Consider the following 143400-nt stretch of genomic DNA (forward strand, 5'->3'; position numbering starts at 1 on the left):
AGTGACTCCCACTTGAACCCTAATCATCTTTGTACATCGTGTGTACAATGTATCATTTCATACTCTCAACTGGTCAGAAAACTGTGATGTTTAGTCTTGCAAAGCTGTATGTAGTTAGATGATGTGATAACCTCTAATATTTATCTAATAAATATGTATTCAGAGGAAACCTGTGTATTAAGTGTTCATGTGATTATTTTGTATTTAAAGATCAAATTATTTGAATATTGCTCTAACATTTTTCTAAATACATGGAAAAATGAAATATATATATATATATATATGAGAAGGACTGGGGCCAGCACTGTGGTATAGCAGGTAAAGCTGCTGCCTGTAGTGCCAGCATCCCAGATGGGCGCAGGTTCTTGTCCTGGCTGCTCCACTTCCAATCCAGCTCCCTACTATGGCCCAAGTCCTTGGGCCCCTGCACCCAGACCCAGAAGAAGTTCCTGGCTCCTGGCTTCAGATTGGCACAGCTCTGGCTGTTGCGGCTAATTGGGGAGTAAACAACAAATGGAAGGCTCCTCTCTCTCCCTCTCTGCCTCTCCTTCTCTCTGTAACTCTGCCTTTCTAATAAATAAATAAATCTTTTAAAATATATATTTTTACAAAAAAGATAAGGACTATATCACACATTAACATAAATAGCATCTTTGTCACAAGTAACTTTTCAAAAAAATAGTGAAAAGGATACTTAAGGTCTAGTTTAATAGAAGGCACCTGGGCATTCTAGCTGCTTCTGTATGGTAAAATGCTTTTCATGTGGTGCTGAAAAATTCCACTCTGCTTCTTGAGTGTTGAGAATAGAAAAGGCAAATGACCTGTTAGTATTATAAAGAAAATAGTTTTGACCTCATGGACACCTGGAAAGGATCTCGAGGAAACCCCTCCCCGGCCTCACCATGGATCCTCCACACCAGTTTAAGATCTGCTAGCATACAGGAACACCTACTGTTTGTAATAACAAGTTTCATCTAAGTCAGTTGTTAAAATAGCTCATATTATTTGCACACACTGTTGTGAATGGTTTTAAGTGCTAACACATAAACCACATTATCTAATTTTCCTAAAACCCTACGGAGCTAGGTAATATTTTAACTTTGTTTTACAGTTGAGGAAATTGAGGCACAGCGCGGTTAGTAATTCACCCAGAGCAGAATGTGGTGAAGTCAGGATGAAGGTGAATTAGATGACCTCTGAGATCACTCTTGATTCCAAAATCATGCAGTAAACTGCACGGCTGTATTAGCAGAGTCTCCACTGGCACCAAGTGGAGTCTTGGCCTGGAGTTAAAGTCTTGAGAAGGGGATGAACCTTTGGCCTACTGGTTGACCCCGCTCTGGCTCCCAATTCCTACGTAAGGCAGCAGTGATGGCTCAAGTAGTTGCGTCCCTGCCATCAGGTGGGAGACTAAACTGAGTTGATAGCTTCCGGCTGTTGCCTGGCCCAGCCAGCCCTGGCCCTGAGGATGTTTGGAGAGTAAAGGAGTAGACGGTAGTTAGCGCGTTTCTATCTCGCTCTGTTTCTCTGCCTCTCGATTTTTTTTTTAAATCTTCAGAAAGACCTATGAACCACTCAAGTTTTAATCAGTTTCCATTAGGGCCTCAGTGCATTTTTGTTTAAATTTGAGAAAAAGGGGGAAAACAATATAGAAAGGGAAAGTTTACTTGTCATGGGGTCAGTATTTAAAGAAATTGTTGATGCAGTGATTTTCCCAACTTTTCACCCCAACTGAAATGATCAAGATTCTGGGGCCAGCAGTTGGCCTAGTGGTGAGGGCCTGGTTGGAATGTTCACATCCAGCATCAGCGTGCCTGGGTGTGAGTCCCAGCTCCACTCCCAATTCTAGTTTCCTACTAAGGTGCACCCGGACAGGGAGCAGGTTATGACTCAAGTAGCTGAGCTCCTGCCATCCATGTGGGAGGCTGCGATTGAGCTTCTGCCTTCAGCCCAGCCTGGCCAGGCCCCGCTATTGCAGGTATTTAAGGAGTGAACCAGGAGATGAGAACTCTGTCCCTCTCTCTGCCTCTCAAACTTTTCAAAATATGTAGACTCAATGTGTTTTACAAGGCTCTCCACAACTGCTCTCCTTCCAAGCTCCCAGCTCCATTTCCTACACCTCTGCCATCTCTCTGCTCTCTAGCCTCACAGGTTTTGCCTTGAACTCTTCTCCAGTTTGACCAGCGAAGCTTTTCCCACCTTCCTTGAAACATTAGCCTCACGTCCTTGAGGAATCTTTCTCCCTCCAACCTACCTCCTTCTGTTAAGGTTAAATCACTCACACCCTGAACATCTGTACTTCATAGACTGATCACGGATTACAACCCTGCATTCACCTGTGTGATTATTTATCCGTGTTTGACTCCTGTTCCCCCCACCACCACCTCCAGGTTTTAAGCTCCATTAGGAAAGTGTCCCTGTCTGATTTTGTTCAGTGGGTTGCTAGCACATAATATTGTGCTGGGCACTTAGCAGGTGCTCAGGAAATAATTATTGAATAACTGAATCACTAAGAGTGCTGGTCTAAGGAGACATGTCAGAATTTAGGGATGGAAACATTATTTAGGAATGCCCACCAAGAATTTCTAGTAATTCCCATAATGAGCTCTGTCCTCCCCTGCCTCTTTAGAATTACTGCCCTGGATAATTAAGCTAGCATTTGCATGCTATTTCCTTGCACGGTAATCCCCCTTTATCCTGGGCAGATTCACTCCAAGATCCCCTGGGATGCCTGAAACCAGAGAGTACTAAACATTGCCATCAGTCAGATCATGTTTTCTTCCATATCTTCCACTGACAAATTGAATGTCTTGCCACCTTAACTAAGCACTTAATGTACTGCAGCCATAACTTTTACAGTTGGAGTCCTGTAGCCAGATTAGCACAAAATTATTTTTCCTTCATGATTTAGGAAGAACCATTCTTACTGTAGATATTGGCAACCTCAGCATGCGATTTTTTTTTTTCTCTCCTTAGAAAGAACTTTCACCTTTTCACTTAAGGAAGCACTCTATAGCTCTCATTGGCATAGCTGAATTGCACCTACTCTTGTACTTCAAGGTCAATCTTAAGTAAAATAAGGGTTACCTGAATACAAGTTCTGTGCTACTTCATCCATCAATCTGATAACTGAGACAGCTGGTAAGTCGCTAGCAGGCAGGCAGCACATACAGTGCCAATACACTGGATAACAGGATAATCACATCTTGAGCTGGATAGAGTGGAATGGTGTAAGATTCCATCGTGCTACCCAGAATTGCATGCAATTTAAAACTTAGGAATTGTATATTTCTGGAATTTTCCATTTAATATTTCCAGACCATCATTGACTATGAGCAACTAAAACCTCTAAAAGTTAAACAGCAGATAAACTACTGTAGTAATGATATTGTACCCTATCATATATGGAGGCTGAACAAGGCTTTGGTACAACACTTAAGTTGCTTCTGGGATGGCTTCATACCATATTGGAAGGCCTGGGTTTGAGTTCCAGGCTCCTGTCTTTGGCCTGGCCCAGCTATGGCTGTTGTGGGCTTTTAGGGAATGAATAAGCAGATGGAAGATCTCTGTCTCTTTATATGTGTCTGTCTCTGTCTCTCTACCTTTCAAGTAAATAAAAATAGATGAATCTTTTTAAAAAGATAGGAGAATTATATTGTTTTAGCAACATTGACACCTTTCTGCTTCATCAAAGAGCTATAGTACATTGACAATTAAGCAGAAGTATTGTTTATTCTATAGGTGGTACAACTTCATACTGCTCTACCCAAAGTGACCTGAGAGATAGATGTGAAAACTGGTCTTGTGCTGCTGCAGGCCACTAGCATTATCTCAACTTCTTGGGGCTTCCAGAGCTGGTGGCCAAGGTGGCCATGGCTGTGGTTGTAGTTCACGTGGCCCTAAAGTTGCCTGACTTATCTCAGTCTGGATAGCACGTCCATGGTGGGGGTAAAATAGCTTGAACAGGTGTTCTGCATAATCAATTGTGAAATTAAACTTGATGAAAAATAATCATAGTAGCCTCAATATTCTCCCGGAATCAGACTTAACCCAAAAAGGATTTGCTTGATTATTTTAGCCTCCTTCTCCACATGAACAGAAACAGACAGCTCCCCTTTCCAGGGAGTTAACTAGTCCTATGCAGTCATCTGTGGAACCTGGTTGTCCTTGGAACTGTTTATGAGCCATCTCCTGTTCAAACCACAACAGGGTTTACCTAGCAAGGGTGACAGACAAGGTGGATCCGTACAGAAATGTCACGGGAGAGAGAACACTGGGGCTTAATAGCATTTGGATATTTATGGGGCCTCAGCCACTTCCAATTTTACAAGTGCGTACATCCTACGTTTATGTAGAAGAAAAGCACCTGCTCCTTGGGGGCTCTTTGATGGCTGGCATCGTGGTGTACTGGGTGAAGCCAACATCTGTGATGCTGCCATCTCATAAGAGCACCAGTTTGTGTCCCAGCTGCTCCACTTCCAATCCAACCCTCTGCTAATGGCCTGGGGAAAGCAGCAGAAGATGGTCCAAGTGTTTGGGCCCCTGCACCCACGTGGGAGATGTAAAAGAAGTTCCTGGCTTCTGCCTGGCCTATCCCCAGCTGTTGCAGCCATTTGGGGAGTAGATGGGAGATTCATTCTCATTCTCTCTCTCTCTCTCTCTCTCCCCCTCCCCCTCCCTGTGTGTCGTGGGAGATGTAAAAGAAGTTCCTGGCTTCTGCCTGGCCTATCCCCAGCTGTTGCAGCCATTTGGGGAGTAGATGGGAGATTCATTCTCATTCTCTCTCTCTCTCTCTCTCTCCCCCTCCCCCTCCCTGTGTGTCTGTGTGTGTTTCTCCCTCTAACTCTTTCAAATAAAAAATCTGTTTTAAGAAGTGTTTGTGAATGTCAGCAGTGATGTGATAATACGTGATATTGAACTCTAGTTATTGACTTCTGTGTATCAGTATAATTTGTAAATTAAATGACATGGTAACTTATATTTATATATTAAAAGGCCTTAATTCTTAGACTCCCCTCTGTTTTGAATGCTTCTTAAAAACTATAAATAGCTCATCATCATTTCATTACCTCCTGGGAATAAGAAAATCCAATTCTCTAGACCACTGAACTAAAAGAAATCTATTGGAGATGATTTAAGACAGCAGTTGGCCGTTCATGATTGCTACTCCTGGTGGCTCATAAACTGTTCCAAGGACAACCAGGTTCCTCAGATTACTGCACAGGACAAGTTAAGTGCCGACTCCCTGGCAAGTGCAGCTGTGTCTTGTTCATGTGGAGAAGGAGGCTAAATGAATGAAGCAAATACTCTAGAGGTGTCATTATTGGTATCCAGTTTATTTTCTGATTTTTCCAAGTTAAAAAATATTCACTTTTCTTCTAATGTCTTCCAGAAAGGACTACCACCCAGTGGCCTAACCAGTACACAGAGGAACTTCGGGCAGCTCACAGCCTCAGTCAGTCAGCCTCTGGTGCACCAACATTTACACTGATCAGCACCCAGTCCTTGGGAGAACAGGTGCTCTTCCTCCACACAAACACAGCATCCACCCACTCATGAAAAGGGAAAGTGGCTGAGCCCCATAAATTTCTGAATGCCGGTAGGTAAGCCTGGTGCTCTCTCTCCCACGACACCTACCAGTGTGGATTCACCTTGTCTGTCACCCTTGCCAGATAAACCTTGTTGTGGTCTGAACAGGAGTTGGCTTCTCTTCTCATGCAGATGTTTGAGTTTCAAGATCTCATTAATGGTCTAACAGATTAAGGGTGGAGGCTTGTTCAGGATGTGGACTTAATGGGAGGTACTTGGGTCTTTGGGGGTATGCCCTTAAAAGATCATTCTTGCGAGAAGGCTGGTTGTATAAGCAGAGCTTTGGTCTCTCTCTCTCTCTCTCTCTCTCTCTCTCTCTCTCTCTCTCTCTCTCTCTCTCTCCTTCCTGGCTATGATCCTCCACATGCATTCTGCCATCCATTGCCTTCATCAGATGCCAGACTAATGGGACCATCTGATATTGGATTTTGGACCTAAAAATTGCAAGCTGAAATAAATTTTCCTTCCAAAATAGCTTCTCCTGGGTATTTGGTTCAAGCAACAAAAAACTTCTGATTGATAGAAATGCTAACCAAGACCTGATTCTCCGTACCATACACATTTACAACAACCAAAATACATAATTGAAATAAAGATGGAAGGTGTGGTAGAGGGAGTGCTGGCCTCCCACAGACACCATGGTCACTCAAAAGCTTGATTGCCATGGAAAAAACAGTTCCGATGAACAGTCATGAGAGCTTTCTCCAGTCCCAAGAAAATTCCAGAATGTGCCAGAACTTACAGCTGAGCGAACCCAGGGAATTCCTAGGCCAAACCCTACTGAGGAAGGAGGTGGCAGGGAAGGGAATGCCATTCAGCAGCCACCCCATTCATCAGCTCACAAATACCTGGAGGCAGATTCCTTGGGACCTCACACACACACCTTTGTTCCAGATACAGATAGGTTTCATTTCATCTCCATGATCTTAAATTTTTAGTTTTCTATGCTTACCCATATTTACTGTATCCAGTTTGACAGCACGTAGGACTCTGTCCTGATTTGCTTATAACTCATATAAGTTTGAATAACATTTGGATATCTTTTAAAGAAAAAACAATACCCATAAACTTCTGTTGAGCTGCACTATTTCTATTATGTAACTTCAGAATGAACAAATACAAAACTTTGTTTAAATCCCAAAGCTATAAAGTAAAACAAACCTGCAAAACCATATCATTTGAATTGAAAACATCAATGTCATGGAGGATGTTTTGCTGGAACCAAATTGCTGATGTTGACTTTATTTTGGGTTTTTTTGTTTGTTTTTGTTTTTTGTTTCATTTTGATGTTGACTTTAATAAACCTGTTACCTGAATGTTTTTTGTTTTACTTTCAGTTTACTTCTTTTGATCTTGAACACTATTGAGACCATCACTTCAGTCTTTTTCCATGTCACCGTAAAATTTATCCTTTTGGGGCAAAAAAAGGTTTGCGTCCCAGCTACTCTACTTCCAATCCAACTCCTTACTAATGTGTCTGGGAAAGCAACAGACGATGGCCCATATGCTTGAGCCCTTGCACCCACATGGGAGACCTAGAGAGAGTTTCCAGGCTCCTGGCTTCAGTCTGGCCCTGTTGCTCCCCCACTCGCGGAGGAACGACACCGGACCCTGCGCTGTTCTCTTTCCCCGGCCCTTGCCGGGTTTGCTGCTGCCCCACCCCCCGCCTCCGCGGAGGGACGGCACACTGCTGGCCGGCCGGCTCTCTCAGGAGTTCCTCAGATGTTCCTCCTGCATGTTGTCTCTCTCCTCCTTTATAGTCCTCTTCCACCAATCCCAACTCTCCTGGCGTTCTCTCCCCATGCACTGAGCACGCTGCTCTCCTTCAATCAGAAGCAGGATCAGCTCCTGCAGCTTGTTAGTCAAATTGGTGAGGCAGCTGTGTAGAAGTTGTTTATTCCCTCTCAGCGCCATATGGTGGGAGATCAGATGCATAGAATTAGTCTTAGCAGTTTCAGTAATTTAGTCTAGTCTCTGTTGCTCCCCACATGGCCCAGCCATTGTGGCCAAGGCAGCCATTTGGGGAGTGAACCAGTGGATAGAAGATCCCTCTCTGGGGTCCACACTGTGGCGTACTGGATAAAGCCACCACCTGCAGTGCCGGCATCCCATATGGGCGCCGGTTTTTGTCCCAGCTGCTCCACTTGGGATCCAGCTCTCTGCTATGGCCTGGGAAAGCAGTAGAAGATGGCCCAAGTCTTTGGGCCCCTGCACCTGCGTGGGAGACCTGGAAGAAGCTCCTGGCTCCTGGTTCCTGGCTTCAGATTGGCACAGTTCTGGCTGTTGAGGCCAACTGGGGAGTGAACCATCGGATGGAAGACCTCTCTCTCTCTCCTTCTGCCTCTGCCTCTCTGTAACTCTGTCTTTCATATAAATAAATCTTTAAAAAAAATTTAAATAAGATCTCTCTCTGTCTCTATCAGTCTGCCTTTCAAATAAATCTTTTTAAAAAATGTATCCCTTAATGGAACAAACCAAGGCCTTCAGCAAACAGGCAGTCAACCAAATGCTGCTGCTGCTGCTACAGGGATATACTCGGCTCCCCACCCAGGAGACAGCGGCTTGAGACATCACCCCATGCCAGCAGGAAGTAGCTATAAAGACAGATCATTGTCCTTCTACCTCTCCTGGACTTCTGGGGCTAATGCAATCCCATACAACTGCTTTATAAAAAACAAAAGGTGGGGGGGGGGGTGGCGCTGTAGCTCACTTGGTTAATCCTCCGCCTTCAGTGACAGCATCCCATATGGGTGCCGGGTTCTAGTCCCAGTTGCTCCTCTTCCAGCCCAGCTCTCTGCTGTGGCCCGGGAGTGCAGTGGAGGATGGCCCAGGTCCATGGGCCCTGCACCCACATGGGAGACCAGGAGCACCTGGTTCCTAGCTTCAGATAGGCATAGTTCTGGCCGTAGCAGCCATCTGGGGGGTGAACCAATGGAAGGAAGACCTTTCTCTCTGCCTCTCTCTCTCTCTCTCTCTCTAACTCTATCTGTCAAATAAAAGGGGGGGGGGGATGTTAGTAAAATGGCACCATCTTATCTATGGCGCGATCTACACCCCGACACCAACCTAGACTCTAACCCCCGCAGCCATTTCTGGAAGCCAGGTGGCCACATAGCCAAACCACCAGTGCCAAGCTCCACCCTCACCCTAATGGGATTCGCTGCTCCTACTTCCCTTCCCGCCCCCTAGCAAAGTTTTAAAAGGACCTGTTCCTGAACACGTGGCTCTCTTTCTCTCTGTCGCCTGACCTCTCTGTCTCTGGATCTCTCTTATGTTCTTCTTCTCCCTCTTTTCCTTCTTCGCCCCTTCCTTCCGGTCTGTTGGGTTTCCCCCAATAAACTCTTTCCCTTAAAAAATAAAAAATGAAATAAAAAATGTATCCTTTTTGGTAATAAACTGGTTTTATCTGCTGATCCATCAATCTAAATTTAATAGTACATCTCAATAAATACATAATAAAAATAATACTAAAGATTAACATTAAAAATACTATGGAAGGGACAGGTATTTGGCACAACAGTTAAGCCTCTGCTTAGGATGCCCATGTCCCATGTCAGAGTGCTTGGGTCCAATTCCCCTTTCAGTTTCCTGCTAATGTACACCCCAAGAGACAGGAGATGACCGGTCAAGTAGTTGGGACCCTGCCACCCACGTGAGAAACCTGGAATGAGTTCCTAGCTTTTGACTTTAGCCTGCACCAGCCTGAGCTGTTCCAGGGATTCTGGGGAGTGATCTAGTGAATTCAAGATTGCTCTCGCTCGCTCGCGCGCACGCTCTCTCTCTACCTTTCAAATAAGTAGAAATAAATAAATGTTTAAATACTGTGGAAGAAAAACTACCTTCTTTCTTTCCTGCTACTGAACAACAGTTCAAGCTGGTGCTTCCCACAGCCAGCTCCACAGGGCAGACTGTTGCTAGGACAGCAGGTGTTCAGAACTGAGGATGCCAGCACTACTTTGAGGCCAGGACATTTATTGATTTCCTCACCATGTTTCTCTATTTGAATGTACTGCAAAATCTTATTCTCAGAGCATGCCGTGATGTTGTATGTTCTCAAGCTGGTAACAAATCCAGTATTAAGCATTAAATAATATGCTGGGACATTCTAACTTCACGTTTGAAAGGATGTACTTTTCTCTGAAGGGAAGCGAGAACATACATTTTGTTTATGGCCTTGTCTAAATACTGATGGAGTTTGTGGATTCAAAAGGCTTCAGTGGCCTAGTGGGCAAAGCCTCTGCCTACAGTGCTGGAATCCCATATGGGTGCCCATTCATGTTCCAGCTGCACCTCCTCCAATTCGGCTCTCTGCTATGGCCTGGGAAAGCAGTGGAAGATAGCCCAAGTAGCTTGGGCCACTGCACCAGTGTGGGAGACTCGGAAGAAGCTCCTGCCTCCTGACATTGGATCAGCTCAGCTCCAGCCATTCAGGCCATCTGGAGAGTGAACCAGTGGATGGAAGACTTTTCTCTCTCTCTCTCTGCCTCTCTCTGTAACACTACCTCTCAAATAAATAAATAAAGCTTCCATAGCCTAGGCAGCTCATGTGAAGAGCCTTGGGTGAATCACTAATGCCTTACACATAAGTGTTAATTGTTAAATTAACAACAGGAATCACTGTGCACTAACTTCCCATGCAGAACATCTGTCCTCAAGGAGTTGTATTATGAGAGTTAACTATAAAACCTGTTCTCAAAGACTTGTTTTGTTTTAGTGTATTAAGTGAAGGATATTCTTATGTCTCATAAGTTTTAGTTATGCCTAAGTGTCCAACTCCATTGCTTGTTTTTTTAGGTGCTTCTTTAATTAATGATAAAACTTGTTCTCAAAGACTTATTTTCTTTTAATGTATTAAGTGGAGGATATTCTTATGTCTCATAAGTTATAGTTATGTCTAAGTGCTCGCAAAAGATGTCATCATTCTTAGTGCTTCTTTAAAGTAAAAAAAATTATCTTCAAAGAAAATACAAAATTTGAAAATTCTCATGGAACATTCACTCCATCAAGAACCTATCTATAGGGGGCCGGTGCCGTGGCTCACTTGGTTAATCCTCCACCTGCGGCGCCGGCATCCCATGTGGGTACTGGGTTTTAGTCCCGGTTGCTCCTCTTCCAGTCCAGCTCTCTGCTGTGGCCCTGGAAGGCAGTAGAGGATAGTCCAAGTGCTTGGGCCCCTGCACCCGTATGGGAGACCAGGAGGGGGCACCTGGCTCCTGGCCTTGGATTGGCACAGCGCGCTGGCCATAGTGGCCATTTGGGGGGTGAACCAACGGAAGGAAGACCTTTCTCTCTGTGTCTCTCTCTCTCTCTCACTGTCTAACTTTGCCTAATAAATAAAAATAAAAAATAAAAAATAAAGGAGCCTATCTACAGACGTATTTTGAGAAACACCACTTAAATGGTACAACTGAGTCAGGAATGAAACATTTAAAAACAAGTCACTTCAAAAAGTTCATGGAGAGGCTGGTTTGTGGCACACTGGGTAAAGTCACCACCTGCAATGCTGGCATCCCATATGGGTGCCAGCTCATGTCCCATTTGCTCCATTTCCGATCCAGTTCCCTGCTAATGGCCTGGGAAAAGCAGTGAAAGATAGTCCAAATGTTTGGGCCTGCCACCGATGTGGGAGAACCAGATAAAGCTCCTGGCTCCTGGCTTCAGCCTGGTCCAATCCTGGCTGTTGTGGCCATATGGAGAATGAACAAGTGGATGGAAGACCTCTCTCTCTCTCTCTCTCTCTCTCTCTCTCTCTGTAACTCTGCTTTTCAAATAAATAAATAAACCTTTTTTTAAAAAAAAAAAGTTCATGGAAGATGGAATTAAAATATAAGTTCATTTTGGTGTAAAAAAAAATTGAAATCCCTGAAAGATAAGACGTTTTCAAAAAATTTGTGTAAAATGTGGATTATGAAAAAATGAGGCATGGGTTTCATTTTAGTTTTGCATCAAAATCAGCTTCTCATGTAATTCCATTTTCCGCATCCTTTTTGGAGCCCCTGTGCAGTATTTTACTAAGGCCCTGGCAGAAACAACAGCAGGGAAGGATCATCACAGCCAGGCGCACACAGTCCCTCTCACACCTCTTGAAGCTTGAAGCCCACATTCAGGTTCTCCAGCCCCACCAAGTTAAACCTCACGGGCATTTCAAGGGCTGCTGCTGGCTTGGGGACCATTTCCTATCCCCTTTTCCACAAGGGGATGGGACTTCCCCCAAAGCGGATGCTGGTGCAGATTCTGCCCTTCAGAGAAAACCCCTGCGCAGGGTGGGGGCCGGCAGAGTTGCCCAGCAGCCTCATCTGCGTCCGTCCACATATGCTGCGCAGGAGCACAGCCCCGCACTACCCACGTCCCTGCACAGGCTTCTGTCTTTGGTCTCCCTCTGTCTCATTGCCTCGGGTAAGAACTCCCTTGCCAGCCTTAATTATAAACAAATTCACAGTCTTGCTGTACCATTAGCGCAAGGATTACAAACACGATTACCTCCAGTAATTGCTGCCTGTGACTGCTCCAAATCCAACCTGACTTGCCTCCCCCTGTGCTCTCCTCCCCGGCTTCCTCCCCATCTCAGGCCACCCCACGCAGAAGCCATGCAGCAGGATGCTGCAGGAAGTTCCAGCAGTCAGCCGTGTCATTGTTACAGGGACACGTTCTTTTCCACACCTGAGTGCCTGCTGAGCTACGAAGTCAAGGGGTTTTGGTGAAAGGAAACCCAATCTGGGGAAGAATGTGTGACTTAGTTTGTGTTGCCAAAAAGGCAAGTTTCCTCTTTGTATATTTAACCCGGGACCCTCTTGAAAATCCTCCATTTGCTGCTGTATTTCTCTGTCCCCTTACATGAGGAGACTTCAGAAAGTTCATGGAAAATGGAATTGAAAGGTAAATTTATTTTGGCATGAAAGAATTGTGACATCCATGTGTGTTTTTGTCATAGCACACATTTTGCTTTCCAGATTCATCCACTGTATCTGAAAGGCAGAGTTACAGAGAGACAGGGAGAGACAGAGCAGAGATCGTCCATCTGCTGGCCCACTCCCCAGATGGCTGCAAGCCAGGCCCAGGAGCTTCCGCAGGCTCTCCCACATGTGTGCAGGGGCCCAACCACTCAGGCCGTCCTCTGCTGCTTTCCCAGCAGGGACCTGAATCAGTGCCCACATGGGATGCCAGCACTGCAGGCAGCGGCCCTACCCGCCAACAACACAGCACCGGCCCCTCCACGAGCCCTTTCAAAACTCCATATATGCATGGATTTCCATTTATTTTGCAGTAAAAATAAATTAATATTTTCATTCCATTTTCCTATGAACTTTTTGAAGTCACCTCATATCATTATGGCCAAGTCAAATAAGACATTTACGTGGAAGTAAATTTAGCAAAAGGAGCTTAGTGAAATTAAAACTACACAGTTGGCCGGCGCCACGGCTCAATAGGCTAATCCTCCGCCTTACGGTGCTGGCACACCGAGTTCTAGTCCTGGTCGGGGCGCCGGATTCTGTCCCGGTTGCCCCTCTTCCAGGCCAGCTCTCTGCTGTGGCCCAGGAGTGCAGTGGAGGATGGCCCAAGTGCTTGGGCCCTGCACCCCATGGGAGACCAGGAGAAGCACCTGGCTCCTGGCTTCAGATCAGCGTGGTGCGCTGGCCGCGGCAGCCATTGGAGGGTGAACCAACGGCAAAATGAAGACCTTTCTCTCTGTCTCTCTCTCTCTCACTGTCCACTCCGCCTGTCAAAAAAAAAAAAAAAAAAAAAAAAACTACACAGTTATCATGACAGTAAGAAGAGAGAGAGCAGAAAAGAGATTGGGAATCAGAATCAACACTAATAAATAATAATACAGAACATGAAAACTCAGGGGCCGGCACTGTGGCACAATAGGTTAATCCTCCTCCTGCGGCGCCGGCATCCCATATGGGCACCAGTTCTAGTCCCGGCTGCTCCTCTTCCAATCCAGCTCTCTGCTGTGGCCTGGGAAAGCAGTAGAAGATGGCCCAAGTGCTTGGGCCCCTGCACACACATGGGAGGCCGGGAAGAAGCACCTGGCTCCTGGCTTCAGATCGGTGCAGCTCCGGCCATTGCAGCCAACTAGGGAGTGAACCAACAGAAGGAAGACCTTTCTCTCTCTCTCTCTCTCTCTCTCACTGTCTATAACTCTACATGTCAAATAAATAAAAAATAAATTAAATAAATAAATACACTAGAAAGACAAAAAGAAGCATGCCCTAAAAAGAAGGAAAACTAAATGTATTTTAAAACACAGAGTGTAAAGGCTAACATTCTGTCGCGAGGCAAGTGGGTGAGCTGTGAGTGCCACAGGTTTCTCCCTGGACTGACGCTCAGACTCGAGTGCTACTGCAGGCAGTCCCTGAGGGTCTGGTCTCTGGGTGAAGAGGACCCCCCAAGTCAGCAAACTCCAGCACAGAGAAGATCAAGGTAACAAAGGCCTCACAACTGATCTCAAGTCCCCAGCATTTTAGGGTAGTTCTCGTCCATAATGAAGATTTGCCATTAGACACTAAACTGCCCCAGTTGATTTTCTAACCTTGCCCCTCTAGGTACACAAAACCTATTGCCAAACTGGAGGTTTCCCCATCATCAGACAGCATGCCTGCCACTGCCTACTAATTGGGAGGCCAGGCTCACAGAATCTTCATGGAATCCTGTTTACTGCCTGTCTTGCACAGTGCTCTGGGCTGGTCCTCACTAGACAGGCTGCTCAGCTAATTCACAAAACGATAGGTTCCACGTCTCTGGGTAAAATATTTTCTGTCCCTCTAGCAACACAAACAAATATTTGGTTCTATCCAGCACTTACTAAACACTACCATCCTGCCAAGGCACTGCCACCTGCCCTGGGGTGGTGAGAATGGCAGGACCGCATCTGCAGAAGCAGCCGTCTCTGGGCTCACGCTGTAGAAGCTCTCACCTCTTCCCTCTGTTTTACATTTTTAAGGTCAGATGTCTGCAGGGCTGTCCATGCAGAAATTGTAGGGTGACTTGTCTTATCATTCTTTCTAGTAAGGAAGACTCCGATCATGCAGCCACTTTGAATACACACACATGGTGTGTGCAGATCATGGAGGAAGAACCATGTGTCAAAGGAACACACCAGGCCATACTCCATGTCAGTATCTCAAAGGAATGGGAAGGGAGAGGATTAGGAGAAGCAGGGATTATTAAGTTTTTCTCTACAGATTTTAGCATTATCTCTCTGGTTACAATGAACATATATTGCTCCTACAATTTTTTTTTTTTTTTGACAGTCAGAGTGGATAGTGAGAGAGAGAGACAGAGAGAAAGGTCTTCCTTTTTGCCATTGGTTCACCCTCCAATGGCTGCCACTCCCAGCATGCTGTAGCCGGCGCACCGTGCTGATCCGATGGAAGGAGCCAGGTGCTTCTCCTGGTCTCCCATGGGGTGCATGGCCCAAGCACTTGGGCCATCCTCCACTGCACTCCTGGGCCACAGCAGAGAGCTGGCCTGGAAGAGGGGCAACCGGGACAGAATCCGGCGCCCCGACCAGGACTAGAACTCGGTGTGCCAGCACTGCAGGCGGAGGATTAGCCTATTGAGCCGCGGCACCAGCTGCTCCTACAATTTAAAAAACAGTAAAATTTGGGCCCAGCATTGTGGGTAAAGCCACTGCCTACGATGCTAGCATCCCACACAGGCGCCAGTTCAAGTCCTGGCTACTGCACTTCCGATCCAGTTGCCTGCTAATGGCCTGGGAAAAACAGCAAAAGATGGCCTGGTGTTTGGGGCCCTGCCACCCATGTAGGAGAACCAGATGGGGGCCAGTGCTGTGGCATATTGGGTAAAGCTGTTGCCTGCAGTGCCTGCATCCCATATGGGTGCCAGTTCGAGTCCTGGCTGCTCCACTTCTGATCCAGCTCTCTGCTGTGGCCTGGGAAAGCAGTGGAAGATGGCCCAAGTCCTTGGGCCCCTGCACCCGCATGGGAGACCTGGAAGAGGCTCCTGGCTCCTGGCTTTGGATTGGCACAGCTTCAGCCATTGCGGCCAATTGGAGAGTGAACCAGCGGATAGAAGACCTCCCTCTCTCTCTCTCTCTCTCTCTGCCTCTCCTTTTCTTTCTGTGTAACTCTTTCAAATAAATAAATAAATCTTTAAAAAAAAAAAAAAAAAGAACCAGATGAAGCTCCTGGCTCCCGGCTTCAGTCTTGCCCAGCCCTAGCCATTGTGGCCACCTGGGGAGTGAACCAACAGATGGAAGATCTCTCTCTCTCTCCCCCCCCCCCCATCTCTATCTTTCCCTCTCTACCTCCCTCTGTAACTCTACCTTTCAAATAAATAAAGTAAATCGTAAAAAAAACTTAAACTTGGAATTAAATTTGAAAGAGAAAGTTCACTTTTTCCATCATAACATTGCAAAGAAAGAAATGGTTCTCAAAGAATGGCCAAGGGTATGAATTTATTTTTTTTTATTTTTTTATTTATTTGACAGGTAGAGTTATAGACAGTGAGAGAGAGAGACAGAGAGAAAGGTCTTCCTTCCATTGATTCACCCTCCAAATGGCCGCTACAACCAGAGCTGCTCTGATCCGAAGCCAGGAGCCAGGTGCTTCTCCTGGTCTCCCATGCGGATGCAGGGGCCCAAGCACTTGGGCCATCCTCTACTGCCCTCCCAGGGCCACAGCAGAGAGCTGGCCTGGAAGAGGAGCAACCGGGACTAGAACCCGGCGCCCATATGGGATGCCAGCGCTGCAGGCAGAGGATTAACCAAGTGAGCCACGGCGCCATCCCTGAGGGTATGAATTTAAACATACCACCTAGATCAAAGACAACAGAGATAAGCCATATCTCCTCTTCCTCCAGAACAGACCAGGTTCTTCGGGATGTTAATATTTCAAGACAAGAGTGAGGTGACCACTACCTCACCAGGCAGGACTCTGCAAACTCCCTTGATTTGGGGTCCTGAGAACAGAGTATCTTGGCGGCATATTATCTCTGCTCCCCTTGAAGACACTGCCTTACCCTTCTCCAAAGCCAGAGCCCACAGGACGAGTGCATTCGTTACTCTGAGCTCTCCACACGGACGTGTGTATATGTGTGCAAGTGTATGGGTGTGCAAGGGTATATGTGTACAAGTGTATAGGTGTGCAGAAGAAATGCGGTGATTATTTCAGTGAATACATTGCAACTGAAATTCCTTTAGCAGTATTTCCATAAGCTCTAATTCTACCTTCATAAGATATCTCAATGACAGAAATCATAGTTTCCTTTTTCCTTTAAAGATGTTCCCATGGAAGTGGTAGAATGGCGAATTCAAGATGATTATGTCCTAATAAAAATTGGCCCCACTTTTCTCACAATCACCATTTCAAAATAGCCTGGAAACAGAGTGCCAAAATTCAGTTCACAGACCCAGCCCAAACCCAAACTTCTGATAAGAGGGGAAATCCTGAAGGTCCTGGTGTCTATCTAGGGGAGAATGAGAGCAGCTACAATTGAAGCTATGAGTACCCACAGACGTGGGCAGTCAGTAAACTGGAGAGACAGACACAGTTCCCGACACACAGAAACCAGGCTTTGCCTGGAGGGCCTGATACTAAAGACTAGGCAATATTTCCTTTCAAGGACACCTGGCTTCCTGGATGTTAACCCTGGGCTTATCTCAGACACTGGCCCTCAGCGGACCTCAACAGCCAAATTCTCCTTTAGTCTAGCTCCTGGAACAACTTCTTCACAACTGCTTCCAACATTTCCGCCGTGGCTCCCGCCCTGGTCATCCAGTGCTGGTCACCCCATGTGCCCGACCTTCACCTAACCAGCTGCCACTTCACCTGTGCCTTTGGCCTGAACTCTTGCCCTAACTTACACCCCTCCCAGCTCACATCCTCTGCGCACCTGGCCCTTTGTCCTGCTTTCCTAAGACTTTCAGACTTCTCAAACTAAAATAATTAGGAACAAACACATAAATCAAATACTGGTTGACAGGAATGAAGTAAGTTTCTCCTTTTTCTTCATGGCAATTCCTCCACAATCTTCTCCTAGCCAAGTGACTTGCAATTATGTTTCTATTTCTGGAAGCTCTAGGAGAGTTCCAAGGCCCTGGGATGTTCCTTGCTTGCCTGTGATAGCGCTCGGGTCTCCCTCCTAACAGGAAGTTCCTGGAGGCAGAGACGCTGTGCTGCTGCTCTCGGGCTCCCAAAGCAGCTAACAGATGATTGCTAAGCAGTGGCTTTGTACATGCTGGTTGGTCGGTCAGCTGTATGATTGATTTAGCTTTCAGTTATTCTTCAGTCTTAGACGTGACTCCAAATAACTTAAACTCAGTATTTAAATATCAGCAAGAAGATGTGCAGACCAAACAGTGCCATCAGTGGTTTATTTGCTGAATTGATGAGGTTGTTTGTCCACAGGTGGGGGTGGAAAGGAAGGGGTAGTTTACATAAGAGGGGAGAGCAAACAAAAAAATTATTATATGCGTTTATGTTTTACATGAAGCCCTAGGATATTAGAGTTCAATAGACTTTCAAGATGTTCCTAGGGGGCCGATGCTGTGGTGCAGTGGGTTAACACCCTGGCATGAAGCACCGGCATCCCATATGGGCACCAGTTCGAGTCCCGGCTGCTCCACTTCCCATCCAGCTCTCTGCTATGGCCTGGGAAAGCAAAGATAGTCCAAGTCCTTGGGCCCCTGCACCCTCATGGGAGACCCGGAAGAAGCTCCTGGCTCCTGGCTCCTGGCTTTGGATTGGCGCAGCTCTGGCCATTTTGGCCAGTTGGGCAGTGAACCAACGGATGGAAGACCTCTCTCTTTCTCTCTTCTCTGTGTGCAACTCTGACTTTCAAATAAATAAATAAATCTTAAAAAAAAAAAAATGTTCCTAATACAATTCCATCTCACTGATTTGATGTCAGAAAGCAGAAACCTAAGGAGGTTAAAGAAATATCCAGTTTTCCAAGAAAAAATTATCTCCTATATTCTCAATTTTTGCTTTTTGATAAATTATTATTCAATACTTTTAAAAGATTTATTTTATTTACTTAAAAGAGCAACAAAGAGAGAAGGAGGGAGAGGAGAGGGGGAGGGAGAGAGGGAGGGAGATCTTTGATCTGCTGGTTCACTTCCCAAATGGCCACAACAGCCCAGGCTGAGACAGTTAGTCCCCAATCAGGATAGCACATGCTTGGACATCATGGTAGGAGTAGGAACATTATCACGAAGGCTATGGGGCATGGCCAAGGGAGTTTAAGCATGGGAAACACATGATTAGAACTGTTATTTTAGGTCTATCTCTCCAGCATATGGGCAAGGTGTAGAGCTGAAACCAAGGAATCCAACAAGGGGGCGGGTACAGTCAGCCTGGTGTGAGGAAATGAGCACCTCCATGTAGGCAGATGAAGATGTGCAAAATTGGTGCTGGCATTGTGGCACAGCAGGTTCAGCCACTACCTGTGGCACTGGCATCTTGTATTCAAGGGACAGCTGGAGTCCGGCTGCTGCACCTACGATCCAGCTCACGACTTGTGCTCCTGGGAAAGCAGCAGCCGATGGCCCAAGTGCTGGGGCCCCTGCCACTCATGTGGCAGACCAGGATGGAATTCTGGGCTCCTGGCTCTGGCCTGGCCCAGCCCCAGCTATTGTGGCCATTTGGGGAATGAACCAGAAGATTGAAGATCTCTTTTCCTTTCTCTCTCTGTAATCCTGTCTTTCAAATAAATAAATAACTCTCTTAAAAATGCATACATTGTTGGGGTGTCCAGGGCTGTGCTTGGCTGTGGGAAGGGAGAGCACAGAGCATCTCCAGGGCTCTGTGGGGTGTCTGGTTGGAGACCACGTAGCTGTTGTCTCACCTCACTAGACGGAAACTGACTGGAATGAGCGTGAGGTACCCCTGAGGCATCCAAGTGCCTGGGAGATCGACTCAAACTTCTGGAATTTAGGAGACACAAGCTCTGGAATCACCCTATATGGACAGAGGCTGAAGCCTTGAGTGCAGATGAGCTCAAAGGAAAGAGAGGAGAGAGACCTGAGCAAAGTCCTTTCTTTGGCTCCCCTGGACTCAGACAACTGACCTGCTGGGCAGACCCCACCCTAGGGCGGCAGACTACTGCTTAATTTGGAAAGTTGCTTCATGTGACCTTCGTTAAGTTTGGTGACACAGAATGAGTTCTTTTGTAAAATCTTTAGTAAATGATATCAACTCTTTCCAGCAATTGACCTGATCATCATTTTTGGCAAAACTTTATCACCAGCTACACAGACATAACTACTGTAAACATTTCAGATAAAAGGGATACTAGGGGCCCGCACTGTGGCATAGTAGTTTAAGCCTCTGCCTGCGGCACCAGCATCCCATGTGGGCACCAGTTCTCATCCCAGTTCTCCACTTCCAATCCAGCTTCCTGTTAATGGCCTGGGAAAGCAGTGGAGGATGGCCCAAGTCCTTGGGCCCCTGCACCCACATGGGAGACCCAAAGGAAGCTCCTGGCTTCAAATCGGTCTAGTTCTGACCATTGCAGATCTGGAGAGTGAACCAGTGGATGGAAGACCTCTCTCTCTGTCTCTCCCTCTATCTATAACTCTGTCTCTCAAGTAATTTCTTTTAAAAAAAAAAAGGGGGACTGTGTATTAATTACAGAATTAACCCAGTCATATTAAGTAGAACAGACAGAAAGAAATACTAAGAGGGATAATGTATTAAGTTGTTCATTAACAGTCAGGGCTATGCTGATCCCTGTTAAACATAAGAGTGGGAATAAGAGAGGGAAGAGATGTACAATCTGGGACATGCTCAAGCTGACTTGCCCCAAATGGTAGAGTTAGAAACATACCAGGGGGCTCCAATTCAATCCCATCAAGGTGGCATGTACCAATTCCATCTCACTAGTCCAAGTGATCAATTTCAGTTCACAATTGATCATAATGAAAGGACTAAGAGTCAAAGGGATCACATAAACAAGTCTAGTGCCTGCTAATACTAACCAATAGAATAAATAAAGGGGAGAGTGATCCAACATGGGAAGCAAGATACACAGCAGACTCATAGAACGGCAGATGTCCTAAACAGCACTCTGGCCTCAGAATCAGCCCTAAAGGCATTCGGATCTGGCTGAAAAGCCCATGAGAGTATTTCAGGCATGGAAAGCCAAGACACTCTGGAAAAAAAAAAAAAAACCCTAAATGAAAGATCTCTGTGAGTGAGATCCCAGTGAAAAGAACAGGTCTTCAAAGAAGGAGGTATCTTTCTCTGAAGGGAGGAGAGAACCTCCACTTTGACTATGACCTTGTCTAAACAAGATAAGAGTCGGAGAACTCAAAAGGCTTCCATAGCCTTGGAAACTCATGACTGGAGCATAGGGAGATTACTGATGCCATAAATAGGAGTGTCAGTTTGTAAAGTCAACAATAGGAGTCACTGTGCACTTACTCCTCATGTAGGATCTCTGTCCTTAATGTGCTGTGTATTGAGATTTAGTGCTATAACGAGTACTCAAACAGTATATTTCACTTTGTGTTTCTATGGGGGTGCAAACTTGAAATCTTTACTTAATGTATACTAAACTGATCTTCTGTAAAAAAAAAAAAAAAAAGAAAGAAAGAAAAAGAAAGAAATTATCAAATCCCAACTTGACTCTCATTGGGATTAAACATGACAATAGGTCTGATCTGGTTTCATCATCATTTTAAAAAAATCATCTATTATTTTTCACTTTATGTTTCTGTGTGGGAGCAAACTGTTGAAATCTTTACTTAATGTATGCTAAACTGATCTTCTGTATATAAAGAGAATCGAAAATGAATCTTGAGGTGAATGGAAGGGGAGAGGGGGTGGGAGAGGGGAGGGTTGCAGGTGGGAGGGACGTTATGGGGGGGAAGCCATTGTAATCCATAAGCTGTACTTTGGAAATTTATATTCATTAAATAAAAGTTAAAAAATCAAAAAAAAGGGACACTAATTGATAAAATAAAAAAGATTTAGGGGTAGGCATCTGGCCTAACAGCTAAGATACCCGTGACCCACACCTGAATGACTAGATGTGTGTCCTGGGTCTGTTCTCAATTCTATCTTCCTAATAGTGCACACACCGGAGGCAGTAGGTGATTGTTCCAGTACTTGGACTCTGCCCTCCATGTGGGGCCCCTGGACAGAGTTCCTGGCTCCTGGCTTCCGAGTGGCCTGGACCTGGCAGTTGCAGCAATTGGGGCATAAACCACTGATGGAGGGTCTCTGTCTGTGTCTCTTTGCCTTTTCAAATAAAATGAAAATAAATGAGTGTTTAAACTTCATGGAAAATGAAATGAAAAATAACATGATTTAAAAAAAAAGATTCAGCTGGGAGGTGAAAAAGTAGACGGGAAGGTTTGAGCTGCAGGGTAAGATGGAAGATGCTAGGGCAAGTCTGCTGGAGGGCCTGAGTCAGAGGTAAAGAGGGCTGCGATGAAAAGTGCTACTGGGGGCAGCCACTGAGCTGGCCTCTAGTCCAGGTTCCTAATGCATTCTCTGGGGCCCTTAGCAAAGTCCCTTCCCCTCTCTGTGCCCTGGCGCCTCGTCTGTAAAATGAAAACAGTTCACATTTCTCCTCCTGCCCTGAAGCCTTGAGTCTGAACCTCCCACAGCATACCTGCACACTGGGCTAGACTTGCCACCTGCATCTGTGGTGTCTGCCGCCACACCAGCAGCTCCCACTGCACTGGCACCACGTGCTCTCCAGGCAAAGCTGGTGATACAAATTAGGGGCCAGCAAACTATGGCCTGTGGGTCAAATCTGGCCCACCACCTTTTTTGTAAATAAAGTTTTATTGCAACCCAATCATCTCCCTTCATGTATGTGTTTTCTATGGCTATTCCTGCACTACAAAAGCAGGGATTATTAGCTGGGATAGGGAACTATCCGGCCTTACCTAAAATGTTTGCAGACCCTGACAGTAGCTGCTGCTACAGGAAATGTAAATTCAGATGACTGAATCTCCCTATCTTATAAGACAGTCCAGAAATTTGGATGTTTTTTTTTTTGTGTGTGTGTGTGACCCTGGAAGAAAACTCACATTACTATAAAGCAAGGACAACATCATTTCAGTCTGTATCGCTCAGCCTCCACCTGGTACTTCACAGATGACTGAAAAGCAATGTTTATAGCATATAAGTGGCTGAGATTAGGCTCTCCCTCTCTCAGTGCTAACTCTCTATGGTTTCCACGTCACCAGGGGGCTGGCAAAATAATGGTGTAGTAACCAGCACCCACATCTGCCCACTGGAGAAAAAACACAGAGGGCCCTGGGTACCTAAGAGAAAAATGTGAAATTCCTGGAATGCAGACTCTCACAACCCCTCAAAACGCTGGCTACAACTCTTCTTTCCAATGATCCATTCTGGGTAGTTCCATGGATCTTCCCAGTCCACTCCAGTACTCCCACTCCAGTACCTCCCAAGAACTCTGCAGCATCAAGTCCGCTCATTTAGGGAGGGAACAGTGCCTGTTTGTTCCAGATGGCAAGGGCAAGGAGGAGGAAAAGGACCCTGGGCTGCCAGTTTTACAGCCCAGCCAAGACGGCAGTGGCCCCCAGGGAACAGCTGGAGAGCTGGCCAAGACAGTGGGTTCCACTCTGTAACTTTTTCTCAGTGCTGTATAGGGTGAACCAGAGGCTACAGGAGGGTACAGCGTAGAGAACCAGATTCTGGACAATTTCCAAAGAAAGGTGTTCAGAGCTGAAGAGTATGAACCAAAGAAAATCATCAAGCAGTCTGGCTGGTGCCATGGCTCACTAGGCTAATCCTCCACCCGCAGCGCCGGCACACCTGGTTCTAGTCCCGGTCGGGGCACCGGATTCTGTCCCGGTTGCTCCTCTTCCAGTCCAGCTCTCTGCTATGGCCCGGGAGTGCAGTGGAGGATGGCCCAAGTGCTTGGGCCCTGCACCCCATGGGAGACCAGGAGAAGCACCTGGCTCCTGGCTTCGGATCAGCGCGGTGCGCCGGCCACAGCGGCCATTGGAGGGTGAACCAATGGTAAAGGAAGACCTTTCGCTCTGTCTCTCTCACTGTCCACTCTGCCTGTCCAAAAAAAAAAAAAAAAAAATCATCAAGCAGTCAACTAGCTTTTGATGGATGAAAAACGAACAGATGACCACGTGAGCCTGTGTATCGTACGGGGCCTTACTAGGTTTCACCGCCATGGAAAGGGAAGCACCGTATCTCGTGATCACCCTCATTACCACTGGCACTGTCCTCATGTAATCTGGTTAATCATGGAAGAATTAATCAATGAGACAACTTCTTAAAAATCAATAAATAGCAATTAAGTTGAAGGTAATCCACAAATGGAAATAATTTGAACACAGTCCAAGAGTGTTCAAAATAAAGAGTAAATAATTCGAACACGGTCCAAAGAAGGGACATAGACCTCTGATAAGTGCTCTTGCGTACCTCTTGTGCATAAAGGAAGAGAGAACTGTAAGAAGTCACCCACCTATTTGGCTATTGAAGCATGGCCAAAGGTGAGGCCTCTTTTGAATATATGTAAATTAAATGAATATGGTTATTCTCTGAGAACTAAACTCTACAACTACAAGAAACAGATCAGAACAGAGATGGATGAAGTCACCTTAAAGACATAGGAGACAGGGCCTGGCTCTGTAGCACAGCCGATAGGAGCATCAGCTTGTGTCCCAGCTGCTCCACTTCCAATCCAGCTTCTTGCTAATGATCTGGGAAAGCAGCAGACGATGGCCCAAGTGCTGGGGCCCCTGCTGCCCACAGGAGAATCTCAGATTAATCTCCTGGCTCCTGACTTCAGCCTGACACAGGCCCCAGTCCTTTGCGGCCAGTTTGGAAGTGAACCAGCAGATGAAAAATACCTCCCCCCACCCACTTCCTATCTGTCTACAACTCTTTCAAATAAATAAATAAAATGTAAAAGAGAGATAAGAGACAGAGTAGATCTGAAAGTTTAGCTTACAGAGCCATCACAGCAGCATCGGTCAGCTGTGAAAATCGTAGAAAAAGAAGCCTGAGGGCAGTGGGCAGCAGCCAAGCCCACTGAGGGATACCCTCCAGAGACAGCGCCTCACCCAGTGGCTTTGAAAATCCCGCTGCCTTTGGAGGAGCTGTTCCTGCAGTGAACACAGCAGTCAGGCTCTCCCAGCCCAAGGCCATTAAACATCTGAACCATCTAGCCAGGGCCCCTCATTTGAATCCCATGCTCGCTAAGCACTTTCTGGTAACCTGCCTTGGAGGTCTATCTTCAGTGAAACAATGCACAAGCCTGCAGAGACATGTTCCAGACACAAGGGCATTCTGGTCCTCCTATGAATCAATACACTGACATCCTGGTTCCATGCCTCAGCTCTCCAAGCCTAATAAGAGAAGTTGAGAGGGGATCTGTACCCAGTGTACTGACAGATCCAGTTTCTAAACCTGTAAGGCAGCAACAAGACCCTGTGCAGAGCTGGTGTCACCCTGGGAGGTCTCTCAGGAGACAGCCAAATACCCATCCACTGAAATCCCCACCTCGCCTTTGGCAATGAAATTCCTCTAAGTGTGATGTGTGTCTGCTGACTCTGAGAGCACTTAGAGAGAAAGGAACAGATGTGGATGGGCAAACCTCAGACCCTGGTTAGAGAGAGGACATCAGAGCGAGATCAGAGCAAACCTGACCTCTTCACGGACCAGCTGAATGTAGTCTGTGCCTGAAGATGCTATTTCATCCTGGTCCGCTTCCAGTTGGCATTGCTTACGGAATTGCCATTTGCGTCCTAGGTTGTAATTATTGAGTAACTTCTCACAACTCTCTATTTTCTGTTTAAAATGAGGACAAGGCCGGCGCCGCGGCTCACTAGGCTAATCCTCCGCCTAGCGGCGCCGGCACACCGGGTTCTAGTCCCGGTCGGGGCGCTGGATTCTGTCCCGGTTGCCCCTCTTCCAGGCCGGCTCTCTGCTGTGGCCAGGGAGTGCAGTGGAGGATGGCCCAGGTGCTTGGGCCCTGCACCCCATGGGAGACCAGGAAAAGCACTGGCTCCTGGCTCCTGGCTCCTGCCATTGGAGCGGTGCGCCGGCCGCAGCGCGCCGGCCGCGGCGGCCATTGGAGGGTGAACCAACGGCAAAAGGAAGACCTTTCTCTCTCTGTCTCTCTCTCTCACTGTCCACTCTGCCTGTCCAAAAAAAAAAAAAAATGAGGACAGTAATACCCATCATGTTACTTATCTACTAGTCATTCATTCATTCAACAAATGCTCATTGAATGCCTGCCCTGTGAAAGACATCATGCCAGGTGATGGTGGTATTGGGGAAATAGAGATACATGATTTTTTGTCTTCTAACAGGGAACACATAATTTAAGTCAATTCTATTAGACCACTTGGGTTACCACAAGAAAATGCCACAGACTGAATGGGCCAAATAACAGAAATTTATTTCTCACTGTTCTGGAAGCTAGGAAGTCCAATATCAAAGTGCCAGTGGGTTGGGTTTCTGGTGAGGGCTCTCTTCCTGGCTTACAGACAACTGCCTGTGCACTGTGTGTGCATCTGACCCCTCCTTTGTGTGTGCACACAGATGGGGAGAGACAGAGAGCACTCTGGTGTCTCTTCTTGTAAGGACACAAATCCTACAAGATCATGGGTCTGTCCTTACTACCTCATTTAATCTGAATTAATTTCATACATATCTTTGCTCAAAATATAGTTACACTGTGATTATGAATATGGGGGACAGGGCACACAAACATAAAAAGAATGGCAAGTAATTAATTAATTGCAATGTGGTCAGGGTTGCAAAGAAGAGAAGAAAAACCATTTGGGGAGGATTAAATGAGACCATTTATGTGGTTATTTATGCATTCCATTTCTTTGAATGGTTCATTGGCAAAGACCAAGGGGTAAGCAGCACAGACTCCCATAAACTTAGCTTATGTTTTCCACTGAATTCTCTCTTTCCTATAGAACTTAATTCTCTGCTAAACCTGTCAACAGAGCTCTCTATCGGGATAAAAATTGGATCACACTTGCCAGGATTGAAAAAACCATGCAGCAGCAGCAGCAGTACAAAACACTGGTGAATTTCTCATTCTAGAACCTACTCTGCCTCTGCAGCAACCCCTGCTCTGAAAAGGATAACAGGGCAACCTTGGCTACTAGAGCTAAAGCACCTGCTGCTCTTGCTGCCGGACGCTGGCAAAGCATATCTGCCCCGGCGGTAACTCTCTGTGTGCTCGATCTTCCTCCTTGACTTGGGGACCTAAGATTAAAATCATTCAGGACTTGGACTGGAAGAACCTCAACTTTGTTTTTCCTCAGAGGGAGTTCCTTGTCTAGTTAGAAGACTCCTCCCACTTCTGGCTGTTGGAAGAAGCAGAGCTCAGAAATACTACTCCTAGTTGTTATGGGTAGAACTGTGTTTCCCAATATTTCATGCTGAAGTCTTAATTCCCAGCACCTCAGAATGTGACCCTACTTGACCACAGAGTCCTGAGAGAGGCAATAAAATTTGAAGTGAAATCATTAAAATGAGCCTCCATCCAATATGCCTTGTGTCCTTGCAGAAAGGGGAGATTTAGGGGCTGGGGTTGTGACACAGTGGGTTAAGCTGCCTCCTGCAACACTGGCATACCTATGAGCGCTGGTTTGAGTCCTGGCTGCTCTACTTCCAATCCATCTCCCTGCTAATGCTCCTGGGAAAGCTGTGAAAGATGCCCAAGTTCTTGGACCCCTGCTACACAGGTGGGAGATCCAGATGGAATTCCTGGCTCCTGTCTTCAGCTCGGTCTGGCCATGGCCATTGCAGCCATTTGGGGAGTAAACCAATGAAGGTAAGATATTCTTTCTTTCTTTCTTTCTCTCTCTCTCTCTGTAATTCTGCCCTTCAAATAAATAAACAAACCTATAAAAATAAATAATCACAGAAAGGGGAAATCTGGAGACTGTCTCACAAATGGAAAGAATGCCACATGAGTAAAAGGGTAACCAAGGAAACAAGCCTGAAACTCGTCCTGCCTAGGGAGCCCTCAGAAGGAAACAACCCTTCCAACACCTGAGTTCCAGCATTCGGCCCCCAGAACTGTGAGACAGCACCTTTCTGCAGTTTAAGACACCCTGGGTGGGGTAGTTTTTCATGGCAGCCCTAGCAAAGTAATACGCACATGAACAGGACACCTTGCCTCAAAATGCCAGGAAGGAAGGATTGACCCATACGAGGACATCAAGGGTCCTGGCATTTTGAGGTAAGGTATCCTGCTCATGAGAGTAAACTTGGTAGAGAGGATATGAACCCTGGAGTAGCTCGTAGCACACTAGTGTATTACTTTGCTAGGGCTGTAGGAAAGAGGTTCTCGAATTCTCTGTTCATTGCTCTATCACTGCACGTGAATCTTCTTCACGGAGTTCGGTCACCAATCATTCTGCTCAGACTCAGGAAACACCTGCTCATGCTACTTCGGCTGAGGTTTTCTCACCATGAGAAATGGCTGCTAGTGCTCACAATGTCTTGGTTCCTTGGAATCTGCTCTATTGAGACAAAGTATTTTTGAGTTTGGGTTTTGTCTGGGGCTTGGGCTTTGCTCTTAGCTTTCTGCCTCTGTGGTCCCCTAGTATCATTTGTCTAATGCTGGTTGCATCGTGGCATCTGTCAATTCTGGCTTCTAGTCACTCCCTCAAAGATTGCTTCTGGGCTTCATACTGATGACCCAAAATGCAAGCCTCACCCAGGATACGCAAAGAAGAGTGAACAACACGTTATTTTCCATTTGGAATCTTACAGTGTTAACACTGAATAACGTATCTTCCAACTGTGTATTCTCTCAAATTCTTTAGGCCATAATCACTACACCCTAGAATGTGATCCGTTGTAATGCTACTGGGAAGACAGCCAACAAGACATAGGCAGAGTGAGAAAAAACAGTCCCATTCATATAAGGAATCTTACAGCCTTGCTTAAGACTGAACTGGCGCTGGCACCGTGGCTCACTAGGCTAATCCTCTGCCTTGCGGCGCAGGCACACCGGGTTCTAGTCCCGGTTGGGGCACCGGATTCTGTCCCGGTTGCCCTTCATCCAGGCCAGCTCTCTGCTGTGGCCAGGGAGTGCAGTGGAGGATGGCCCAAGTGCTTGGGCCCTGCACCCCATGGGAGACCAGGATAAGTACCTGGCTCCTGCCTTCGGATCAGCGTGGTGTGCCGGCCGCTGAGCGCCAACCGCGACAGCCATTGGAGGGTGAACCAATGGTAAAGGAAGACATTTCTCTCTGTCTCTCTCTCTCTCACTGTCCACTCTGCCTGTCAAAAAAAAAAAAAAAAAAAAAAAAAAAAAGACTGAACTGGGAAAGCACGGCACCACCACATCATTTGGAGACAAGAGAAGATACAGTTTGGAAGAGCTGTTGGCATTGTACAGCCAGGGTCTTTGAAGCCCTCAGATGAGACAGGCACAGCCAGCCACCAGGAAGCCCTCAGATGAGACAGGCATAGCCAGCCACCAGGGAGTGAGTTTCAAGCTCATCTATACGACTCCTGATTCCTCACTACCAGCTCATCTCACAAACACCTCAAATCTGCCATTGCTATGGGCTCCAGATTTCACCCCTTTCACACAAATCAGTGAGCCTCTTCCCCAGTCTTCTGATCAGAGGAAATGGCTCCACTCTCACAGATACTCAAGCCTTAAACCAGAGTCCTGCTTGTTATCCCCCTCCCTTCCCTCTACTTTCTTACCCATTCTGTGAGTTCTCCTATATATGACCACCATTTATCAAGGCTGTCTATTTCCAATGCCAACATTCTTGTCCAAGCCATCACCATCTCTCCTCTAGGCCACACCCATAACCTCCTGACTGGTTTTCCATGTTCCTATCTCACCTCAATCCATTCTATGCATAGATAGAGTGGCCCTTTCAAGATGTGAACATTCTATCATAGCTGGAGTGACCCTTTCACAATGTGAACATAAAGGCTAAGCTTTCCAATGGCCCCTACTGCTCCTAGAGTCAAACACAAACTCCTATGACTGCCGGGTTAACAGCTTCTACCCACCTTTAACCTCCGCTCAGCCTCCCCCTTGCTTGCTGTGCTCCAGCCTTGCTGGTCTTTTGTTCCCTTGAACACACCAAGATTTTTCCATCCTTTTCATCCTGGTCCCTCTTCCTGGAATGGTCTTCCACTAATTTCTTCTGAACTTACGGTGATTTCAAAACACAAATTCTTTGACTTTATCAAAAGGTGGACTCTAATTCCTCTTGAGTATGGACTAGTCTTAGTGTCTTTCTTCCAGTGAACAAAATACTGCAGAACTTCTAAGATTAAGTCAACAAAAGGCGATACAGCTTCCACCTGGCTCTTTCTCAGAAGACTCACCCCTGGAACCCAAATGCCATGCTGGGACAAAGCAGGCACCCACACACAGGTGTTTTTGGGCGACAGCCCCAGCTGAGGTCGTACAAGCAGGCAGCACCAACCACCATCAACCGCCATACACACAAGTGAAGGAGCCTAAGATGACTGCAGACCTCACTTTCAGCTGATGCCACATGGGCACAGACACACTGTCCCCACCCAGCCCCGCCTAAACTGAAGATTTGTGAGCAAAATAATCATTGTCATTGTTTACCACCACTGACGTGTCCCCTCCTCAGAACTGCCCTCCCCACTCTATCTCAGTGTCCGTGGACTTCATCCACCTCCCGGGAGTTACTGTTGTTATTAACCTCGGTTTCTAGCCTCGTGCCTTTCATACTGCATGTGCTCAATAGATATTTATGGAATGACTGAAAAAGTAAAAGAGCCCTCTTCTCACATTTGAAGTCATCAGTCAGTGATAAGTTGGGGAGGGGGCGCTGTTAATTCCTTGTAGAGTGAGAACATCAAGTAACAATTGGAGAAGTGAGATAGTTATGTGGGCTGGGGTGGGAGATTGCTTCCTGGTTCTACTGCACAGGGAGAGTGGGCAGACTGATGACCACCAGGCAGGGGTCTAGTGACCAGAAGGCACTAGGGGCTGGGAAGCGAGGCAGGGGTGCCCCACAGACGTCAGTCCTGCTAGCCACAAGGCAATCTGCCTCATCTGTTGTTGAGTAAACAAGTAACCCCCCTGGCTGGCTGTCACGCCTGCCAGCACATGTCTTTCTCAGAGGTGGGGGCATTCTCAACCTTGGGAAACAAACGACAGCAGGGTCTGGGGAAGTTTCGGAGATGCTGTGCTTGGGCAGAGTTTGTAACGACAAACATGTCAGGCAACTGAGCTTCTGGCTGGCTCCTGGGGGCCCCGTTCACTGATGTGTGGTTTCCTTGGTGATAGGATGGCTGCTGGGCGGATGGCAGCTTTGGTGCTCTGACACTAACTGGCTCTGACAGCTTTGATTGGGATGAAAAGATTTACAGTCCCTATTGGCTTTCTTGAATTAAGCCCTCCTTTCTTGGTTATAAATGTTGCTTTAGATTAGGGGACTCTACCGTGACGAGTGAGTCCCTTTACCATACAGGTCGACTTGTTGGGGCTGCTGGCAGAGTTTCTGAGATTGGGTTCCCCAGAGCAGCTGAACAAGGTAAGGCTACACTCCCATGCACACATCCCAGGCAATGTCTCCAAAAGGCAAGTGTCATTCAGGTCTAGGAAAATGGGAACCATGCCAGTTATTTTCCCGGGAAGAATTTAATCCAGGCTATTGCTTAAGCAGGCACTGAAGGCTGAAAAGGCACTGTTGCTCCCCCTCTTCGCGGAGGAACGACACTAAACCCTGCGTTGTTCTTTTGTCTGCTCGGCCCTCCCCAGGTTTGCTGCTGGTCCTTCCCAGGTTGGCTGCTGGTCCTTCCCGGGTTGGCTACCGTCCCTTCCACCTCCGTGGAAGGGCGGTTCCCCCTGCCACTTTCTCCACTTCCGCGGGGGAGCGGCACACCGCCGGCCGGCTCTCTCGGGGGCTGCTCAGATGTTCCTCAGGTGTTCCCCTTAGATGTTCCTGGTGCATGTTGTCTCTCTCCTCCTTTATAGTCCTCTTCCACCAATCCCAACTCTGCTACCCACACGCCAAGTATGCTGCTCTCCTCCAATCAGGAGCAGGATCAGCTCCTGCAGGTTACTGGTTGAACTGGAGGCAGCTGTGTAGAAGCTGTTTACTCCTCTCTCAGCGCCATATTGTGGGAGAGCAGATACATAGAATAAGTCTTAATTCCAGTAACTTAGTCTAGTCCGAGTTGCTCCCCACAAGGCACAAAGGGGCTTTCAAGATAAACAGAGACATTGACTGCGCCAAGCACTCCACCTCTGGGGTTGGTGAACAAAGGGAAGAGATTGGGGTTTTCAAATCTTAGAAGCTTGGATGGAAGGCTCTGCGGGGCTGGTACCCAGACCTCCAGGCAGGGGTGGTTGCCTAGTAACTCTGAGGCTGGAGCTGAGGACATAGAATCAAACTAGAAACTGGCACCTGTTGTTACTGGAGTGAGCTATCCCTGCAAGGGGAACAATCATTGGCAGAACAGCAGAAATGTGATGCTATTTCACCTTCTTGCACCAACAGAAGCACGATCCAAGAGACAGACATGAGACAAGACAGGAGGTGGGCCCCCTGCAACCGGGACATGCAGGTGTTAAAGGTTCCAATAAAGGCAGAAGTGGTGGGAGTTGCCCAAGGAGCAATGAGCCAAGGGCAAATGCTGAGACAGGGCAGGGTCCTGGCTCCCTCTGAGCCAGTGAGATGGAAAGGTGACATTCACGTAGGAAGGGATCATTAGAGTACAGCCAAGTGGCTTCTCCTCTTGCAAAAGCTGTGTAGTTTTTATTAGAAAGGAGCAGACGTGTCAATGTGGCAGGTTCTAGGGGTGAGACTCAGTTTCCTCCGAGATCTCCATACCATGCAGAGAAAGTAAGGCTTGGATATGGCCAGTGAGCTACTGTCAAGACTCAGCCCTGCCCTCTTTGTGCAAGTGGGATTTAAAAGAAGAAGCATAAAGACTTTGCCCAAACACCCACCTGGGCTTAAAGTCTGCAGCTACCAGTTAGTAATCAGACATCCTTGAGCAAGCAGCTGCTTTATCTTTCCAGCCTGGTTCCTCGTCCCTAAAATCAGAAAATGGGAAAATAAAGACCCCCTAGAGGATTAGGTCTGAGCACACGCACGCTATGGCCTGAGAGTGTTCCTCAACATGCCTGTGTGGAAGCTTAATCGCCTGTGTGATAGGATTCAGAGGTGGGGCTGCCAGGAGGTGATAAGGCAGGAAGGTAGAGCCCTCAAGAACGAGGTGAGTGACTTTACCAAAGGGGTGCTAGGGAGCTGCCTGCCCCCGCCAGCCGCGTGAGGCTGCAGCTCATGGGGCCGCCTTGGAAGGAATAGACACCACACCCACCAGTGCCTTCACCGTGGACTTGCTGAACTCCAAAACTGTGAGAACACAAATTTCCATTCTCTTTGGAATTTTGTTATAGCAGCAGGGACCAACCACGGCAACCTGGGAAATGCCTAACCAGTCTGAACCAGCAGGAACCCGCTGGCCGCCTCCCTACCCTTTGTCTTACCCAGACCCAGTCCCATGCACAGCCGAAGCGCCCGCCTGCGCGGATGCGCGTCCTGCTCCCGGCACCTCCGAGCAGCGGGCGCCACCTGGGGGCCACCTTGAGGTCTGCAGGAATGCCGCACGTGTTAGGAAAGGGGCTGGGTTCATTCCCTGTATTTGAGCCATTGAACATATATGGAGCCAAGACAATGCTCATCTCCCACGGCATTTTACGGAGTGATGGAGACGATGGATCATCAACAAATAATTCAGCATGTTGCCCAAGGGCGGGGAAGGAGATAGATCCCAGAGAGAAAATAATAAGACAATCATTTCTCAAGGCATGTGCCAGTGCCAGGCTCTGTTCAAGACCCCAAAAATAAAGGAACTTGGGAGAGTAAGGGACTGTGCTAAAAAGAGCAGCCCTGGGATCAGAGGTGTCCCAGGCAGGTCAGAAAAGTGATGCAGGGAGTCACACTGAATCTTAAAGAAAGGTTGGGTTGGGGGAATTGTATGTGAAATCATGGGATGAGGCGGTAGGGGGAGGCTATGGGTTGAAGAAGGCCGAGTGCGTGTCTGAAATACAAGAAGCATGGAAGAGGAGGACTGGCACGTGGGCAGGGAAAGGAGCCTGGTCCAGGCGGTGGAAGGCTTGGTTTGATGGACGAGGAAGTTTGGAGCTAATTTGAGGGCAGGGGGCAGGTCTGCAGGCTCCAGAGCAGAGATCGCCCTATAGGAAGCTCACCCTGGGAGGCAGGCATAAGCACAGGAAAAAAATAATAGCAGCTCAAACTCAAGTGCCAGGGAAGTACTGAGCGCTTGGCACCCACACTTCACTTTGATCCCCTAAGTGGGCCTATGGGGTAAGTACTAGTATTTTTTTTTTTTTAAGATTTATTCATTTATTTGAAAGGCAGAGTTACAGAAAGAGACAGCGAGAGGGAGAGAATCTTCCATCTGCTGCTTTACTCCAAAATGGCCACAACGGCCAGGGCTGGACCAGGCTGAAGCCAGGAGCCTGGAACTCTGTCCGGGTCTCCCAGATGTGTGGCAGGGGCCCAAGTACTTGGGTCATCTTCCGCTGCTTTTCCAGGTGCCTTAGCAAGGAGCTGGATCAGAAGTGGAGCAACTGGGATTCAAACTGGCCTTGCAGGTGGCGGCCATTTAACCCACTGTGCCACAACGCTGACCCCTGGGTAAGTACTAACATTATCCTGATTTACCAATAGGAAAAATAGCCTCAACCACTTGCCCGTGAGCTGCCAGACAGGCTGTTGTCAAGTGCTGGCTAGATTCACACCCCACAGGGCAGGTGGTGGCCAGGAGCCCTTCTGCCGGCCGAGCTGAGGGCAACAAAGCACCTTGTGAGCAGAATCGGCAGCACCCAGCGACCACCCAGCTCTGCAGGGTGAAGGACAGGAAAGAGAGGAAGACAGGAGGCAAACGAAAAGTTTGTTTTTGAGATTACATTTCTAGACTAGAGAAAAACTGCATGGACCACTTAGAAGCATAGCCGATTCTACCCATACCCCCAGCACCACACTAGCCCACATGCATATGTAACTTAAATTTACTTCCCCCCTGCCAGGAGCTGCCTGTCCTGAGGTGCAGCCCCTCCACTTGTGCCCTGGATCCCCTCCCTCTGCCTCCCCATGGACATCTCATCATCAGTCGGCCCCTCTCTCACAGACACAATTTGTTTCTCTTTCTCCTGAGTCATCAACATAAACATGCACGTGTACTACAATTTCTCCCATTAAAAACTAAAGTAAACCTCCTTCACCCCAAGTCAGCCCCTCGCCATTCTCTGGCATCAGGCCTCTACAAAAGAGCTATTTTTACCCTCCACATTCTCTCCTCCTGTTTTTTCTTTTTTTTTTTTTTTTTAGAAAAATAGCCAAAAGATCCTAGTTTATTGAGAATATAGGCATCTTTCCATTAGATTATTATTTATAGCCTCTGCTATTCATTATTCTTTAAACATTTGTTTTATTTATATAAGGGGATAAAATAAAATTGGACAAAAGTATATTTGTAGCAATGCTGATACACACTGGCATTTGTTTGATTATACCTTGTGAAATCAATGGTTAAGAATGTTATACTACTATAGTTGTTTTTTTTTTTCTTTTTTTGACAGGCAGAGTTAGACTGTGAGAAAGAGAGAGACAGAGAGAAAGGTCTTCCTTTCCATTGGCTCACCTCCCAAGTGGCTGCTACGGCCAGCACGTTGCGGCCAGCGCGCTGCGCCTATCCGAAGCCAGGAGCCAGGTGCTTCCTCCTGGTCTCCCATGCAGGTGCAGGGCCCAAGGACCTGGGCCATCCTCCACTGTACTCCCAGGCCACAGCAGAGAGCTGGACTGGAAGAGGAGCAACCGGGACAGAATCTGGTGCCCCAATAGGGACTAGAACCCGGGGTGCCAGTGCCACAGGCGGAGGATTAGCCTAGTGAGCCGCAGCGCCAGCCTAGAATGTTATACTACTATAGTTGTAGTGATCTGTGATTACTCTAAAATTTTTATGGGTCCAAAATGAAACAGCTAATGCTGCCAAAACCTGTTGCTCCCACATTAGGATTTTTATTTCCTGAGCTGGGAAACAGTCTCCGGTTGCTCCGAGCAAACACGTGTTATCTTGTGATCGGTTACTGCCTGTTTCAATTGGGTGATGCTAATCTCAGTAGCCAAACACACCAGGTGCTTATCGTGCTGTTCAGATCCAGACTGGCAGGAGGTTCACTCACCTGGTTTTCTCAGGGACGCAAGCTGAAGGAGGCCCCTCAGGGCCAGTGTTTTCCACTTCTGAGACCAGAGAAGGGGCCTTACTATAGGGTCTTGCACTAGCTTCTTCTCAGAAGCCATACACACCTCTTCTGCTCATACTCTGTGGTCCAGAGCAAGTCGTAGGGCCACACTGAACTTAAAACAGAGTGGAAAACCATGCAGACCTACTATGTGCCAAAAAAAAAAAGAGAGAGAAAGCAACCAAAATATTTGTGGGCGGCTCTAACAGCTGCCATAGCATGTGTGACTGTTCTTCTCCCTCCCCCTACACATGCGGTCCACAAGGGAACTTGACCTCTCCTAAAAGCCCCACTGGTACACCTGGTTAATTTTTCACTGGATAATTGCAAATGCTGCTGCTTCTTCTTCTTAAGATTTATCTGAGAGGCCAAGCTACAGTGAAAGAGGGAGAGACAGAAGGAGAGATCTTACAATGCTGTTCCACCCCCAAATAGCCACAATGGCTGGGACTGGGCCAAGCTGAAGCCAGGAACCTGGAACTCCATGTAGGTCTCCCTCAGGTGTCATGGGCCCAAGTACTTGGGCCATCATAGTCTGCCTTCCCAGGCGCATTAGCAGGGAGCCAGATCAGAAGTGGAGCAGTTCTGACTTGAACCAGCACTCGTCCGGGATGCCATGGCGCCACTACACCACAACATCAGGCCCTGCAAATGCTCCTTAACTGGACTTCCGGTCTCTGCCCTGGCTCTGCTGTAGGCTATTCTCTACCCAGCACCTGCATGATTCTATTAACCACATTACTCATCTTCTATCACCCCTAAGGTTTCCCCCACTAATGTCTCCCATGTGGCCAAATGTAAAAGTCAGTCCTCACAAGGACCCCCAGGCTACATAAGCTGCTCACCTTGTCCCCACTTCCCCAACCTAATCTCCTACCAGCTGTTCCTCCATCACTGCTAACAAGGCTCCATGGGCCCCGTTGTTCCTGGGACAGCAGGCTTGTTCAGCCTCAAGGCCATTGCACCTGCTCTGCCTTCTGCCTGGCTCGTTCTCCCCAGGGAACCATGGCCTTTCTCCTTCAGGCTTTGTTCCAATATGTCCTCTTTATAGACGCCCTCCCTGACCACCTAATGTAGAATCATTCACACACACACACACACACACATCCCAGTGGTATGTTCCATCCCTCCCTGATTCATTTTTCTTCTTAGAACTTGTCACTCTCTGGCATATTATATATTTTGTTTGATTGGCTTAGTATCTGTCTTTCCACTGGAATATACATTTAATGTACACAGAAATATCCTATGTCTCTGGTGCATCTCCTGTGAAATAGAGCAAGTGAGTTCCAGTGCTGGTTAGTGCTGAGCTGGAAATACACTGTAGCTCTCTGGACCTCTACCAGGGCTCTTCTCAGTGGATCCTGAGGCATGTCCAAGGGCTCTGCTGGGGCATAGACTGGGGAAATGAAGAGCAGCCCAGTTACCCACGCCAGCGCTAACGCCAGGGTGAGGGGAATGGCACTGAGCGCTCCACACCGAGCATGGAGGGCCCCTGCCTGTGGGAAGCGCGTGTGCAGTGGCTAGAGGAAGTCTCCCCAAGCTCTTCTCTGTGTGGAAGGAGCCAGGCGCAGACACCCAGAAGGGTTGACACCCCCGGGATCTCTGTGGTTGGTGCCCAAGAGTCTACCAGACTTCTTAACCACTAACATAATGGAAATAGAAGGAGACTTCACACAGGGGAAGTTCATGGCAGAAGAGGGTGTGCTGATCAAACAAGCATGCAGCTGGTGCCCAGGGCTACTCCATCCCTGGCTCTACTCCAACCCCACCTTTCCTTCTGGCCTCACTCCTCAGACCAAAAAGAAGCATCTAGACTCTCTGCCCTGCCAAGCCCCCACTGTGTGCAGAAGCAGGGCCATGCCCCTTGCGCAGGCTGTAGTCAGTGTGATCTGCCCCTTCCTCCTCATTCTGTCATCAGTTGTAGACAGCTCCAAGGAGGGGCCCAGCCAAAGTGCAGCTTGAGCTGTGGGGAGGCTGCTGGACACAGGGCACACACCCTCCTGTGGGGGCAGAAGTCATCACTCGCCTCCCAGGGCCACTGAGTGAGCAGGAGGTGAGGAATTTGCTACAAGTCTGTGCAAACTGCCCAACAAACTGTCCAGCAAAGCTCCCGTGCCAATCTGTGAGCCCCACAGCCACGGAGGTCCCCACTCCCATCTCCTCACTGCAGACACAGATTCCAGAGCGGCCTCGTGGGCATCACGGCCACACCATCACTTCCACGTGGGCTCTCAGGGAGACTATGGAGTGAACTGTGTGTCGTGACAGCAAATGCCATGGAGCTGACCTCATTGCGAATCTGGTTCAGGTCACTGTGGGTGAGCCAGAACATGCATCCAACAGTTGCTCCCTCCCTCCCACATCATCATTTATTCTCTCTCTGGATCATTCCCACCAGAATGAAACATGTTGTAATTCCCAGCCCCCAACTTAACAAAAAAGATTGTTGGCCTCCCATCCCATTCATGCTCCTGTCTCATTTCTCTACTGGCTTGTTCTGTTTTGTTTTGTAAAACTTCCCTAAAGAAGACTCAACTCTGCTCGCGACCTCTCGACCCCCTCTGCCTTCCAGAATCCATACCACGTGAGTTTCTCTCCCCATCTGGAACTTCTCAGGTCCAGATCACGAAAGACCTCCCCTCTGCCAAAGGCATGGTCGACTCTCAGCCCCGTCCCCCTGACCCTGCACAGCAGCTGACATAAGTCAACGCGCTCCACCCTTCTTGTCACACTGTCACACTTAGTCCCCAGACTACCCCCTCTCTTCTCTTCCTCCCTCCCTGGCCACACCCACACAGTACCGTTGTGCCTCCTCCTCCTGACCTCTCAACTTTAGAAATCCCTGAGATTTATTCTCTTACATCTCTTTTATTTATACTCATTCTTAAGATGATCTCATCTAGTTCCATAATGTTAATACCTTTTAATTGATAGAAGCGAAATTGACACTTTGAGACGCAATGATTTTGGACAGCCCTTGTCTCAACTGTTGAGGAACATTTTTTTTTATACTATTTGTTGAACTCTTTACTTAGTGTAGGGTTGATCTTATATGTATAAGGTTAATTGAAAATAGATCCTAGGGGCCGGTGCTGTAGCATAGTAGGTAAAGCCACCACCCGTAGTGCCGGCGTCCCTTATGCATGAGGTTCGAGTCCCGGCTGCTCCACTTCCTGTCCAGCTCTCTGCTATGGCAGTAGGAGATGGCTCAGATCCTTGAACCCCTGCACCCACATGGGAGACCGGGAAGAAGCTCCTGGCTCCTGGCTTTGGATCGCTGCAGCTCCAGCCATTGTGGCCAATTGGGGATTGAACCATCTGATGGAAGACCTCTCTCTGCCTCTCCTTCTCTATCTCTGTAAATCTGACTTTCAAATAAAATAAATAAATCTTTAAAAAAAAAAAGAAAATAGACCTTAGTAAAAAAATAAAAATGGAGGAGGAAGAAGGGTAGGAATGCAGGTGGGTACAAGGGTAGGGTGGGATGAATCACTGTTCCTAAATTTGTATATATGAAATGCATGAAGTTTGTATACCTTAAATAAAAGGTTTCTAGGTTAAAAAAAAGAAAAAATGTAATACCTTTATCAATTTTTGATCCTTAATTTTCATCTCTAGCCTTAACACCCTCCTAGACTTCAGCCCCACATGCCCAACAACTCATCCAGCATCTGTCTGGATGTCAAATTGGCGTCACACACTGAACAGAGACTTACTCCCTGTCCTTCCTCCCTCCCCCTCCCTTCTTTTCTACATTTTTCTTTGTTATCTTTTAGCTTTTTCTTTTCTACTTCTTGTAATGGGGAATTTCAAACATCCACAAAAGTAGATGGACAACCTGGTATACTGAATCCCATGCGCCTAGCACAAAGGTTCAACAATTACTAACTCCTGTCCAATCTTGTTTCCTTGTATCCTCAACACCAGCATCACTTTGAAACCAATCCCAGACTTACTGCATACTTTCAGTTTTTATCTCTAGAAGATAAGCCCTCTGGGGTGGGTGGCGGGTGCAGCAATCAAGATGCTGCGTGAGACATGTGCCTCCCACACTGGAGGCCTGGCTCGAGCCTTGGCTTCACTTCCAATTCCGGCTTCCTGCCAATGCGCACCTGGGCGGGAGCAGGTGCTGGCTTGAGCAGTTGGGCCCCTTCCACCACTGGTAGACTTGGACTGAGTTTCTGGCTCCTGGTTTCATAGCCCAGCCCCAGCACGAGAGTTCTCTGTCTGTTCTCGTTCTCTCTCTCTCTCTCTCTCTCTCTCTCTGAATTTCAAATAAAATAGATTCAAAATGTTTTAAAAGACCAGACCTCATGTCTGAACTTAAACATCAGGCAAGGGGGCTGGTGCTGTGGCTCATTGGGGTTAAAGCCCTGGCCTGAAGCACCAGCATGCCATAAGGGTACCAGTTCAAGACCTGGCTGCTCCATTTCTGATCCAGCTCTCTGCTATGGCCTGGGAAAGCAGTAGAAGATGACCCAAGTCTCTCTGCCTCTCCTCTCTGTGTAAATAAATAAATCTTTTTAAAAAATCAGGCTACTATTGCACTCATGAAACATAATTCCTTATTGCACTCATTAAACATAATTCCTTACTTTTATCTAACAGCCAGTCAGGGTTCAAATTTCCAATTCTGGTCTTTTTTGTAATCTTGAATCAGAATCAGAGTCTATACAGTACGACTGTTTGGTAACTTTTTCAAGTCTTTTTCAATCTGTAGGTTCTCCCTTCCTATTTATTTCTTCTTTTCAATTGATTTGTTTGAACAAGGTCATTGGTCCTACAGAATTTTCCTCACTTTGGACTCAGTATAACACACTTGTGGTATAGTTTAGCACGTCCCACCTGCTCCTGGATTATTGGCAAATTGGAATGTGCATTCTAGAGGTGGTGCTTAATTTTCCATCAGGAGGCACATAATGCCTGCTTGTCTGTCTTCCCGTCACATTCAGAGCTGGATTCGCTTGCTGCCTGAGCCTGTTACCTCATTACAACTGCCAAATGATATGAATCAAATTCTATCATTCTTTACTCATGAGCAGAAACGCTTCTATAAAGAGAAGCATTTCTCTTGGGTCCCTCTGCTACTATTGGGCTGCCCCGAACCATAGCTCGTCTAAAACACTTGTTCTTTCCCTCTGCTGTTAACTAGTGTTCAGAATCATGGGTTGGCGTCCTCTCCTTCTCCAACAGCAGCTGATTTTAGTATTCTCACAAACGCATGGGTCTAAGCACAGTTGTTGTTTCAGGACACTGCAGCTTTACCCCTGTTGACGCTCACATGATCCCACCATTAGCAGGTGAGAGCCGGCTCTGAGTCCCGATGACAGGACCCTGATGATGTCTAACAGCTGCTCTGTGGCTGGCATCTCAAGGTGCTCCAGGATCACCTGCTCCGTTCCCTGCCTAGACCTCAGAGCAGCGAATGTCACCAATGGTGCTTCAAACCCCCATCACACTGCTAGGGTGACTGTTGATTCTGGTTGGTTCAAAACACATCTCTTAGGGTGGGCATTTGGTGTAAGAGTTAGGACAGCACTTAGGGAACACCTGTACCCCACGTCAGAGTGTGTGGGTTCCAGTCCCAGCTTCCTGCTAATGCACACCGTGGGAGGTAGCAGGTGATGGCTCATGCACTTGGATTGAGTTCCCAGATCCCAGCTCTGGCCTGGCCCAGCCCCAGCCATTGTGGGCATTTGGAGAGCAAACCAGTGGATAGGAATTCTCTCTGTGACTCTCTGTTTCTTAAATAATACTAAAAAAGTTGAAGCAGATCTCCATTTCCTTCTCAAAACCTGTTCCTCCCTCAGTTTCCCCCACATCTCTGGATGGCAGCTCCGTTCTCCAAGTTGCCCAAGCCCAACACCTTGGAGTCAACTGGAGCTCTTCCCTCACTCCCCAGACCTGCTCTATCAGCAAATCGGCTGACTTCGGCTTCAAGACATAGCCATCCTCGGACACAGCCTCACCACCCAAGCTGCAACCCGCAGCCTCCCACGCCTCACCTGTGCATTGCCAGGTTTCTGTCTCTGCATTCTACAAGGCAGCCAGGATGCTCCTTTGAAAAATATAATTGTTGCTCAAATCCATGTCTAATGGCTTCTCATTTCACTGGGAGCAAAATCTGACAGCCTCATACCAGTTAAATCTGGCTTCCAGCTCCCTTCCCAGCCCGCCTCCTCCACTGCCCTGTGCCCACTCTGCTCCTCGACAGTCCTGGCCCTGCTCTGCCAGCAGAGCTGTTCCGCTGCCCGGCTGCATGGTTCTCCCGCGGCTCCCAAGGGTTCTGTTCCTTCCTCACTTCCCCAGCGAGGACCCTTCTCACACCTCTGCGTCTAATAGGCGCTTTGCCCCCACACCACCATGCTCTGTCCTCTCATCCTGCTGCCTTCTCTATTGCATTAAACACGTCTGACCTAACGCATGTCAGATGCTCATTCTCACACCACTAGGATGCAAGGCAGGGGCTTGTCTATGTTGTTCACTGTTGCATCCCCAGCATCTAAAGCAGTGGTCCTAAAGCAATTGGTCATCCAATTCCTAGATTAGGTCTGGAGAGCAGACTGGGCAAGAGGGACAGTTTACTGATTGTAGAATCCCAGGGGACACATGGGGAGGGCTGGGAGAAGGAGAAGAGTGAAGGATGAAGCCAGGGTAACAAGTACCCCTCTGCTTGAGCAGAGCAGGCATTTAGAGTAGTGGTTAAGATGCCCATGTGCTGGACGGGAATGCCTGGGTTCATCACCTGCCTGGAGCTCCCGCCCCAGCGTCCTGCGAGGTGGCAGTGATGGCTCAGGGAGTGGGGTCTTGCCACACTTGTGGGAGACCAGGGTTGAGTTTCCAGCTCCTGCCTTCGCCGTCAGCACAGCCCTGGCCATTGCAGGCACCTGGGGAGTGGACCAGTGGGTAGGTACTACATCAGTCACTCTCGATCTCTCCCCCTCTCTTTCTCTGCCTCTGAAATTAAAAAGATAAATTTGTGAACACATGGAAATAAAAGACAAGTTTATCTTAAAAACAAAGAACAATCTGAGGATGCTGAAGCCATATACAAATAAATAAATATTTTTTAAAAAACAACCTTCCTTCCTCATATTCCACAAAACCATGCCTCGGCCAATGTACAGACAAGTCAGGATTCAGTGTTGAGCCACAGCAAGAATATCTTTTCCAAAGAGCTGGAAGGGATGCTGATACAAAACGAAGAATTTGAAAGGGAAAAACAAGCTCCCCTGGGTTTCTACGAATACAAATCAGGAGAACCCGGAGTGTGCACCGGTCAGATGCCAAACGAAGCTTGGCAAGGCCTTGGAAGCACCCCAGGGAACAGTGGGGTGTCCAGGTGCACATTTCCCAGCACACAGCTCCCCAGCCAGCCCGATCTCTGCCCCACGGCAGCGTTCAGGCAGGACATTTCAACCACCGGTTCATCATAAACCTAAACAACTGTGCCTTCTCTTTCAGATCACCCGCGGGGACCACCTGCCATGAGAAGTCTGTCTCTTAAAGACAGTCAGCTCCCTCTAGTGGTGGACTCGAGCTCCAGCAGGCAATCTATGCAGGATGGAGACCCAAAGCTGGGGTAGGGGAGTGGAGCCAAGCGGGTGTAGATAGCGGCCTGGAGACGCTTGCCCACCAAAGCCCCCTGCCCGTGCTTACCCCGCGCCCGTGCTCTGGAGTGGACAAACCTTACCAGCTTCTGCTTCCTGTCCTCTCTTTCCTCTCACTCCTCCTCCTTACCCTCTCCCTTGAAATACTATCTATACCTTAGGAAACAAAAGACATACACATGCTTTTAAACTAGTCTGCTTGTTTGGGGGAAATCTAAAAGAAAAACATACATTCAGTGTCTAAGAATAGAACATCCTGCTTTCTTCCAGGTGAATCAGAAGCCCGCCTTGGAGTTTAGGACCCGAGACAGATAATCAGAATTGTACACGTCGCCAGGATTCCTGCAAAGGCAGTTCCCACATGTAGCCACCCGAGGGCGCGTGTGAGGCGGAGCTGCTGAGTCTCGGACTGGCACTGGCCAAGTGCAGTTCCCAGTGCCGCCTCCAGGGGCGCCGTTTCTCCTCAGGGTCAGGCCCAGAGGTTGGTGTGCGATGGGCAGAGGCCCTGCGCTCAGGGGCCACAGGAGGCTGGGGGCACAGCGGGGCTCCCCAAGTCGACCTCAGGGCTCCAAAAGCAGCGAGGCCACCATACGCCAAAGACTGGTGGCTCTAGACTTGTCTCTCAAGGAATCCCGCTCTACCTCGGAGAGGCCCTGACATTGGGACATGTGAGCCAGGGCTCAGACCTGGATTTAATGTGATTTCAGTACGGTGACATGTCCTGCATCCAAGCGTTTGTGCGGCAACTTCCTACTCTCGTCCTTCATAACATACAGATGGAATAACACACAAAATAAACACCGGTTTCTCTAACTTATCTTTCTACCGAGCAAGCGGCAATGCGCTTAGGGCAGCATCTGGGGCACAGACCCGTGCAGAAAGTTGCCAAGGAAGGGGTCGTCACCTGGTGGCGTCGGAAGCAGACCCCTGCCCGCCGGGTCGGCAGGCGGAGCTGGCCTCATCGCCACTGCGGGCACGGGCTTCGAGAAGCGCTCCGCGGCCCAGCGGTGGCCCCGCCGGGGCCCCGGGGTGGGCGAGCGTTTCCCGCCGCTCGTTAGGAAGGGGAACATCATGATAAAAACAGCACAGGTCTGTGGCTCTGCAGGCCTGAAGCGCGGGCGCCGCCCAGGTTCTGAGCCCTGTTCCGTGGAGCTCTGCCCGGCGCGTCTGTGTTCCCTGGACTTGGCCTTGCAGCCCCGAACAACGAGCGCGCTTAGCCCTAACGGGGTGCAGGGGTGGGGAACCCACACCATGTCCGGATGGGGCGCTGGGAAGGGCGCGTGTTTGAGGCCTCCGCGGAGCGGCGCCTGAGCGCCTGCACCTGGTCCCCCCCACGCCAGCTGCAGGTGGAGCGTTAACACTTAACAGAACACCAGTGCTCAAGCTGGTGGGACCGGGCCGGGAGCCCCAGAAAGGTGGGCGCGCCCCCGGGGGGCCTGCGACGCAGGTGCTCCGCCGTGCACACAGCGGTGCTGTTGGCCACCCAGGCCAGCGACGTCACAGACGGTGTTTCCCCAGGAATGTTTGCAGACAGACAAGCAAAGACTTACTGCTGGCCCACCAAGAAAATTCCTCCATCAAGAAACTCAGACAGGTAGGCAGACGTTTTGTCCCCGGCGCCCTGCATCACAGTACCACGTTTCAGATCCAGCTCTGGCTTGGGCGCCTGTGGGGCCAGCCGCCGGCGATGGCTGAACTGGCTGGGTGGCTGCGCCGGGGTGGAAGAACCCGACTGAGTTCCGGGCTCCTGGCTTCCCACCCGCCCAGATCCAGCCAGCTGCAAGCACCTGGGGAGTAAACGAGCAGAAGGGAGCTTTCTCTCTCTTCTCTGTCTCTCCACCCGCCCCCCCTTTACATAAATGAGTAAGTAAATAAATAAATATTTTGGAAAAGGAACCCAGAGGTAACTTCTCTTAATGCCCTGGAATATATTGTCAGCCGGCCTCCGTGCTTATCTCTCAGAGATAAAGGTCTCCAAGCACAAAGCCCATTAACAGGCAAAGGACTACGGTAAATTCTGAGGAATTCCTATCAGTCTGATCATGTTCTCAGACCGTAATGCCAAAAGAATTAGAAATGAGTAACCAAGGGATGGTTTACAAAACATATTACTGGAAATTAATTATATTGAATTTTAAAAGGTGAAAGAGAAAACATAGCAAATTACTAAGTACTTATGGAGCCAATGAAATGGTAATGTATTAATGCTGGTGGGACTGCAGCAATGGGAAGAGGGATATTTACAACTGTGAAACTCTTCATTTAAGACGCTGGAAAAGAGCAAATTCAAAACCAGGAAGGAAAACATCTCAGGGCAAAAATCAAGGAAGCAGTAAAGGGAAAATGGAAAGGTAAATCTTTGAAACGATTCACGACATAAAATTCTGGCAAGAATGACCAAGGAAACGGGAGAGAAGAAAGCTTGCACATTGGTAAACCATACAATGAAAAAGAAAAACTACAGACACAAGAAAGGTGAAAGAAATAGGGTTATAACAGGAACGCCTTTGAAGCAGCGTTGTCGAAATACCAAACCTAACCTGGCCCACAGTTGCGATTTATCCCAGGAATACAGAGGATGGGGCAGGGTCGTGACACACTGGAGGTACAACCACGGAAACTCCAGGAGAATGACCCGACCTCTCCAGAGGGAGGGAAGCAGAGGTTATGGAGGGTGGAAGGTGGATCAGACAAGTGCAATCTGCAGACTTTATTTTTTTATTTTTTTTTTTACAGGCAGAGTGGACAGTGAGAGAGAGAGAGACAGAGAGAAAGGTCTTCCTTTTGCCGTTGGTTCACCCTCCAATGGCCGCCGTGGCCGGTGCGCCGTGGCTGGCGCACCGCGCTGATCCAAAGGCAGGAGCCAGGTGCTTATCCTGGTCTCCCATGGGGTGCAGGGACTAGAACCTGGTGTGCCGGCGCCGCTAGGCAGAGGTTTAGCCTATTGAGCCACTGCGTCGTCGGCCCTGCAGACTTTAGATTCTGATTCAAACACACAAGTTGTTTGGGGGGGAAAAAGGACATCCGTGAGACAATTGGAAGTTTAATCACTGATAAGGGGCTTCCTGATAAGGAGGGATTACTTTTACCTGGAGAGAAGACAGCAGCATTGTGGGTAGGTTGCAAAACCAGAATCCTTATCTTTGGAAGATTCCTGCTGGAAGCCTGCAGGTGTCCTGGCACAATGTCTGGGATTTGTATCTGAATAGTTTGCTGGGCAGTATGTGGGGCTGTAGGTGAAACAAGGCTGGCCGTGAGCTGGCAACCATGGAAGCACAGAGGGTCCATTAAAATCTACTTGTGGGTGTGTCTGAAACTTTCCATAATAAAAGTTTTCAAAGTATAATGGACAGCTGTATGCTAAATGTGAAAGTCTAGACGTTACTGATAAATTCCTGGGGAAATATGAAATGCCAAGATATGAATATTAGACTGACAAGCCTCCTAGAAATTGAAAAGATCATCATAGTTTCTCTTCCTAAAACCCCAGGCCCACCTAGGTTTGTTTTTTTTTTTTTTTTGTAAAGACTTATTTACTTATCTGAAAATCAGAGTTATGGAGAGAAAGAGCCAGGGAGACAAAGAGATCTTCCATCTGCTAGTCCATTCCCCAAGTGGCAACAGCAGTCAGGGCTGTGCCAGGCAAAAGCCAGACGCCAGGAGCTTCACCTGGGTCTCCCACTTATGTGGCAGGGGCTCACCACTGGGGACATCTTGTGCTACTATTTCCAGTCTGTTATCAGAGAGCTGTACAGGAATTGGAGCAACTGGGACAGGAACCGGCGCCCATATGGGAATGCCAGGAGCCTGGGGCCGCGCTCCAGCATTTGCGGTCATTTGGGGAATGAATCAGCAGATGGAAATTCTCTTTGTTTGTCTGTCTTTCTGTCTGTCTCTTTGTAACTCTGCCTTTCAAAAAATTAAAGAAATCTTAAAAAAAAAAAAGCTCAGCTTTTTTTGTGAACTAATGTAATCTTGATTGAAAGCAAGATTAGTACAATACAAAGACAAAAAGCATGGGTTTGTTGCTCTTACAAATGAGGCTGAAAAATACTAAATAAAATATCAGCTGGACTGGGGCCGGCACTGTGGCATAGTGGGTAAAAGCCTCTGCATGCAGCGCCGGCATCCCATATGGGCGCCGGTTCGAGTCGTGGTTGCTCCTATTTCGATCCAGCTCTCTGCTGTGGCTGGGAAAGCAGTTGAAGATGGCCCAGGTCTTTGGGCCCCTGCACCTGCATGGGAGACCTGGAAGAAGCTCCTGGATCCTGGCTTTGGATTGGCCCAGCTCAGGCCAATGTGGCCATTTGGGGAGTGAACACCCAGATGGAAGACATCTTTCTCTCTCTCTCTCTCTCTCTCTCTCTCTCTCTCTGTAACTCTGTCTTTCAAATAAATAAATCTGTGTGGGCAGCCACAGGTAGTCACTCCCTTTGTTTACACTTAAACATATGAATGGAGACTTCCCGGCACAGACAATTAGGCTAGGGGAGATTCCGGGAAGAGGCAGGAGGAACCTAAACCTTTCACAAGAGATGATACAAATAATCAGTCACACCTGTAACCTTCATTTATCACCTAAGTGTTTTTATTGTAACCTTAAGAGCCGTTTTGATATGTAAATCTTTTGTGCTCCTCCTTGTAAACAACTGGTCATGTTTAAATACTACTGCATTTATTCAATAAACGAGCCTTGATCAGGACTTGTCTTGGCTCCATTCTTTGCGTCCTTGTCCCCGCATTCCCACTCTCTGTTTCAGGAAGACCCAGTTCATTGTGCCGCAGGCCGGCACAAATCTGTAAAAAAAAATTAGCTGAACTAAAAAGCCAACAACTGTGGCTTAGGTCAGCAGCACAGGAGAGTTTATTGGAGAGTGGTGAACATTACTCATCACAGTAAACTAGGAAATGCATGCATTTATTCCAGTAGGTGCGAAAAACCTCACTTGCTAAGGTTTAACAGCTAGTTAAGATTTTACAGCTAAATCTTAGAAGACAAAGTGAGGTCATCTGATGGGTAGAAGCCAAGGAAGCTGCTGAGCACCCTACATTAAAACGTAAAAGCACCTCCTCCCCAAAGCAAAGAATTGCCTGGCCCAAAGGGTTGGTGCTGCTGAGGTTGAAAACCATGCTGACCACCTGCAAATCCCCAGCCAGAAAGTACAATAGAATCAAAGGCACAGCGACTAGGAACTGTGTAGGCATTAACTTAAAGAGTTTCCAAAACCTCTTTAGAGAACACTTCGAAACTGATAGAAAGTTTCATGAATGGACAGAGTATACTTCTTGTGAACATGAGACCAACGCTATCCCTCAAATTGGTAAATCTGTTACCAGAGAAGGCAGGGTTCTTGTCTTCATGAAAGAAAGAATTCAGGCGTGAGACAGAGTAGTGGAAAGCAAAATAGCAAGGTTTATTAGGGTAGGGACATCCGTAGGAACGGATGGGCACCTCTCCAGACAGAACCTGAGAGAGAGTGCCCACTCAGACTGGGGGAGAGCGGGGTTACATGGTTGAGTGGAGAGTACACCTGGCCAGGCCAGGCAGGCGGCTCAGCAGAGAGGCAGAGGGCTGAGCGCGCAGTCTGGTTGAGGCCGGGGGTTTTCAAGGGGATGGGCCTTGCCTCCCCACCTCTGCTCCTCCTGGAACAAAGGACTTTCTGGATGTAAATATGAAAAATTCCTGTCTGACTTTTCCCCCTGAAGTTATCAGACAGGGGGAAGCCTGGCTGGTGTCACCCGGCCTTAGAGGAGCCTTAGCAGAAGGATGGTTATCGGGTAGAAGGGGCAGGGTGTTTAAAGTGCAGATACTGGGCTGCACCTGGAAGGTTATAGGGATGACTTTGAGATGTGGATGCTGGACCTAGATGTCAACTCCTTAGGCCTTTGTCACACACACATAAGCTCATTTCTGACTTCCTACCTAACAAATCCATTGCAACCCTAAACAAAACTTAAGCTGATTTTTTTTAGGTGATGATATTAACTTACTCTAAATTTTAGATGGAAGGATAAAGGACTGGAAATAGCCGTCGGCTTTGGAAAAGTAAAGGAGAGACTAACACTGCTAGATACCACCAAGCCTTGGTGGTAGAAACAGTATGAGAACAAACAAAACAGATTAACTGGACAGAGAGGAACACTGAGAAGCAAACCCTAGCAGACATTCTGTATTTCAGAAAAAGTGTCCCAAGCCAATAAGAAAAGACCTAATAACTCATTAAGAACTTGAAAAAAAAAATTGGACCTTACCTAAAACAGAAGGATGGACTCCTTAAGGGTTTTATTAATCCTTTAAAATAAAACAAAAAGAAACCATATAAATAAAATTAATGGAAGATCACATTAGTGCCTTTAGAGAGAGAGAGAGGTCACAAATACAAACCATAAAGAAAGAAGATGGTGAATTTGATTATAGCAAAGGATGGATTCCTGCCCAGCAAAGGACACCATGAGGCAAATGAACAGGTCAGGGGACAGCACATGGGGTAGCTACAGCCAACAGGACCGATGCCTGGGTTGAAAGTCCGTAATGAATATGAAAAGGCAGTTAAGTGAAATCCAGAGAGCTAAGAAACATGAGGGGTGCTCAGAGCCATAGTAATCAGAGCAATGCAAATTAGAGCAACCACGAAAATCTCACTTCGCCCTCGGCAGAGGACCTACGATTCAAAAGCTGGATAATGCCAGGCGTTAGCAGGGATTTGCTGCTCGTGGAATCCAGGGCCGCGGCAGCCTTTCAGGGAGGTAATCTGGTCGTTGGGGCGGTCAGAGGCATTGAGTGCTCACCCTGTGATCCAGGCCCCTGCTCCAGGGCAGGTGCCCAGGGAGATTACCACAAAGACGATTAAGGAGATGTGTGCGAAGATCCTCTTTGCCGTGATGTTTGTGCAGCTGGAGTTGAGTCACGCACACATCCACCGCGGAGAGAACGGGTGGAAGAGCACACGTGCACACAGTGGGATACTGGGCGGCAGCTGGCAGTGATGGATCCCATGGACACCAGCAGCATCCGTGGTCTTTAAAAGCATGGTGCTTATAGGGGAGGAAAATGAGACTTTGAGCCAAGAGCAGTCTGTACATTTCAGAAAGCATGCATGCAAGGACCATAGTACAAATGCTTCATAAAAACACAGACAAAAAAAGTCACCCACCAAACGCAGTAACAGGGGCGTCCAATTCTAAGTGGAGAATGGAAACAAAAGGAACAAGGAGATTTGAAAAAGCAAGCAGGGTTTATGAAAAGTGGAGTGAGCACAGCTAAGGGCATTCTTGCCTTCTGCACCTCGGGCCCAAACTCAAGGAAACAAAGCAAGCGAGCAAGAAAACCAAGAGGCTCGGCAGACCCTGGAAAAACAAGGAACCGAAAGAGTTTTCCCTGTGCTGAGGGACCGAGGAAGGGGGCACCCTGAGGGAAAGCCTTGAGCATGCAGAACCCAGGGTTTGGAGGGCCTCGCCCTGGAGGAACCCTTCCTAAATCAGCTTCTAAACATAGTGGGAACTAAGGGTCTGTCCCCTCGGGAGCCCCCAGTGGGAAGTGGGAGAGCAGCTCTTCCCTGAGGCTGCGAGGCGGTGTGTGTGTGTGTGTGTGTGTGTGGCACCAGCACTGCCCTGAGCAGCAGCCTGGGTGAGGCTGGCCCAGCCAGCTTCAGGCTCCCAGCCTCCCCAGCCTCCCTGAAGGGTGGGTAACCCGAGGGGAGCTGCTGTGGCCTCCCCCACAGCTCAGTGATGCAGGGAGGCGTTTGGGGGAACTTGTTACACCTCCTTTGTCAAGATGGTCCCATTTTTTAAAACAAAAAATGGGCTCAGAATATACTGTGTTGTAACACACTTTTGGCATAAAGCCACATATTGTCACTATTTTCTGTATTATTGAATATTCTTCCATGACACTGTTAACTTATTATCTAACACAATGTGACTGTCTTAGAGGGCGCACACCTGTTACTTTGTTAACTGCTCAGACCCACGTCACCCCACTCTTTTCCATATCCTATTTCCGGGGCTCCCTTTGCTCACTTCCTGCCAGGCTCAGCCAATGGGAAACACTGCAGAAAATTCGAGGGTAGAGAAGAGAGAGAGAGAGAAACAGGAACATGTCTACATCCCCCACCAGCTGTGGCTCCAATTCCTTCCTCTCTCCCCAACTTTTGGATTCTGACCCAGCCAGTGATGTAGGAGTAGCTCTCCTTGATGGTGCTAATCACTGGCTTGCTTCTCTGTACTGTTGGCCTTCTCAGTTCTTCCCCTACCTGTGTCATCAAGTCATTGTATTAAACATGTTTACAGTGCCAGAGTGGATTGTGTGCCTGACTGGACGCTGATACAGGGTGGGTGGACCCAGTACATAGTCTCTCTTTTTAGCTATTACAAGTCACACAATGGCTAAATCTTAGTCCTTACATGTATTTCAAGGTGTACTCCACATAGAATGAAACTATGTGTATTTCTTTAGCACAAAATTTCTAGAAAATTACACAAAACCAGCTTTTGATGCATATTACTCTTTCCTCCTCCAAATGGGTTGTACCCACTTACAGTTCTACCATAGCATAGGAGAATGTTCCCAGCATCTCACCAGTCTGATACCGGAAAAAATACAGGGTCAAATTTTAATTTCCTCTTTACTCAGTGGTTCTCTGTATTAGCCTTTTAGCCTTGGTCTCCTTCCTCCCTCAGCTGTCATGAAGCAGAGCCATAGGAACACCAAAGGGTACCACTAGGGACTTTTGAGATATTCCCCAGATTTTTGCTTTGCCTACTGAGAGAGGAGAGGTTAGTAGAGCAGACAGAGGCAAGTGCCTTTTTTTTTTTTAAAGGATTTGTTTATTTGAAAGGGTTACACAGAGAGGGAGAGACAAGTCTTCTATCTGCTGGTTCACTCTCCAAATGGCTTTAATGACCAGGGTTGGTCCAAGCCTGAGCCAGGAGCCAGGAACTCCATCCAGGTCTCAAACATGGGTAGTAGGGTCCCAAGTACTTGGGCCATCTTCTGCTGCCTTCCCAGGCATATTAACAGGGAGCTGGATTGGAAATGGAACAGCTGGGACTTGAACCGGTGCTCTCATGGGATGCCAGTGTCACAGGTAACAGCTTAGCCCAGGGTGCCTCAGTGCCTGTCCCAAGACGAGTGCTTTGTGGATGTTCACACAAGGGTTATCTGTACTGAATGTGAACCAAGTCTGCCTGTAGAGATCCTGGCTTATGCCACGTGCCAGCCAGGCTGCTGAGCAGCAGGCCGAGGACCGGCCATGGTTTCTGAGTGATGACATCCAGGGGCTCGAGGACGGCACAGGTCCACTGTGATGGGGTTTCTGGGAAGGCCAAGGTCTGGGATCAGGTGGTCTTAGCCACGTGCCTGTCAGACCCACATGGGTGGCCCCTGAATCTGGGGGCCCACAGCACAGATTCAACCAACCACGGGTCAGAAGTATCTGAAAAAAATCGAGTCTGTGGTGAATATTCAGAGACTCCCCCCACCCCAATATTATTCCCTAAACAATACTGCATAATATTTACATAGCATTAGGTATTGTAAGTAATCTTGAGATGATTTAAGGTACATGAGAATATTGTGTAAATTATAGGCAAATGCTGCACCATTTTATAAAGAACTTGAGTATCTACAATTTCTGGTATCCATAGTAAGTCCTGGAACCAATCTGTGGATAGCACAAGATGGCATACATTAAAAATCAGGGCACTCATAAATGATTCATCAAACTGGCCAGGAAGTATTTAAAAAAAAAAAAAACACATATATTTATTTGAAAGAGTTACAGAGAGGCAGAGGCAGAGAAAGAGTCTGTCTTCCATCTGTAGGTTCACTCCCCAATGGCCACAATAACTGGAACTATGCCTATCCAAAGCCAGGAACCTGGAGCTTCTTCCCGGTCTCCCACATGGTGCAGGGGCCCAGAACTTGGGCCATCCTCTACTGCCATCCCAGGCCATAGCAGAGAGCTGGATCGGAAGAGGAACAGCCGGGACTAGAACTGGCGCCCATATGGGATGCTGGTGCTGCAGGGGGCAGCTTTCCCTCAGCACCAGCTCTGGAAGTATGGTTATGCCCCCGAAATAAACATACTCTTGAAAGTGTCCAAGAATCACACACTATTTTGAAAAATGTTAAAATTTATTAATAATAGTTAACATCACATAGTTAATTCAACTAGTTCTTTATTGTACATGACAACATCTTCACTAGACTGAGTGCTCAAGGATTTGAGAGGATGCGCTTGTCAGCACACCCCAAAGACTGAGACCCACTGTATTTACACCAAGCAAAGCAGCAGCAGCAGCTAGGAGCTGTCACCCAAACGCTGGGAACACAAACATTTTTAAAATGCATTTCCATCATTCCTTTTTAGAAACCAACAACACATCTTTAATAGTTACACATGCTTCCCGACTACCTTTAAGAAATGTGCCATTTCACAGATGATGTCTAATTTTCAAGTTTAAGTTGAAATTCATCTCTATTTCATAGGTACCTTTTTGTGACCCACAAACCTGCAGGTGGCTTTCGGCTTTCATTAGAGAGGGAGGCGCCCACATTCTGGTTCAATTGGTGCAGATGGGAACAGCAGAGGAGCTACCCCAGACAAAGGGAGCCTGGAACAAATGAGAAGGAACTGGCCCATTCCTTCTGAGCTTCCCAGGAGGCTGGAGAGTTTTCACTTATTTTTTACTTTGCTTTGTTAAAAAGTGACAATCAAGCCTTGTTTGTAGTACAAGTTTGGAAAATGTGCAAAAAGCAGGTGCAGTTGAGTCTATCCTTCAAATTCCCGTTCCAACCTTCGCATTTTATTTAGTAGTGTTACGAGGCCATTCTCTATATCACATGTGTCCAGGTTTACTTTGTTTTGTTTTTAAAGATTTATTTATCTGAAAGGCAGAGTTTTAAAGACAGAAGGAGAGACAGAGAGAAAGAGAGACATCTTCCACCCACTGGGCTCACTCCCCAAATGGCCACAATGGCTGGGTTGGGCCAGGTTGAAGTCCAGAGGCAGGAGCTTCCTCTGGGTCTCCCATGTAGGTGGCAGAGATCCGAGCACTGGGGCCATCTTCCACTGCTTTCCCAGGTGCATTAGCCTGGAGCTAGATTGCAAGTGGAGCAGCTGGGGCTTGAGTTGGTGCCCATATGGGATGCCGGCAGTCTCACCCCACTAAGCCACAGCTCTGGCCCCTACGTGTGTCCAGGTTGAATGGCTGTGGTTGTGCATATCTGGGGGCAGAAATGGGCCTTGGGGGTTCAGAATTAATCACACTCTGTAAGAATAGGGTAGGGAAGCTTTTATAACACTGCCATCCCTCCCAACAGTTTGAAATAAATACTGTGTATAAAACACAAAAACGGTCAGCACACCAATGCCAGTTCAGCCTAAGAAAGCACATGGATGCTTCCTGCAAAACATTCACTAAACAAACCCAAGGTGTCATTTTCTAGGAGGGCACTAATACATTGACAACAAATGTCCCTGAGGTTTTGTTTGGTTATTTAATTGCTTCGTTTTGGTTTGATGATTAGATAGCGATTTTTACACATTTTTGGTGGCTTCCTTCATCTTCTCAGAACTCTGAAGTACCGTGAGTGCTCACTGCCCTAAAAAGAGAATAAAGATGTCTACACAATGAGTCCATGTGAAATGAATCCTTTGGTTTCCTTGTTGCACCAGGAGAGTCTCTAGACGGAGCAGCAATTGCTGTGGTTCCTTCTCCAAGCCACAGGCCCAACTCCTGTCCCTGTCCCTGCCTTCCAAATGTTCCTAAGCCTACAGGGAAGGAAGTGATAGACGGCGGCTGCTTTGCCATTCACTCACCCAGGAGAGGCTTCCCTTCTCTTCCGGCAGGTGAACGAGGTATTTCTAGTAACTCTGTCAGTACTGTCACCTTCCATCTTTAACTACACTAATCTACTTATGAGGCCAAGTCCACGGAGACTCTGCAGTTCTATATACATAACAAATTAACATATAAATACATTACATACAATTGACCATTACATGTCAACATGAAACAGACCTACTTCCTCAACTAAATAAATTTCAAACATAAATTAAAATGAAAATACAGTGTTTTCACTTTTACAGGAAAAACAATCTTAAAAACAAACCGAAATGCTCTCCCTCCCGCAGAGGTCCACTGTTCATGGATGATCCATGCACCTGCATTGAGCCCAGGTGCAAGAAGTATCGATTCCTGGCTTTGGTTTCATTGCCCAGACATGGGATTCTTGATTCCAGGGAGAGCAAATGCTGGAATCCACAGGGCAAACACATATAGATGAGGTTGAAGAGCGGCTGCCCCGTGGAAACCCGTTCCCTCCACTGCCACCTCTCCTTCTACCCCCCAGTTGTCTGCAGGAGAATCAGGCTCACTTGGATGAGACCACCCAGGTCTCTGATGGGATCAGCAGGACCCACGCTGGGGGCTGCTCTTCACAGAGAACGCTACGTTCAGGCTCCACGATGAATAGCTCTCTCCATCGGCATCCCTATCCTTTGGAATCTATAGGGATGTGGAATACGATCAGGGGTATTATTACTAAGAGTTAATTTCTTTTTCTAGTTTTAAGAAAACCGATGGAGCTGGTTGTGACCGGTGTGGACAAATTCTTACTCCAACGTGTATGTATCGGAGAAGGGCCAAGGCTGAGGTACCGAACTCTACAGTGAGTAATTACAGAGACAAAACCCAGTCCAATGGGATCCTCTCTGCCAAGGGGTTGGTCTCTGGCACAAGGGGTGATGCTTTATGATTTAAAACCAGGGAGGGAGGAACCAGAAGTCCCTTGTGATGCCAGGGGTCCTATCGCTGTCCGGCTTCGCGGATGCGGCAGGCCACGGCCGTGATGAGAGCCGCCCCCTTGCCACTGCCATCCTCTGACTCCAGGAAGGACACGTCACATTTCGGAGCCAGTTCCTTCACCGTCTCGTGCATGACTTTAGCAAAGCTGGAAGACACAGGAGAAAAGCCCCTTAGTCGGGACGGATTTGTGTCCTCAGAGATGAGACCCTAGGAAGTGACCCTGGAGACCCAGCAGTGACTATAACTGAGAAGGATGACAGCTACAATGCAGGAAACATTTATTACCTGTTACCTACCAGAAAACAGGGGCTTGGGGATGCTAGTACTATGCTCAAGTTCTATATCACAGTGGGCAGTTGAGGGGACTAGGACTCACCTTTGGGACAAATGTCAGAGATTCTGGCAAATTATGCCCTGAAAACTCATCAGTGAAAGAGCAGTTCAACAGTGAGAGAAGCCACGAGCTTGCCCTGCAGAAGTGCAGAGCTCATTCCAAAACTCAGCAGGGCATATAATTTTATATTTTCCAAGGGCGCTGCCTCACATCAAACCACATCCACTCCAAAATGCCACTGAACACAAAAGGCACACATTTTCCCAGCAGGTCAGGATGTTCTCCCTAGGGGAATCTGCACTCGACCCCGGGGCTGGGGGCTGGGGGCTGGGGGCTGGGTTTCTGACCCCCTCCTAGTCGTCATCTAGAATGCAGGCCCCTTTTTTGCAGTGACACTGATCAAGAAAAGGCTCCTTCACTAACTGTGTAGACTCTAGAAGAATCTCTTAAAACAAATTACGATGCAAGCGGTAAAGAGTTCAGTGAAAGACTCCCTGTCTCCTACTCCAGCCAGGGCGTGGGTCTACTCCTTAACCTTCAGCTGAAAGTCTTCCAGGGGACAAAGTCTGGGGCACTTCCTGTCCTCACAATAAATTATTCAAAACATGTGCAAATGAGAGAAGAAGAGAACAGAGAAATGGAGATAAGGGTAGAAAAAGAAGAAGAGAGACGGATGAAAGGATGGCCAAGTTTCTGTAAGGGATCGGGTAGGAAATACTTTCAGTTTTGAAGGCCATTTGGTCTGTTTTGACTACTCTGCCATGGTAGCATGCGAGCGACCAGACAAGACGTCAACAAATAGGCCAGGCTGAGTTCCAACAAAACATCGACAAAAACAGTCAGTGACTGTGATTTGCCAACTCCCGCTCTAGACTGTAGGAAAAAAACTCTTGCTTGCGTTCCAGCATAGAACTAGAACACTCACAACAGCACTGTTTGAAATAGTCAAATCCAGAAGTCACTTCAACAGTAGAATGACCTGTGATATACTCAAAAGGGCATGCTCTCCAGCCCCGCACGTGAATGAACTACAACCGCATACTTTAGTGTGGATGCATCATCTCAAAACCATGCACACTGTGTGGGAAAAGCCATTCACGGAAGAGATCCCACGATTCCATGTAAACTAACCAACAGAGCTAGACACATGGATCCACGGTGGAAAGAAAAGCAAGAGATTCATTCAAAACAGAACTTGTCTGTGGCGTAGCGAAGTTGTGATTGCAGAGGGGCTCAGACAAACACAGGCCTACTTCTGGTCTTCAAACTGTAACGCACAGTATATAGTCACACTCCTCAGAATGGCTGATTAAGCCACCATAAAACGTTTCTAAGAAAGAGAGAAGGAGGAGAGTGGAGAGGTGGAAGAGGAAGCCAGCGGAAGGGTTGAGCCCAGATACTCACTGAGGATGCAGCTTGTAGAGGGTCCCGTCCACGCCCACTGTCACTCTGAGAGTGTCCAGCCCCCGGTTTTCTCGTATCTTGTCTACCACGGCGGCCATGCCTGCGCCACAGAGTTGGGCTGCCCGCCGCGCCACCACAGTGCACACCTCCTTGACGATGATGCTGTCATCACAGGTGCTCTCGAGCCCCAAGTGGTGCAGGATGGCACGGACCTGGAGCAGGGCCAGGCAGTCACTGGAGCAAGAAAGAGACAGTGGGTGGTCAGCCATGTGCCACGAGAGCTCGTGGCCCCCACTCCCGGGCCTGGATCCTCTACCAGGAGTGGCTCCATGGGGGTCTGGCCCTCTGGGGAGCGTGGCCTGTGAGGTGGCTCCCGATCCCACACACTGGACCACACTGCTCTGCCTGAGAATGACAGGAACATGAAGGAGCAGCTCCCATGCCACCCTGTCCAGGCAAGGTAGGGCACTGCACCACAAAACTGAGACTCAAAACCTGTGTCTTCCATGCACTTGGAAATAGTAAAGGCAGTGCGAATGCCCAGATGTGGCAGTCCCAGCTGCAAAGCTCTTATGTCCTTTCTTTCACTGCTGTTCCTGGGTCTGCAGGAGAAGCAAGAGCTGACCAGCGACGGACTCCTGCTCTATTTCTGCTGCCCTGTTCCCTGTGGTCTGAACTCAGCTTATGCTCTATTTATGAAACAAATATAAATAAAATGGTAGGAAGAACAAACTCTATCATAGGAGAGGGGCTATTTTGGGAACCATCTCCTTGCTCATAGAGAGACACATAAACCAGAATACATTTTCTATTCACTGGTGTGAAGCCCTAGGGGCCCATTCACAGCAGCTGGCCAGTGCCTGGTCTTCCATGCCCCGAGGGTAACAGCACAGCCTTAGTAACTAAAGGGCTCTGACATTGACATCTGAATTTGGAGATTTTTCTGCTCTTGGATTGTAGAGAAGCACTGGTCTGATGAGTACCAATCCAATGGCAGAAAAATCTCCAAATTCAAAAGTCAGTGTCAGAGCCCTTTAGTAACTAAGGCTGTGCTGTTACCCTGGGCCACAGAAGACCAGGTCTACACTGCCTGACGTTTAGCTCTTTCCTCAGTTCCGGTTACCTGGTGACCACGGCAGGCAGTTGGGAACAAGGAACTCCCGGAGAACCTGGTGCTTTAGGGGGTTATCTCCCCCTGTCCATGTCAACTGACATCCTACGAACAGGCATCCATCTACCTTAGGTAGGTGGTCTGAAACCCAACAATATCACCTCGTGTGGCCTCGTGCCATGCTTAGCATGATCTTGCATGAGAATGTGACATGTGGTCATGCACCGCATCATGACATTTTGGTCAACGGAGGACCGTAGCCAGGCAGCGGGCCCATGATGTATCCTCACTGTTTGGTGATGCAGGACTATATTTGCGCCTAAAATGACCCCTATCCATTATGACCCTGGAGATAGCAATGTCTTGGCCTCGGAAGTGACCTTTGTAAAAGCCATGCCCTGATCTTCCTGGATCTGTGGCTCCGTTAGCTTTTCTAGCCAAGAGAAAAATGGAGGACGTAGTCTCACCCTGCCCCAAGCTTAAAACTCTCACCTCTCAATCTGAGACAGGAACTTGGTTTCAAAGATTCCCCTGGTCTTAAGTCGCTCTGAGATGCGGCCTCGGAAGAGCAGCCCACGCTTGGTGAAATCGATGAGGATGTTCCGGACGATCTCGCCCAGGTACATGCCACTGATCATTTTCTCAAACCTGCAGGGTGGGCAACGTTCATGGAGGTTAAACTGGAAGGGGGCAGGATGTGCTGAGACATGAAGAGGCCAGCTCAGTCATCCCAACGCACGAGAAAATCGAGGGCATGCTGACTCCTCTTAGCGTGAAAGGTAACACCACCAAGTTCACTTGGGCAAGATACCTGGTGTTCTCACATGCTGATCTGTCACCCGCAGCCAAACTGATGGTGGCGCACAAGGCCCACAGGGCTCCCTGGAACTGTCCCACCTTCCTGGATCATTTCCAAGGCCTACTCCCAATTCCTCAAGAGGAAGCACACACACAAACCCCACCACATTCGGATGCCATCTTAATCCCTAACTTCACTAGACATTTGGCATGCTTTCTTCTGGGCCTATCCAGCACAAATCAAATCACTAATAACAACTGTAGACTCCTTGTCCTGGCTACTGGAACCGAACATGACCATGCCAATGACTTGAGGGTCTTTGGCCCAGCACAACACCATTCAAAAAGTCAAGGTTGGGGCCGCCACTGTGGCACAGCCAGTTAAGCTGCTGCCTGCAGCACTGGCATCCAATATGGGTACTGGTTCCAGTCCTGGCTGTCCCACTTCTGATCCAGATCCCTGTTAATGCAGCTAGGAAAGCAGCAGAGGGTGACCCAAGTGCTTGGACCTCTGGGAGGGGGAGACCTGGATGGAGTTCCAATCCCCTGGCTTTAGCCTGACTCAGTCCTTGCTATTGCGGCTATTAGTGGAGTGAGCCAGCAGATGGAAGATCTCTCTCTCTCTCTCTCTCTCTCTCTCTCTCTCTCTAACTCTGCCTTTCAAATAAATCAATTACTCTAAAAAAAAAAAAAGTCAAGGTCTCCAGTTTCAACCAAGATCCCGCAGCTACCCACCATGTCTTGCCCCAGCCTGCTTCCTTCTGTAATGCTGCCTACCTGGCACCTATACCTTTGTAGGCTGGGACCGCTACTCTAGATAAATGTTTTGCAAAGTGCATTCTGCAGAACTAGGATCCCTAATTAATGCAGTTAGGAAACACTACAGGTAACTTTTTTTTTTATTATTATTATTATTATTTTGACAGGCAGAGTGGACAGTGAGAGAGAGAGACAGAGAGAAAGGTCTTCCTTTGCTGTTGGTTCACCCTCCAATGGCCGCCGTGGCTGGCGCACTGCGGCCGGCGCACCGCACTGATCCGATGGCAGGAGCCAGGTGCTTCTCCTGGTCTCCCATGCGGTGCAGGGCCCAAGCACTTGGGCCATCCTCCACTGCACTCCCGCGCCACAGCAGAGAGCTGGCCTGGAAGAAGGGCAACCGGGACAGAATCCGGCGCCCCGACTGGGACTAGAACCCGGTGTGCCAGTGCCGCAAGGCGGAGGATTAACCTAGTGAGCTGCGCCGCCAGCCACAGGTAACATTTTCCTAATGAAAAGTATGTTAGACCTTCAGGCATTGTCTCTGAGCTCAGACCCTCGTCCCCACCATACGTGGAGCTTTGTGACACCGGGACTGGTCCCCTGCTCAGTTCTGACAACAGAGGACACTGGATGCTAATGGATGGAGGAAGAAAAGATTGACTCCCACCTGCACTAGCAACACCTCTTCACCCTGGTAGCAGCAGGTGTCTGCCCTTCCAATTTGTTTTCCTCACAGTCCTGGCTATGGTGCCTCTCCCACCTGCTCTCCCAGCCTTGGGGCGACAGTTGCTGCCTACACCAACTAAGTCACAGCTTCTCGTGTGCACTTGACAAGAAACCTTCCCAAAGCAACCTCCTCTGCTAACCCCGCAAGAGAACGAGTTATCTCGGGAAATGCTGACACAGAAGGTCTGATGGCTGTTCACCATGCAGTCCTGGGATGCAGGATCCACACGAGCTGGGCGCCTACCTCTGCTTGCCAGGGTTGAGGGAAAGCTCATCCACAGCCACGTCGAATTCTGTGCGGAAGTCGTCCAGGCACCCGTTGTCCCCGAAGGCCCCCCACTCCATGTTGATGCACATCCGCCCCTCGTCCCCGTCCACCAGCTCCACGTTACGCATCTCCTCCATGTAGCAGGCATTGCTGCCCGTGCCTGCCAGTCAGAGAAGCGCGAGCCCTGCTCAGCCCTGGCCTCCCGCCCTCCTGAGTCCCTGCATCCCCACACAGAAGGGCAGTCCGGTCCTCACCAACGATGAGGCCGACTTCACAGTGAGGGTCTTCGTAGCCACAGGTCATCATGGTTCCCACGGTGTCATTCACCACGGCAACCACGTCCAGGTCAAACTCCTGAGAGGACAGAAGCACAGGCCAAGGCCACCAGTGAGCCCCCGACTTCCAGACTTCTCCAGAGATTTACATGACTGTAATGTTTCAAATTCTTATTTTGTTCACGTCTGCTCAGATGTCACCTCCTCAGAGAGACCACCCCTAGCCGTGCTGTTCAGGTGCTCCTCCCCAGCCCACCCACTCTTATCTGCTCACTCCCACCCAACTTCATTGCTCGTCACAGCCCTGAAGAGCACCTGCCACTGGGCCTTGGGGTTTATGTTTACAGAACAAGACTTTGCTGTGGCCACTCCTGAATCCCCAGGCCAACAGCAGGGCTTGACACGGAGGGGACACTCAATAATTATGCAGTGAATTAGGCACTTCCTCCCCCTCCCTGACCAGTGCACCTGTCCTTAATGCTCCCCTCCGTTTCTGAATGCATTTCAGGCATCAAGGAGATGCCACGTCTCTCACCTCTCGCCGGTGGATGGCTTCCTTCAGCAGGCTGACTACGTCCTCGCCCTCACAGCCGGATGCCTTAAAGCCTTTCGTCCACTTGAGGAGGATGCTCTAAAAACCACACGTGGGCATGGACAGGAAGTCAGAGAAGGGTTCCCGAGTCATTCCCAGGGGCCCGGCTGCACTTCCAGCTTTCAACCTCACGCACGAGGAGTGCTAACCCCACTTCTCAGGGACATGCATGGGTTTACTGAGCGCCTTCTACACACTGCTGGGCTAAGCATACAGATCACGTGTGTTGCCTCATTTCACCCTCACAGCCAGCTTGTGGAGCCTTCATCACTATCAGGCCCACTTCATAGGTAACTCAGGTTCCAGAACAACTTACCCAGTCTCCAGCTTAGGAGAGAGGAGCAGGACCCACCTCCAGGCCTGCTGCTGATGAATGGGCTCATAAGTACCATGCAAATGTCCCTCTACACGTGTCTCCTTCACTGGGCACTCTTCCCTATCCCTGTCCTTTATATAGCACACAGCGTGTCTCTTCATTTTCAGATTCCTGTGTCTATGAGCCTTTTTTTTTCCCCAGAGGAATAGAGACCAAGAGAAAGAGGAGGAATTCTCAGCTGCTAGCTCACACCCCTAATGCCCAGAACAGCTCAGGTTGTGTCAGGTTGAAGCCATGATCCAGGAACTCAATCCAGGTTTCCCATGTGGGTGGCAGGGACCCAACCACATGGGCAGTCCCCTGCTCATCAATCTCCAACAATGCACATTAGCAGGAAATTGAAATTGGGAGTGAAGCCAGGACTTGAATCCAGGCACTCCAATGTAGGATGCACACATTTCCTTTTTTTTTTTTTTTTTTTTTTTTTTTTTTTTTGACAGGCAGAGTGGACAGTGTGAGAAACAGAGAGAAAGGTCTTCCTTTGCTGTTGGTTCACCCTCCAATGGCCGCCGCGGCCGGCATGCTGCAGCCGGCGCATCGCACTGATCCGAAGCCAGGAGCCAGGTACTTATCCTGGTCTCCCATGGGGTGCAGGGACCAAGCACCTGGGCCATCCTCCACTGCACTCCCAGGCCACAGCAGAGAGCTGGCCTGGAAGAGGGGCAACCAGGACAGAATCCGGTGCCCCGACCTGGACTAGAACCCGGTGTGCCAGCGCCGCAAGGTGGAGGATTAGCCTAGTGAGCCGCGGCGCCGGCAGGATGCACACATTTCAACCCAGCATCTTAACTACCAGGCCACACACCCACCCCTAAGCAGGGTTTCCGCTGTAGGATTTCCCAAAACCTTAATAATACCAGTGCGCATAGGGAGCTGAACTCTAAGGGGAGGGAGAAGGAGGAGGCGTTCATAAAACTCAGTTGAGCAACTTGAGGGTCAGTGTTCCAGGGACGCTGTGGGACACGCTGGCCTTTCCTCATCACAGGGGTGGGCTCCTCTGCTCTGGCCACCTCTACCCGCATGGCCTTCCCCACACCGGCCAGGCCTGTCTGCCTTTCTTCCCCATCACCTCCGTCCTCCGCCTTGTTCCAAGGGCTCCTTGTGGGCCCCAGGTGCATGAGCAGATTAACGTCTCACTGCACGTCCTTAGGGATTCACCTCCTAGTGGTGCTGTGCTCCAAGCAGCAGCTCTCACTTCCAAGCTCGCTTCTTATCTGTAAGTGTCTAAGGCAGGAGCCAAGCCTTGTGTACCCAGCAACTGCGTCCACAGCACACACGCCAGGCACCTACAGCAAGCATGCGGGCAGCTACAGAGAGAAAACGGCTTAGATGACGGTGTTCGGATATCTGCCACACCAGTCCTCAGCCCACACCCAGGCATCGCCCCTTCAGTTCCCTTCCACTTCTCAGTGCCCTCGTGCCGAGAACCATGTCCTTGATCCAAGGCCAGCTGAAGGGGAATGAGAGGCAAAGGGGAGACTAGGGAAGAGCCAAGGCGTCCGCACAACAGGAGGCAGAATGAACACGTCCTGATCCTGTGAAGAGGGCCTGCAGCAGCATCATGGCGAGCATGGACTCAGGTGTCAGGAAGCCAGAATTGAAATCGCAGCTTGGCCGCGCCCAGGCTGTATACAAAGGCCCTTTGTCGTGGCTATGAGAACCACAGGAGATAAAGGCACATAGGAAGTCTCATGAAGTACCTGGTACAAAGTAAGTGCTTGGGGCTGGCGCCTTGGTGCAGTGTGTTAAGCCACTGCCTGCAGCACCAGTTTGAGTCACTACTGCTCCACTTCCGAACCAGCTCCCTGCTAATACGCCTGGGAGAGCATCGGAGGATGGCCCATGTGCTTGGGCCCTGACACCCAGGTGGGAGACCTGGAAGAATCTCCTGGTTCCTGGCTTCAGTCGGAAGCCATGGCAGCCATTTGGGGAGTGAGCCAGCAGATGGAAGATTTCCCCCCTCCCCTCCTTTTGCCTCTCCCTAACTTTCCCTTTCAAATAAATAATTAAATCTTTAAGGGAAAAAAAAAAGTGCCTAGAAGATGTAAGTTGCTAATATTTTAATTCACATGATCGGCACCCCAAAGACTGCTACAGCTGAGCCAACCTACCTAACCGCCACCGGCCTGGACTGAGTCATTCCCACCAAGGGGTGGCTCCTTCCTCCTGGCCGCTGCCGCCCTCTCCTCCCTGCTCGCGGCTCAGCAGTCCCCAGAGCACACCGGGGAGGGCCGTTACCTCGTCCAGGCTGTTCTGCTGGCACGGGAAGGAGAAGGTGAAGCCCAGCGGCAGCGACACGCCCTTCATGCCCATGTACTCCAGGAAGTCGGCGATGCACTGCACGATGTGGTCAAAGAGCTGCAGGGCCAAGTGGGGGCGCTCAGGGAGGGGCTCCGGCCAGGCCAGGCTCCCCCCACAGGGTCTGCATCCAGAAGAAACGCAAGCCTGGGCCCAAGACCGGCCAGGCCAAGGGTGGGCAGACGGTGCTGACCTCGAAGGCCAGAAGTCCACCGGGGCCTGCCAGAGTGCGTGCGCCTCACCTCATCCCCCGTGCCGTGCATGACCTCCTGCGGGATGGAGTAGATCTTGTTGTGCATCTCCACGCCGCGCCGCTTCCCGTTCCGCACCCGCACCAGCAGCACCCGGAAGTTTGTTCCTCCGAGGTCCAAGGCCAGGAAGTCTCCTTTCTCTGGAAAAGAGGCCCAGAAGGTGGTGAGCTGGGGCATCCCCACCTCACAAGGGCAGACTGCCGTGTCGAAAGCCCCTCCCCTGGGGGAGGGGCCCCTCCCCAGCCTTGGGGGTGATGGGCGGTGAGCTCCACCTAACAGTGAAGATCCCCTGGGCCAGATCCCTGCTGGATCCTTTGAACGCAAGTGGAGGGGCTCCAGAAGTCAGACTGAGCTCAGCAGAAGGCAGGGGATGCTGATCTAGGACGCTTAAAGCCATCCAAACACACCATTCCTGCCAAGTCTGATGCCACCCTGTTTAGATTCTAGGATACTAGGACTCTAGCAGAGCCCAGATCTTTAAAGGAACTGGAAGGGAAATTATTTAAAATGAGCAACACCTCCTCTGCTGAGCAAGTACAATAGGCTACACAGTCCTCATCCAATCCCTTAGCAGCGCTGCAGGAGATGGATCTATTCCTTCTTGGATGACTGAGACCTGGCTGAGCTAGGGTAAGTCACTTGCCTGAGGCCACACAGCCAGAACAGGGTTCAGCAAGGGCCAAGTCCTGGCTGCTGCCTCAGGAACCCGTACCCATTGTGCTACATCCACCAGCCTGCTCATGGATGGTTCCCTTAGAATTGCAAGAACATCATTTCTTTGCTTACAAGATCTACACAGGGACCCAGATACTTCTGTACAGGGCCAGACACCTTGAGCTTTGTGGGCCATTCAGTCTCTGCTCCAGCCACTGATTACTGCTTCAGTGTTTCCATCAGCCACAGGCAATGTACACATGAACAGGCACAGCTGTCTTCTAATAAAACTTTATTTACAAACACACACATGAACGAAATCTGACCCTTGGGCCGCGGTTTGCAAATCCAGAGAAGGCTCTGAAAACTGAATTCTTGGGTGTGAATCCCTACTCTGACATTTTCTAATTGTTTGAACTTAGGCAGGTTTCTTTTCTGTGCCTCAGCTTCCTGCCAAATACAGCAGCTTGTTAATAAACAAAAGGAGGCGTTAATCTTGTTACCTTAACACAGATTAAGTTGGACCCACAGTAAGGATTCTAAAGTACCGACTGCTATGACTGTCCGTTGGAAACCCTGGTTGTGTTTATCACACCCTGGAATCCCCCACTAACACAGCTGACGGAACCTGTTCTGGTCTGAACATGCGACGAGAATGGCCAACATCCACACCGGTGCAAAGGCACGCCCAGCACACCAGGCGCAGGCCTGCCGCGCGCGTACCTGTGCCGTCGGGAGTGGCACACACGTAGGTGGGCAGCATCTTGACCGGGGCCACGGCGTGGGTCTCCTTGCTCAGGCCACGCTCCATTTCTAACTTCATCCTCCTCTTCACCTCCAGCAGCTGCTCGTGGCTCAGCTTCAGGGCCTCCAGGGTCTTCTGGCGGGCTCGGTGTTGGTCAGCCAGCCGGTAGGCCACCGCTGTCACCATGGCCGCCCCTTTGCCACTGCCATCCTCGGAGCGGAGGAAGCGGACATCACAGTCGGGCACCAGCCTCCGCACGGCCTTGTGAAGACGCTTGGCGAAACTGCAGTCGCCCATGCGGGACAAGAGACAGGTGTCCACGGTCAGAACCGACAATGCATTTTCTCAGCCCAAGAGCCCCAAGGCACCTGCAGGAGCAGATGCTGCCCTGACAGCCTCTCCCCAACTTTTCCCACGGCAGGGGTCACTGTGTAAACATGCAGATATTCAGCTGGGGTCACCCTACTCTGAACGTAACTGTCCCCCGAACGCAGTCACACAAGACTTCCTCTTCCTCACCAAGTGCCTCTACCCAACATGGTAGAGACCCCCTCCCTGCTGGAGCCGCCCAGTGCCATCAGTTGATTCTGACACCACCTACTTTTCATGCTCCATCCCTCATTTCGTTAGGTGCTACCTGGGAAAGACCCAATATTGGAAAACTAGGAACGTTCTTCTGGACTTTGGTCTCACTTCTGCCCGTGATCCCAAAAGTATGTGAGCAGCAAAGGGTAACAGGTATGTTCAGCAAAAAGTCTCCAGGTGGCGGCTACTTTGAGCCAGGATCTTGCTCCCGGGGCTGCGGGCCAGCAGCCTCCCCGGCGCTGTTAGAGAGATGCAGGGTGGCGAGCTGACCCCAGACATTCTGAGCCAGAACCTGCCTCTGAGAACCTCAGAGCGTGCAGGCGGAAGCTTCTGAGGCACTGGGCTAGCAGACGGGAGCCTTCCAGGTCTCAACCGGAATGTGAACATTTTGGCATATGGGGCCCGAGGGTTCATGGCGGGAACAGGACAGTCTATACTGAATACCATAGCCAGCAGGGGCGGCAGAAAACCAACTGGGCTGTAGTGGCCCTGGACAGAGGACCCAGCAGGAATTCAACAGAGGGACGCACTGGGAAAGTGTGCAGCAGCTAGGGGAGCTCCATGTGGGGCCCACGTCACGTGCAGTCTTCAGGAACCACCACCTCTCACGTCAGGGCTGAGACCCTCAGACTCATGCTCCATAGTCCACCCACCCCACCCTGGGAGGCAAAACGGAAGCGGCCTGCCCGTGGGGTCCCCCAGGGCCCCAGGAGGCTGACTCACTGCGGGTGTTTCTTGTAGACAGAGCCGTCGACCCCGATGGTGGAGCGCAGCCGCTCCTCGCCCTTGTTCTCCTTGAGGCGCCGCAGCACAGCCGCCAGCGTGGCCGCGCACAGGCTGGCCGAGCGCGTGGACACGATCTGGCAGATGCGGTGAGTGGCCACACAGTCCTCCTGTGTCGGGTCCAGGCCGAGCCGCACGAGGACCTCCAGAGCCTTCTTGATGCCATCCTTCTCCCTGGGAATTGGAAAGATGGCTCGTGAGCATGTGGGCACATGGGCTTGTGGGTTTGTGAGCTCGTGGGAGGGAGGCAGCAGCTTGCAGGACAAGCCCTCAGCTCCAGCAAACTCCAGCTCCCAGTGAGGGCAGAGTCCCTGTCACTGCTCAGCCCACCACAAGGGAGGGACAAAGTGGAGGAGGGGGCACAATACAACATGGCCACCCTGAGGCTCCTCTCCCAGACACACACACACACACACACACACACACACACAAAGTCACACCCTCACAAAGCTGCCCTATTACTCCTCCTGCTGCCCCCTTCGCCTCCAGTGAGAAAAACTAGTATTTCAGGCCAGCGCTGTGGCATAGAAGGTTAAGCCTCCAGGCATCCCACATGGCCGCCGGTTCAAGTCCTAACTGCTCCACTTCCAATCCAGCTCCCTGCTGATGTGCCTGAATCCAGCTAGTGTCTGCCTGTTTCCTCTCTAGCACAGTCAGAATCTCTCTGTGCCTTCAGACAGCAGTCCAGGGCCAGTGCTAGCATGCTGAGGGAAACTAAACACCTCACGAGTTAGGAATACTTTCATCCACTTGGCGGTTAGCAACAAGTAGACACAGTTCCCTGAAGAGTTCCATCTTAAGGCTTTTGAACGGTTTGATTGTTCCGTCTGATATCAAAATCACTTCCTCTCTGCTCTCTGGTCCCTGAAACAGTAGGACCACTTCAATCAGGCCTGACTGTTGGGACATCATTAACCACAAAAACCAAAGTAAAGCCACCTGCACTAGCACCCCAGCCGGGCCAGAGTCCTTTTTGAAAATCACCTGTGGGGAATTTTAGACGTTCAGGAGAAGGAAAAGGAGACATGTGCTTATGAGTCATTGAGGGGCCATCTTTCACGCCCAGGTCCCTGCGCATTGAGGCCAACCACTCCTAGCACCTGAGCCAGCACGCTCCGAGAATGGACACCAGTAAGGGAAGTGAAGCCACAGGGCCCGCCATGATTAAGGCTGTGCAGCGCCCTCTTGTGGCCCGTGCTTGCAGTGTCCAAGGCCAGCATCCACTCCCATCCCCCAGTTGCCCGTCCACCCTTCCTTAGCCCCAGTGGGAAACAGGTGGGGGATGGGAGCTTACCCTTCAATATCGGAGACATCTTTAGTCTCAAAGCGGCCTGTGGTAAGGAGTTCTGGGCTGAGTTTTCCCCCGAAGAGCAGCTCCTCCTTGGCCATCTTCACAAGGATGAGCCTGACCAGCTCCCCCATGTACATCCCACTGATCATCTTCTCAAATCTGCACGGACATACAGACCAGAGAACTAAAGCCCTGTCAATGAGCTCTAACCTTCCTGTGGAAGCAAGATGCACACATGTGAAACTTCAACAGACAATAGAGGTTGGAGGACAAAGAAGAGTTCACGCGGACAGCACAACCCAGGAATGAGACATTGGGCGAAGTGACAGCTCAGGGGCCTACAGGAGCTGGCTGGCTTGGCCTTCCCTGCAGGCTTTGACCTACCGGGCCTCAAGCGGCCAAATCAAACAGCATCCAAGGGGTATGGAATATTCCGTTACAGTCTGAATTTTGGCTAAAGTGAGTTAGGGGTAGGGCGGTGATTTTGAAAATTCTTCTCTAGCTATGAAATGCTTTTTTAAAAAAATCTTACGTAGAACCCCAATATTTATTTTTAAGAGAAAAAAGTCAATCAGATTGAAAATGGGGCATAGGCCTAGCAACTCAACACCTCTCACTGCCCTCCACCTGCAGTCCATTTGTGGATTCCTGAGAAATTGGTTTCCAAACCACCCAGGGCCTGAGGATGGTGGGACAAGATGATAAGGCAAGCAGGGATAGGTAAGAGGCAAGGAATAGCCACTGGTCCCCAGGATGCAAGGGCAGCTGGCGAATTTAGTTTTTCAACACCAGGTGACACTGTTGCCTTCAGACGTTGGTCTTTTGGCCAGGACTATGTGACAGAGGAAACCAAGCCCTGGCAAAGAAGGGACATTTCTGGGTATCTCAGGAGGGATCTGGTTCTCAGAGAGCAGAGACTCCCAAGGCCTGCAGCCTTGACCAGGACAGGTTACAGCCGGGAGAGCCGGAGCAGGAGAGCGAAAGGGACTCAGCATCACCTAAGAGAGAGGAAACCCAGGCCGTCCGGCAGTGACCTGCTCAAGAACAGGTGTGGCAGCTCTAGGGCTAAGGACGGGCTGGGGAAGCGGCTGGGAGCACGGGCACATCTACAGCACTAAACACATGGATGCTGCCTTCACCAGCAAGGATCTCAGGTGTCTGCTTGCACATCTTCTCCCAGGAAGCCGGCTCTCTGACAAGTTAGCAGAGGCCCCAAGGCCAGTGGTGCTCTCAAGTGCCGAATTTTTAAATACTTTGTTCTTGTCAACATTTGAAAAATATTTACTTAGAGATGTATGGGGGAAGGCGAACTGTCTGTCACAACATCAGGGTTACCCAGCTGAAAATTTGCTAAATGAAGGCATGTCAAAGTTCATGTAAAATGCAATTAAGAGGGCCGGCGCCGCGGCTCACTAGGCTAATCCTCCACCTAGCGGTGCTGGCACACCGGGTTCTAGTCCCAGTAGGGGCACCGGATTCTGTCCCGGTTGCCCCTCTTCCAGGCCAGCTCTCTGCTGTGGCCAGCGAAGGCATTGGAGGATGGCCCAAGTGCTTGGGCCCTGCACCCCATGAGACCAGGAGAAGCACCTGGCTCCTGCCATCGGATCAGCGAGGTGCGCCGGCCGCAGCGGCCACTGAAGGGTGAACCAACGGCAAAGGAAGACCTTTCTCTCTGTCTCTCTCTCTCACTGTCCCCTCTGCCTGTCAAAAAAATAAAAAATAAAAAATAAAAAAAAAATTAAAAATGCAATTAAGAGATAAGTCTACTTTGATGCAAAAAAAAACCAAAAATGAGGAATTTGCAAAACATGAGTGGAAAATGCATAGTATGGAAAAACTACATGTGGATTTCAACATGGGGGGGGGCACCAAAATAAACTTATCTTTTAACTCCATTTTCCGCAAACCTTTTGAAGCCCTCTCATATGTCCTCTGAGCCTTTGTCTCTTCTGAAGACAAGCCAGGGATGTGCTGCCAACGTCTTCCTGCCAGTTCTGTCTCTGGGCTTTTCTAAGTACACATGGCTCCTCCGAATGACTTGGGTGTGCCTCAGCAAGGGAGGCAGGCAGAGAGCGAGTGACTTTGCTGCTCATAAAGCTCTCGTCACCCATAGGAGACACAACCAGCATCTTCTAAGAAAGAGTTCAAGTGCACAGTCCCACATTTCAACACATGAGAGAAGCTTGTGACTTAAAGAGGAAGAAAGGCCTGTCCTGTATGGAAAAGGATTAGCCACTGCCAACCTTTACAGGGTAGTCATTCACCTCCAAGAAGACATCTGTATTCAGGCTTTCCTAACTTCGTCATAGCAACAAGAAGACCAGAGTGGTGCATTGCTCAAAATGCTTTTGCAACTGCCTTCAGAGTTTGCAGCAATCCGGTTTTAAGACCTTTAAAAGGGATGTTTGGCAGATGTAAGGGTGAAATAATGTTTTGTAAGAGTCAAAGGTGACTAAAAACCAAGTCCGGCAAGGCTGAACAGTAGAGCACTTGGGGTCCAAAATGCTGGGGGCCCTCATCCGATCCGGGTCGTGATTGGGCCACAGTCCAGGGAGGAGGCCAAGGCAGCTCCTTAGCCAGCCTCTCCCTAGGCCTTGGGTCTGCCTGCAGCAGGGGCAGGAAGCCTGGGACTCCACTGACCAGTAACTAGGAGCCAACTGCCAAAGCCTTGTCCTGTAGACAGTGGTGGGATGGGAGCTACAAAAGATGCTTGAGATCCTAATCTTGACCGTCTTTACATCATTTTCTTATGTGGCTCAGAGTTTCATGGAAAATTTACACAGAGGGAGGACATCGACACTTGGCTCTGTTTTCTAGAGCTCTCTCTGTGAACTGTAGTCACAAATATTCCATAACCGATGGGTGCCTTATCAACCTTTTGGGGATGTTACACTACAAAGGAAACATGGAAACCATCCCCTGGCACTGGCCATCCCCCAACCTCAGCTCCCAAGCCCAAGCCCTAAGCCCAGCCACACAGGAAGAGGCTACTCACAGTTGCTTCCCAGGGTTCAGTGAGCCCATGTCGATCTCGTGGTCAAACTCGGTGCGGATGTCATTGAGTATTCCGTCGTCCCCAAAGGCCCCCCACTCCATGTTGATGCACATCCGCCCCTCGTCCCCCTCCACCGTGTCAATGTGGCGCATCTCCTCCATGTAGCAGGCATTGCTGCCCGTGCCTGGCCAAAGCAAGATGCCACTCAGCACCCACCCGCACCTTCCATTGCCAGCGCCTGGCCTCCCTCTGACACCACTGTCCTGAGACTGCCCAGGAGTCTCCTCCCCAGAGTCCCAGTGCATCCCAGTACAGGGGCTGGTCCTTTCCTGTCCCCAAATCCACAAGTCCTGCCTTAGTCCTCCAAAGTGACTGTACAAACTATCACAGGTCCTCCCTCCCTTTCCAGCCTACCACCCACTGGCCAGAGCCCACTCACCTACAATGAGACCAATCTCACAGTTCTGGTCATCATAGCCACAGGTCATCATGGTCCCAACTGTGTCATTCACCACGGCCACAATGTCAATATCAAAGTCCTGTGGGAACCATCACCATCACAGGGGGTTTCAGATGTGAAGATGGAAAAAGGCCAGCAGGCACACAGCTCCAGGGCAGCAGGGCTTTTCCCCGCCTAACCCAGCCAGGAGGGTCAGAGCTAGAACTCTGGGTCCAGATCCGGTCAAATGGCTGGAATCACTGCCCATGTGGCTTGGCCAACACAGAGGACAATTTCCCTACCAGCAGCCCTGGAGTCTACGTTACAGCCAACACTGCACTAAGACAGCCCATCTTCCTCTCTCCTCCTCCTCCTCCTCTTGTCTCTCTCTCCCCTTCTTCCATAAAAGCTTCATCTTCCCTCCCTGTCCCATTGCATTCTCATTGTCAACAGCATCCCAACTTTCTTACTTGAAATTGCTATCCAAGTCTTTCTCAGGTGAAGAACTAAAGGGTTTTCCTTGCACTGCCGCTAAGATTACTCAATCGCTGGGATCATCTAGAGCCCCAGAAGCATCTTATCGCACACAAGACTACCGGTGAGCACAGCAGGCACAAGAGGAAAGGTCTCCTGAAGCTCCATGAAAGCTTCTTGCACCAAGTATGAAGACAGACAGGGAAAGACCCCAGCGTGGATGCAGAAGTCTGCGGGCCCGAGCACCCCCACCCCACTCACCCCTCTCCGCTGGATGGCCTTGCGGATCAGAGCCACCACGTCTCTGCCCTCCACTCCACTGGACTTGAACCCCTTGGTCCACGACACCAGGAAACTCTGGAAAAGGATCAAGGATTGAACATTGATGGTCACAACTAGAAACTGGGGCCGTAGCCCTCAAATAGCCACCATGAGCACAGACTTCGGTCACTGGGCTAAACGAAAGGCACTGAGCATGCGTGTTACCTCCTGACCAGCCCAAGGACAAGAAACTCACGCCCCAGCAAAGACCAGGTAAGGAGAGAAAATGCTTCACTCCTTCATGATTTACTGGCCCCAAGAAGGAGCAAGAGCAGGCTATTGAACTACCAAACACAGATACTTCTATAACCACCTCATTAATTCCTCAAATGTCTTTCTTCCAAAGGTCTTTATCACAACACTTTGAATTAGGAGTGTCCCTATTTCTCATTCCTGTTTCCCCAAGCAGGAGAAGGAGACTGTGTAATATATGTGGAGGGCAGGGTATAAGAGCACCTCATTTCTGTGATACTTGGTCATCATCTCCCCCGCCCCCAACACACACACACACACACACACAGAGTCACCCAGATGGACAGAACTCTCCAGATTCAACCCCCTTAGGGCACCACTGACACCAAAGCAGCATTTGACTCAGGAGTCCACCCCAGCCTACCCAGCCCCAAGAACAAAGCAACAGAAGGGTCGGAAAACCCATCTTACCTCGTCAAGTTTAGTCTGGTGGCAGGGGAATGAGAAGGTAAAACCAAGAGGGAGCTTCTTGTCTTTGATTTGCAGCTTGTCCATGAAATTAGCCAGGCATTCAGCAATGTGGTCGAACAGCTAAGGGCATACAACACAGAAAGATGAGCAGGGAGGTGCACAGCACGGGGAGCGAGAGCACGGGCTTTGGGCTCAGAAAGGAACTAATAGAATTTGTGCCAGATCCATTTCTCCTTTGAAGACTTTGTTCACCGGAATGACACTTGGACCTGTCCTCATGGGGTGACCAAAATGATTAAGTGAGTCAATATATGTAAGTCAATATATACAGCTAGAGGTCGTATTTCTTGTCTTCCACTTAAAGCACTTATCCAAATCACTGTGAAAATCCCCCTGTGAGGCCGAAGTTAAGCAGACAGTCACAGCATCCCAGAGGGGCCCTATCAGAACCCCCGACACACAGGCCTAGCTGCTTATCTTACCAGAAACAACAGCCGGTCTCATGGCCCAGAAGTGTTTTAGCACTCTGTCCCCTGTGATCAGGGGAAGCAATGGGACATTCTCCTGTTGCCATCCTATAAACCAACTTCAAAATAAGTAACTTTCATATCCCTCCCTCCCCTGCATCTTTGTGAGAAACTAATCTGGAGGCAACTCCAAGAAGTTATCTTTGGTTTGGAAATGGAACACCCCCAGCAAGTCTGCAAAGAGCACGAGGTATGATGGGGCAGCCTCACAACCATGACCACAGGGAGGAAGACCAGCAGCCCTGAGCCCCGGAGACAGTGCAGTCACAACAAGCCGGGCTTTCGGCTGGCTTCCTTCTTGCCCACTTGGATCCCAAGAGAATCTGATGGCCCTCCAGATGCTTGGAGGTTGAGGCAGGGGCACAGTGGTGCAAAAAGTGAGCAGAAGCTGAAGAGACTGAGCCCATTCCAAGGGCCAGGTGGATCAAGTGGCAACACCTGCAAGGCAAGGGCAGCGGGGGATGGACGAGGACCACTACCCCTTTCCTCTCCAAGAAGAAACAAGAAAGATTTCCCTAAACCAAATATTCTCAAATGCAGCCCTGGGCCAGCACCACCAACACCATCACCTGGGAAAGTCTTAGAAACACAAGTAGAAAGGCCCTGATCTACTGTAGGCCCAGCAATCTGGTAACAGAGTGTATCTGCATTGACCACGGAACTGAGAAGTCAGGGGAGGGAGGCCTAGGGCTCCCCTGACGCCTGGAGTATGAGCAGCAGGAAGGATCCGGGAGGACAAGGCCAACCCAGTCTGGAAGGTGGCCAGTGCTACTGGAACTTCCTGGTGGATTCTGCCCTTCCATCTGGTCAGGTGCAAAACGAACCACAGCTGATGCTGAACCTTCTGCCTTCGAACCACAGCACGCTCAAGAGCAGGAAGGATTCTCAGCAAGGGGCTCGCCAACTCCCTCAGGCAGCCGTGCCTATGACACATTTAGCTTTATATGTAAATGGGATTTCTAGAGAGACACGCAGCAAGCTCTGCTCTGCTCTCAGGAAGTTGATGGAAGGTAGATTATACGATCTGTTAAACAAATTCCCAGCACCTTCTTCCTGGTACATTACAAATGTTTAATACAAATAGTTTCTGGAAAGGAAGGAAGCTGCAGAAGCTTTGCAGAGACAAGGGTCATCATTGGAGGTTCAGGGCCCTTTAGAAGGAAGAAAAGCGCATGCTTTCCACTGGTCCACTGCCCACTGCACTCCCAGCAGGACGAGGCATGGAAAGAAAGGCGACGGAGATGCATTAAATACTGCCCTGCCCAATACAGTAGCCACTGGCCACCCGTGGCTATTTCAATTAATTCAAATGCTCAAGGATTAAAAATGTAGCCCCTCAAACCCAGTAGCCATGTTTCAAGTGCTCCGTGCCACAGGTGGCCGGTAGCTGCTGTGTTGCCCAAGGCAGCTCCAGAACAAACCCTACCCCTGCACAAAGGCCAGAGCTGGGTTCAGAGAATCCATCCTCTTTGTACAAGTGGGCAGGAGGAGACCACCAGCTTCCTCGCACCGGAAGATTGTCTCCTTTTCTGTTTACTGAGGACCTAAACGTAAGCTGCAGGGAGGAACAGCTAACACCTTCCTACCATAAAAAGGCTCAAAGGGCAGCATTTTCTGAAGCTAGCCAGGTTTCCTTTTTCTTGTTGGTCTGAGCACCTGCTTGCTTTTAAAGCCCTAAGTGGCCGCCAGCCAGGTTTGCCATCCACTGCTCTCAAGTGGAAGTCAAGGTGCCAGCGGACACTTACCCAGGGGTGCAGTTCTTCAAACACTTCCGCAAATTTGGGGGATGGTGACTTGGTCTTAGTTTGAACTATGTTTTTAGAATCTATCCCTAATACCCCAAAAAGAGGAAAATAGCACCAATAATCACTCCACTGAAGTAGTCTCTTTTCCTAGCTTTTTCCTAGTGCTTTTAGGCATAAAGTATTCCTTTTCAGGGTAAATGGACTCTTAGTTTTCTTTCTGTTTCATTTTTATATAGCATTTCTTCCCATTTACTCAAAACCTTTCTCTTATCCCAGCAGTTTTAGTGTTTTTTTTTGTTTTTGTTTTTTTTTTTCCAGATGGTCTCAGGTGTTTGATTTTTTAATTTGGACTAAAACATTTTGTTAATGTATTCTTGGGGCAGCATTGTGGCACAATGGGTTAAACTGCCGCCTGCAACATCAACATCCCATATTAGGCTGTTGGTTCAAGTCCTGGCTGCTCCACCTTTGATCCTGCTCTCTGGTAATGTGCCTGGGAAGGCAGCAGCAGATGGCCCAACTGCTCAGGGCCCTTGTCACCCTCGTGGGAGACCCAGCTGGAGTTCTAGGCTCCTGGCTTCAGCCTGCTCCAACCACGATTGTTGAGGCCACTTGGGGAATGAACCAGCATACATGGAAGAGCACTCTCACTTTCTCTCTCTCTCTTTCTCTCTCTCATTCTCACTCTGTTGCTCTGCTGCCTCTCAAATAAATAAATAAATATTTTCTTAAAAAAAAAAAAAGAACTGTATGCCATCTATCTAGGTGTTCTGGGAGATTTTTTTAAAGATTTATTTATTTATTTGAAAGTCAGAGTTACATAGAGAGAGGAGAGGCATAAGAGAGAGAGGTCTTCCATCCAATGGTTCACTCCCCAAACGGTCGCAACGGCCGGAGCTATGCCAACCCGGAGCCAGGAGCTAGGAGCTTCTTCCAGGTCTCCCATGTGGGTGCAGGGGCCCAAGGACTTGGGCCATCTTCTACTGCTTTCCCAGGCCATAGCAGAGCTGGATAGAAAGTGGAGCAGCTGGGACTCGAACCGGCACCCCTATGGGATGCTGGCACTGCAGGCCACAGCGTAAAATCTGGGAGATTTTAAAGTTAAGTTTTTCAGGGAAAATTGTACTCAAATCTTGAATATCTGAAAGAGATTCTCTTCTGGCTTGGCAGAGACACACCTCATTGCCCACAGAAGCCTTGAGTCCTTAGAGGCTCTGGGGAGGGCACTTCAAGGGCTGTGAGGTACCAGGGCCCTGTGTGTTGCTGAGTGTGGACAACAGGCCCTGGGGTTGGAGTGAAAATGCTTGGAGTGTGTTGTTTCCATAAAGCTTGGCTCCTCCTAACACATCAGCATCATGTTGCTAGTCCCTGACAAGCACAGACAAACTTCAAGGGCTTTGTGGTTTGTCTTGCTTACTTGGTTCTCAAATATTTGTAATCCGGAGGGGTGGAGCCCGGGACAAGAGACAACAGGAAGAAAAGGTGACCACTTCCCTCTGTGCTGGGGGAACAATGCAATTGCTGGCCACAGAGACAGATCAGAAGAGGCAATTAGAAGAACAGACAGAGAGCCCTGCAGGAAAGCAGCAAGAGCTTAACCCGCATCATCTCCTCTATCCCCACCGAGTCTAGGCTACTCTCCCTCTTACAGAGGAGCACACTGGCTCTGCTGAGGGCACCCCTCCCCCCGCCCCCCCAATCCAGCATCACACAGCTAGACTGCACAACCTCTTCACTAACCCAGCAAGTGCAGGTGTGAGGGAGGCAGCGGCGTGCCTGTCTCTTTCTGTCCTTTCTAACACTATACTGGAGCCCTGTGCCAATCTCAGTAGGGCTCTAATACCCCCAGTTCCAGGGACTCAGCCTCTCTTCTGCAACTCCAGCATTTAAACAGGCTCACACTCAGGGGCACCCCCCCAAAGACAAATAAATGCTCTAAAAATATCTCCCTCACATGCTCCACTCATGGCCAGAAATTCCTTTCCCAGGAGTGGTCTGGGGTGGTGGAAGGGGACAGTAGACCAGGCATCAGTGGGCTCCACCTCCCCCAAGCCCTGAGACCCAAGACGTGACAACACTAGGAGTGCGTCCTACTTGGATTTCATGTATCTCCAGCATTTACTCTATGTATTACTGAGTACTCACTGGGTGTGAAACACAGCAGGAATAAGCCAGAGCTCCAGCCCAGAGCAAGGGTTTTCAGCAAGTGCCTACCCTTGGACCAACCACAGCTGCACAAGGCACAGAAAGGACATCCTGGAAAGGTTCTGGAAGAGTGACGGCCACCCTGAGAGAGGGGCCGTACCTGGGTGCCACTGCCTCTCATGATGTCCTCGGGGATGGCGTAGATCTGGTTCTCCATCTCCACCTTCTGCAGCCCATTGTCGGTTACTTTCACCCACAGCACACGGAAGTTGGTACCTCCAAGGTCCAGAGCCAGGAACTCCCCGTGTTCTGCAGAGAAAGGAGGGGCCTCGTTGTTAGTTTGGGGAAAGCCAACAAGGCCAAGAAACAGGTCATCTATGGGAGACGGGGTAGCCAATGGGTTTACTTTTTCTCAACATACATTGAGGTATGGTCTGATCTTAGTGCTGAGCACTTTCATAATTCACATAAACAAGGAAACAGCTTCACCGTCAATGGTGAGGCACTCGCTCATCATAAGAGTCTTCCCTGGTTGCCTTCAGCAGGTCCTCATTGAACTCAGGGGCCAGCAAGGCCCTGTGCCAGGAGCCCACGCCTCTACCTTGTTCCTCACCCACCCAGAATGCCCAGCACACTGCTGCAGGCCTGTGGGCCCCAGGCCTTCTGCCAAACTGCAGTCACTGAACACTACTTTTGAATGTTTGCAAACCAAGATGGCAATGGTGATGGAGTGATGAGGTCCAGCAGGCTAGAAATTATGTGGTCCAGCAAATAAGCCAAGCAGGTGACCCTAGAGGGTCCCAGGCTTATCAGCATGTGAGCGAGTGAGAGGATGCTGACCTGAGAGTGTGCAACAGCCGCCCTGCTGTTCCACTCAAGCGAGCCACAGAGCTGCAAGGCAGCAGCAAACAGGGACATTGAGGCTCCAAAAAAGTCCCACAGATGCAAATGGGTGAGATCTTCATGAGTCCCAGGAAGGTAAGGTTCCTTCCCATCAGGAAACAGCAGGGACAAGAAGCATCCAGAGTCCGGATGATGATAGGGCGGCGAGAGGGAAGCGCCCCATTGTACGGCACAGAATGAAAGTGCTGAAGAGGCGCAGAGCGCACAGCTAGTCTGAGGCTGGCTGGCAGGCCAGGGCTGGGGGAGGAGGCGGGCTCACCCTCATACAGCCTCCTCAACCAGTTACGGCTCCCCTGGTCTTCCGCTGCCCTGCGCCCGCCCTCCTCCAAGGAGCCTGGGCAATTCTCAGGGGATTCCCCTATTGTGTGGGCCATCACCACGTCCCTTTCCCAGGGGAGACTGCCACTGCAGTGAGGCGGGATGGATCAGAGGGTCTGGGACCTGCTCTAACTTAATGACCCAACCAGGGTCATTCTGTGCCCAGGTCCCCTCAGCACCTGTTCACCCCTGAGCAAAGCCACGTCCTCCTAACTCCCCAAGACCACCGTGCACAGTCCCCAGAGCCCAAAAGGGCAGCTTGGCGTAGACACCCTCCATGGGAGATGTTCACACAACCAGCAGTCAGGTGCCAGCACCTACAGAGCCAGAACCGTGGCTCCTTTTTAGCTGAGGTGCATCTCTAAAATGGGCACGTCATATCCTCCTGGGCTACTGGGAGGGGCACGATTCTACAGCGGTTCTGATGTCGAAAGCACCCAGCTTGCTGAGAGCTTAATAAGAACCTAGAGACTTTCTATCCAACTGCTTCCTGGAGGCCCACACTTGTGTCTCCCAGGCCCACAATGGCAGGGAAAGACTAGACACCTGTCTAAGAAAAGCTCCCGGAAGAGGAGCTCCAGCGACTTCAGCTTCCTCCTCCGGGCACTGGTTCCCCGCTGCCTCCATGGCGACACTGTCTGGGGTCCTTCTGCCCCGACACGGCCATGAGCGACTTTTCCAGGCACTCTGGAAAAGCTCGGAGCCTCCCAGGGGAGTGAGCTGTCAGCCAGATTCTAGGGAACACTATGTGGCGGTTGTCATGAGGGATGAAAAGGAGAACCAAAGACGATCTGCCGGCATCAGCATTCTGCGGCCCAGGATACACTCGATCCGCTGAATCAGTGACCGAGGGGGACGGAGGCGGCCAGGGCTGCCCCTGGTTGGTCATCACCCAGGGCCAACCCAGCAGGCTTCATTGCAGGGCTACGGCTCCATCGAGAACGGTGGCTTTGCAGCATTCCCCAGTGGACTGAATGGGTCCCAGAAATGCTAGAGGCCCCTGTCCAGGAAAGTACGGCGTCCTCTGCTCTCCTGCCCACTCCTCCGGGACAGACATTCCTCCACGTGCCTCCTCCCAGCAGCCCCATCCACACACACCCATGACCATGGCCATCACAGCCAGTGACTGCTCCTAAGTCTAGAATCTGAGGCTGCCCTGGCGCCGAGACTCCTGAAATCCTAAGGGGATCCCTCGGGCAGTCAGTGGGCTCTCTCCTACTGCCCACCTCCAAGTCATGCACAACAAGCCCTACAGGGCAGCAGCTAAGAGCTGATTTCAGAAATGGATGGGCAGGCCTTGGGTTCCATCAATCCTAGCTCACCTGCTGTGTGGGCACATCCCAGGGCTCTCTGAGCACACCACCTCACATGCAGAACATGGCTCACAACACTCACTTCTCCCAGTGGGCACAAGGCTTACAGGAAACACACTGTACGTGAATTTCGGACACACAGCAAGCCATCAGTAAACAGCTGCTGTTGTCACTGTATATTGCTATCATTGTGGCTTTGACTACATAGCTCTTCTAGGTCTTCTCAGCCCCTCTGAGACTTCAAGATTATTAGTTTGCCACCCTTTCTAAAATCTTTTCATTTCCTCCTAAATGTGGCCGCCACTATTGCTAAAATAAGGAAGTAAGGTTTCACCACAAGTCAGTTTGAAAGATCAAATTCATCCTCTGTTTTCTCATGGGATCTTTCTGAAAAATGAAATCCAGGACCCTGCCCTCACCTCTTGTCCTGAGGGAAGATTAGAGACTTCCTCATTCACATCCAGATTATTGTGGTAATAAAACGATGAAGCACACAGAGGCAGACATGAGAATTATCCAGTAGACTGGGGGCCCTAACAGGTAGCTGTCTTTAACAGAAGAGAGCTAAGGCTTGTTAAGTGATGGGCTCTTTGCTTATAAACATTAACGCAGTAATCCTCAACGACCCAGCCAGACATTGTAATCTGCGAAAACCAAGGCCTGGGTCAACAAATCCCAACTGAGAATCAAATTCAGGAAAGCTTCTAGCAAAGTAAAATAAGGCTTCTCATGGGAAGGCTATAAACTCTCAAATAAGGACTTTTTCCACCGCCAATGACAATGACATAGGACCCTGAAGGACAGCACCCCCAAGCTGGTCTAGGAGATCCAGGAAGTGATGCTGTGGCTGGCCCAGAACTTGAGTTGCTTGGTGAAGGTCACACAGGGTTAAGTAAGTGCTGGGTGTGAACCCAAGTCCATCAGATTCCAAAGCCTGGGCTGTCTCTTTGTACCACACTCACATCTTTAGTGGCTCTGGATTCTAGAAGCCAATAATATGAGAAAGAAAGACCAAACACCCCAAGCTTCATCAATAACCACAGCCCATGCCCTGGGCTTAGTAGATGGCCAACTCCCCCCAGGATTCCACCTTCTATCTTGAGCGAGGGCTGGGAGTGGGTGTGGTGGCAGGCACAAGTCAACTGGCAAGAGGCGGCACCCCTTCTACTCAGAGGGTCCCAGGACCACTAAAGCTGGGGCATGGAAGGCCTTTTTTTTTTTTTTTTGGTAGCCACAAACTGGTGCTCTCTCCTACAGTTGTAGGACACTTCTGTTCTACTTCAAGTCCTCTCTTGCTCATCAAAAGTGCCCCCTCTCACTGTGGCATGAAGGGTTAAACCAATACCTACAATGCCAGTATCCTATATGGGTACCAGTTTGTGTCCCAGCTGCTCCACTTCCAATCCAGTTCCCCTGCTAATGTGCCTGGGAAAACAGTGGAAGAGGGCCCAAGTGCTTGGGCTCCTGCAATCCATGTGAAAGATCCAGAAGCAGCTCCTGGTTCCTGGCTTCAGCCTGGCCCATCCCGGGCCATTGCAGCCATGTGGGGAGTGAACCAGTAGATGGAAGATCTCTCCATACATACATACATATATATATATATATATATATACACACACACACACATATATATGTATATATTTTATATATATATATAATATCTTCCCTTCTCTCTGAAATTCTTTAAAAAAAAAAAAGTGAAGATAGCTACTGATGCTTTTTTTAAAGTATCCCCTCCCCTCCTCACAAAATAGACGAGGAGCCCCTATTGTCTAATGAAAGGGGAAAACAGCATCTGAAGAAATGGCGCTGGTCACAGCTAAGAGGAAGCAGCAGCAGGGGTATCGGGTTGTGCCACCCTCCCTCTGAGCGCCCAGCAGTTGAGAATCAAGTGGCTCCCGCTGGCAGTTCACTCGCTGACTCATTTCCCATCCTGGACTACCTGTCAGCCCACTTTCACTTCGACTCTTATCGGATGCATAAGGTTAGCAAGATAAAGAGGGTTCAGTTTCTCCTGGGAACTCACCTGTCACCGGGAAGGGCTGGGAACCAAAATGGATTTGACTAACCACCCCCCTTACGTGATAGTGCACGTCATCTCGGCTGATGTAACATCTGTAATGTATTTGAACCAGTCATCACTCCAGCAGTGTTCAATGCCTGTGTTCACACTGGCCTGGGACCTGAAGTGTCTGTGCATTCTGTTTGTTATAAAGGTGAGGGGCAAGGGCCAGTTTGATTCTCCAACGGGGTCTATTTTCTGTCATTAGGTCCCTTCCGCTAATTAAAATAGATCCCCACCTGGTCCTCTCATCAGGAGCTCTGAGCACAGGGCCAGCTAGCGCTCTAAGGGTGACTTGCAAACAGTTTTGGTTTTGTTTTGCATCTGAAGGCAGCAGTGCCCCTTCATCTAAGGCAAATCCATGGAGAGAGGCTGTGCTATGGCTAAGCTTGGAGCTGGGGCCAAGCCTTTCACCTCGGGGCTCCAGATTAAACAGACTTGTGCAACCATAAGCTACAGCAGCCCCCCTGTTTGAGAAGTGGCTTTGACAGGATGTTCCCACAGCTCTGTGGAATCCATGTAAGTGGCAAGTGGCGAGATCTGTCCTTGGCAAAGGCGATGGAGGCTCACCTCCTGCACCCTCACCTCCTATATTATCTCTCCTTTTATGTGAGGCTCCATACAGGACTTCATTTGGCTTAAGCTTGGGAGTGGGGTCCCACTGTCAACAAACTGAAGGCCATTTCAATATTTGAAAATCCACTATGTTTTAAGAATCAAAATCTGAACCTATTTGAGGACCTTTGAACAAAATGCTTTCCATTCAGCGATTGGTTGTTTCAACACTGAACACCTTTTTAAAAAAAAAAAAAATTCATTTATTTGAAAGTCAGAGTTACACAGAGAGAGGAGAGGCAGAGAGAAAGAGAGAGAGAGAGGTCTTCCATCCACTGGTTCACTCCCCAATTGGCCACAACAGCCAGAGCTGTGTTGATCTGAAGCCAGGAGCCAGGAGCTTCTTCTGGGTCTTCCCATGCAGGTGCAGGGGCCCAAGGACTTGGGCCATCTTCTACTGCTTTCCCAGGCCACAACAGAGAGCTGGATCTGAAGTGGAGCAGCTGAAACTTGAACCAGCGCCCATATGGGATGCCAGCACTGCAGGTGCCAGCCTTACCTGCTATGCCACAGTGCTGGCCCTAAGCACTTCTTTTTAAAGATTTATTTATTTATTTGAAAGACAAAGTTACAGAGGAGAGGCAGAGGCACAGAGAGAGAATCTTCCATCTGCTGGATCAATCCCCAAATAGCCACCAGGGCCAGGCCAAAGCCAGGAGCTTCACCTGGGTCTTCAACATGGGTGCAGGAGTCTAAGGACTTGGGCCATCTTCCACGGCTTTCCCAGGCACATCAGGAGGGAGCTGGATCAGAAGTGGAGCAACAGACTCGAAATGGCACACATATGGGATGCCGGCACCACAGGTAGAAGCTAAACCTGCTACATCACAGAGCCAGTCCCAACGCTGAGCACTGAGGACAGTTGAGTAAAAGCTTCTTAGCGGCCTGGTGCTATGGACAGGGAGAAAGGGTCCAAGTATCGCGATGGGATACTTGTAGGAAGAGTCCATATTTCTGCGCAGACCAGGTAAGTTTCTTGGGAAGCAACATGTCAGCCAGCACTTGGTGAATGTGCAGTTGCCGGACAGAGAACAGGAGGCACACGGAAGTGTGGGGGTTCATGGCATGCTCGGTGTCTGGCAAGGCAGGACATGCTTGGTGCAACCAGCGTGAGATGGCCCTGAGTGGGGCTCCCAAACTGTGGCACGTCCAGAGTGGTTGGAACACAGGGCTTCCATGACACGGCTACCAGCACTCAGCAAATGCCACCGCCAAGGACTCTGGTTCTCCAGCAGGTCGGGTCTGTGCTTCCCAAAGGGATCTGGTAGCACCCTGGGGAACGGGTCCAGAGCCAGGCAGGCTGGCCCGAAGGCTGCTGGGACAGATAAGTGAAGCAGCAATGAAAGCCCGGCTCCAAGGCCGCTGGGGCGATTATCCCAGTTTGCCCAGATGGAGGGGTTTCCTGCGATATGGGGCTTGCAATGCTAAAACTGGCAAAGTGCCAGACAAATCAAGACAGCTGGACTGTATCAGATCCAACCACAGGGCTTCCAGGCTTTCCTTGTCACCCAATGCCTAAGCTAGGCAGCCTTGAACTCTGAGGTACGTCAATGACACATCCACAGTGTCACGTCCAGTCCCTGCGCTGGCCCTATCATAATTCAATGCTCCCAAAGGTACCTTCACCCACCCGCCCTGCGACAGCATTTCCAGTGATCCCAGATGACTGCATTGAACGTTCTCAGCTTCCTCTCTGGAGGTGGGGCCCTTGTTCTCCCCTCAGTTTTCAAGCCTGCTGGCACGCAACAATGGCCAACCAAGAGGAGGACCAGAAAGATCCAACTCCAGGCCCTGGACAGATACTCCAGAGAGACACAGGTCTCAGGACATGTCTTTCCTGTGTACCTGCAGCCACCGCTGTCACCAAACTCCAGGAGCTCAGTCACCCCATCACAGGGCAGCACCCACCCCCACTCAACAGCTCAGCAACAAACAGGTCACTCCACGGTCCTACAGCTGTTGTAGCACAAAGCTGACGCCGGAGTCCACTGAAGCTAAGGAATGAGCCATCGGATCTCCTATGCCGTGAGTTTTACAAACCATTTTAAGTAACAGATTGCTTTTTTCCACATACAGTTAACTTGCCAGACGCCAAAATATAGGAATAGAGAAAACCAGAACTGCTCCAACTGAAGGGAGGAGCCAGAGCACATAAGTATGCTTGGGAAGCATCAGTCTGCTGCTTCTGGTACTCAAGAAATGCTTCTTATGCTCAAAATATGTGCCAGTCACAGAGGGAGGTTCCCTTAGTCCCTGAGATGTGAACCCATGATATATTTCAATATCGTGTAGGTTTGGAGGGTATTCCAGCTTTTCAGGTAAGATTTGGATTTCAATCCTGTTTTTTTTTGTTTGTTTGTTTGTTTGTTTGTTTTGTTTTTTTGTTTTTTTGACAGGCAGAGTGGACAGGGAGAGAGAGAGACAGTTGGTTCACCCTCCAATGGCTGCCGCGCTGATCTGATGGCAGGAGCCAGGTGCTTCTCCTGGTCTCCCATGGGGTGCAGGGCCCAAGCACTTGGGCCATCCTCCACTGCACTCCCTGGCCACAGCAGAGAGCTGGCCTGGAAGAGGGGCAACCGGGACAGAATCCGGCGCCCTGACCAGGACTAGAACCCGGTGTGCCAGCACCGCAAGGCAGAAGATTAGCCTAGTGAGCCTCGGCGCCGGCCGTCCAATCCTGTTTTAATATATATTAGCCAAGTGACTCAGGAAAATTTACTAGAAATCTGGTACTCAGATTTCATTATGTTACCAAAAAAAAAAAAAAAATGTAAGGAGTAACAATCACTTCTCTAGCCAACACCCCAGAACACAGGGGATGGGACACACACGCACACACACACACCTGCAGGTACACATGCACAGTTTGTCAAGATTCAAAGCAACAAAGTATAAGGTGTCTGGCACTAAGCCTGACTCATGTAATTGCCGTCTATTATATGGCGGTCACTTATCAGTACAATCTTTAATTTAGATTGCTGCCACCCCATAAATCCACTCAACTTGGTTGTGTGTTAGGTTTCCACAGCCTGGCTGTTGATATAATGCAGACCAACCAAGATAAGGGCTTCTTTCAGCCTCCGTGCCACTTACCAGTCTGCCTTTATCACACAGTGTGCTTGCATTATAGGGCCCCTTATCACCTTCTAATAGCTTCATCTGCGTAAGCTTTATCTCCCCAGGGACAATTTTCACTCTTCAAAGGCAGGGCACATGGCAGCTCAGCACTCTGTTGCCCCACAGAGGACAGAGTCTTGGGGAAGGGACACTGTTGATTAACTAAACAGATAGGCCTGAGGTACTAAAAGAATTAATGCATTGTACTAGCAGCGTCAGAGGCATATACGCAGAAAATGTGCCACCAGTGGGATATGTAAGGCCCCCAAGCATTGGCACTGCAGTTTGTGAGTTCAAATCCCAATACTGCCACTTGTTCACTATGTGACTTTGGGCAAATGCCTAATCTCTCTAAATCTAGTTTGTCTATAAATGAGGCTCAGGGTACTGACCATTGAGTCACTGTGAGAATTAATGAGATAGCTCAAATATGGCCCCCTTTGCAAAGTGCCTGCAATTTTCACCATCATCAGCCCTGCTCCCTGGCTCTCCAAGTCTGGCCGAAGGGTAGAGATATACTTACCTGTTAAAACAGTTCAGGATTCAGGGAAGTAGAGACGTGTCAGATGGTCAGCTTGACGCTGCCTTACCCTCAACTCTGCCTTATCAGACATCATGATATAGTGATACCTAAACAATCCGGCCAGGACAAACAGGCCAAGATACCACTTGTAAATTAGAGCATGCAGCTGGAAGATTTGTACATATTTTTCTTGGGTTGTACTTGAGCCAGTCTTAATGGTATAAAGCCAACTCATATTTCTGATCTATTTACAAAGATGTGGCACATCGGGTTAAGCCACCGCTTGGGACATTTGCATCCCATATCAGAGTGGCCACCTGACTAACAGAAACTCCACTTCTGAATCAGTTTCCTGCTAATGCACTGGGAAACAGCAGATGATGGCTCAACCACATGAGTGCCTGCCACCCAAGTGGGAGATCAAGATGGGGTTTCAGACTCCTGGCTTCAGCCTGGCCCAGTCACAGCGGGGAGTGAACCAGTAGATGGAAGGTCTCTCTCTCTCCATCTCCGGCCCCCCTCTCTGTCCCTCTGCCTTTCAAATGATTGTTTTTTAAAAAGAAAATAATCTGGTGGCAGGCACTTAGTGTCACAGTCCACCTGCTGCTTGGGACAACCACAGCCCCACCAGAGGGCCTGGTGTAAGTGCTGGCTCCTCCTCTTCTGACCGAACTTCCTACTGATGCTCACCCTTGGATGGAAGCAGGTGACGGCTCAAGTTTTTAGCTACCTACCGCCCACGGGGAGACTCAGATGTGACGCCTGGCTCCAGCCTGGCCCAGCCCCGGCTCTTGCAACCATTTGGGGAACGAACAGGCAAGTGAAGATTTCCCTCTGTCTCTCAAATAAGACAACTTAAAAAATGTAAAAGGATAATCGGATTTGCCCACGATACTGTTCAGCAATAAGAGCCATTATAAACTGTGATTCTTGAGGCCAGGGAGTCAAGACTAACTAAACTTAAACCTCAACTGTCATCAGCTGAAAGAACCGGCCACAAGCGACCGTGGCAATCCCCAACCTTCTTTTAGCCTTTGTCGCTCTTGTAAAGATTTTATGGAGAGTAAAATAGATTTATGTAAACAGACTAACAAGACATCACAAGGGCTTGTTCCACGGTGCCAATTATTTCAGCTGTACTCTGAAAGCCAGACCCCTGTTGTGTGTGGGGTGGACCCTCTGACAGAGGCACGGGTAGGGCTGCTCCCACAGCCACATGTACAGCACAGCGGAGACTAAGGCTGCCTACAGAGCGGTCGAGATGGTAGAGGTCCTGACAGATACAAGTGGACTCAACACTCCACTGCAGAAAACTGGAGGCTCAGGCAGGCGCCGCGGCTCACTAGGCTAATCCTCTGCCTTGCGGCGCCGGCACACCGGGTTCTAGTCCCGGTTGGGGCGCCGGATTCTGTCCCGGTTTCCCCTCTTCCAGGCCAGCTCTCTGCTGTGGCCAGGGAGTGCAGTGGAGGATGGCCCAAGTGCTTGGGCCCTGCACCCCATGGGAGACCAGGAAAAGCACCTGGCTCCTGGCTCCTGCCATCGGATCAGCGCGGTGCGCCGGCCGCAGCGCGCTGGCCGCGGCGGCCATTGGAGGGTGAACCAATGGCAAAGGAAGACCTTTTTCTCTGTCTCTCTCTCTCACTGTCCACTCTGCCTGTCAAAAAATAAAAATTTAAAAACAAAAAAAAACAAACAAAAAAAAAACTGGAGGCTCTAGAACAGACAACAAATACTGGTGGGAGATATAGGGGACTCCAAACTCTCATACGTAAAACTGCTCAGCCACCAGGAAAGAGGTCTGGCAGATTCTTAGATGTGCAACAAATGCTATGACACAGTAATTCCACTCCCAGTTAGTTATCCACTAAAACAAAACATGTGTCCACAAAAGGGCTTGGGCAAGAATGTCCACAGCAGCCATATTCATAGGGCTAAAAGCTGGAAACTGCCCAGTTGACCATTCATGCTACTGTCACCTAGGATTCCAACCGTACCATGGACCCTGCAACCAAAATGGATGGACTACCACTAGATACAACATGGGTACATCCTGCATTATGACGAGTAATACTTGCATAAAAAACAAACCTTGGGGCCAGCACTGTGTAATAGTGGGCTAAGCGGCAGCCTGCAATGCCAGCATCCCATATGGGCTCCGGTTCCATTCCTGGTTGTCCCACTTCCAACCTAGCCCCCTGTTAATGTGCCTGGGAAAGCAGCATAAGATGGCTCAAGTACTTGGGCTCCTGCTCACAAGGGAGACACAGATGAAGCTCCTGGCTTCGGCCTGGCCCAGCCCCAGCCATTGTGGCCATTTGGAGAGTAAACCAGTGGATGGAAGATTCTCTCTCTCCCCCTATCTATAGCTTTACCTTTCAATAAATCAATTAAAAAAAATCCTGTAGGCGTCTATTTATGTGAAATTCTGGAATAGGCAAAACAAACACCTGTGGAGTGTATTAGGACTGGACTGGCTCTGGAGGAGCAACGCCTTGGTCCATTTTCTGGTGCTATAGTAGAATACCACAGCATGGGTAGTTTATAAAGAACACTTTAGCTCATGGTTCAGATTCTGGAAATTCAAGAACATGGTGCTGGCACCTGCTTGGTTTCTGGTGAAGGCCTTCTGACCTCATCTTTTTTTAAGGATCTTATTTATTTATTTATTTATTTATTTGAAAGAGTTACAGAGAGAGCAGGAGAGGCAGAGAGAGATCCTCCATCTGCTGGTTCACTCCCCAAATGGCTTGCAACAGCCAAAGCTGGGTCTATCTGAAGCCAGGAGCCAAGAGTCTCGTCTGGGTCTCTTGTGTGCCTGCAGGGGCCCAACCACCTGGGCCATTTTGTGCTGCCCTCCCAGTCACATTAGCAGAGAGCTGCATCAGACGTGGAGCAGCCAGGACGCGAACAAGCAGCCATCTGGGATGCCAACGTCACAGGCAGCAGCGTCACCCTGCTAGGCCACAACGCTGGCCCCAGGCCTTCTGGCTGCGTTATAACAAGGCAGAGAGCACCACATGGCAAGAAAGATCGAGCTTGCCACAGACGACTCAGTTTTATAACAAAGCCACGCCCCATGAACCCATACATGGATTGATCCATCCTCGAGGGCACAATCCTCATGACCCAGCAGCTCCCTAAGGTCTCATCTCTCTGTGCTGCCGCACCAGGGACTAAGTTTCCAATACAGGATATCTGGGGGACATGGTGACACTAGGGACAGGGCCTGACCAGGAAGGGACAAAACAGAACATTCTGGCGTGATGGCAATGTTCCATCTGGATGGGGATTGTATTACACAGATGTATTTGTCAGCTCACCAAATGATACATCTAAGACTCGTCACCTCCTTGCATGTAGATTTTACATCAAAAGAAAGCTTCATTGAACTTTATTATCATTTATTATTAAAATTTTATGGAACTTTAATAATATGGATGCTAAAGTTGTACACTTGAAATGAACCAATTAATTTACTGTGCAGCAGATCAAATAAAATAAAATGGAAGGATGGGTGGAAGAATGCAGAGATGTGATGAAGTGAAATGTAGATTTCATTATGTAATTCTTTCAAGTTTTTAAAATAGGAATATATAATAAAGATCATTTTTATATACTATGCCTGGCACCAAAAGTTCAGTCATCCAAGTAAGATATTCTTGGGCCATTTCTATCTACTGCACTTTTATTTTTTAAAAGATTTATTTGAAAGTTAGAGTTGCAGAGAGAGGGAGAGAGATCTTCCATCCTCTGGTTCACCCCCCAACATGGCTGCATGGTCGGGGCTGACTGGGCTGCCAAAGCCAGGAGCCAGGAGCCTCTTCCAGGTCTCCCATGTGGGTGCAGGGGCCCAAGCACTTGGGCCATCTTCCATTCCTTTCCCAGGCCATAGCAGAGAGCTGGTTAGGAAGTGGAACAGCCAGGACTCAACCAGTGCTCATTTGGCTTAACCCAGCACACTACAACACATTTTACTGGGAGTTAGGTTACACTGAGATGGGGGAGGGAGAGGCTGTATAAGAGGAGAGATCTTGTCCTTACTCCAAAATGCGGGACCTCAGGCAACGGGGAAGAACCCTCATACCTGCTCCCTCTTCCCCAGTCTCCAAAAGGCAGGACGTGGGAGGCTCGGGCTCCCTCTTTCAGCACAGCTGGTGCTGAGCGTGCCTGCACCATGGCAGGCTGTGGTTGCAGGGTTGTGGCGATGGCACCTATTGGGAGCTCACATATCTGATTCTCCTGTAACTCAGAGAGCCAGGTCCCTGATGGTTCCTCTTTCCACAAATGAGGAAACGGAGGACCACAGCACAAACGGATCACTCTGAAGCGCAGAGCTCAAACTCCAAAACTCCAAACCATTTAGACAGGGAATTCTGATTCTCACCCCTCAGCCCACTCTGCCCCTGGCAAGCAGCAGGCAGTTTTCCGAACGCTGGTCTGGAAGGCTCAGCCCTGGCCCGTCCTCAGGTGCTAGCACAATTCCATGTGTTGCATGTGTGCTGAAGGAAACATGCTGATTTTGGCTCACGGTTCTGGAGGGCACCCAGGCTCAAGTGGCCCCACCTGGCAATGGCCTTGCTGGCAGAGTCCAGGGCAGCACACAGCAAGGGTCAAGGAACACACATGTGTGTGCATGCGTGTGTGTCTGTTGGCCTCTCTCCCTCTTCTCAAAAAATGGCCAGTATTCAATCATAGGGGTCCCCTATTTAATTATAGCCGCCTCCTACAGGCCCTAGCACAGTCCTACACTCTGAATCCCTCACAATGTTAAACTACAACATGAGCCATATTCAAGCCACTGCATTCATAATTTAAGGCAGCAGCTACAAGTTACAAACATGCAGTGGGTTCTCACTTTCTTAAAGAACAGCAGATAATGGATCCAACCACATCATGTTTAAGAATAAACATTTGTGTCCAAAATTTGTTTCACTTTAAAATTTACTTGTGCCGGCGCCGCGGCTCACTAGGCTAATCCTCTGCCTTGCGGCGCCGGCACACCGGGTTCTAGTCCCGGTCGGGGCGCCGGATTCTGTCCCAGTTGCCCCTCTTCCAGGCCAGCTCTCTGCTGTGGCCAGGGAGTGCAGTGGAGGATGGCCCAAGTCCTTGGCCCCTGTACCCACATGGGAGACCCAGAAGAAGCTCTTGGCTCCTGGCTTTGGATCAGCACAGCTCTGGCTGTTGTCATCTGTAGAGAGAAGCAGTGGATAAAGACTTCTCTCTCTCTCTCTCTCTCTCTCTCTCTCTGTAACTCTGCCTTTCAAATAAATAAATCTTTAAACATTTGGAAGTGCCCTCTTGTTTCATTATGCTCATTTATGGAACATACTTTTACAGTATTTAATCTATCACATGGATCTACCATCACCTGTTTCCAATTTGCTGTCAATACAAGCAACAGTGCCATGAACATTTTTGGACAGCATGCTTGGATTCTTATGGGAGTTTGCACAGCTTATAGTTAGAAGTGGGACTCCTGAGTTATCATACGCATTGGAGACTGCCAACCTCATACCCCAGGTTGACCACTACTAACAATGTGTTGCATGACCTTGAGACTTTATACACCTGTATATACAGATATACATATAACATAGTTAACAGGTGCACAAACATGGACAGAGATCAATACACGTAACTGCTTTCCAGAAAGAGGTCATCCTCCACACAATCTTCTCTCTCATGTTTTATAAAGGGTTACCGAGGACTCCTGTCATCTACATTAACTGACCAGTGCTGACCTGGGGGACATTGAGAGGATGTCTCTGATTACATCATCTCAAATAACTCTTGTTGTGTGGAGACAGAGCAGCACACCAGCTCTCACACAGTGCAGGATATTCTGGCCTGCTGAACCCAATCTTTTACTTTACAATGGTGAAGGCTGTGAGCCAGAGTGCAGAACTGAGGAGACGGCCCACAGACCCCCAGCAGGTGCGAGAAGGGGAGTGAGTGTCCAGGCCCTGCCGTGCAGGCTCCACAATTCCAGAGGCCACTTCCTTTGCTTCAGTGAATAAAAATATCCCAAGATGTCCAGCAACCAGTGCGAACTGCCTGAGGCAGGGGCGGGGCGCCATACCACCACAACTCAGGAAAGCAAAAGGAATTTTAAAAGGCTTGTTCCTTAGCATTAGTTCTTCCCAACATACTTACACCTGCCTATGTCACAGGCTGAACCACAGCCTCAGCTTCATTACTAGCAGTTCCCACTGAGTGTCTGCCCTGCGCCCCAGTGCTGAGCACACAGGCTCACAGGTGCTCACACAGGTGGGGCCTGGATGCCTGAGCCTTGCCATATGCATGTTTGAACCCTGCCTCAGCCTCCCATTAGCCGGGTGATCTTGGGGCACCACGGCCACTGAAACCTCAAACTCCACATCTAAAACTCGTGCAAAGAAAGCCAACCCACCTTACAGGGTCTTGTACAGGCGAGCGAGCACACGTAAGTGCTCAGAAGTCTGAATCCCAGAGGACATATTTAGAAAATATGCAGGGCACCGGGTGAAATAAAGACAAGGCCTGGCCTTCAGGACTTAGTAAATTTATCAGAATGTCAAACAGAAACCATGGAAACAGGTGTGGCTTTCAGGCAGTGAGAGCTGTAGCACAGTAAACAGGCCAGTCTAGAGGGCAGAGGCGGGGTAACCACGGGGCCCCTCAACTCAAGGGGCTCAGAAAATAATCCTGAACAAGGTCACACCCTCGGCGCTGCGTCGAGGCTGGGTCCCAAGGCTTCAGCAAATACATAGCTATTCTGGGAACTGTACAGGTCTTGTTAAACTAATCGGGTCCCTAGACACTCAGTGAGGTGAGCCCCAAGGCCGCCGTGTGATGGAGATGGGCATGAGGCACACACACACACACACACACACACAGCCCTGCCCCAGCCCCCAGCCCCAGGAGTCCCCTGCAGATGCCACGTCAATGACCAGCGGCCTCCAGCAGCTCCCTCCTCCCTCCAGTTCTTGGACTTTGTTCTTCCGGGTCCTTCCACCGCCCGGGCAGCTGTCCTCATGCTCTTTCTCCTGTCTTCTCAAGTTCCCCCCAACTTCCCACCCACGGGGGCCTCCCAGGGGCTTCCTTGTTAAAATGGACCGTTCCAGCGAGGAGTAAGTGCAACAGGCTGTGTGAAAACAGTTTTGCCTCCTTTTCTGAGGCTGTTGCCAACCTCCCATCATCATCTTTGAATCCTCTCTCCCTGCCCACCACATCCCAGCCCCTCCCCATCAGCTGTAGCTGATAACAAAACCTCACCAAGAAGGGCCAACGCTGTGGCAAAGTGGGTTAATGCCCTGGCCTGAAGCACCGGCATCCCATATGGGCACCGGTTCGAGACCCGGCTGCTCCACTTCCTGTCCAGCTCTCTGCTATGGCCTGGGAAAGCAGTAGAAGATGCCCCAAGTGCTTGGGCCCTGCACCCACGTGGGAGACCCGGAGGAAGCTCCTGGCTCCTGGCTTTGGATCAGCGCAGCTCTGGCCCTTGCGGCCATCTGGGGAGTGAACCATCGGATGGAACACCTCTCTCTTCTCTCTGTGTAACTCTGACTTTCAAATAAATAAATAAATCTTTAAAAAAAAAAAAACTCACCAAGATAGTTTCACCTCGCCCCACCCACAATGTCCACTGAAGACAGACTCACATTAGGTTTGTGTGCAAGGCCTTCTGGGCTGCAGCCCTAACCCACCTTCCCAACTCTAATCTCCACCAGGACATCTTTATCCCCCGGGTGACTAAGTCACTCACAGGGGGCACACCATGAAATGAGGATTCTGCGTCCTAAATAAGGGGATTAGCAAAACGAAGTCTCATCCCAGGTCTTCAGAACCTTAACTCCTTGATATGTACTGCAGCTCTTCACATTGTCCTCCGAGTTCAGACCTCTGGGACATTTTCCATTTTCACCAGAGGGCTGGTGCTGTGGTGCAGTAGGTTAATTCTCCATCTGCGGTGCCAGCATCCCACATGGGCACCAGTTTGAGTCCCGGCTGCTCCTCTTCGATCCAGCTCTCTGCTATGGCCTGGGAAAGTAGCAGAAGATGGCCCAAGTGCTAGGGCCCCTGAACCCAAGTGGGAGACCTGGAAGAAGCACCTGGCTCTTGGCTTCGGATCAGCACAGCTCTGGCTATTGTGGCCATCTGGGAAGTGAACCAGTGGATGGAAGATTTTTTTCTCTGACTCTCCCTCTTACTATCTGTAACTCACCTGTCAAATAAATAAATAAAAGAAAGAAAACATCCAGCGCTGTCTGTACAACCCTGTCTCTCTAGCATGCCCACAGCACATGCCACTTAGGGTGTGTGAATAGGTGGGCACATGGCGACTGCATGGCCCCTGCCTGGGCAACTCAAGGCTGCTGGCTAGGGCCCATCACCTCCACTGGGGGCCGCTTTAGTGGGACTGTAGAAGCCCAAGCTGAGCCAAGCAGTATTTTTCAGCTCATGGATGGAAAACAAACGGCTGACAGCAGCGCTGACCCCAGCAGGGCTGACAAGAGGCACTTGTACCTTTGACTGCCAGGCTGCCAGCTTCCCAGCCTTCTCGCCTATCCCATCCACAGCCTCCCATTCCACTCCCTGGATCTTACATTAGCCACACTTGGTTTCTGAGACTGGAAACCACAGAACCTTCACTGACACGTTAGTCCTTTGGGTCCCTGAGCAAAGCCAACCAACTGTCCCCGAGTCCCGGGTCACTCAGAGCCACCCAGGTGCAGTACCTGTGCCATCTGGAGTGGACCTCACAAAGGTCGGCAGCATTTTCACGGAAGCAGTGGGGTGGGTGGTGGCTCCGAGCCCTTTCTCCATCTCCTTGCGGAACCGCTTAGAGATCTCCAGGAGGGTCTCGTCGGAGAGACGCATGTGGTAGAGATACTGGTCAACCTGAAGGTGGGGGAAACAGCAAGAGTCCCATAGGTCAACGCAATCATGGCAGTGTCTGTTGTGAAGCCTCACTCGGCCCTTCCAAAGAATAAAACCTGTCACGTACCAAGAGTTATTAAGGACCACTAATAGGAACTGATAACAAGGCTGTCTTTCAAAACGAAAAATAGGGGTTGGTGCTGTGGTGCAGCGGGTAAAACCATCTGCAATGCCAACATCCCATATGGCCGCCAGTTCAAGTCCCAGCTGCTCTATATCCAGCCCAGCTCTCTGTTAATGGCCTGGGAAAAAGCAACAGAAAAGATGGCCCAAGTGCTTGGGCCACTGCCCCACTATGTGAGGGACCAGAAGAAGCTCCTGGCTCCTGGCTTCTGTATGGCCCAGCCTTGGCCTTTAAAGACATTTGGGTAGTGAACCAGCAGATGAAGAGCTCTCTATCTCTCCTTCTCTCTCTATAACTCTGCCTTTCAAATACATAAATCTGTAAAACATTAAATATGTAGATATAATTTTATTTCTAGAGAATGGTGACCACCAGGGCAAAGGACTACTGGGCAACAGGAGAGCTCTTGACAGACAGCTAAGATCTCAATGCCTGTGGCAATCACAGACTAACCGGGAGCTGCCACTCACGGCCACTGCCCAGTACCACAAGAGAAAGGTTGTAACACACACCACTGGCCCAGGGAAAAGAAAAGTATGGCTTTTACCAGATGTATATCACCTTCACACTATTATAAAGTCACAAAAATGCTAAGTGGAAGCATTGTAAGTCGGGGCCATCTGGGTTAGTGCCCACATCGTAACACCAGCGGCTAGGAGAAATGTGTGTGCTCACCTTGGCATCCCCAGAGCCTAGCACAGTGTCTGAAACACATAGAGGCTCTATACAAATGACATGACCCCATCTCCTTCACTCGGAGGCAAAAGCTGACCCTGCTTGGGACGTAAATTTATACTAACTCCTCCCAGATTGACTACCGGGAAGAGGAGAAGCACCAAGAGCCCCTCTCAGGTTTCTTTCTTGGAAATTCTTGTCTGTCTTGGCCAGGAGGGACTAGAAGGCACACTGCTCTCTCCAGTTCCAGACTCATAAATTCCCAGGGACAAAGTTGGGCCAGTGACCACTACTGCTGTCATTCCCATGAGAAACACAAGTAAACATCCAATCCTGACAAAGTAGACTGTACTTTTGTAGCTGGCTTTCTCAAACTCATGTGCTCATTAATGGGATAGCCTTTTTATATTTTTCAGAAATTTTTTTTAAAGTTTATTTTATTTGTTTGAAAGGCAGAGTGACTCAGAGAGGAAGAGGAAGAGGAAGAGGAAGAGGAAGAGAAAGAGAAAGAGAGAGAGAGAGACAGAGAGAGACAGAGAGAGACAGAGAGAGACAGATCTTCCTCCACTGATTACCTTCCTAAATGGCTGTAGCAGCTGGGGCTGGCCAGGTCAAAACTTCATCCAAGTCTCCCACATGGGTGACAGGGGCCCAAGCACTTGGACTATCTTCCACTGTCTTCCCAGGTACATTAGCAGGGAGCTGGATCAGAAGTGGAGCAGCCAGGACTCAAACCAGTGCTGCAATGTGGAATGCCCCCATCAGAAGTGACAGCTTATTCTGTTAACCCACAATGCTGACCCTTATTTTCCAGTATTTTTGTCAGTTCTTGATTTTTTTTAACCAAATTTACAGCTTCGGATTTCCAGAGGAACAGTGAAAAGTGTTTAATCCTCTAAGAACAATCCCAGTGTCCACTTCTGTGACAAAAAAATAGAAAAGTCCTGTTGTTCACACATTCTGCCTTCCAGGTTACAGCCTAACTTTCTGTGGGGTTTGGGCAAAGCCTCCTTCCCGGGACTGTGTCTGCCCTTGTGGAAAGAGTTCATCTCAAAGATCTTCTGCAGTAGCAATCTTTGATCATTCTTCTCAGACTCCAAAACGACCAGCTCCTGGGATACTGTGTCGACAGCAGCCATGAGCACGATGAAAAGTTCCACAGTGCAAGCACGCACCCTCTGCAATTGCCCAAGTTGCTAAAATACAAGCAAATCTACAGACATCATCTCACATGGGGCGGGAAAGGACAGAACAGGAGAACGCTAAGCCAGCCCTGAGCTGCTTCTCCACTCCCTGACCCAGCCTGCAGAGCCCAGGGTCTGGAGTTGCAGAAATGAGGATTTCCCAGAATTCTCTTGTTGCCAGTATTTACTAAAAACCTCAGACTAAGCCCATTGGTCTAAACCAAGAACCCAACTGATCTTTCTGCTTCCTTTCAAGCTCCTGGTACCTCATTCCCCTTGAGCCACTGTCCTTCCAATTCTGCCCCAGCCTCCCAGAACTAGGGAGGACAAACCGCCCACCTCCAACCACAAACTGTCACTGACCTCAGCTTTCTGCAACACTGGGGTACACTGACATACAAAGTCCAGCACCACCCAGACCAGAGGCCAAAGCCAAGCCACGTCCAGGACACCAAGGCCTGCTTTGTGCCAGACCCTGTCCTCATAGCACCCATCAACCCACTTAATCCTCACAACAGCCCCAAAGCACAGAGTGGCTTTACCTCCATTCTAGAAAGAAGGCAAAATCCCCAAAGCCACACGGACAAGGGCCAAGCTGGGCCTGGGTGAGGCGGTCCGACTCACCTGTGCTCTTGTGCACTCTGCTAGATGATAGCCCCGTTTCTGCTGGACTACAGTAGGGTCTGTGCAGGCCAGACAGCACTGTGTGAACCCAGGCTGGCCACCTCCACTAAAGATCTTCTATTCCAGGCATCCCCCAGTGCAGATAGGAAGGCAAACAGTGGCGAGCACGACCCATGGGACTGGCCCAGCAGTGTGGGGCAACAGACATGTCACTGGACATGAGTGTGACATATGACAAGGTCAGAGAGCCCACCAGAAGCCTCACTGACACCCCCACCCACCTACCCTCCATAGATGGTCCTGTGCACTTGACAAGGGGCAGGGGAGTTCCTGCCCGGAAGAGCAGAGCCCACATTGTGTGGAAAGAGACCCTGTAGCTTCATCAACATCATATGTGTCCAGAGCTCATTCTACAGTGGCCAATCTAAGTTTATCTTTGATGTTTAAACTGCTACAAAGCTTTTACACGGTCACCCTTTACTCAAGTCACTTGCCCTTTCGCAATAGATTGTGACCATTTTCAAGTGTTCGATGACAATGAATTGTGACAAAGATAGTCACAAGAGCTGAACTTTTACAGAGCAGCTGTGACCTGCCAGATGCCATCCACACCTTGACCCGCTGGATCTCTGTCTTTTTGTAAAACTTCTGTATCCTTGTTTAACAGATCACTCAAGTGGTGAGGGGCAGAGGTGGGATTCAAACAGAGGTCCTAAGGACCCTCATGACCACCACCGTTGCCTTGCCCATGGCCTCTCTCAGGATGGGTGGATACTCCCTGCCTGCCCTGTGGTTTCTTAGATGACCCCAGGACCTTAGTTTCCTCACCATCATGAGGATTAAGAGAAAGGATAGAACAGTGGTGAAAACCACAAGGCAGCACCTTGGCCCAAACTTCCCCTTTCACCCTGGAGTTGTTGGAACTCAGGAGTGGGTGGCACCTGGGCATCACCATGTATCTACCCAGTGTCTTAGGGCCTCTCAGGAAGAGATGATCAATTACCACTGGACGGTCACACCACTGGAGCCCACCCAGCCTTGGTGGGTACTGCTGTGTTGAGTGAACAGCAGCCAAGGAAAGCAGAAGTTAGAAACAAGAGGCAGCCAGTGTTTGAAGACGGTTTTCCTGGATTGAGAGGGAAGTGAATGAAGTTTTCGGAATCCTGCCAACTCTCACTCTCAGCAGAGCCAAAGAGACAGCGCGACAGAGCACAAGGCCCAGCGTCACAGGAAGGTGCCACGTAGGAGGTGTCACATGCACGGAGTACTGGGGCTGCAGCTAAAGAATATTCTCCGTTAGGAAGGAAAGGCCCCGGGGGCTACTAGTTGGAAATCCCAGTGCACAGAGTCCTGGAGGGTGACTAGTCTGTCTATCCCACCTCCATGGATTGTCATCTGGCCTAGGTTTGAATGCTTCCAAGCATGAGACACTTAGCCACCCCCCTCCTAAGTTCCAGAGTTGCTCAGATCTCGTTAGAATTCCAGAGATCCATTCCACCCTTGCCAAACAGACACCCCCAGGGTTAGGGGCTCAACAGTTTCCCCTCTGCTTGGGTAGGTTTCCAAAATCCGGTCATGGCCCAATTAACGCAGCTTAAAGTCATTTTCACCATTTTTCTGTCAGGGGTCTTCAAAAGTCAGTAGCTAAAGTATTAGGCTCACTGTGCTTCTATGAAAGAATCCAGGCCTGCTCGGATTTGGAATGACAAACTCAACGCTCGTTTTCAGTTCAGTTGTTGGAAACTATCCAAGCAGGGCCATGGGAGTGGATGTGGGTGCTGTGGTTTCATTGGGGTGAATATGGGTGCTGTGGTTAAGATACTGCTCAAGATGCCTGCTTTCCATCAGGGTGCCTGGGTTTGAATCCAGCCTCCACTTCAACTTCCAGCTTCCGGCTTCCTGCTAACGTACACCTTGGGAGGCAACAGGCAGTGAATGGCTCAAGAACTTGGGCCCCTGCAACCCATGTGCATGATCCGGATTGAGTTCTGGGCTTCTGGCTTTAGCCTGGCCCAGTCCCAGCTGTTGTGGCCATTCGGGGAGTGAACTAGTGAAATCTGTCTCTATGTCTCTGCCTTTCAAATCAAATGAAAAATTTTTTAAAATTTATTAAAAATAAAATAGAATTATTCAGGCCAATACCCTTTCGTAGCTGCTGGCAGTGAAGTTAGGGCTTTAGCATCAGAAAAATCAGTGTGAAGGGACCTGCACTGTGGGGTAGTGGGCTAAGCCTCTGTAGTGCTGAAATCCCATATGGGTGTCAGTTCAAATCCCGGCTGCTTCTCTTCTGATCCACTCTCTGCTACAGCCTGAGAAAGCAGTGGAAGATGGCCCACATCCTTGGGCTCCTACACCTGCACAGGAGACCCAAAAGGAGCTCCTGGCTCCTGGTTTCAGATCGGCCCAGCTCCGGCCTTTGTGGCCATTTGGAGAGTGAACCACGAATTAGGATTCAAGACCTTTCTCTCTGGGTCTCTTCATCTCTCTGTCTGTAACTCTAACTCTCTCAAATAAATAAATAAAATCTTTTTCAAAAAAGAAAAAGAAAAATCAGTGTGCATCAGTACAGGTGTGAACCCCAGGTTAGGCATGCAACATTGGAGGAGTCACCCGTGCTCTAAGCCCCAGTTTGCTCACTCTCAGACAAGATGAGGCGCCCTACACAACAACTTAGGAACAAACACAGAGCTCTATGTGCTCCCCCTCTTTCCACGCCTTCTCTTCTTTCTTCTGGATTTCCTTGCTGAGTCACAGTACCAAAGCTATTTCTCAACCCTACTCAGTCACACTTGGGGTTAACAAGGAGAGGCTAGTTCCTCAAACTGTTCCCCCTCTTTGCATGGCGGGCCTGTGGGGCTGCTTCTCTTAAACTCTCCCCAATCTGAGGGAGAGGAGGCAAGGAGGGGCATTCCAGCAGGGTGGGGGGAGCCAGGCAGGCCAGAGCAAACCCAGGCTGGCTGTCTGCTTGCCCCGAAGGCAAAGGCCTGTGTGGAGAGAAAGAAATGTCAGTTTCAGTTGTTATCTATCCAGCAATGTCAAGGAGATTGGAACTTCCTCATTGAGTAATTTTGGTCAGCCTCATTTTTCTCATAACCCATCCATCTGATATCTACCCTCCTCTGCTGCCTTAGGGTTGGTGGTAGCTGGGGAAACCCAAACTCTTTTTGAAACAACCCTCAAAACGGGAAGTCATTGCCACTCATCGCCTGAAGTGCCCACCTTCTCCTCCAGACCAGCACGGAAAGGAAGGGAAATCGTGTCACAATCATGCTACAAGACCCAGACGGAACAAAAGGTCCTCCTCATAGAGGAACCTCTTCAAAGTGTTCAGTGGGCAGGACAGGCCAGACAGCCCTGGCCAGCGTGGGGAAGCCCAGGAAGGAACGGTCTGGAAATGGGAGCCAAGAAGGAATCTCACGGAAACTGAGGCCTATCAGGGGACAGCAGCTCTCACCAAGGTCACACAGCTGAGACTACGGTCTGGGTCACCCATGTGCCTGACAGCTCTGCAGGTCCAGAAGGGCCCATTTCAGCCAGAATTCCATTTGAATGGTTGGTGGCCAACGCCTCGGTCCTGAGGCCACCATCTCTGGTCTCAATGGGAAACTGGCCCTGGTCAAATTATTTATGTCTCAAAGCCATATTCCAGCTTCGTTAGCTTGTTATACAAAGTATTACAAATTCCAACCTCAAGTACCTTAAGAGGTGTAAAAGGAAAGTAATAGAAGAAACATTAAATTTTAGTGTCTAAAAACCTTTAAGACCCTAACACAATCCTCTATTCTCTGGCCACTGCTACAGCCTCAGTATAGTACTTTACATCAATTATCCACAAAACATTACAGCATAAAGAAACATATGGTAAAAAGAAATCCATTTTGGACATGGCTAGTGATGATAGTGGGACTAATGCCATTGCACTGTATACTTTAAAGGTCATTAAAATAGTAAATTTTATGTAGATTTTATCATAATAAAAAACATTTTCTTAAAGAAATCGAGATTCCTGCTCTCTGGGGCTTTATAAGTTGGCAAAGAACCTGGCTCAACATAGGCTAATAAATGCCTCTGGAACACTAGGAAGGATGGGTCTTGGTAGGTAAGTAGGGCAAGTACAATGCGAGACAGCCCACGGTTACAGTCACAGGTGAAAGTGGCCTGTGAAACCAGTGTTCAAAGGAGGTAGCTTCTGGGCAAAGCAGTTTGACTGCATGAACGCTGACCTGGGCACACTCAGAGTGCGGACAAGTTCAAGATCCCAAAGATCATGAATTTCAGGTTCTAGAAAGCTACGAGCTCACAAGTTACATTAGCTCTCTCGTGAAATGCTTCATAGCAGTACGATTTAACTCTACCATTTTTAATCAAGCAATGACAAGTTTGACCGAAGACCACAGCCTGTGTGTAAAGGTCCCATGTTGTTCACTAACCCTTCCATAGCCACTCAACTGCCTTTAGGTTTATGTCAGGAGAAAGCTCAGCTGGCCAGATGTACTGTGCTTCCTGGTAAGGCCAATGAGATGAAAACACTGATTCGAGGAGAGCTGTCCTTTTTGCCTTGGCCACCAGGATGCTCAGAGTTCTGTCCTCAATCCCAATCAACTCCCTTCAGTCTAAGTCTTCTGGTAACCATCCATGCCCAGCTGCCGACTCTTATTCTAGAAATCCTTTTACTGAAAGGTGAACTAAATCAACAAATCCTTTTAGTAAGCAGGCAGAAAATAAAGAATACATGAATGAGCAAATGCTCAGTCATTTCTGCAGGACACACCTGCCCAGGAGAAGGATGAACGCAAGTGTTCAAATAGGATAAGAAAGTTGACTCAACAAGCTTAGACGTATCCCAGCCAAGGACGCAGGGACACTTGAACTAGAGCTGACTTCCTTTAGATGTTTCTGATTTAAGATCTAGAGCTGACTTCCTTTAGATGTTTCTGATTTAAGATCTAGAGCTGACTTCCTTTAGATGTTTCTGATTAAGATCAGATCTCCAAGTGGTACTGAAGGAACATGAGCTAAGTTCTACCTGTGAGCTTCTAGACCCAAAGCAACTCAACCGAGTTTCCACCTCAGTCCCAGGGATGCAATCTGGTCATCTATACACCAGACCAAAGCTCCAACTGGGCTCCTTGAAAGAAACTGAAGAGGGACTGAGCCTTCTGGGAGTGAAGGTCCTTGCCGCTAGTCTCTTCTGCTTTAGAGCCACCAGACCAACCCAGGGGAGGCAAGGAATACTCCACAGCAATGAGAAGGCACCACCAACTACACCACACACAGCAACGTGGAGGACTCTCACAGCGCAAGACACAAAAGGCGACATGCTACCGAACCCTTTATACCAAGCACAAAAACACCTGTTCTCTTGGAATTCAACACAGTGATTTACACTTTGGGGTGGGCAGGGAGCGGGGCTGGGTTAGGGAGGTTAGTTCCAGAAAATAGAGCTGGTACTGGTACTGTCTGTTACTGGATCTGGGTGGTGGTTACCCATTGTGTTCAGTTCCCTATGTGCATTATGTGTCAATTTTAAAAATGTAGAGGGGCGGGCATTTGGCTCAGTGGTTAAGATGCTGCTTAGAAGGCCCATATCCCATATGGGAGTGCCTGGGTTCAAGTTCTGGCTCTTTTCCCGATTCCAGCTTCCTGCTAAAGTACACCCTGGCAGGAAGCAAGTGATGGCTCAAGTATCTGGGTCCCTGCCACCAATGTGGGAGACTCAGACTGAGTTCCTGGCTTCAGCCCAGCTCTAGCTGTTATGGGCATTTGGCGAGTGAACCAAGGGGGAACTCAGTCTTACCTGTCTGCCTGTTTCCCTCACTCCACCTTTCAAATAAATAATTTATGTGTATGTGTGTGTGTGTGTGTGTGTATATATATATAAAAGAATAAAAGGCAGGTGGCAAGGACTTGGCCCTAATCTCTCTACTACATGCTGTCAGAGAGCCAAAAGGAATCAGAGGTCAAATGAGGACAAACCAGAGGAGAAACCCACAATATAAATGCAGCCACATAACGCCTTCCAGTGACTATACACTGACACACGCTTGCAACTTAGTTTGGAAAGAATCTCATATTTTTTACATTATTCCTTTGCCAGGTTTTACGTAAATCTTTGACAAGGAGACCAAGGCTTGGAGAAGCTTCCCCAAATTACATGTCTAACCCCTGGCAGGACTCAAACATCCAGTAACCAGCTGAGTGCCCCGACCGAGGGCACAGGGGGGTACCTAGCCCAGAAAAGCCGGGAAACTGCTATTAATGAGCCCACTGATAATAATGCTCTCACAGACTCCTCCTGGGAGGGCAGAGGCCATGCAAAGAGCAGCAAGTTTATCCTGTAAAGTTGCCAAGCTAAGGCCAGATGTTTCTGATAAAGAAAAGAGAGGTTGGGAGAAGACACACAACAGAACATGGATTCTTTAAGGCCCCTTGTGCTCTGAAACTCAGCTGACCCGGGTTACAGATCCGCCGCCGCTGGCTCCAGACAGAACAAGGAAGACCCTCTCGGAGGCCGCCGGGCCACCGCTGGGAGATTCCAGCTGACACACCATAGACTCACAGGCCTGGGGCAGCCGAGTGAGCGTAGGGCTGACCACGGAGGCATAAAGGCCACTCCTCCAGGATCCTGTTGCACTGTTGTGAGTCATAGGGTTGGTTTCCTGTTCTTCCAGTTCTGTCTCTCAGCTGCATCAAGTTACAGCCAGACAGACCTCAGCAGCAGCACCTGTCGGGGGCCCAGAGATGGGCATTTGGGACACTGGGGCCCTCCTGTCCTCAGACATTCTGTTCCGAGAGTGGCGCAGCAGTGCAAAGGAGTAATATGTCCTGGGTACACAGGGCCCCAGCACAGTCCACTTGGCAGAAGTTATTTGATTGAGCACCAAGTTCATTGTGCCAAGGCTGGGCTCTGAGGACACTAGGAGACACCAGCCTCACCAACAAGGGACTCCTTCTAGGACGGGAGGCAGATAAGCCCACGAGTCTTTACAAACTGAGGGGAAGGGCAGGGAGTAGGCAGCTTCTTGCACAGCAATAAAGTACAAACTTACAGTCACGGAATCACATGCATCAGTGCAATCGTGTGGAGCATTTGTCTTGGAAAAGTTAAACAACCTCAATGTAGAGATACAGCAGGAGCTCGAGAAGTTGTCGTCATGCAATAGCCAAGGGGCTATGGTAACGCCAAGGAGAAGAGTCAGAAGAGAGGCTGGAAGGAGAAGAGCAGGTGACTCCAGACTGACGAGTGCGTGGAGCCTGCCCTTACTCTTCAGGCTTGTGCTATGCAGGATCCTGACCTGGTTTCCTCCCCATCCTCCTGGCTACCCAGTCAGGTGTGCTAAATTCTCTGTACAGGTCAAATTCTGCCTTCTTCTGGACAGCCCCATGCCAAGGACCACAGTGTGCCTCAGAGCCCGTGGTGGCATCTGCACTCCCCACTGCTGTCTGCTACCAACTGCCCACCTGCAGGATCAGATCCTCTGTGTCTGCCCCTCTGCTCCCTGTCCAGTCCTAGATCTTCCCCCGTCTGCCCCACCCAAGCCAAGATCAGATCCACCATGGGCAAGACACCCAAGACACAATCAATGTACACCTATGGTAGTGTACCTATGGTACAGTGTTTTTATACTCAAAAGTAGCCCAACAGGGAAAACAAAGGACAGGGATGCCCTAGGTACAGCCCACTGAGCAAACCCTGCCTTTGTTCTTGGGGAACTCACACCTAGGAGATAACAGTTCATGCTGCCCAGATGGTGTTTAAAGGAAACTGGGTTCTAGATCTGGGGCCGGTCCTTCGGTACGTGGCAGCTGGTTTCCTCAACTGTCAAAAGAAGGGTTGGGACTGTAGGATACCAAAGGTCCTTTCCCAGCTGAAACCTGACTCATAAGCTCGTGAAACAGAAACATGATTGACCATCACCAGCTGTGCCGGGCAACCTCAAGCTGGGGGGTTCAGGGCATGGTCTCAGGAGTCACGCTGTCTGGGTCTGGGTTCTGGCTCACCCCCGGGCAAGATACTGTCCTTTTCCCTGCCTGGTGTCTTCAACCGAGTAACAGCTCATCAGACTGCCTGCCCCGGAGGGCCGCTTGAGGCTGGCCCGGGTTGCTACGTGCAGTGCGTGTGGAGGTCAGCTCTCTGAGTACTGCCCAATTTGTTGTCTGTAAGATGGTTGAGGCGAGGGGGAGAAGGAATGAAGGGACACAGCCGGAAGGCTTTACAGTGCCGGGGGAGGGTCTGAAACAGGAAATCCAGGGAGGAAGCAGGAAGCAGGAGGAGGAAGCCCTCAAATGGGAAAGAAGGAAAAGTGGCTGCTTCAGATGCCCTCATTTAGCCCTAATTAAAGCTGTCAGATGGTGCGCCTGGCTTTATTCCTGCCTCCATTAGAATGTGTGGAGAAGCCAAGAGGAAGAGGCTGGAAAGGGCTTGCGAGAACAAGGACCACCTCCAGGCCTCCCAGGCCAGGGATGCTGAGCGCCCAGCGTAGGGGTGGAGAGGGCAGGCTGGCAGGAGGCTGCGTAGGGGGCCCCAAGGGCTCCCAGAGTCTGCTTCTCAGAGCCCAGACTCCCTCTCCTGGTTAACACAGAGATAATTTGACCAAGATCCCTCCTGTACAGGAATGTCAAGGAGAGGCTTAGTGACAGATCCAGAGAGAAAGGAACGCACAGCATGACCACGACCACTGGGAAACAAGGGCGGCACTTAAGGGGACACGAGATCCTTGTTCACAGGACCAGGGCCAAGACCCCCAACTTAGGGCCCACAAAGGCTGCTCAAGGGGCAGGATGAGGAGTGCAGGTTCCACACCTGGGATCCCCCCGAGTCTGCATAAGAAGGACAAAGAGTTCCCTGCTGAGGCCCAAGGTGCCTGGGGGACCTCCACCCAGTGAGCCCAAAGGATGCCAGTTCCCTCCAGCGAAACCCAAGAGTCAAGGGCAACCCTTACCTTGGCCTGGCCCTGTGACTCTTCAGAACAGTTGCCCAGTGGAAAGCCAGAGTCGGGGTAAGCATCTAACAGGAAAACTACATCGGAAGAAAACCAATGCCCAAGTGAGCAGCCTCAGCAACCGCCCTCTGGGGAGTGCCCTCTGCAGGGAGCGTGGGTTAAGTTCTCCAGTGAGGAGTTGGACTAACGCTGTGACCATTAAACACAGCCGTGTCTCCCTTGGGGTCACGAGGACGCGGAACTGTCCCAGACGCAAGACACCCCAGGGACCCCAAGTAGCAGAAGGAAAGTTAGAGAAAGAGCTCAAGGCGGGGCCCCTGTGCTCAGGAAAGAGAAGGTTCTAGAGGTGTGGAAAGGGTAAGTAGGGACACTTCCTTCTTCCCCCTGCGGCAGGAAATTTCTACCCTTCTGCCCTCTATCCTCCGATCTAATCTGACCTCAGACAGAGGTCACAAACAGATGCGGCCACACACACTCCAAGAAGCCCTTGGGAATCATCCGGGTCAAAGCAGGGCTCCTTTGTGCTCCTGGCCAGGGAAGCAGGTATCCAAGAGCACTAAATGCATGCCAGGCACAGTTCGAGAGCCTCACATGTGCTGCTAACTCTCTTTCTCTGTGATCCTTACAACTGCCCTAGTAAAGTTGTTATCCAAACAACCTCTCCATTTTATAAGAGGAAGACATTGAGGCCCAGGGACGTTTAATAACTGGCCCCAGCTCACACCGCTCATTACGTGGCCAGCCAGCATTCAACCCCAGAGTGAGCGACTGCGTCCCACCACACAGCTCTCCCAGTCACTGCTGCACTCCCCAGGCCCTCAGTGGGGGCCACAGGCCCCTCTCCTTTGCTTCCCAGCCCCAGCAGCTCCTCTCCAGCTCACGTGCCTGCCTTGTCTGGAAGCCCAGCAGATGCCCAGCCTCCATGGAAACCCCAGCACTACCACAGTGAGATTCTCCCAAGGTCAACTCAGCAGATCTCTCTCCGGGTGGCTTCCTGGCGTGCTGGCCACTGGCCACATTTTTCTGGCTGAGAAACAGCAACTGGAAACCCAGCCTTCAGTGAGGGATTGTGAGTATTTGCTGGCTGTCGTGGCCTGGAGACCTCATCTGAAATTCATCTTTTCTAATAGCCTGTTTCCCATCATGACTGTCCCATGATGTGGCACACTACTGACAGCTGAGGGCTGTGTGGCCATGCATGACACCCTTGAAAACTGAAGGGGTGGAGGGGTTGGCCTACGTTCTTCTACAGTGGTTTCTCCACCTTGATATTATAGACGCTTTGGCCAGAGGGGAGCTATTCGGTGCATCATCCAGTGCATTGTGGGATATTTAGCATCATCCATAGTCTCTGCCTACCAGATACCAGCAATGCATACTCACCTATCTGTCACTCATCTGTGACAACCAACAAGGTTACCAAACATTGCCCAAGTCCACGGTAGGGATGGAATGGGGGTGGGTTGGGGAGAGAGGATGTGGCAAAATCTAATTAAAAATATAATGCTCTGAAAGAACGGGGGTAAAAAAAAAGCAAAACTAGGCTTTGTCCAGTGTTTGGAGCAGGTGGAATTCTTGCTCTTTATGATAGGCTGGGATAGAGAACCCCCAAGAAAAAAAATTTGACCCAAAATGCCAATAGTACCAAGACTGAGAAGCCACCAGCAGCAATGCCACTCTCGTGCAAGGGCTGGGACTGGATTTGCCATCCTCCACCCCCAATGCTCTCAACGCGCAAAGAGAGACAACACAGTGTTGGAAAACACACCAAAACTTGCTGATTCAAAACTCAAGTATGATAATGAGGAATCTCTTATCAAGAGTGGCTCTTTTAAACCGAACAAAAGAAGCCAGTTTTCTGGGGCTCCTGAGTTCTTTAGTACATCAGATCGTCTCATTCCAGCCACATTTTGGCTTTGTGGTTTGTGCTGTGCCGATTCCCCTTGGAAAAGGGCCCCCAGCTGCCCCCAAACTCCTCAGGGTGCTGGAAAAATTCAGCTTGGAAAAGTGATGTTGGCTTTGGCTGAACAGCCTCAGAGGGAATTTTAATTCATTCAAGGATGTAGAAAAAAGTACTTCTTACAAGTCTGTTAACAAAAGGATGGTTAGCAAAAACTACAAAACATCCCTGCCGCCATCAGTTGTTTTCTGAGCGGAATGTGGGAGAAAGGAACAATATTGATACTAAGATGTGGACCAAATGAGACAAATCATACCAGTCAATGTCAGTCAATCCAATAAAAATTAATCTAGTTAACCTGCTCAAAAATAATTGTACTATGGTTTTAACCAATAGTTTACTCCCACTATGTCACCCCTTTAGCTAGAGATTAATGGCACATAGTTGGTGGTCAATGTTTCCAGGCTCTGGAGTCTCTAACCCCCATCAACCCAAACTAATACACCCTCTTTTGACTTGGTGGCCATAAATGATCTTACGTCTCCAGACAACTGAAAGACATCTTAGTTTTTCTGTTTCCACATTGCCACCAGAATACCTTGCACCCATAGTAGTGTCTCAAAAAACATTAACATCCTTGTCTAGACTCTCAAAGCTCGGTAGAATCCTTCCAGCTCCGATGTATTCCCCACTCAAGTCGAGTGAAGGCCATCCCTTGCTCACCCAGCAAGGAGTCTCAAGTGACCTATGTATATTCCAGGACTGGAGTGAAAATATGTCACCAGTCTATATGTGTTGAAACAGTTTGGGAGAGGCAGGCATTTAGTCTAGCATTTAAGACACCCATGTCCTAGGGCCAGCATTGTAGTTCAGCAGGTTAAGCTGCCATCTGCAATGCCAACTTCCCATATGAGTGCTGGTTCAAGTCCCAACTGCTCCACTTTCCATCTAGCTCCCTGCTAATACGTCTGAGAAAGCAGAGGAAAATGGCCCAAGTGCTTGGGCCCCTGCCACCCATGTGGGAGACCTGGATGGAGTTCCAGGCTCCTGGCTTTTGGCCTAGCCCAGCCCTCTCTCTTTCCCCATATATATAAAACTCTGACTTGATAAATCTAAATTTTTTTAAATGACCCCCATGTCCCACATTGGGTTGCCTGGGTTCAATTCCTGACTCCAATTCCTACTTCAACTTCTAACCAGTGTATGGCTCAAGTAATTGGGTTGTCACCCATGTTGGAGACCTGGATTGAATTTCTGGCTCCTGGCCCCAACCCCAGCTGTTGTAGCTTTTGAGGAGTGAATCTGAGAATGTGCGCTCTCTCAGCCTCTGTGAAAGACTGATTGATTGATTTGGCCTTTGGCTAAAGGAAGGGGTATACTTCATTTCACGTCTATGGTTAACCCTGGTTCTCATTCTTAAGAGACAAAAATCCTAGGGCCGGCATTGTGGCACAGTGAATTAGGTTGCTATCTGTGATGCCAGCACCCCATGTGGGTCCCGACTCTTCCACTTCCAAACACATTCTCTGTTAATCCACCTAGGAAAACAGCAGAGGATGGCCCAGGTACTTGGGCCCCTGCACCCACGTGGGAGACCCAGATGGAGTTGCTGGCTACTGGCCTAGCACCATCCATTCCCCTCATTTGGGGAGTGAACCAGCAGACAGATTTTTCTCTCTGTCTCTGACACAACCCTATAGCAATCAAAAATGAAAATGAATCCAGAGGGTGCTGGTGCCACTGATCAGAGAGACGGGAGGGCTGGTTTCACTTCTGGATATGCTGGGAGGGTGTGCTGCCAGACATCCGTGAGGACACAGGCATGGGCCAGGAGCCCACTAACACTAACACTCCCTGGAGGCAGGCAAGTGCCTGGTCAACAGCGCGGTGCTCTGGAGCCAACCACATGGCTTCAATTCCCAGCTCTTACAGCAACATTATGCACGTTCTTCTGTGCCTTAGTTCCTCAGAGGTAAAACAGAGGCTGATAATAATCACACTTATCTCATGGGGTGGCTGTAATGTTAATGAGCTAAGTTAGCTAACTTAGCTCAAGAGCTTGGAACAGCGCCAGCTACACAGAAGACACTCTGTGTTTGCTCTTGAGTTCCGAAGCATAAACTGGCAAAAGACAGCAAACCACCTTGACTCTCATCCATGAAACACTGGGAGAAAAGTGTTCCCGATGGGGCTAGTTCTGGGCAGGTGGCCCCAAGCACTTCCGTGCCCTCAGACTGCACAATATGCAAGACGATGTCGTCCCAAGGAGATTTCAGAAGAGTTCACGTCAAGGCCTTCCCAAAGACGAAAAGTAAACTCGACCCTCAATCTCCTCTCCCAATGCCTCCGTCCAGCGGCAGCCCACAAGGATGTTTCCCACATACTCTGTCTTCCCACTTCCTATCTGATTGCAGATAGAATCAAACAGCTCTGCTCACCTGAACCGGTGCCTGCATCCCAGCGCGGGCCACCTGGTGAGTAAAAGGCCCGCCTCAATTCTGCCCCCAGTGGTAACTTAGAGAAAATACACCCTCCCCGCGCGTAAAGGCTGCAAGGTGACGGTAAGTGGCGCGATCAGAAGCCTACAGGAAAGGCATTTTCAGGCGGCTGTGGGTAACGATCACAACCCCACAAAGGGGACAAGACTGCTAGCACCTGCGTTTTACGAAAAGAAATGAGTAGCCCAAGGAGGTCGGGGTCGGCTGGTTAATAAATCACAAGTCAGGGATCGGAACCCATTCCCAGATACCTCGGCTAATTCTGGGACCACGGAGAAGACCCCATTCCAGGACACCCGCGAGGCGGTCTCAACCCACAATTCTAGCAAAGAGTAGGCTTGTAAAAGAACTCAAACGCTCTGGAGCGTCAGTCACACCCGCCCGAGAAGCCCACCCTGGGATTAGCGACCCTCCACTTTGTACTTTAGGACCTGCCAAGAGTCGACAGACTTCCCCTAAGAATTAACTTGGGGAGCGAAGCCCAGGGGGGGCGCCAGCGTCCTGCCATCCCCCAGACTCGCTTCCAGACACACTGAACGAACGCGCGGAGCCACATCCCGGGAGCGAGCTCGAGGGTAACAGCCGTTCACGGACGGGGAAAAGCTCCGCTGTACCCGCCGCCCCCTGCTCCTCCTCCAGTCCGCGACTTGCGCGCCAGGGCTCCGGCATCAGCAGAGTGGGGAGACCAGCAGGTCGTCCTGCACAACCAGAGTGTCTAGACATCTGCATTCCGGTACTGAAATTTCAAGTGTGCAATGGAGCAACGCACGGTCCATTGCCTCACCGCTCTGAAACACACGTCCTCCGCAGCCCATCCCCTCCCTCAAATCCTAGCCAAGCCTCAGGCCAGGAGCCAATCCCTTAATCTGCAATGCAGAGCCTCGATTCACCCCAGAGGGAAAGCGCCCCGGGCACGGCCCCGCACCCCTGGGAGAGGCTCCCCGCCGGGCCCCAGGTTCCTTTCTTATGTAAATGGCCCGGCGCGGGAGAGGGATCGGCTTCGGGAGCTGCTACGAGCGAGGTGGGCACGGCAGGCCCTGGCCCAGGGCAGGAGAAAGCTCGCTTTCGGAAGGGCCGAAATCTTAAGGACTCTGGGAAGGGGGGAGAGTAAGGTTGGTCCCCTCCGAGGAACTTTTTTAAGGGCAAACCCGAAAGTAACATCCAGACCCCGCCCCCACTCGGAGGCGGGCCCGGGGGACACGAGGCCGAGCTGGGGGCGGGCGATGCGAGCCCCTGGCCGAGCCTCAGTTCCGGCCGCCTCAGTTCCGGGGAGGGGGCGCGGCGGGCGGAGTTCCTCCGCTCGCTTTCCTGCTCCTTCCCGGGCAGGTTCCCCGAAGTCCACCTCCGCAGGGCCCCGGGACAACTGGGGACGGGGGCCGCGCGCCTCCTTCCCGCGTATGGAGCCCCACGCGGCCACGGAGCCTCCTCCCCCGGGCACGATTGTTCACCACGTGTTCTCGCCGGAACTCGGCCGCAGAAGGGGGGTCCTACCACGTGGGCGCAGTAGTCCCTGACTACGTGCCGGGTGACCCGCCGCTCTAGAAACAAAAAAAAAAAAAAAAAAAAAAAAGAGGTAGGGGCGGCCGCGCGAGCGCGCGCAGGATGGCCGCGAGCCCCCGTGCCTCGCACGCGCGCGCTCGCCTGCCAGCGCCCGGCGGACGTGGCTGCTCCAGCCCAGGAGTTTCATCAGCAGCCCGGACTTTTTCTGCGAACCTGGCTCTGAATGGAGAGGAAGCGGATCCCGTCAGGGCCAAGGAGGAGGTCCCGGAGACCGCGCAACTTTGTCAGAAGCGAACCGGCCGCTTCGCTCTGCTGACTTACCTTCTGCACCTGATCATGGTTGAGCTCCGTGAAGAAGTAGGCGAGCAGATGCGAGGCAATCATCCTGCCGCGGCCAGACGGCGCCGACTTGGGAAACCGGGGCGCGAGCGCTTGCGGGGGAGGCTGGCGGGCGGTCCGACCGCTTTGTACCTAGGCTCGGCGGCCCGACGGAACGCAGGGAGTCCACTAAGAACGCTAACGGCGATGGCGCGCCTGGCTGGGGGGCCCCGGCTCTCTGGAAACAGGGTTTTCTGGAGTTAAAACTGGTAAAGGCGGCTAAGTCTCACTCCCAGGCAACGTGTCCGGCTGCCCTACGTCAAGGCGCTAACTTCAGCCACAGGGCCCTAGGGCTCAACATGGAAAGAATCGCAGCCCGGCTCCACTGGGACGATCAGACCTCTTAGACAAACACGCGCGATGCTCCCGCCCGCAGATCTTTCTAGCTGAGTGACACGGCGTTGCCCGCGGCGGCCCGGGACTCCTGCTGGAGTTTCGTGCAACAATGTGGCTTATTGAAGGGGGCTGCCGGCTCGCGGGCCGCCCGGCCAGTGACGCGCACGCGTCTATTGGCTGCGCGGAGAGGGTGTGTGCGCCCGCAGGCCGCCCGCCGCCCCGGCACAGCCAATCAGCACGCACGGCCCGCGGGCGCGGCCGCTCAGACACCCGAGCCGGCCTTCTGGGGAGGCGCGCCCGGGGCGCGGGGCGGGGCGGGGCTGGGCGCCCGAGATGGGACGTGTGTTCCGTGGCAGGAGGCTGGGACCGAAAGGCGCATGAGCCACCGCCGCGTCAGGCGCGCCTCTGGGTGGGGGGGCGCGTGATCGCGGACCCGCGATGTGAGACGACTGGAAAGACAGGTCACCGGGCCAGCACACGCCCTTGTACAGAGAGAGGGCGGTCTTCTGGATTCTCGGGACCCTGTGAGAGGCCCCTACCGCGCGCTCACATGTCTGGAGCATCCAGGTTCTCATCCATCGTGGCTCAACCTGCCAAGTGAGCCCTAGTAGCTGGTGCTTATGCTATGCTTGGCATTACCAAAGTCGGCCCACCGCCTGTGCCTTTGGAGACCCCGAGTGGGTGTGGGTGTGGGTGTGTAGAGGGACATGGAGGCTGGCAGGAATGAAACACTGACGGCAGCAGACGTGAGCTTGGGGTGAGAGGATGACAACGCTGGGTCGCGGCGGGCCCCCGCAACGGAGAGAAAATCAGCTGCCTGCCGTACAGAAGAGAGTCCCTCTCCCACAGTGCGGTGCTCTCTGCGGCGTGTACAGATCTTGTCAGACAAGTAGTAAGTGTTCATTGCCTGTCTGTCTTCCCCTCTCAGGGATGCTGGGAACAGTTGGTCACCCGCATCTGGATCCACGGTCCTCACCCAGGCAGAGTCCGGGACGCTCCGCCGTGCTGGTTTCTGGCTAGGCTCCTTAGCCCCTGTTTCTCAGTGGGTAAACGCTGGAGGGTTCCAGGGCTGCCTAATCTAGTTACACTGTCTCCCTGCACCATCCCTCCCGGCCCCATGACTGTTATATCATCTACATGCCGCTGATGACTCACAAGAGTAAATCGACAGCGAGGACCTCTCCTAGAGGTCTGGAGACTTCCTTCTCCAGCTGCCATTTGTCATCACCACCTAAGCGGTGAGCACCTGACGCGTAACATGCCCAAAGTCCCACTGAACTTTCTCTCCACATCTTTTCCTTTCCTGGTTGTCCCAGCAAACGGCAACACCATGCACCCTAAGTCATACTGGGTTCCTATGGCTCCACCCTCACAGCCAGTCAGTCCCTCAGCAAGCAGTCGATTCAACCTGTAAAACAGAGCATGTGTGCGACTTCTCTCCTACCCAAGCCGCCGGTGACTCAGCCAGAGCCAGTGCCTTGTCCTGACTTTGTGCCCTTACGTCCACTCTTATCTTCCTCCACCTCAACCCCCATAATCTCTTTTTCTTTCAGGAGTCAAAGTGAGTTGTTTAAAATATAAACCTGGGGGGTAGGGAGTGGCGAAGTAGGCATAGCAGGTAAAACCACAGCCTATAATGCCAGCATCCCATATGGGCACCGGTTTGTGTCCCAACTGTTCCATTTCCCATCCAGCTCAGCAGAGGATGGCCCAAGTGTTTGGGCCCCTGGCACCCTTGTGGGACACCTGGATGAAGCTTTTGGTCTGGCCCATCGCTGGCTGTTGCACCATCTGGGGAGCAATCCAAGCGGATGGAAGATCTCTCTCTACCTCTATCTCTGTAACTCCAACTTTCAAAATAAATAAATAAATCTTTAAAAAATAAATAAAAAGAAAATAAACTGTAAACCAGGGGCAGGCGTTTGGCAGAGCAGTGTACATCCCAGCAGTACCTGTGATCACCGCATCCCTTATCAGAGTGCCTGGTTCAAGTCCTGACTACTCTGGTTCCTGTCCAGCTTCCTACTAATGCACATGCTGGCAGGCAGCAGGCAACGGCTCACGTGTTTGGGTCCCTGACACCCACATGGGAGACCCAGGCTGAGACGCTTGGTTTCCTCCTGGCCCTGTCCTGAGTGAACCAGCAGACAAAAGGTCGCTCTCTGTCTCTTTACCTTTCAAGTAAATAAAATTAAATAAATAAACCAGGCTATGCTTTTCCCTGGCTCAAAGCCATTTGATGGCTTGCAATCTTAGAATAAAATTCCAACTCCTGACTGACCACTAAGCCTTGATGGTCCGTCCCCCGCATCGCTCTCCACCCCAGCCCATCAGACTTTCCCTGGCACACTTTCCTCAAAAATGCCAAACCCTAAGGGCCTTTGCTCTTCATTTTTCTTCACCTGGAATATTCTCCAGACTCGTCTCCACCTGATTCTTCCTCCTCATTGGGTTCCCTCATGTATCAATTTATTAGAGCGTTGGGAAGGGAGGGAGGAGAGGAATACAATTATGTTCTTAGACTTGTATCTACAAATCACATTGAATCTGTTAAGAATTAATTAAAATAAAAATGAAAATTTATTAGAGGACTTTGATCACTTTATCTCGAGTAGTTGCCCCAGTCACTATCACTTGAGCCTGATTGATTTCTCATTTGTTGTCTGTATCCCGTGTTCTTTCTCTCCTCATTAGACTGTGAGCTACAAGACACAGACACAGGTCTGTATCTATGATGTCCCTCATATTTGCAGTGTCTAGAATGGCACCTGTCACATGGTAGGCATGCAATAAACTTTAATTACATATATTAGTAGAATAAATCTTAGAGATAATTTTGTTCACAATTCATATAACAATATAAAGAAAGTATAGGGGCCGGAATTGTGATGTAGTGGGTAAAGTCATAGCCTGTAACACCAGCATCCCATATAGGTGCCAGTTCAAGTCTCAGCTGCTCCACTCTGGTCCAGCTCCCTGATAATGCACCTGGGAAAGCAGTGGATGATGACCCCTGCACCCATGTGGGAGGCCCAGAAGAAGCTCCTGGCTCCTGGATTTGGCCATTAGGGAGTGAGCGAGCAGATAGGAGATCTCTCTTTCTTTGTTTCTCCCTCTCTCTCTAACTCTGCCTTTCAAATAATCTTTTTTTTAAAAAAAGTACAGATACTTTTACATAGTAATCCCCCTACTCTCTATATTCTTCAGTTCACATACCTCAATATCTCTCATATGACTGCAACAGCCTCATACTGGGACTTCTCCCTTTAGTTACACATTATAAACATATAGTCTTAGGTATCCAAAAAGATTCCTAAAGGGGCTGGCGCTGTGGCTTAGCAGGTAAAGCCACTGACTGCAGTGCTGCAATCCCATATGGGCACCAGTTTGAGTCCCAGCTGCTCCACTTCTGATCCAGCTCTCTGCTGTGGCCTAGGAAAGCAGTGGAAGATGGTCCAAGTCCTTGGGCCCCTGCACCTATGTGGGAGACCTGGAAGAAACTCCTGGCTCCTGGCTTTGGATCGGCTCATCTCTGGCTGTTGCAGCCATTTGGGAAGTAATCCAGGGGATGGAAGACTGATCTCCCTCTCTCTCTCTCTCTCTCTCTCTCTCTCTCTGCTTCTCTGTAACTCTGCCTTTCAAATAAATAAATAAACCTTAAAAAAAATCCTAAAGCAGGCAATGATGTGATCAGATTTGCTTTTTTGTTTGTTTAAGATTTATTTTATATATTTATTTGAAAGGCACAACAGCCAGGTCTGGACCAGGCCAAAGCCTGGAGTCAGGAAGTCCATCAGGGTCTCCCACATGGCTGGCGGGGATTCAAGCAGTTGGGTCATCATCTACTACCTGCTAATGCAGGTGCATTAGCAGGAAGCTGGGCCAGAGCGTGGTGTAGCTGAGACTCCAGCCAGCACTCCAATGTGGGATGCAGACATCACAAGTGGCTATGTCACAAAGCCCACCCCCAGATTTGCTTTTTTTAGGGCAAAGACACCCCTCCATACAGACTAAGGAAAAAGGATATCAGAGAAGAGGCCGAAGCTACAAGATTAGCGCCTGAGCCAAGATGAGAGTGGGCCATAGCGTTGTACTATGTTTAGATGTTAGGTTTGAGGTAGCATTTATGGCTTTGGCTGGGGGTGAGGAATGAAAAGGAGGTTGTCTGATGCCTAGAAACACTTGGGGACACATTGGCCCAGTGCTGCAAACTCCAATATCCCTAGGCAGATGGGACCAAAGCTAGTTGTGTCAGGTCAACTATGATCCTCTCAGCACACACTGATTTTAATGTCTCTTGTCCATGTCCCTCTCTGGCCCCACGTCACGTGCACCAGATAATAACCACGAGCTGCTATGGGCACATGAACCTCCTAGGAAGCTCCCAGTAATCCTGGCAGGTGGTGGGAATAGGCATGGCTACAAGCCCCAATTTGTACACGGCAGACTAAGGGGGTGTTACCCACACAAGGCTGAGACTTGTGTGTTCAGCTTTTCTGGTTCCATACTCCATACCTAGAGTTATCACATGCCAATTGCCGATTCTCAGACACCTCTCTCTCTCTCTCTCTCTCTCTCTCTCTCCACACACACACACACATACACATACACGCACAGGTTGAAGAGCAATAATAATAATAGCCAGGTAATTTACACTCCACAGCTGCAAAAGAGAAATCTATCAATAATCATTTATTAAATCCTTATAAGGTTTAGAACACTGCCCCCCGTGCAATGAGAAATACAAAAAGAAACACAAGATATGGTTTTTGCCCCTGAGGGGATTAACTGTTTAGTCTGAAACATAAAACTAACTCATAAAACCAGTACTACGGAATAGGAAAGTCTGTAGTTAACAACCAGCACTGCTATGTATTTACGGGCAATGGGGTTTCAGGGCACGAGAGTCAGAGTGAGCAGGAACGGACAGCTGGATGTGTGTGCCAGCTCCCTGACTGTAGGCCAGGGTGGCGCTGGCCTCGCCCCATGCAGGACTGACCTGAGCATGGCCACCGGGCTTTAGGGAGCTATCCTGGGGAGAGACCACTTTCCCAGCAGACCTCCATCTGTCAAATACCCCTTTTCTAATTAAGATCGATCAAGTCCGCAGCACATTACAACTGATGAGATTATATAGAGAATTTCAAGACTGAGAGTGGACTTGTCCTGAATTTAAATACGGCAGATTACATCCTGTTACCTTTAATACTGGGCCTCTCTTATGTTTCACAGTCCAATTATAGTGCATGAATCCAAGGGATTGGAGGGAGGGCACTGAAAAGTTAAAATGTCCATGAAAATGGAAGACCCAAGGATACATAGCAACCCCATTTTATCCATCAGGGTGGTAAACAGAATCCATTCAAGCTAGTTTAAGCAGAAGAGGTGTTCATTGAAGAATATTAAGTTATTTTCAGGATCTCTAACAGGACCAGAGAATCTGACCCAGTGGCCAGCCAGCCAGAATGGTGCCCAAGTTATATCATCAAACTCTGCCAGTGGGATGCTGTTGCTATGGCCACTGGACTGGCATCTCCATCCACGTTCCTGATGTTAGGTCCAGGATGCTATAGCCCAGAAGTGCCACAGCTGCCTTTGAAAGCTGGCTGGCTATCAGTCTCTCTGCACCCTTGGTAGAAGGAATTCTGCACAGCACCTCCTTCTTCGGGTACTTATTTGCAAATTGACATTTTGCAGCTGACTCGCAGTGCTTGGATAATTGCCCATGCCCTAGCTGCAAGGGAAGCTGGAAACAGGGCCCAAGGAATCAGGAGTCATAAAATGGAGAAGAGCCAAAACTTCAAAGATGTTCAACAGGGCTGGGAAATCCCAAAGTTTGACAAACATCCAGTATACCCAACAGTGTGTGAATGTGCTACATTGCAAAGTTTAATGTGCCTTTAGGCCAGCTGGTTTCCTAAAATCCAAAATATTGATGATTTAGACATTTATACTCGATACGAGTTAAATTAGGGGAACAGTAGTCAGTAGGAAAACACCAGGAAAACTCTCCACGAATTGACATGGTGCTGGATGCTTCACCCTACCCACACACAACCGGCACCTGTCCACAGCTGCAGTTAGTGTCACAGTGGGTAAGGAAACAGCCACTCTGAAATATTGCCAGCCCCTCATCCAGGCCATTCCAAGTGTGAGGGCTACATATCTGATCCCTACTGTCACTCTCTGCACAGCACTGGAGGGATATACCTAGGAAACACTGAGGCTGGCGTGGGAATGCTGTGTGGCCACGGGCCTCTCCAAGTTTCTTCAGCTGCAAAGAGGAGATCATGAGATAGAATGCACAAAATCTTTACTTTAGAGCCTGGTACCTAGTGGATCCTGAATACCAGTTTTCTAAAAGTACCACCTGCAATCCCAAGTCCTCTATGCAACAATAACTCAGTGATTTCTTAAAAGTTTAGGGTCAGGAACAGCAAATGTAGACTCAAGGACATGGCAAAGACTGGTTTTGCCAAATGGAAATTCAGTGCCCTGGTCTAGAGAGGTAAAGCCAATGGAGAATGGCAGAAGGGAGGCTGGGCAGACAGGGCTCAGCCAAAAGGAAGGGCGACATCAGATTCTCGTCAGTGCTTGGAGACACAGCACCTGGACTGGAAGCAATGCGCAAGACAGACAGGAGGGGAGTGAGAACAGAGTGCTCAGAAAAGATGCTGAAGGCCTCTGCTTGACTCCCGGCAGAAGGAAGAGGTGAAAGGACTGGAAAATGCAAGAGCAGCCTGATCAGGACGTGATAAGCAGTCGCACGTGGAGGGCAGAGGGAAGTGGAAGACTAAAGCACAGTGGTTCTCAACTTTGACTGCTCTTTGGTACGAGGTGCACCAAGGGGTGGGGTACTTGGCCCTGGGTATAAGCAAGGAGGGGTGCCGTGCTGCAGAGAATGTATAAGCAGTAACAAAACATTTAGTCAGTGTTATTAGTCAGGTATTATTATTACCACAATTGACAACTCTAAATAACATTAATGACAACATACTGACAACATGCTCCTTCCTGAGTATAACAAGCAGCTCCCAGATTACCCCTCCACTCCTGACCATTGTACCCCAATATGTTCGAATCATCCAGGGCGCTTTCAATCATCCTGATGCCAAATCAACACGCAACAGATGAGTTAATGGCATCTTGCTCCATTAGAATAGTGAGCAAAAAGACAAAATTCTTAGGAAATGAAACTGTACAAGGAACTCAGAACAACTAAGGAGGCCTAACAGTGCCTCACAAATTTCACTTCCTCTTAGGTTAATCTGTAAACTTTAATGCAATCCACTTAAAAATAATGGATTTTTTAAGAATGAAACAGGCTGATTCTACTCTTCATATGGAAAAGTAAACAAGTAAGACTACCACCAAAGTTTCTGCAGGCCATGGGAAGAAGCATGTTCATTTGCTTTTTAAACTTTAGACAGGTGAAGCCACTTCTGAGAAAGACTGAAAATGTAAATGTCATAAAAGACCCACAGAAGAGACAAAAAGACAGCCAAGACAAAAATAGACTATACATGGAACTCCAAATTATTAAGGAAAAGAAATCCAGTCATTAGGTAAAGGACACAGAGAGAACACAGGAAATGAATATTTTATACATGAAAAGTTGATTAACATTATCCAGAACAATGGAATTGGAAAACTGAAAATATACTACTATACCATTTTTTGCCCAACACTTGGCAAAAATCAAATAATGAGAATATACTTACTGCGGGGAAAGAAGCACTCTTTAAAGTGAACAGATTTCAGGACCCGACACTGGTACAGGGGGAAAACACACCACCTGTGATGCCAGCATCCCGTATGGGTGCCAGTTCAAGTCCTGGCTGCTCCACTTCCAATCCAGCTCCCCGCTAATGCACCTGAGAAAGCAGCAGAGGATGGCTCACATGCTTGGACCCCTGCACTCATGTGGGAGCCCCAGAAGCTCCTTGCTCCTGGCTTTGGATCAGCTCAGCTCCAGCCATTGTGACCATCTGGGGACTGAACCAGCAAATGGAAGACTCGGAAGATTCTCTCTCTCTCTCTCTCTCTCTCTCTCTCCCTCTCCCTCTCCCTCTCCCTCTCCCTCTCCCTGTCTCTCCCTTTCACTCTCTTCCCTTCCATCCCACCCTCCTTCTCTGTAACTCTGCCTTTCAAATAAGTAAATAAATCTTTTAAGGACCAGGGCTGTGGCATAGTGGGTAAAGCCGCCGCCTGCAGTGCCAGCATCCCATATGGGCGCCGGTTCAAGTCCCGCTGCTCCATTTCAGATCCAGCTCTCTCTCCCTCTGCCTCTCCTTCTCTCTCTGTGTAACTCTGACTTTCAAATAAATAAATAAATAAATCTTAAAAAAAAAAAACCTTTAAAAATTCATGGAAAATGGAATTAAAAGATAAGCTATGGCCTGGGAAAGCAGTAGAAGATGGCCCAAATGCTTGGACCTCCCCACCCATGTGGGGGACCCAGAAGAATCTCCCAGCTCCTGGCTCCGTATCGGTGTAGCTCCAGCCAACTGGGAAGTGAACCAGCAGATGGAAGACCTCTCTCCCTCTCTCTCTCTCTCTCTCTCTCTGCCTCTCCTTCTCTCTGTGTGTAACTCTTTCAAATAAATAAATCAATCTTAAAACAACTTTAAAAAAATTCATGGAAAATGGAATTTAAAAAGATAAGCTTATTAAAAAAAAAAAAAAAAAAAAGATGGCCCAAGTGCTTGGGCCCCTGCACCCACATGGGAGACCTAGATGAAGCTCCTGGTTCTTGACTTTGGCCTGCCCCAGCCCCAATTATAGTGGCCATTTGAGGAATGAACCAGCAGAGAAAAGATATCTCTCTTTCTCTCCCTCCCTCCCTTGCTCTGAAACTCTGCCTTTCATATAAATAAATAAATAAATAAAGCCCATCCCATACCCCAATCCAATAAGCATCAAAATCTTGGAGATGTTTTGAAGCTCCCCAGCTGATTCCAGTGGGTAGTCACGGCCCTGGTGCTGAACCTGTGTCAGTCTTAGCACCCACATCTGCCTCGCCCACCCCAAAGCACCAGGTTGACGCCTTTGCAGGCTCTGATCTTTGGACCTCTTCTGGCCCAGCAGCATCTGCTCCTTATCTCTGTAGCTGCCTTATTCCTCCCCTCTCGACAGACCGCAGGAGCTCCATTTTCTCCTGACGAATTTGCCAAAAGCCCAAAATCCCAACCTCCTGACCCTTCCATGGTGGGACATGTGTTGCTTTGAACGAAGAAGATGCTTGACCCAGCGGGAAGGGGTGAGGCCCCGGTCTGGGGCAGCTCAGCAGCCCGAGGGTGCCTCCCTCTGTGCCCCAATCTGCCTGTGACTTCAGTTAGGATGGTTTCAGATGCAAGTAACAGAACACCCTGCCTCCAACAATAAGGATATTTGTTGTTGCAAATAAAAAAACTGCTCAGCAGTGGGCTGGCGTCCAGGCCGGGTGCGTCAGGGCTCTGAGGATCTCTTGGCTCTGCCTCACTTCTTGAATTAGCTTCCTCTTCAAACTGGCGGTGAAAAGAATGGCAAAGTGTCCAGGTCTGAGCCACAAACAATGGGAGCGACCCCATCCTGGATCTCTTTCGCAGGAGGTTAAAGAAAGGAAGAGAAACAAATTTTCCGGAAATCCTTCGGGAGCTGTCTTTCCCCCTTTATCGCATTAGCTAAATTGTCACACACCTGTTCTTAAACCTGCTGCCTAGAAAGATAAATGCGATTACTACTGTTGGTTAACGGGGTGAGAGTTTGTCTCCCTGGAGACATCTGAAAATATCTGGAGACATTTTCGTCTTTTACAACTGGAGTGCCGGCCGCTCCTGGCAGGACTACCGCTGAACATTCTGTAAAACATGCAATAGCCACACCACAAAGAATTCTTCAGTTTAAAATCTGAGCCTCGCAGAGCCTGAAACACCCTGGTGGAGGCTGATCTGGGCCCACCCTGAGAGCTGAAGGTGGGGTCGCCTTTACCTTGGTCATTCCCTAGATCCCAAACACTATCAGGTGTTTAAGGGAAAAGAAGGAAGGTGTTAGGCAGCCCACAATGCCCTTCCTCTAAGCCACTGCTTCACAGGTGCTGGATCTAGCATCTGCCTCCTGCAGGGCAACCCAGTGAGGCTAACACTCTCTATTTAGTGTTTATATTTCTGCAGAATTAGAAGGCCAGCACTCTAAATGCCATAGGGCACTTATGGGATTATTTTTTTATTTGAAAGGCAGAGCTACAGAAAGGCAGGGGGTAGGGAGGTTGCAGAGAGAAAGATCATCTGCTGGTTCACTTCCCAACTGGCCCCAGTGGCTAGAGCTGGGCCCATCTGAAGCCAAGAGCCAGGAGCTTCCTCCGGGTCGCCCACACTGGTACAAGGGCCCAAGCACTAGGGCCATCCTCTACTGCTTTCCTAGGCTATAAGCAGAGAGCCGGATTGGAAGTGGAGCAACTGAGACTCGAACCAATGCCCGTATGGGATGCTGGCATTGCAGGCAGCGGCTTTACCCGCTATGCCACAGTGCTGACCCCAACTCACTGGATCTTCTTGAAGACATTCCAGAGTTGCCTCTCTAAGTCTCACAGAGGGAAAATATGATGTCACTATTGGTGGGATTTTTGCCAAAATGTGGGGTTGGACTGCATCTATTCGCAACATTGGTTAGTATCTCAAGGAGACATGGGAGTTTAGGGAGTTCAGATTAAAGTATCAGCTAAAACATCCAAGAGAACAATATATCCCTGTTCTTGGTATTTCGCTGAGACAGTTATTTATCCAATATCTCTTTGGACAGCAAACAAAAACATCAGTTACAGAGCCCAGCATTTTAGGACAAAGATCAGGGACGATCCTAGAAACTGCAGGTGTGTGTCTGTAGTTTCTGGATGCTAGATGTTCGGAAAGGTCGAGGACTAACTCCAGCTTCTGCAAAGGTGCTGACTGCTGGTATCTTCCGGACGCAGCACCGCTCCCCTCCTCCCTCAGAAGACCTTGGTGGACTTCTCAGCCAATGTGACTCCATCCCAGAGTTCTCTTCTAAATGCAAAGTCGGGTTAAATCACCCTGTGGCTCACATTCCTACGAGCTGTCGTCACTACTGCGGTCATCGCGAGTGCTATCCCCGAAATATTTCTAGGTCTTCCTCTCAGTTCAGAGTAGGATTACATAGCCCGGTCCCTTTAAGGTTCAGTGTGGGGGCCAGCGCTGTGGCATAACGGGTAAAGCTGCCACCTAAGGTGCTGGCATCCCATATGGGCACCAGTTCAAGTCCTGGCTGCTTCACTTGCGAGTCAGATCCCTGCTATGGCCTGGGAAAGCAGTAGAAGATGGACCAAGTCTTTGGGCCACTGCACTTGCGTGGGAGACCTGGAAGAAGTTCCTAGCTCCTGGCTTTGGATCGGCCCAGCTCTGGCCATTGCGGCCATTAGGAGAGTGAACCAGTGGATGGAGGACCTCTCTCTCTCTCTCTCTCTCTCTCTGCCTCTTCTTCCCTTTAACTCTACCTTTCAAATAAATTAATAAATCTTTTTTAAAAATGTGAAGTTCAGGGGCCAGCACTGTGGTGCAGTGGGTTAACACCCTGGCCTAAAGCGTTGACATCCCATATGGGTGCCGGTTCAAGACCCCACTGCTCCACTTCCCATCCAGCTTTCTGCTATGGCCTGGGAAAACATTAAGAAGATGGCCCAAGTCCTTGGGCCCCTGCACCCATGTGGGAGACCTGGAAGAAGCTCCTGGCTCCTGGCTTCAGATTGGCACAGCTCTGGCCGTTACAGCCAATTGGGGAGTGAACCATAGGATGGAAGATCTCTCTCTCTCTCTCTCTCTCTCGGCTTCTCCTCTCTCTGTATAACTCTGACTTTCAAATAAATAAATAAATCTTTTTTAAAAATGTGAAGTTCAAATAAACTATAAATTAAAAAGAAAGTTCAGTGTGGTCACCCAAAAAATTGAGCTTTGGTTTCCATGGAAGCAGCGAGACAGAGCCTCTGTCAGCCTGGGCCCTAAGTGCGGAGGACCGTAATGGCTGAGTAGAATGATCAAGAACCGATCTTTTTAGTCTTAAGCCCCTGTAACCTCAGCATAACCTACTTTCTCCTGACTGACACAACACTCAAAACGTGGCTCTCCTGCAGTCAACCGCTTCCTCATCTCCCTGCATTGCCCCAGGTTTGCTCTCCTCCACTGAACTCCCTACCACCCTCTTCACATTCCAACATCCAGAGTCTTACATTTTGGACTTTTGATTTTCTTAAAATGATTTATTTATTTACTTGAGAGGCAGAGTTATGGACAGAGAGAGGGAAAAAGAGAGAAAGGTCTTCCATCCATTGGCTCACTCCCCAAATGGCCACAACAGCCGGAGCTGGGCCAATTCGAAGCCAGGAGCCAGGAGCTTCTTCGGGGTCTCCCACATGGGTGCAGGGGCTCAAGGACTTGGACCATCTTCTGCTGCTTTCCAGGCCATAGCAGAGAGCTGGATCAGAAGAGGAGCAGCCGGGACTAGAACCGGTGCCCATATGGGATGCCGGCACTGCAGGCAGATGCTTTAGCCTGATACAACACAGCACCAGCCCCAACTTTTCATTTTCTAAAAGCCCTCCAATGGAAGTGGTGCATAATTCTTCAACGCATGGTGCACGCTCTATTTGTGGTTGTCTTTTCACTTTTTCTTTTTGCCTTTCACCCTGCAACCCTGATTCCCATATCCTTTGCAGCCCTTACTCATACACTAGCATTCTAATATATTTGATACACATCTTTAAATATACATGCAGTCAAGCTCATAAATGAGTTGTAAGTGCTTGTGTTTTAAAATGACATAGATGATGTGCAATGTTTTTGTGTGTGTGTGTGTGTGCAATGTTTTAAAATCAGCAGAGCCCTTCCTGTGAGGTATTGCTTCTCCTGATGATGTGTCTGATATTCCTGTCTCGTAGATGTACAATCCCCTTATTATCTCAGCCAGCCTCAGTGAGTCTCTGTTTCTTGCAGCCAAAATAACCCACAGAACACACCACCTCACCGGTGGTTGCAAGTCTTAAATGAGAGCAGAATGCAGTGTCTAGACATCCCAAGCCCAGTGTTCCTTAAAAGTGTCACAACCTGTTTTGGAGTAGCTGGCATTGGGCCTCTGAAGAGTTATTTAGGTCAGAGTTAAGGATTCAGCCTCCATATGGCCCAGTTGCCAGACATAACTCCACCCATAACACTAGCTGAGAAATCTGCTGTAACCCTTTGACACAGTAACATCGAAGAGTGCACAATGGGAAACCACACGTGATTAGATAGCTAGACCAGCGAACCAAGTAAAAAGCATGCAACAGCACCAGGAACACACAGGGATTTAGCATAGGATAAAGCTGTGATTTTGCAAATCCCCCGGGGAAAGATGGATTAACCAGTAAATGGTGTTGGAACATCAAGGTGACCATTTGAAAAGAATCATTAATTTGATTATTGTCTTACTGCTTATGAAAAATAAACTCCAGGTGGGACAAAGCTTTTTGAAAAAAATCATGGGACAACTTTTGTCATAACCTCTAGTTAAAGCTTTCCTAAGCACCACCAAAAAGAGATGCCTTAAAAAAAAAGGTGAATTGAGCTATATTAAGGTTTTTTTTTAAATTTCTGAAGACAAACCCAACCATAAACAAGCTTCCTTAAGATAGAAATATCTTTTAAACAACTGCCCCACGTGAAGAGCTCACAGAAAAGGAAATATAAATGCTCTAAACAGATACATGCTTGAGACTAAGTTTTTGAAAATGCATTCCTACTAACACACTGGGAGAAGCAGCAGGTGATGGCCCAAGTACTTGGAACGCCCCTGTGGGAGGCCAGGTTGGAGTTCCTGGCTCCTGACTTCAGCCCGGCCCAGCCTTGATGTTTCCACATTCGGGGAGTGAAGCAGCAGAAGGAAGATCTCTATCTCTCCCTCCCTGTCACTCTGTTAATCTGCCTTTCAAATAAATAAATCTTATTTTTAGATTTATTTATTTTTATTTGAAAGGCAGAGTTAGAGGAAGCAGGAGATGCATGGGGCTGGCACTGTGGCATAGCAGGTAAAGCCGCTGGGCATTGGTTTATGTCCCGGCTGCTCCACTTCTGATCCAGCTCTCTGCTAATGGCCTGAGAAAGCAGTAGAAGATGGCCCAAGTCCTCGGGCCCCTATACCCAAGTGGCTAGACCTGGAAGAAGCTCCAGGCTCCTGTCTTTAAATCAGCAGATGGAAGACCCCTCTCTCCTTCTGCCTCTGCCTCTCTGTAACTCTGCCTTTAAAAAAAAAAAAAAAAAAAAAAAAAAAAAAAAAAAAAAAAGGAGACACAGGAAGAAAGATCTTTCATCCTCTGGTTTACTCCCCAAATGGCCACAATGCCTGGGACTGGACCAGACCAAAGCCAGGACCCAGGAGCTTCTTCTAAGTCTTCCACATGGGTACAGGGGCCCAAGGACTTGGGCCATCTTCTGATGCTTTTCCAGGGACATAACGGAGCTGGATTGGAAATGGATCAGCTAGGACTCAAACCTGTACCTACATGTGATGCCAAGGCTGCAGGCAGCAGTTTAACCTGCTGTGCCATAGCACAGGCCTCATAAACAAATACTTTAAGCATAAATAAATAAAAATGCAAAACAAAATTAAAACAGCAATGTCTTTTTCCAGTTCACAGTTGACAAAATTCAAAAATTTGGTAAACGATACTGACGAAGATGTATGAAAACAGGCATTCTTGCACATTCCTCCAGAGAGTAATTTGATAGTAATTTGATAGGAGAAATGAACATACCCTTTGATTTCTAGGAATTTATTCACAAGAATACTTGAAAATGGGTACAATTACCTAGGCCATTTTCTGCAAGCAAATTTTGATTTGTCCAAATAATGGAATAGTATACAGTGACAGCATGTTAGAAAGCTTTAGGATTTTTGATACAGAACACGTTGTTCAGAGAAGAAGGCGAAGTGTGTAAAATTTTAAGAGGGAGTGGAGAGAGGGTGGAGAGTTGGAAATGCATAGGCAATCTCCAGAGGGTTAAGCAAGAAACTTACAGAGGGGAAGTTGGGGCAGTGGGCGCATGAGAGGAGCCTTAACATTTCATGTGACTCTTTCATACCCACTGGATTTTGTAGCATGGGAACCATGACTACATGCAATAAAATTTTGTATAATAATTTAAAAATGCTACCAGTAGTTTTTCCAGCATAACTCTGGTATACATTGAGTCAGGGTTTTAATTTCTGTTGACTGTATATAAAAACAAAGAGAGAAGAGGGAAGCTTAAAAAGGAAGTAGAAAGAGACTACAGAAAAGGAGAAAAGGAGGTATGTTTTTGTCCTGGGGAATGGTTTTTGAAGCTCTTCGTGAGGAAGCATTGCTGGCCCTCTCTAACCACGGGGGCACGAGAAACAGCTCTCCTCCCACTTGAGAAGCCCACGCGCAGCCTCGCGGAGTGGGTGTTGGGATGCAAAGATGACACGCAGATCTGTGGGGCATGAGTTGGGCAGCAGGTCAGGCAGGCGCTGGCAGCTCTCTGACCAGGATGTCCGACAGGCTGGAAGGAAAGACGTGAGAACAGGGCTGCTTGACGCAGCTGTCATGCCTCAAGTCAAGGGCCAGAATGCCTGAGTCTCAGCTGGAATAAAAGGAGCAAAAGAAAGGGCAGCACTCTGGGCACAAAGAAGGGAGAACCACAAGTGAATACACGAGAGAGCACAGAAGCTTGAAAGGGCCAAGACTGCCAGGGTACGGAGTGGGAATACGGGAGGCAGGCGGAGAGTACGGCTCTGTACTGTGTGTGTCTGGTGAGCACATCAGGAGTAAGGCCTTCAACTTGTACCATGCAGGCTGGGATCATATTCGGGGCCATTGTGGTATGTTAATATTTATCCCCACTTAAAGACCGATCAGGGGCCGGCTCTGTGGTGTAGCAAGTAAAGCCACCACGTACAGTGCTGGCATCCCATATGGGCGCCAGTTTGAGTCCTGGCTGCTCCACTTCTGACCCAGCTCTCTCTGCTATGGCCCGGGAAAGCAGTGGAAGATGGTCCAAGTCCTTGGGCCCCTGCACCCACGTGGGAGACCCTGAAGAAGCTCCAGGCTCCTGGCTTCGGATCAGCGCAGCTCCAGCAGTTGCAGCCATCTGGGGAGTGAACCAGCGGAAGGAAGACCTTTCTCTCTGTCTTTCCTTCTCTCTCTGCTTAACTCTGAATTTCAAATAAATAAATAAATCTTAAAAAAAAAAAAAAAAGGCAAGAAAGAAAAGGCCAATCAGCACACAGTTCCCAGAGATCCGGCAGGTTGGACTCAGAGAAGCAGCAGCAAACCTTGGGTTCTCTCAGTGCTGGGGTCATGCTGTCTCAATCCATCCTTACCAAGCCTTGTAAGACACTCTTCCTCTCACACTGTGAGCATTCATTAATCCAGCAATAATTTATTGAGTGTCTGCTATGTCAAGTATTGATCAAGTACAGAGATACAGTGATTAACATGCCAAAAGACAGATATCATACATTTTACCTGATCAGGGGTATCTAATCGAGTACCTAAAATGTAATGTGTTGGAGTGAAATGGACATATGAGTGTCTACAGCCCATGTCTCTTCTGTTGAAGAACAGTGCTTTTTTTCTTCATACTATTTCTTGCACTCTTTTACTTAGCATAGAGTTCACCTTATGATCATTAAGTAAACTGAAAGTAGATCTCTGTAAAACTTAAGAGTGGAAATGGGAGAGGGAGGAAGAAGGGTTGGAGTGTGGATGGGAGGGAGGGAGGTATCACTAAGTTACTAAATCTGTATATATGAAATACATAAAACTTGCATAACGTAAATAAAATTGGAAAAAAAAAAACACGACAAGGATGACCCTGACCTTTGTGGAGCTGAGAGTCTAAGGACAGAAAGCTTCAAAAAGTAAAAACACAATGAATATACACTATCTATTAGGACAAAATGTTATAAAGGGGGAAATGAAGTAGTGCACATGGAGAAGCCCGCAGCCTACTTTAGGTTACATAATCAGAAAGGAAGGCCATCTGGATGCACAGCTCCAAGGGGACATTGCTCAAGGAAAGCACCGTGTGTGTGCCCTCCGGCATGCTCAAAGGCAAAGGAGCAGGAAACGCCTCGGCAAGGTCAAGTCACTTGGGGGAAGTGCAGTGTAGGGCCAGCAGAGAGGAAGGGGCATGAGACGAGGCTCCGATTCATGGAGAACCTGGAGGCTTATGTGAGGAAGGAGGTTTTTATTCCAAGTTCAATGGGAAGACTCCAAAGCATCCTACGCATGTGCATGGCATGATTCAACTTATATTTGTTTTTAATTCATAGTTTTGTACAGTGATAGTTTTCAAATTTTTATTTGAAACTCATTGTGGCTGCTGTCTGGAACATGGATTAGAAGAGAGCAGAGGGGAAACAACCTGTTGGGAGACCGCTGAATCAACCAGGGGAAAGATGACAGTGGCTTGAGGAAGGGTGGCTGTAGGGAAGGAGAAAAGTGGATGGAGTCAAGACATGTTTTGGAGGTAGAATTGCCATGACTTGCCAGGAGACAGGCTGTGAGAGCTGAAGAGCGACTCCGGGTTTTGGGCCGGTGCAGTAGATAGTACCATTTACTGAACCAGGGGAAGATGAGGCAGAACGGACTTAACGGGTAGATCCAGAGTTCCATTCCGGACGTGCTTGGTTGGAAGGCCTGTTATCATCCAGACAAGTACACTGTGGGTTGGATGACTTTCTGTTCATATCAGAGATCTGGCTGCAGATAAAATCTAGGAGCTGTCAGCCTAAGGTTGTACTTAAAGCCATGGGAAAGGATGAGATCTGCTACCAAGGGAGTGTCCACAAAGAGGCTTGCATTTCTACTGTGCCTGACATTTCTGTCTCTCATCCACAGTGGACCACATGATACAAGGTTTTACTGAAGCAGCTGGGAGCAAATCCTCTCTGGATTTGGCGGTGCAGATGGGGAAGCAACTTTCTCGCCTTAGCGGCCGGTGTTTGGTCACTTTGGTATTTGTGGAATCCTGGCCTAGAGCATACTCCCAGAGTCTCACTTCTCTTACACAGGGGACTTACTATCTACCTCTAATCCCAGGTCTGTTCACACATTGATGAAAAGGCCTTTTAGTTGTTTTAGAGCACTATAAGGTGACTACATAAGATTTTAAGGAAAATCCTGTCTCTCCAGGCTATATCCCAGCATATCCTAGATTTGCTTTATATTTTTAAAATTATTTTATTTGAAGGGCAGAGAGAGAGAGAGAGAAATAAATCTTCCATCTTCTGGTTCACTCCCCAAATGCCCACAACTGCCAGTGCTGGGCCAAGCCAAAGCCGGGAACCTAGAACTTAACCTGAATGACAGGGACACAAGTACTTGAGCCATCACGTGCTGCCTCTCAGGGTACACATTAGCCCTCCCAAGTGTGTCTTAACCACTGTGCCAGATGCCACCCTCATATCCTGCATTCAGGTGGCCACCAAGACTCAAGGAGACCTGGGACACATTTTGTTCACTAAGGTTGTGCCAACTTCCCTCCGTGAATCTGACATCCATACTTCTCTAAGGATGAAGAGGCTTGCCTGTCCCAACCGGTAAGTGTCCCCTGTTCTGAGTCAAGTTTTTCTCCAAGACGCCTCACAATGGGTTTGAGCTCCATGATGCGCCTGGCTCACTCAGTCACTGCAACCGGAACAACGTTCATTCCTCTCCGCAGACACGGCTGGGCCACTGCAGCAAGATGCAGCCTCCACTTGAGACCTCAAGCCCCAGAAGGGGCTAAGGGTGCACCCTTGTTTAGAGCGGTGACTTGGAGGAACCGCAGGTCCTGGTCCCATCTGTGGGGCTGTGGTGACAGCTCGCCCTCGTGTGAAGGTGTGAGAGTGTGACGCTGCAGCCCAGTTGTGTGCTAGAGCAGGAAGGCTGGCGACCTGAAGGACTCTCTGGATGAGGAAGTTGACTCTCTGGAGCTGCCTCATCATCCTGCATAGAGGTGTGAAGGCTGCTCTGCTCCACAGCGCCATTCTGCATGTGCAGTTTCTTCTTCCCAAATGAGACAGTTCTTTAGGGGAGATTCCAAGCATTCTTCACACACCTTTTAATTGGGAAGAGGCATTTGGTCCTGGAATTGATCTAGTTTTGTATAACTTCAAGCTAGCCAGGAATCTGTGAGTTTTGAGGCAAAGAAGAATCAAAAGAGCTTGAAGACCCGGCCAGTGAAGCATTATTAAGCTAGCTGTGTATAGACAAGAAGGCCTTCAGTTACCCAGTGGTCTCACCTTTGAGACACTCCAGAGAATGCAACTGTGACAGAAGCTCCGACCTTTTAAGCCAACTGGAAAAGTCTCCTACGGGCCACGGGTTCCACGGAGGGAAGGAAAAGATAGAGAATGAAGGAAATGTGCCATCCCTCCAACTCATCACCATCAGAGCCTCATTGTGTTAGGGCTCCAGCCTTTCTTCTGAATTTTGGGATCAAAGTACTACTTGCCTTACCTTATCTTGTCAGGGATGTCTGTGTAGCAAACAGACAGAGATGGAATCTCCCTCCAGAGGAAGGGACAGGTTTGTTTACTGCTCATTATAATGAAGATAGTGTCTCCCTTCAGGGCAAAGTTTAAATCAGCTTATTGCCCATCTTGTTTCTGGGAAATGAAATCAAAAGTCAAGTTCAAGGGCAGGCATTTCGCCTAACAGTTAAGACTGCAGTTAGGATGCCTGCATCACACGTTGGAATTCCTGGTTTCAACTCTGAGTTCCACCGCTGATTACAGCTTACTGCCAATGCAGACGCCAGGAGGCAGCAGTGATACCACACGTAGTCAGGTTCCTGCCACCCTTGTGAAGACCTGGATTGAGTTTCTGGCTCCTAGCTTCAGTCCCCTGCCTACCTCAGCCACCGTGAGTACTTCGGTAGCAAACCAGTGGATGAGAGCACTCTCTCTCGTCCTCTTAAATAAATACATTTAAAGGTAAATTTATTTTGTTGCAAAATTTTTTCAAATGCATGCATGAAAGGGTCTTCAAAATATGCATTTATGAAAATGCATATTATGATAAAACTATGCATGGGGTTCAAATTTTTTATAACAAAACAATTTCTTTGCAAACCTTTTGAAGTACTCCCACATCAGTTTTGAGTTCCTTAAGCTTGGGTCCCTCTTTGGAATGTAACCCACTATATGTGTAGGCATTACCTTGCTCTTTTATGTCACCCTGAGGAACCAATAAAAAATGGTGATACGCTATCTGATGCTATTGCTGCGAGTAATAAGCTATCCATCACTTTGGGCCCAGGAGTCTTGTAGCTTCTGTCAGCCTCCATGTGGCAGGCTTCTTGGCTTGCCAGTATAGTAAAATCTCCAGCCCCTCCTAGTTCTTGATAGTTTGGAAAATGCACAAGTAATTTTAGCACAAGATACAACATCAAGAACCGCAGTGGAACTTTCCAAAAGTACTTTCCTGACAACCTAGATAGAAAAGAGCTTTTATTTCTCCAGATCATCAAACTGCATAAAGACGGGCATAGTAGTGCACTTTTCAACAGACTAAGCTGATACCAGTTCTTCCAGGATATCCCAGCACTGAGCAAAGTTTGAAGGACAGGCAATAATGACCACCTGTAACAGTGGCCACACAACTAGACCAGCTGTTTAAAGTACTCCTCCCGGGTGGCAGCCAACAACCCCACTCCCAAACCACCTGCAAGAGTCCTCCCTCTCTCCTGATCAGTTGGGTTCTTTGATTCTGCTCTCTGTTGCTGCCTCTTCCTAAATCTACCAGATCTAGCCTGGTCCCTTCATCTTTGCTGTCCACATCTTTACCCTCTTGTTCTAACCCCAATCCATCCTCCATCTTCTCTCCTTTCAATTCATATCATACATGGTCATCAGAGTCTACAATTTTCTGGAATCTTCCTCATCAGCAGCAGGGGCTTCCAAACCAGGCAAACTGATGACTCTGTATTTATTTGATATAGTCACCTTCTGCTAAGATTATTTTGGAGGCCAGTGCCGTGGCTGACTTGGCTAATCCTCTGCCTGCGGCGCCGGCACCGTGGGTTCTATCCCGGTTGGGGCACCGGATTCTGTCCCGGTTGCTCCTCTTCCAGTCCAGCTCTCTGCTATGGCCCGGGAAGGCAGTGGAGGATGGCCCAAGTGCTTGGGCCCTGCACCCACATGGGAGACCAGGAGAAAGCACCTGGCTCCTGGCTTCGGATCGGCGCAGTGCTCCGGCCGTAGCAGCCATTTGGGAGGTAAACTAACGGAAGGAAGACCTTTCTCTCTTTCTCTCTCTCTCTGTCTAACTCTGCCTGTCAAAAAACAAAAACAAAAACAAAAACAAAACAAAAAAGATTATTTTGGGCAAAAAAAGAGAAAGAAAAGAAAAAGAAAAGTTCCACTGCATTAACACTTTTTTGAAAAACACTGGACTGAAAGATAAACATGAAACCTTTTAGCTTATCATTCAAAGTCCATAAAATCATCCACCCCAATCCTTCTCCCACTCTCAGGAACCTTGTGCTTCTGTTCCTAGCCACTGTTCCTACAGCCATATCACCATCCTCCACGCCTGAACAGTTTACTAGACTGCTGCTTTGATCAAGGCTCACTGCCCACCGGTTCAAGTCCAAGTTATTAAGTCAGTATTCATAGCTCTCCCTGTTCCACCCTGTCCTTGCGGCCTTCCTGACACCAACTCTCCCTTCCAGCAAGTTTGATCTTTTCCCAATGTAATTGAAATGGAGCTCCTAAGAGCCTTGTTTACACATAGTGCTCCCTTTCTCTGTGTTGTCCATTCACCCCACACTGGTCTCCCCTGTTTTCTATCCCAAAGACATGAAACTGCAATAGATAAATCCAGGTCTGACCATTCCAGCCCATGAAAATGACCCTGTGTGTATGTGCAGGTGTGTCCCGAGTATCTTAATTCTTGGAAGGCAGAAGCGCCTCTCTCCATCCCATACTGTATCTTCTCTCCCCTACAGTCACATACACTCTCAGTGCCTGACAATGGCAGACTCCCAGTCCATATGAGTTGCTTCATGGATCTCTAGAATCTTTCCTGCTGCTTTCCCTACCTTTCCACTTGAGTAACACAACTTCCTGATACACCGGGCCATCTCCGATTCGTGGACTTGCACTGTGAGCTTCCTTTTCACTTTACTCTCCAAATTTCTTCTTCCCCCTTCATTACCCACCCGATTTCCACTCACTCTTTAAGACACAATTCAGCTGTCAACTTCTTGTCCAACCCAAGCTCTGTTTTATCCCAGTCAACTTCAGCCATGAGGTCGAGCCTTTCCATGTCCGGATTCAGACATACTCTTCTGATCTCATGATTCATTTCATGCATCTGTACCAGATTTTGTATCCGACAAAGAGATAGTACACCATTCCCTTCCAAGACCCTTTCCGTCACCGCACTGACCACTTTGTGTTACAACTGCTTGGTTTCGTGTCCATCTCCCTCTAAAATATGATGAGCTCCTTCAGGGGAAAGGACTGAGTCTTAGCCATCTTTGTGCTCGCAACACATCGCCACCTTCAATATGATCAATAAATAGTTGCTAAGTGAAAATGTGGTTTTTTCTGGTCACTCAACTACAATTGTGGATTTTAAACTTTTTTATTTATTTATTTTATTTGAAAGGCAAGAGAAACAGAAAAAGAGATCTTCCATCCATTGGTTCACTCCCCAAATTCCCACAGTAATTGCCAGGGCTGGGCCAGGCCAAAGCCAGGAGCTCAGAATTCGATCTGGGTCTCTCATGTGGGTGGAGGGACTGAAGCACCTTAGATTTTATCTGCTGCTTCTCAGGGTGCGCATTAGCAGGGAACTGGATTGGAATCAGGGGAGCTGGGACTCAAACCCAGAACTCTGAAACAGGATTCAGTATCCCAAGCTGCAACTTAACACCTGTACCAAACTCTGATTTCTGAAAGTGAGTTTTTTTGATATTTAATTTTGAAGACTTCAACTAATTGGATAAGACCTACCCACATTATGGAGAATAATCTGCTTTACTCAGAATCTATTGATTTAAATGTTAATCATATCTAAGAAGTAGTTTGACCCAACATCTGGGCACCATATCCTGGCCAAGCTGAAACACGGAATTAACCCTTATAGGCCCCTTTTTTGTGCATTAGTGAATGTTCATTGAGCAAAAGCCAGAACACATAGATTAAATCAAAGCTATTTGCTCAGAATCTAGACATCATTACCACGTTTTTGTAGTTGTCCTTCCAGATATCTCAAATGCTCATATATGCCCATGGTGATAGCTGCACTTTTTAAAGACTTATTTATGACTTACTTTATTAATTTGAAAGGCAGAGCTAGAGACAGAGAGAAAAAGGGAAAGAAAGAGAAAAAGAGAGAGAGAGAATCTTCCACAGCTGGTCCACTCACAAAATAGCCACAATGGCCAGGGCTGGGACAGACTAAACGCAGGAGCCAGGAGCTTCTTCTGGGTCTCCCACATGGATGCAGGGGCCCAGGCACTTAGGGTATCCTCTGCTGCTTTCCCAGGCACATTAGCAGGGAGCTTATTGGAACTGAAAGGACTTGAACCCGTGCCCAATTGGGATGCCAGTGTCACAGGCGGCGGCTTTTCCTGCTACAGCATATGCCCGCCCCAGTAGGTGTACTTTTATAGTAAAACTGGAAGCACACAGTCCTTATTGGCTTATTATTGGCATATTTATTGATATGTAAAGGTGTTCTTGCTACAGTAATAAATTTTTAAAGATTTATTTATTTTATTTGAAAGGCAGAATTACAGAGAGAGGGAGAGATAGAAAAAGGAAGAGAGAGGTCTTCCATCCTCTGGCTCACTCCCCAAATGGCCATAATGGCCAAGGCTGGGCCAGACTGAAGCCAGGAGCCAAAAGCTTCATCTGGGTCTGCCATGTGGGTGCAGGGGCCCAAGCACTTGGGGCATCTTCTGCTGCTTTCCCAGGCGTGTTAGCAGGGAACTGGATAGGAAGTGGAGTAGCCAGGAATTGAACCAGCACCCTTATGAGATGCTGGTGTTGTGTGTGACAGCTTTACCCATTATGCCACAGCACTGGCCCCTACAGTAACAAATTTTAAAATTAGGTGGGAGACCCAGAAGAAGCTCCTGGCTCCTGGCTTTGGATCGGTGCAGCTCCGGCTGTTGCTGCCATCTGGGGAGTGAACCAGTGGATGCAAGACCTCTCTTTCTGTCTTGACCTCTCTCTCTCGCTGTAACTCTTTCAAATAAATAAAATAAATCTTAAAAAAAAATTTAGATTCTAAGCACATGGAACTCTTGTTCAGAATCATCAGAATCAAACAATTCTTATTTTGTGGTTTGTACATGCATACATATGTCACTCTTATCAGAATGGTAGAAAAGCTGCACAAAATGAACTCATCTATTTCTACTTCAGTGCTTACTACATGCGCATTCTACCAACACTCTCTTCCTTCCACTTCCTGTTGAGTAGGAAGGCCCGAAGGAGCAGGCTCTACAGACTGTGCAAGCTTTCCCTTTCCTTACGTGTCATCTTGAGTTAAGCAACTGCTGGGACCGCAAGGAAGGATATAATGGGATTCTTTGGTTTTGCTGTTTAAAATGCCTTCTTTCTGCATATGAAGCAAGTTCTAGTATGAATGGAAAGCGTGGCCTCACAGACTGTAAAAGTCTCAGCATCACACACTGCCCTGGCACTCGAAGGCACTTCCTGTGCTCACTGAACTCCCACACCTCATGAGTCAGCTGAGTCCTGTGCTCGTGGAGCAGCACGAGTGCTTGGAGCTCAAGGAATAAGAAACACCATACTGCCCATTTCTCTGCTTTTCACATGCACATCCCATTGTCCCACTGGACTTCATGAACCCCAAGTTCAAAGATTGACAACAGCAGAACATTAACTCAAGCATGGAGCCCCTCGGAGTGTGGTCCTGTGTGACCACCCAGGGTGCTTACCCAGGAAGCCAGCCCTGTGTGGAAAGCCATAGACGTCAATGGTGAGATAATACGCTGAGATGACTCACATGTGCTCCCACCTCCCGCCGCCTCTCTGGCACAAGTTCTCGGCCACCTGATCCCTGAACCTGGAGCCCAACATCCCCCTTTCAAGCTTACATCAACTGCCACCTTCTGCCTGGGCAACAAGTGGGTCATTCTTCCATTTTCCTTCAGCCCCATCCAAGACCTGGTACCAGAGCATGGAGGCTCCGGGTCGGGCATGCTCCTGTAGCAGCTCCTGAGCTGCAAATGCCCTGGTGATGGTGTGTGTAGCTCAGTGGGTCCTCTCATCCACCCCAGAGACTGAACGCGTCCCTGCACGGAAGGCGCAGCTATTTGAGGAGTCACCCATCAGACATGGGTTGGGGGAAGAGCCCTGTGGGAAAGAAAACTGATTTTCCAGGACCCTTGCCCTCCCCAAGCACGCCTCACATTTTTCCCTTTTCACTGGGCCCCACAAATTGTGTAACCAACCCTGATGTTCCCTTTCCCTAGGATGCACTTCCTCTTTTCTCCCTTTGTTTACTGCAAAATAATAGCAGTAAGAGCTGGCGCTGTGGCATAGCAGGTAAAGCCACTGCCTGCAGTGCTGGCATACCATATGGGTGTCAGTTTGAGTCCTGGCTGCTCCACTTCCGATCCAGCTCTCTGCTATGGCCTGGGAAAGCAGTAAAAGATGGCTCAAGTCCTTGGGCCCCTGCACCGGCATGGGCAACACGGAAGAAGTTTCTGGCTCATGGCTTCAGATCAGCGCAGCTCTGGCCATTGCGGCCAATTGGTGAGTGAACCAGTGGATGGAAGATCTCTTTCTCTCTCTCTCTCTCTCTCTCTCTCTCTCTGCCTCTCCATTCTTTATGTAACTCAGGCTTTCAAATAAATAAATAAATCTTTAAAAATAATAATAGCAGTAATGGTAACCATCACTTGTTGGGCTCTGTACCACACGCTAAGCACTTCAGGCTGTAAGGAAGAGAAGACATTCAGGTAACGTTTGTGAACAGAGTAAGTTCAGGTGAAGGGGAGATGGCTTCCAGGAGAGGTGTCTGAAAGTCAGAGGCACTGGAGCTGACCCTGAGGGCTTCGCGGCAACTTAGCGCACCCAGGGCCTCCTTGTTCTGTGGGGAGGGCACGAGGGGAGGCTCCGACCTCGGATAATGGGAGCAATCAGGGAAGAGCCACAGAGATCCTCAGCTGCAGCGACCGTGGAGAGCACATTGTAACGCCCTGGCACGAGGTGACCCAGTGCCTTCTGACCACTGCTTTTGGGTCACTTCCAGGCCTCTGTAACCCAAAGCGAGAAGCTGCTCCATTTGAGCGAGCACTGTGAGGTCTGCTCCTCCCGCACACATCTTCGCCTGTAAATAAAAACCTCAGCCTCTCATTGAGAGGCAAGTCCTCACCCGACCACCATCCCAGCAGAGAAGGGGGCTTCTCTAGGGCCTGGGTAACCAGTCCAGGGCACCCCATATGAGAGGAGGAGCTAAGAGATCATCAAAATAGCTGGCTTTTCGCTAACTCACGGAAGGCAAGCAGCATTGTCCCAAGTCGGGAATGCTTTAAGCCAGAGATTTTCAGGTTTCGCTGTGCATCAGAATCACCCGCTAGGCTTAAGACACAGAGCCTGGCCCTATCCAGAGTCTTGATGCACAGCATGTGGGCTAGACTCTGAGAACTGGTTTTTCTAGCAACTTCTCTGACCAATGCATCTGGTCTGGAAACCATGCTTTGAACCTGGAGCAGAATAGTTTCCCTTCTCTCTCCCTCTCTCTCTCTCTCTCTCTCTCTCTCTTTTTTTTTTTTTTTTTAGCCTTTTGGTTGACATATAACATTTGTACATATTTGTGAGATATGAGGCAATATTCTTTTTAAAAAAGGTTTATTTAGGGGCTAGTGCTGTGGTGCAGCCGGTTAAAGCCCTGGCTTGAAGCGCCGGCATCCCATATGGGCACAGATTTGCTCCTCTTCTGATCCAGCTCTCTGCTATGGCCTGGGAAAGCAGTAGAAGATGGCCCAAGTCCTTGGGTCCCTGTACCCATGTGGGAGACTGGGAGGAGGCACCTGGCTCCTGACTTTGGATCAGCCCAGCTCCAGCTGTTGCAGCCATTTGGGGAGTAAACCAATGGATGGAAGACGTCTCTCTCTGCCTCTCTGTAACTCTGCCTTTCAAATAAATAAATGGCTTTTTTAAAAAAGATTTATTTGTTAATTTACTTGAAAGGCAGAGAGACAAAGAGAAAGGAAGACACAGAGAGAGCAAGAACTTTCATCTGTTGGTTCAGTTTCCAAATGTCTGATTCACACCAAACCAAGGAGCCCAGAACTCCATCCTGGTCTCCTATGTGGATGGCTCCTGCTGCTTTCCCTGGCACATTAGCAGGGAGCTGGATCAGAAGCAGAGCAGCTGAGACTCAAACCAGCACTTTGATATGTGATACCCACATTGCCAGTGGTGGCTTAACCTGCTGTGTCACAACATGGCCCTCGATGTTCCAACTACATGTATGTTGGGAGACAATCAAATCGTGGTCATCAGCACACCCCTCACCTCCAACTCTGCTCATTTCTTCATGGTAAGTACATTAAAATTCCTTTATTTTAAGACATATCATGCATGATTGTTCATTAAGTTCACCCTGTTTACCAGAGTGGCCCTTTGGAAAGAGGACTCTACAACATCATCTTCTTCAAGGTGATGTTGTTCCTGCCCCCTCGCCTACCACTTCCTCCACTGCCCAGCCACACCTGACTTCTCTCAAACTCTCCCCACTATAGTCTATTTCCCTGTGTTTTTTTTTTTTTTTAATCCAGAACCATATAAAAATAAGAATCAGCCCTAATCCTGCTACCCAGAGATTATCGCTACTGACATGAATGTGCCTGGTAAGAAAGAACCAAGTGAAAGAAGCTACTTTGTAAGTTGCCAGCAAGTCACTTCGGAGCAAAGCTTGCAAAATCTCCCAAGCGCCTCCTCAGAAATGCTTCAGTGTGAGACAGCAGGTACCCAGCCCAGGAAAAGGGGGTGCCCACATTCCCTCACGTCACAAGGATTGCCCTGCTCATGAAGTGTTGCTAATTTTCACAATACTAGTTGTCTTTTTTTCTTTAATTCAGACATACACACAGAGAAAGAGAGAGAGAGAGAGAAACACATGCTCCCATCTGCTGATTCACTCCCCAGATGCCTGCAGTGGCCCTGGCCAAAGCCAGAAACCAACTAGCATGGCAGGGACCCAACTACTTGAGCCATTACCTGCTGCCTCTGAGGGTCTGCATTGGCAGAAGCCGGAGTCAGAAGCCAAACACTTTGATATGGATGCAGGCATCTTGATACGTTTTAACCACTCGGCCACATGCCTTTTTTTTTTTTTTAATTTTTATTTTTTTGACAGGCAGAGTGGACAGTGAGAGAGAGAGACAGAGAGAAAGGTCTTCCTTTTCCGTTAGTTCACCCCTCAATGGCCGCTGAGGCCAGCGCACCGTGCTGATCCGAAGGCAGGAGCCAGGTGCTTCTCCTGGTCTCCCATGCGGGTGCAGAGCCCAAGTACTTGGGCCATCCTCCACTGCCTTCCTGGGCCACAGCAGAGAGCTGGACTGGAAGAGGAGCAAGTGGGACAGAATCCGGCTCCCCGACTGGGACCAGAACCCATGGTGCCGGCGCTGCAGGCGGAGGATTAGCCTACTGAG

The 143400-nt window shown here is 49.2% G+C and overlaps 1 protein-coding gene and 1 long non-coding RNA gene across 4 annotated transcripts in view; one reads left to right on the top strand and one right to left on the bottom strand.

Moving 5' to 3' along the window:
- Positions 1-53543: 53543 nt before the first annotated feature.
- On the bottom strand, positions 53544-114896 carry HK2 (hexokinase 2). Of its 2 annotated transcripts, XM_002709709.5 has the most exons (18): positions 114335-114896; positions 96365-96527; positions 78957-79105; positions 74380-74499; positions 73657-73752; positions 72922-73021; positions 72483-72666; positions 69491-69646; positions 68137-68370; positions 66807-67111; positions 65421-65569; positions 65119-65238; positions 62448-62543; positions 61892-61991; positions 61614-61797; positions 59579-59734; positions 57976-58209; positions 53544-56382 (listed from the first exon to the last, which is right to left on the bottom strand). In XM_002709709.5, the coding sequence occupies exons 1-18, from the start codon at positions 114395-114397 to the stop codon at positions 56238-56240; spliced, it is 2754 nt and encodes a 917-aa protein (XP_002709755.1). In that variant the 5' UTR covers positions 114398-114896; the 3' UTR covers positions 53544-56237. The 2 variants fall into 2 exon arrangements, with proteins under 2 accessions (XP_002709755.1, XP_069924963.1); XM_070068862.1 differs by lacking the exon at positions 96365-96527 and having other exon boundaries at positions 114335-114467.
- A 25367-nt stretch (positions 114897-140263) lies between these two features.
- LOC138848578 (uncharacterized) overlaps positions 140264-143400 on the top strand; it is a 6103-nt gene continuing 2966 nt past the window's right edge. For both annotated transcript variants that reach the window (XR_011386518.1, XR_011386517.1), the window contains exons 1-2: positions 140264-140494; positions 142525-143400. The exon at positions 142525-143400 is cut by the window's right edge. This is a non-coding gene — a long non-coding RNA (uncharacterized lncRNA). The remainder of the gene's footprint in view (positions 140495-142524) is intronic.

Source organism: Oryctolagus cuniculus, chromosome 2 (assembly GCF_964237555.1).
Source record: "Oryctolagus cuniculus chromosome 2, mOryCun1.1, whole genome shotgun sequence".
NCBI lineage: Eukaryota > Metazoa > Chordata > Mammalia > Lagomorpha > Leporidae > Oryctolagus > Oryctolagus cuniculus.

Coding starts and splice junctions, on each gene's coding strand:
- HK2 (XM_002709709.5), bottom strand. CDS start 114,397: ATGATTGCCTCGCATCTGCTCGCCTACTTCTTCACGGAGCTCAACCAT. Junction 68,371..69,490: donor GATGTCTCCGATATTGAAGG/GTAAGCTCCCAT, acceptor TCCAATTCCCAG/GGAGAAGGATGGCATCAAGA. Junction 59,735..61,613: donor CTCAACCCTGGCAAGCAGAG/GTAGGCGCCCAG, acceptor CCCACCCTGCAG/GTTTGAGAAAATGATCAGTG.